Consider the following 144179-nt stretch of genomic DNA (forward strand, 5'->3'; position numbering starts at 1 on the left):
CAGGTTGCCGCCATTGCAGCCGACTTTCCGCGGCCCCCATTAAGAGTTTCCTGTCTGGTCAGCAGGCAGAAACGATGTTCCTCTGCCCCCCCTCTCCCCTTGCTGGAGCAGCAGGTACCACCCTACAGCATTGTCTCTGGCTCATAATAGAGCCGGCGACAGTACTGTAGTGCGCAGGGTGCACCAGCACCCGTCGCAACAGTGAACATCGGACGGGGCTGGCCAGGGGGCCCCGTGCACCCATCTCCACCAGCCTTTACATGGCGGGGCTACTGCCAATTAATCGCTGGTGGTGAAGGGACTCGTAATCCTGTGAGCGCTGCCCTGGCAGATTAGGACAGCCAGCCTCTCCTGTGGAGGAAAACTGGCGGTGCTGGTGGTCTGACAGTGGCGCAACCGCCATGGTCGTAATGTGGCTGTGGGACCGCCACCGTGGCCCCTGGTGGTCTTAAGACAGCCAAGGTCGTAAAAAGGCCCTTTGCTTTTTACAGCTTAAGTGATTGCCCAGAATTTCTGGATGTTGAGCTACGCAGACAGTCTGTAGCCCCCGCCATTACACTACATTTAGTTGCATCGATATTTCATGTTTTGACTCCCAACATTTACTGAAGACAAAAATGTTTTTTAGTATGATTATTTCAGAAAAATGTTTAATAGTTAAACTTTCTGTGCTTTTTCTTCCTGTGTGTTCTAGCTCTTCAAACCACTAATCCTGTATTATTTTGCATTTGGAAACACGCGTTCCTGTTATCCTGCTGTTATTGTTACCCATTTTCAAAAGTCAATCTTGTTGCTGTTCATGCTTCGGCAAATATTTTGACAACTGTAAGTATTAATGGTAAATAGACCTCCCTCTTCAGACGAGAGAAGTACATTGACAACAATAAGCGTCTGCAGCATTGGTTTGTAGCATTCGGTATTCAGCACTGCCCCCAGAAGAGCTGGAATTACCGAGCTCAAACTTTTCTTCTCGGCTTTGAGTCAGCAAGTATAACCATAATGAGCATCGAGTAAATGCCACAATAAGTCCTAAAACTCAAGTGGCTAGCATCAAACAATGGAACTTTCTGGAGTGGCTCTATTTGGTAGTTATGCAGGTTTGGATAAAAGGATCTGGTGTACTTTTCTCTACAGTGGATGGACCATTTAAAACACTTTCAGTGAGTCCTTGGTGTCTCGGATGTCCACATTTACATCGATTATGGAGGAGAAAGCTTTGCTTATGCTGTAGGCCTGTTGATTCAAACTGACCATCTGATATTCCAAATCTGATCAAAAACTCTGGCTAGGCTTTCTCCTATTTATGTTGGAGCACTTAATGGATGACTGGACCCTCATTTCCGAAGGGCTTACACTTTGTTGATTATACAGGAGACAGCCTCCATTCCCTTCCACTTTTTCCCAATAATGGATAATCTGAGTGACAAAACGAGAGCCACTGTGTAAGCTGTGGCTTTTACCGTCTAGTATTCTTCGTTTAAGCTGTATCTTACTCTGATTTCGAAATTGGATAGGACTGCACATCAAGGAACAACCCAAAAAATTAAGCAACTTCTAAATATCTTTCTGATCATACCCTTGCAATAAACTGCAAATATCTTTCTAGCGTAGTGGCACAAAAGCATGGTCCAGCCCCATTGTATCCAATGTACTGTATATTGTCGCTTCCCTGATGAGCAAGCCATTTCCACTGTCATTCCCTACATAGTAGTTCTCTGTTCTCTTAGTAGTATGGAGAACGTTTTGGCTTTATGAACATTTACTAACATTACTGAGCATGTTCAGGCAAAAATGGGTTCCAAGTCAGTGGTCTTGGAATACTTCACAGAACGTTTAGGCACCGTGATTCCTTAGCATGACATACAACTTTGCAGTGCTTTTTACTAAGGCATATTTTTTTTGATTGTATGAGAAGAGTGTAGGAGAGTATGTAACATAGAAAAGCACTTATGGCCGGAGCTTTTTGGACATCAGATGGCATTTCTTGGGTAGCATGGGTAGTGCTCAAGTTTTCCTCTTCAGGAACCATAGAGATGACATGCTTTACATTTGCTGGTGCTCCCTTTTGGGACCAGCAGAGATCCGAAACTGACCTAATACAGGTGAGAAACAGTTATTTCCAAAGTGCTGTGGCATTGTCCATGCCTGTCTCACATTTTATCATCCTACTAATATTACCAATTGTTTCAGAGTGTTGACTGTTCATAGCACCTCTTTGAAACACCAAAGCAGAGTGGTTCCAACATAGGCCATTGTTTAATCTGCTTCTGCGGATACTATTTTCAAGACTGTTTAGTATTACAGATTCAAAAGTGGGGATGGTCATGCAGATTACTCTCACTTCCAGACCATGGGTTTTAATAGACCTGACAGAGATCAAATTGTCAAACCCATCCTAAACAAGTCTTGGGATAGAGTTTTTATTACAATTTCAGTTCTTGAAAAAAGCAATCCTACGTAGTTACTAGTTCAAACTACAGTCAAGGTTATGGGACAGCAGCAGTTTGGAGACTTGAGGCTTGATTACAACCTTTGTGGGTGGGATACTCCGTCACAATCTTGATGGAAATCCTGCCTGCGGTCTTAAAAGTCCCATAGGATAAAATGCAATTTGTAATACGCCGGATGGGATATCTGTCACGTTTGTTTCGTAGTATCCCATCCACCAAGGTAGTAATCAGGCCCTTGGTGGCGAACTACTGAAGGAACAGGAGAGATTGCTTGAAGAAGCAGAACAAGTTGAGCACAACTACCAATAATCAAGTGGCTAGTGACATTCAAGCATTTTCTGCAGTAAGTGGCTTCATAAATATTTCAACCAGCTTTATACTATCAGAAGAGCTTGGAACAATCCATGGTTTGGATACCCTGCATACAACTCAAATATAGGATTTGTGGCTAGAGATAAGTAAGATTTTCTGCCTCATCTGAAGGAACGGGTGCAAATCACCAGGCGTGACATGATGATGTTAGTGTCAAGAAAGTGGAACAAACGGGGCCAGGAATACGTCCTTAGAAATGCACTAATGGATGGGCAAATAAGCTTTCAAGCATAGCTTTTCCCAAACAATCTACCATTGGCTGAGAATAAGTTGGAAGTTCTTTCAAGAAGAGGAACAGAGTTAACACTTTAACAAATTACAAAGCTCTTGTGTTGAGGTGGCTAGTAAAATGTACAAATTCCTGTCATTTAGCAGTTACTAATTCGCACAGTTGTCAATTTCGTTGAACTCAAGTAAATTCAATATTTGAATTTGTATTTTTTGGCAAGAGTTTTTACTTTTACATGTGCCTGCACTTTGACTTGGATGGTTTGAGTAGGATAGAAAAATGGTACTACCACAGACATAATTGAGATTATTGACAGCAGAGTTGCAAACTAAGACCAACAAAGATCAAAAATGATAACTTCCACAATGAACATTAATTCATAATGAGCAGAAATGCAGGAAAACGTATGGACTCTGAAATTTGAGAAATTAATGGCTATCAGAAAGGTGAAAAAGTGCTATGGAAAAACTAGGAATTTAGCTGCGGCCACACATGTAGAATTCACAATAAGCAGAAATGTGAGTGCTTCGAGCTCAACAGGAGTGTGGAAGACTGATTGCAGACAGAATTCTGGGAAATTTGTAATGAGAATCAAAAGAAGAGTGGATAATCACAATGAGCAGAATTGTGAAACATTAATTTTTAGATCAAAATGAGAAATTGGAGGTCGTCTGGACAGTGTGCAGAGCTACGTATTTATAGCATGTCCTGTTTTGACCAATGCCATATATAAATGTGCTTTTAAAGGATAGAGACCCTTATTTCTAATTACAGGCCCTTTTATAAATGTTTTCTCCATTCCTGATTGGCTAGATTTAATGAGAAAGTGCAGCATTTAGTCTATGTTACTATATATAACTTGTTAATGTGTATGTGTAACACTGTCTTCTGTGGTGAAACGGGAGCCCGACAATTCAGGGCCCCCTGCCTGTCAGCCGAACGCCTTTAGAAGTCTTAAAGGTATGGGACTCTGTGGCCCTTCACCACAATCTGCATTGGAACCCCATCATTTTGACTTATGCTACTGGGGTGTTACTTTGTCTCACACTCAGGCGAATAGCATTTTTCAACATAGCCAACTGCAGTCAACCAAACAAAATAAATCATTTCCACATTACCACTCCATGTCCACCAGTTCCCAAGGAAACATTGTCTTTTCTAAAAACAAAGTTCCATATGGGAGTGATATATGGCCTATCCTAAGATTGCCTAATGAATTATTGAAGTATCAAGCAAAACAAATGTACTGCATCCTGTTTTGGTATAATTAGAACCCTATGGAAAATCCTTGATCTTCTTCCCAGTCGCTCTAGGAGAATATTGGTCCAAGCATTGATCCTTTCCTGTTTAGATTAAGGACATTCCCTGCATCTGGGTTCACCCAAATACACCATTAAGAGGCTTCAGTTGATCAAAAACGCGGCAGCCGGGCAAAAGGGGCGCTAGCCTTCCTGCACTGTCTTCCAGTAAATGAGAGGATTAAGTTCGAAGCACTGTTTAGCTCACTGAGGAATAAATCTGAAATGGCCCTCGCCGATCATGGACCGCCTGATACCTTGCACTCGTTCAAGGATTCAAGGAGCCTGATGGGGAGGCAGGTCTTTCTCATATCTGGCCCTGAGTCTGTGAAACTCGATGTCCATTGATATCAGAATCAAGAGGAACAAGTTACGTTTTAGAAAAATGCTCAAAGCTTAGCTATAATCCCCCACTAGCCTTTTCTTCAGCACTAGATCGCTAATGTAGGTCTTGACTTGCCGAGTCCTGAGAGGCCTAGGGGCAAATACATGCTTTATAAATATGCATAGCATTGCATAGCACCTGACTGGTCCACTAAACTTGGGTCTTTGGCCTGCTAAGCAACAAGACCATTGTTCACCAACCGTAATGTGCGCCACTAGAGTTTCAGAGTTGGAGGCTTCTTTGCTGGTACTAAACAAGTTTCAGAAACCAAATTACTTTTGTCAGCTCCCTGACCACCAGCTCGTCGGCTGCTTCCTTATTGACCAGAAAGGTCTCCTTTTTGATAGACTGTCCTTCATGATTACTTTCCGGATTCTTATAAACGGCATATTCTCATTTTGGTGTAACAGATCACTATAATCGTTTTGGAATCCCTCGTTTCTGCAGGTTATTTGCATAAAGGGACAGTCTGTTTTCCAGATGTGGATCTGATCCATATGGTAACGTACAGTCTGAGTTTTAAGGGGTTGCTCAAAAGTATTTGTACATAAAGGATACCAAGGGAGATACACAGGACAGCACAACCAAAGACAGGCCAGATGATGTATCAACATTTAACCTGCAAGTGGAAGCATAACAGAGGCAATATTTAGTCTATGAATTTAGAGATAAGCAGAGGCATATGAGTGAGTGGATTATTAGTTGGGGTCGCTGGTACTCCATCACAAGTAATAATGTTGCTATTCTTGTTAGGCCCAGTAAAGGTTTCAGTAATTTAAACTTGGGCTCAAACATTGGTAGCTATGGCACAGAGCAGACAGACTTAACTTAAGAAAATGTGCAAAGCATATAGAAGCACCAAAACAATTAATGTTGAAAACAGAACACAATTAAAAAAAATCACACTCCTACTCATAAAAATAGAGAATATTTTAATAAACGATACAACATACAAAAACAATAAAAATCAAATGAGGGAACCGGAGATATGAATTAAAGTTTTAAATGAAAATGGCGCCAACTGTGGACAACTGGTCGGGACAGACCAGGGCCAAATCAGATGTTTAAGCCAACTGCGGTAGATCACCGCTCAGATTCAGTGACTGGGTTCGTACCAGTCAAAGAGATACCTTTTCTTAGAATTAATTCTGGATGTTGCTCTATGCATCGGCTGTGAAGCGTGCGGAAGCAGGGCTCGGCGGTGAAGGTTCACAGGAGGACCGGTTCCCGATGTGGTCGTTGACAAAGATGGGAAGGCTCAGATTGGAAGAAGTTCACTATTCACTCTGAAAACTGCCTCAATGTTGGTTCCAGTGAAGTTGTTGGTGTCCGGTCTTTGACGTTTCTCTTGAGCTCAGAATTCCCTCAGCAGAGCAAGGCTGCAGATGGAGCTGGCGAAAGGTTCGACGTTGCATGCAGCTTCGACTATGTTGGTCCTGGTGACAAATGTAGCGAGAGCTGCAGGAAGTCCAGTCCCAGTGGCGGAGCACCCTTGGCATATCAGCTGGCAGGTAGGCCTGGTCATATTTTGGTTCTTTAAAGAAAAGTTGCCACAAATGTTACAAGTCCCAATGTTTCGGGTTAGTTAGGATGAGTACCCTCTGATAGAAGGGGTTCCAGGGCCACAGGAACAGCCTTTGGGGGTCGAGGCTCACTACAGGAGAAGCCACCAGCAGGAGGGCAAATCCAGTTGAAACTGGTCCAGGAAGGTAGGCTTGTTGCAGCTTTTATGTCTCAACAGATGTCAGCCACCTGACCCTTCGAGTCCATATCTTTATCCTGGGTGCAAGTGGGAGCAGGTCCTACCCCTAGTGTACTCCTCACAAGTCTCAACAGCAGGTGAAGTCCTTCTGTCTTGCACAGGTCCAGTATGGTTCTGAAGAGGGTGCCCTGGGGTGTGCTACATTTATGCCTTGGACTAGCCTGTGGGTGTGAGTCTTGGCCCCTCCCTGACCAATTGGAAAAAGTTTTCAGGGCTTATCCTAACCCCTTTTGCAGCAGTTCCTGTGTGCCCTACTGCATCAATGACACACTGCCCCCTCTCTACCTAAATCCAACACAGTAGAACCTTTCTTTAACTGTGCATAGCTCATGTGCCCACTCTAAAGATGCATTTAGGGAAATGAGAATTCCCTCCTCTGTTGTCACTCAAAACCAGTTCCTTGTACAGTTACTCTCCCCTGGGATTGGTGCTTGACTGAGTAGGAGGACAAAGGAAAGGGGCAGACCCAAGTGCTGGCTACATCTGCCTTTGACTGGGTAGGCCTCTTCGAAGTGAATTAAGTTCCTGGGTACTGCCCAGATTGGTCATCCTGTCATAAGAACAGGGCACCTCTTTACAACCAAGGCGTTTGTCTCAGCTCTGGGAGCCAGTTCACACCTCATCAAGGATTTTAGTTCCTTGATGTCAGGTACTGCAAATAGGCTTCTAGAGCCTTTAGGCAGCTAAAAGGTGACTTTTTAAAGTACCTTTTGTAAAATAATTGTTAGATTTCTGACTTTAACCTTGGATTGGGCTTGTAATTAATACTTTAAAAAGTCCACCAATACACTTAGTAGATTGTTCCGAAGCAAATAAGACGTTATGAAATTTTAATGTTATACCCCAGTGCTTTCCTGCTGAACAGCTAACCCTGCTACAGTGAAAATAGCTTTTTGGGCCCTATAAGAGCATGTTTTATACTAAATGTATACATGTCCTATGTTTAAATACTGTAGGAAAATGTCTCTGTATATACTATCTCAAAATGAGAAATAGTGTGCACAGAGTCCAGGGGTTCCCCAAGAGGCTTGACAGAGGCAATAATAGATAATACTAATGCTCTATTTGTGGTAGTGTGGTCGAGCAGGTAGGCTTATCAGAGGGCATTTGTTGGAAATACACAAGCAATAAATGAGAACACACACTAAATGACAACTCCAGGCCAATAGGTTTTTTTATATAAAGAAATATTCTTTTCTTAATTTATTTTAGAACCACAAGATTCAAATTGCAGGTAAGTACATTAAATGTAAGATACTTTGCATAGGTATAGTTAGGACTTTGAACTAAAACAATAATGTACACAGTTTTCATAAAATGGCAATAAGCTATTTTAAAAGTGGACACAGTGCAAAATTAATCAGTTCCTGGGGGAGGTTAGTACAGTTAGGTTAATGTGGTAAGTAAAGCACTTACAAGTTCAGTCTCCAGGGCATAGGTAGCCACCGCTGGGGGTTCAAGTCAACCCCAAACACCCACTAACAAAGGGCCGGTCAGGTGCAGAGGTCAAAGAGGAGCCCAAATAGGGTGCCTATAGAGACGGGGTGCTCTGGTTCCAGTCTGCTGGCAGGTAAGTAACCACGTCCTTGGGGAGCAGACCGGGGGGTCTAGTAGAGCACTAGGGGGGCCCACGTAGGCACACAAAACGCCCTCAGCGGCACGGGGGCGGCTGGGTGCAGTGGGCAAACAGGGCGTCGGGTTTGTAATAGATTTCAATGGAGGGACCCGGAGGTCACTCGGACATTGCAGGCAGGGCACAGGGGGGCTTCTCAGGCCAGCCACCGACTGGGCAAGGGTGAGGGCCCCCTGCTGGTCACTGCTGCACCGGTGGTCTGTTAGTCATGGGCCTGGGGGCTGCGGGTGAAGTGCTTCTTCCAGCTGTCTAATTTCTTCGTCCTGGGCAGTCCTGGTCAGAGGGTCCTCGGGACTCCCTCTGCAGGCATCGTTGTGGGGTGCAGAGAGGTCAGCCCAGGGTGGACACTGGGTCATTGGTTTCTCTGGACATGGGCCAGGGGCGTCGGGTGCAGAGTGGTGGGGACTCACACTTCTAGAGTGAGGTGGTTTCTTCTTTCTTTGTTAGACAGGTCCGCTGTCCACAGGAGTTCTTGATCATTCTCAGGTTGCAGGGCAGTCCTCTGAGTCGGCAGAGGTCGCTGGGCCCGCAGGATGCATCGCTGGTTCTTTGAAGTTGGAGGCAGGCCAGTAGGGCTATGGACAAAGCAGTTGTCGTCTTTCTTCTTCTCTGCTCGGTTTTTCAGCTATGCAGTCCTTCTTCTTTGTAGGTCGTCAGGAATCTTGATTTCCTGGGTTCAGGGTCACCCCTAAATACTAAATGTAGGGGTGTGTTATGGCTGGAGGACAGTAGCCAATGGCTACTGTACCTGAGGGTGGCTACACCCTCCTTGTGCCTCCTCCCTTTGGGGAGGGAGGCACATTTCTATTCCTATTGGGCTAAATCCTCCAAACCAAGATGGAGGATTTTCTAAGGAGAGGGTCAATTCAGCTCTGGTCACCTCAGGGGTGGACCTGACTGAGGGGGTGACTCCTCTTTGTTTTTCTCATTATCTCCCCGGACTTACAGCAAAAAGTGGGGGCTGTGTCGGGAGGGGGCACCTCCACTAGCTGGAGTGCCCTGGAGCACTGTAACACCAGGCTTGAGCCTTTGAGGTTCACTGCCATGTGTTAAGTTCCTGCAGGGGGAGGTGTGAAGCACCTCCACCCAGGACAGGCTTTGTTCCTGGTCACAGAGTGCACAAAGGCACTTACCCCAGGTTGCCAGAAACTGGTCTGGAAGTGGCAGGCTGGCAGAGACCGGTCAGCCTAGCACTAGCAGTTGGACTGGCATGCAGGGGGCATCTCTAAGATGCCCTCTGTGTGCATTTCTCAATAAATCCCACACTGGCATCAGTGTGGATTTATTGTGCTGAGAAGTTTGATACCAAAGTTTACAGTATTCAGTGTAGCCATTATGGAACTGTGGAGTTTGTGTTTGACAAACTCCCAGACCACATACTCAATATGGCTACCCTGCACTTACCCTGCCTTAGGACTGTAAGGCCTGCTAGATGGGCGACTTAACTATGCCACAGGCAGTGGGTTAGGGGCATGGCAGTATGAGGGGAGTGCCATGTCGACTTAGTCTTTTTCTCCCCACCACCACACACAATCTGAGAGGCAGTGTGCATTTGCTGAGTGAAGGGTCCCCAGGGTGTCATAATACATGCTGCAGGCTTTAGAGACCTTCCCTGGCCACAGGGCCCTTGGTACCAGGGTACCTTGTACAAGGGACTTATCTGTGTGCCAGGGCTGTGCCAGTTGTGGAGACAAAGGTGCAGTTTTAGGGAAAGAACACTGGTGCTGGGGCCTGGTTAGCAGGGTCCCAGCAGTCTTCCAATCAAAGCTGGCATCAACAAAAGGCAAACCGGGGGTAACCATGCCAACAGTGGCATTTTCCTACAAATATCATGCACCTTGCCTTGTAGGGCATTAAGGCCTTCTTATAAATGACCTATTAATATTTAAAAGGAGGGCTTATGCCTGTCAAAAGGGGTTATTTTGACAGTTTTAATTTGTTGTTCAAACCTGCACAGCCAGTTTACTGGTGACCGGCCTACTGTCAGTCTTGTGGTGCACAATGTGTACCTCAGCCCATTAGTGGCAACTTGCAGGGTTTGGGTACACTTTGCACCACATACTAGGGAGGTATAGATAATTTAAATATGCCAATTGGGGACTAGCCTATTTCAACATGTTTTGGAAGTCAGAACACATGCACTGGGGGCTGATTAGCAGAGTTCCAGTGTACAGAGTGAACAAAAAAGCAGCATCAATCCAAAATGATTGGGGTGATCATGCAAAAACAGGAATATTCCTACAAATTCTATAAAGAATTAACTACATCTGTATGTTTTGTTGGAGAAACAGACACTTAGATTTGAAATTTCCTATTACAAAATTAAGAGGGAGCTTGCAGTTTCCCAAATGCATTCCAGAGTGAACCAAGCCTCACTCAGCGGTTAAAATCCCAATCTAACGTTCTAAGAACCCTTCATTCATACCTATAGAATCACTTATCTTGAGGTAAAGTTCCTAAACATCTTTTGGAAGGAACTGCTATGATGATTACCTTTATTCAGGCATATATTGTTGTGACTGATTTGGAAAGTCATGTTGATTTTATATAGTTTCTCCCTCAAAGCAGATAGGTCTATGGATGAGGTAAAATGCACCAGTATTAGTGACATTTCGGATGTGCATTTCCATCTGACAGTAGTTAATAGTGCAGTGGACATCCCAGACACTAGTTTCATATCAGCACTGCGCAGCCATCTACACCCACGTTTTCCATTCTGCTGAAGGTAAAAAAGCTAAGGTTTTTACCTTCATAGGACAGAGCTATTCCTCTCCATAACCTGATCAGAACATTTTATGTAGGGGAGTCAGTTTGCTTGTACAACACTACAAACCAGGATTGAGAACAAACACTATATTTATTCATTTGGTTGCTCGTGTTGATTTTGGAACGTTTAGATCAAGAAAGTCTCTTTTTCTTGTATAGTTGAATTGATGTTAGGCCATCAGGGTATTTACATACTGGCTAATTCTAACTGGAAAAGGTTTGCAGAGTCTGGGTAATCCCTAAAAGGTCTGACACAGAACTAGCGAACCACCACTAAACAACCATGAAACAGATGCCCTATGGTGCCAAATTTCAGGGCAGAGGATGCACTGATTTACGCTGATGGTAGCATTTAAGTAGGCCCTGTAAAGAAATCTAAGTTTTGTGACTCCATCTTAAAGGCCTAGATTAACTAGTTGCATGGATCACTGATCCACCACTCACTGGCCGGGGAACACATGAGGAACATCTGACAATGAGTTGCCTTTGGAAAATTGGACCATAAATGGTCAGTGTGAAGTCTAGACAAAGTGTTTTGGATAAAGGTATTGCAGTTCAGAGTGGTACAGAGATTTAAGGATGAAGGTTTGGGGCACACACCCATTAGAATTGGGTCTCTAATTTATATATATATATATATATGTTCAATGGCATGTGTAGCTGTAGATACACATGCTGTGCACATCCCGCCATCTGGTGTTGGGCTCGGAGTGTTACAAGTTGTTTTTCTTCGAAGAAGTCTTTTCGAGTCATGAGACTCCTCCCATTTCGACTCCATTGCGCATGGGCGTGGACTCCATCTTAGATTGTTTTTTTTTCGCCATCGGGTTCGGACGTGTTCCTTTTCGCTCCTGGTTTCGGGACGGAAAGTTAGTTAGAATCTCAGAAAAATCGTCGGTATTGTTTGCGTTCGGTATCGGGTTAGTTACAACAGATCGACACAGAATTAAGAAGAGCTCCGGTGGCCCTTCGGGGTTTTTTTTCGATCCCCATCGGGGCCTGGTCGGCCCGGCCACGTGTCTCTTCAAGGCTGATGGAACGGACCCCATTCCGCTTCTGTCCAAAATGCCATAACAAGTATCCATATACAGATCAACACCTGGTATGAACTTGTGTTTGTCACCAGAACACAAGGAGGATATTTGTGAGGCCTGTCGAGCGTTTCGGTCCAGGAAGACACTCAGGGACCGAAGGGCCAGAAGACTGCAAATGGCGTTGGCGCCGACAGGACAAGGGCGCTTCGAAGAGGACGAAGAAACATTCTCCATCCAGGAATCGGACTCGGAGGAGATCGATCCCGAAGAAACGCCGAAAACCGTGAGTAAGACGTCAAAGCAGAAAACTCACGAGAAGACCGCTAAAGCCCAGGGGACGCCACCGCCAACAGGCCATGGCTTAACCCGAAAAATAGGTGACCGTCCATCGGCAGCGAAAAAGTGCGAGCTGGTGTCGAAGTCATCCGACCACGGTCGAGATACCGGCACACAGCAATCTCGGGCCCGAGATAGCGGGTCCGAGAAGATTCAGCATCGAGACAGCGGCACCGAAATGGGTCGGCATCGAGAAAGCACGACGCCGAAAATAAAAAAGGTTTCATCCGAGCTGAAAAAGGCTGCAGAAAAGGTTTCGGTACCGAAACATCCGGCCTCGGAACCAAAAAGAAGTTCCTATTCAGAGGAACAAGGACTGTCCTCACAAATGAAGACACACAGATTTGAACAAGAATTAGAGACAATAGAGCCAGATCACACACAAAGAAGGCTCTTTATTCAGAAAGATACGGGGAAGATCAGCACTCTTCCTCCAATCAAGATGAAGTGTAAACTTGCCTTCCAAGACAAGGACAAACAGCCACACGCAAAGGTGGCTAAACATGTGACACCACCACCATCCCCACATCACTCTCCACCACCATCACCTGTAGCCACTCCACCAATGATGCAATCACCAACTCATACTGGAATGAGTCAAGATGACCCTGACGCATGGGACCTTTATGACGCACCAGTGTCCGATAATAGCCCTGAATGCTATCCAGCAAGACCATCGCCACCAGAGGATAGTACAGGCTACGCTCAAGTGGTATCAAGAGCTGCAGCATTTCACAATGTCAGCCTTCATTCGGAACCCATTGAAGACGACTTTCTTTTTAATACACTGTCGTCTACACACAGTCAATATCAAAGTCTTCCGATGTTACCCGTAATGCTCAAACACTCCAAACAAGTGTTTGAAGAACCTGTCAAGGGGAGAGCCATTACTCCAAGAGTAGATAAAAAATATAAAGCGCCACCAACAGACCCAGTGTACATCACACAACAGCTAACACCAGATTCTGTTGTAGTGGGAGCAGCGCGCAAAAGAGCCAACTCACATTCTTCTGGAGATGCACCACCTCCAGATAAAGAAAGTAAAAATTCGATGCTGCAGGCAAAAGGGTGGCGGCACAGGCAGCAAACCAGTGGCGCATTGCAAATTCCCAAGCTTTGTTAGCCAGATATGATAGGGCCCATTGGGATGAGATGCAACACTTTATTGAACATTTACCAAAAGAGTTTCAAAAAAGAGCGCAGCAAGTGGTAGAAGAGGGACAAAGTATCTCTAATAATCAGATACGGTCAGCAATGGATGCTGCAGACACAGCTGCTAGAACTGTCAACACAGCAGTAACAATAAGGAGACATGCATGGCTGCGTACATCAGGATTTAAACCAGAGATACAGCAAGCTGTGCTAAATATGCCCTTCAACGGACAGCAGTTGTTTGAGCCGGAAGTGGACACTGCGGTAGAAAAACTTAAGAAAGACACTGAGACGGCCAAAGCCATGGGCGCACTCTACTCCCCGCAGAGCAGAGGCACATTTCAAAAAACACAATTTTGAGGGGGGTTTCGAGGGCAGACCACAGAAGCCACAACCTCACAAACAAAGCCCACTTACCAGAGCCAGTATCAGCGGGGAGGTTTTCGGGGACAATATAGAGGAGGACAATTTTAAAAAAATAGAGGAAAATTCCAAAGTCCAAAAACTCCTCCAAATAAACAGTGACTTCAAGGTCACAAATCCCCAACACATAACACATGTGGGGGGGAGACTAACCAAGTTTTACACACATTGGGAGGAAATAACAACAGACACTTGGGTCTTAGCAATTATCCAGCATGGTTATTGCATAGAATTTCTCAAATTCCCTCCAAACGTCCCACCGAAAACATACAGTATGTCAAAACAACATATAGATCTTCTAGGATTAGAAGTTCAAGCATTGCTCCAAAAAGAAGCAATAGAATTAGTACCAAAACAACAATTAAACACAGGAGTTTACTCACTGTATTTTCTGATACCCAAAAAAGACAAAACTCTCAGACCTATACTAGATCTCAGAACATTAAATACCTACATCAAATCAGACCACTTTCACATGGTTACTTTACAAGACGTAATCCCACTGCTCAAACAACAAGACTACATGACAACACTAGACTTAAAGGATGCATATTTCCATATACCAATACATCCTTCACACAGAAAGTACCTAAGGTTTGTATTCCAAGGGATACATTACCAATTCAAAGTGTTGCCATTCGGTATTACAACTGCGCCAAGAGTTTTTACAAAATGCCTGGCAGTAGTAGCTGCACATATAAGAAGGCAGCAAATACATGTGTTCCCGTACCTGGACGATTGGTTAATCAAAACCAACACGCAAAAACGGTGTTCACAACACACAAAATATGTCATAGAAATCCTACACAAACTAGGTTTCTCAATCAACTACGCAAAATCACACCTTCTGCCGTGTCAAACACAGCAATACTTGGGAGCAACAATCAACACAGCAAAAGGGATTGCCACTCCAAGTCCACAAAGAGTTCAAACATTTCACAATGTAATACAAGCCATGTATCCAAAACAAAGGATACAAGTCAAAATAGTAATGAAACTACTAGGCATGATGTCTTCATGCATAGCCATTGTCCCAAATGCAAGATTGCACATGCAGCCCTTACAACAGTGCCTAGCATCACAATGGTCACAAGCACAGGATCAGCTTCTAGATCTGGTGTTGATAGACCGCCAAACATACATCTCGCTTCAATGGTGGAACAGTATAAATTTAAACCAAGGGCGGCCTTTCCAAGACCCAGTGCCACAATACGTGATAACGACAGATGCTTCCATGACAGGGTGGGGAGCACACCTCAATCAGCACAGCATCCAAGGACAATGGAACATACAGCAAAGACAGTTTCACATAAATCACTTAGAACTGTTAGCGGTGTTTCTAGCGCTGAAAGCATTTCAACCCATAATAACCCACAAATACATTCTTGTCAAAACAGACAACATGACAACAATGTATTACCTAAACAAACAGGGTGGGACACACTCGACACAGTTGTGTCTCCTGACACAGAAAATATGGCATTGGGCGATTCACAACCACATTCGCCTAATAGCACAATTTATTCCAGGAATTCAGAATCAGTTAGCAGACAATCTCTCTCGAGATCACCAACAGATCCACGAATGGGAGATTCACCCCCAAATACTGAACACTTACTTTCAAATTTGGGGAACACCACAAATAGATCTATTTGCAACAAAGGAAAACTCAAAATGCCAAAACTTCGCATCCAGGTACCCACAACATCAGTCTCAGGGCAATGTGCTATGGATGAACTGGTCAGGGATATTTGCGTACGCTTTTCCCCCTCCCCCTCTCCCACTCCTTCCATATCTAGTAAACAAGTTGAGTCAAAACAAACTCAAACTCATACTAATAGCACCAACATGGGCAAGACAACCTTGGTACACAACACTACTAGACCTCTCAGTAGTACCTCATGTCAAACTACCAAACAGACCAGATCTGTTAACACAACACAAACAACAAATCAGACATCCAAATCCAGCATCACTGAATCTAGCAATTTGGCTCCTGAAATCCTAGAATTCGGACACTTAGACCTCACACAAGAATGTATGGAGGTCATAAGACAAGCTAGAAAGCCTACCACTAGACACTGCTATGCAAATAAGTAGAAAAGATTTGTTTATTACTGCCATAATAATCAAATTCAACCCTTACACGCATCTGCAAAAGATATAGTAGGATACTTACTACATTTGCAGAAGTCAACACTAGCTTTCTCTTCCATAAAAATACATCTTACTGCAATTTCAGCTTACCTGCAAATTAAGCACTCAACTTCATTATTTAGGATACCAGTCATAAAAGCATTTATGGAAGGCCTAAAGAGAATTATACCACCAAGAACACCACCAGTGCCTTCATGGAACCTCAACATTGTCTTAACACGACTCATGGGTCCACCTTTTGAGCCCATGCACTCTTGTGAAATGCAATACTTAACGTGGAAAGTTGCATTTTTAATTGCCATCACATCTCTAAGAAGAGTGAGTGAAATTCAGGCATCTTCCATACAAGAACCATTTATTCAAATACACAAAAATAAAGTAGTTCTATGGACAAATCCTAAATTTTTACCAAAAGTAATATCACCTTTCCACTTGAATCAAACAGTAGAATTACCAGTGTTCTTCCCACAGCCAGATTCTGTAGCTGAAAGAGCACTACATACATTAGACATCAAAAGAGCACTAAAGTACTACATTGACAGAACAAAACTAATTAGAAAAACAAAACAACTATTTATTGCCTTTCAAAAACCTCATACAGGAAATCCAATTTCAAAACAAGGCATTGCTAGATGGATAGTTAAGTGCATTCAAACCTGCTATCTTAAAGCTAAAAGAGAACTGCCTATTACACCAAAGGCACACTCAACCAGAAAGAAAGGTGCTACCATGGCCTTTCTAGGAAATATTCCAATGAACGAAATATGTAAGGCAGCAACATGGTCTATGCCTCATACATTTACCAAGCACTACTGTGTAGATGTGTTAACTTCACAACAAGCCACAGTAGGTCAAGCGGTACTACGAACATTATTTCAAACAACTTCAACTCCTACAGGCTGAACCACCGCTTTTGGGGAGATAACTGCTTACTAGTCTATGCACAGCATGTGTATCTGCAGCTACACATGCCATCGAACGGAAAATGTCACTTACCCAGTGTACATCTGTTCGTGGCATTAGTCTCTGCAGATTCACATGCGCCCACCCGCCTCCCCGGGAGCCTGTAGCCGTTTAGAAGTTGATCTTGAACATTTGTAAATTTGTAAATATATTACTTTAAACTTCATTATGTACATACGTATTCACTCCATTGCATGGGCACTATTACTAGCATACACAACTCCTACCTCACCCTCTGCGGGGAAAACAATCTAAGATGGAGTCGACGCCCATGCGCAATGGAGTCGAAATGGGAGGAGTCCCTCGGTCTCGTGACTCGAAAAGACTTCTTCGAAGAAAAACAACTTGTAACACTCCGAGCCCAACACCAGATGGCGGGATGTGCACAGCATGTGAATCTGCAGCGACTAATGCCACGAACAGATGTACACTGGGTAAGTGACATTTTCCATATATATAATGCACATTTCTTAGTTAAAAAAACAAATTGACATATATAGGAATGCAATGTTTTTCAATTATAATGGCTGTTCATTTTGTCAGTGACTATCTAATATATATATATATATTCATGTTGTCATATGCAGTGTGATATCTAGATTGATTTACTTAATATAGAAACTGTCCTAGGTCAGCAGTAGTTCAGAAACTGTTAGGCAAAATGAACGTCTATTGCATTCTTACATGTCAACGTCTGTTATTAATCCCCATAAGAAATGTGAATCTAGTCAATATTTTAACTGCTTTAAGTAGTAATCTCTAACATGTGTAGGGTTTTTTGTATTTTATTTCTATTGCTGTGTCTCTTAAGCACTGGAAGGTGTTCTTTCAAATGAGATTATCACCAACATCAGCAATCCCTATTTGTGATGGCTCATATATGCACCACAATCCTTTCAGTGTCAAAATAAACCTGTTAATTACATTCAAATATGTGTAAACCATATGACCATATGACGCATGCATATTTATGAAGATTTGATATGAATTCTTTGTTTTAATTTAAAGTTAGCTTCTCTTTATTAACATGTACTCTTTAATGAACGTCAAGCAATAGTTCAATTTACTTTTGGTTTACCTAGATTGATATCTGATAGTGTTGTTGAGAAATCAACTCTTCTAAAAGTAACACTGGGTTGATTCGTTATTGAACTCAATTTCAGTGTTTCTTTAAAGCTCATTAAGTGTTATGAAAAGATAGCTCTGTCATATGGGGGATATGGGTTCAGTAGCATGGTTCCTTGTTGTTTGTAAATTTTCACGCCTTATTCTTGATACTTTCTCCTTAGCTGCACGGAGAAATGTACTTCTGTTGCCATTCTCTAAAAACTTTGTTCAAGTTGTTGCACCTTTCCCAACCTACAGTTCATTTATTACTTATTTAAGCCAACAGCAAGTGGCTGTGTTTACATCTCTTTGGATGTATGATGGCAGCATGCAGTAGTATTTCATCGCCCCCCAGGAACTGTTTACTCTCCTTCCTGTCCACAAAAAAGTCAGTGTCCCAGAAGGAAATGCTATGGCTGCTGAATGTATGTTGGCAATGAAGGCAAAGCACGTTTTATTCAAATACATATGGAATCATGAAACAAGTTCCCTGATCATTTCTCAATCATGTAATCTAGGAATTCGACCCATTTGACTATATCCAGCCCAACCTGCTCATTTTTACACACATACCTGAAAACACTGATATAAGGGAAAGCAAAACTATACATGGTGCGATTGGCGGGGGGTTCGCTCACCTTTTAATATAATATTTTTATAAGTATTACTTTTAAAATCTGCCATTTTCAGAAAGTGCTTACACAGTTACTTTCTTGATGGATTGCCTTCATCCCTATATTTATAACCAAATGTACAAATCGTTTTAGATCTTACCTTTAAAATTGATCAATTATACTTAAAAATGGAACACTTTCTGGGAAATTGGACACCCCCTTTTTAATCATAAAATGATATAGAAGGAAAAGAAAGATTAAAAATTAAAACCCCATGCTGAACCTCGAGAGGCCCTCCTGTGGAATAGGAACAAGACTAGATTACCCACACAATGGATGAAGCAATGCACAGAAAAATCCGGAAAAAAGCAAAATGCAGTACTCCACATAGCTTAGAGTGCTTTGTGAAATTCTGCTGGGCCCTCATTTTGTTACTCAGTTTTGTTTGTATTTGTTTTATGTTTATACTTCATAAGTTTGTTTCTTTACTGTTAGAAATTGAAAGCAGACTTTGAATATTACAAAAATGTATACACTGAAAATGGAACACTTTTCATGTCTTCCCAAGGTTTGTCAGAGGGCATTTAACCTCCCATATAGGATGCTATTAAAAATATTTATTTACTCACAATAACAATGTTCAGATGTCTACTAACTGAAATTCAAGTTTGGGATGAAAAACACCCTGTGTAATTGAGTCACTTAAACTATTTTAATGAAACGTTTGTGACTGATTACACCAAATGTGTATTATTTGCCAACATTTTATTTTTTAAACATTATTTGGGGAAGAACTCCTTAACTGCTTCCATATTTTCCTTTACCTTGAAGTAGTTTTCCTACTCTTATTTATCTCAAGTTATATTGTAGCATTTTAATTTTTGTATTGATAATATGCATCACTATGCATCAAATTCCAAATTAAGCTTCTTGGATTATGCCAGAGATCTTAAAATCTGTTTTCCGAGTATCTCTGAACACAGTCACAAAGCAAAACTGTGTCAATATTAGATTGGAAGATAGTGTCAGATTTGGCAGTGTAGTTATGAAAAAAACTTTTCAGCCCCACATTCTTTGCAACAAGGGCTGTGGTTAGAGTAGGAACCAGTACACATTAGATGGTAAATGGATAACATGGTTATTTTCCTTTTAATGTTGATATCCAAGGAGTTTGCCCTTCTTGTCTTCTAACTACTTTGACACCTGCCTTGCTCCAAACAATGATGCACATGTTTTTTTCCTGGGAGATTCACCTTCATAGGATTCACAGTAGTAACTAGCAAATCGCACTAAATTAGGGCACTCTTTGTACCTGGTGCAGCACAATCGCAGGCCTTCACATTGCAGCGCATTACATTTTTAATAAGTATATTATGTTAATTTCAACTTTAAACCAAATGGATCTATAGGATATTGAAGAATTATGGGCCTGATTTAGATCTAAGCGGCGGGGTTACTCTGTCGCAAAGTTAACGGATATCCCTTCCGCCAAAATCTAAATATCATTGTTTTCTATGTTTAGATTTCGGCAAACGGGATATCTGTCACTGTTGCGACAGAGTAACCCCTCCGCCGAGATCTAAATTGGGCCCAAGTCTTTATTTTGCCATGACAGATATTTTGAGAAGGTTCACGGAACCCTTACAGTTTATATTGCTGCTTAGAGGAAGACACTGACTATATCTCTCCTTAAAAAGAGCAGTTTATACTTAGCATGTGAGGGATCTAAAAGGTCAAATTGTTTTGTGTAAGGAAAAATTAACATAGTATAATGTAAGAGCTTTAATATCTAGTTGCCATACGTACGTACAGCTGCCTTTAAAGAGCTTATGTTGGATAGCAGAGAGTAGCCCTTTTCATTTACATAATGTTTAGTGTAGTTTTTCACGAGCTGTAGACAGGTTACCAAACATTGAACTTTCCACTACTGACTATAGCATACTGCCTCCTGGTCTGTGCAACCTAGCGTACCCCAAAGTAGAGGAATCATCCATTTACCTATTGCTCAATCTTATAGGAAATCTCCAACAAGGACATAGTTATTCTTATTCTCTGCTTGTGATAAAATGATTTGGTGTTTTGTTAAATACAGCTACTGCGAGGTAAGCAGCTTTCCGGATGTTTCAAGTTTAGACACCCTAGGAACTGCGACCCTGGCAGTGATTAAATCCATCCATGCAAACTCTTGCATGGTTGTGCTTGCCAGATTGTTTCCCCAGATGTGCAGTTGAAATTATTGCATATAGATTTCCAAGGCTCCCGCTATTTACAGTGATGAATTTAAGTATGCTTTGAAAATAGGACTCTAAGATAAACGCTCCTGAAGGTGCTTTCAGTCTTAAAGAACTTGTTTTCCTGTCTCAGTCATACATAATTAGATCCTCTCAAGGTTCACTAAGCCTTGTGTGTTCTGTACCACATCAGAAGCAGCATTAAATAATCTTCAAGAATTGGGGGTGCAGCAAAGAAAGTTGCTCAAAACACATTTGATGTATTTTGTCAGGCTGTAGCTGCGATTGTAGGCCACATAGATGCTTTTGTCCCTTAACTTAATCAGGTGATGAGAGGGTTATAGTTTTCTTCGAAGAAAGGGATCTGTGATCAGTTTGGAACATTAGCAGAACAGTGTTGGTCCTTCATTATTATCTGCACAGCAGCGAAAAGTATTACTGGAAGAGGCTTTGCAAACTAAAGTGCATTTGAAATAGTATATTGAAATGTATGACCATAAATGGTTTTGTACCATAACTGTTTTGGTTACCGAAATTGATCATAGGCAGCACTACCATTTTCGAGATTTACTATCAGCCCAAGTGACTAAAAAACTACAAATTCAGGATGGTGAGTTCGGTATGTCTTGGGACATTAAAATATATGTTTCTGTGAATAGAACTAGAGGATATGTATATCCATATTCTGATAATTTTATGCAGTTTGAGGTGGCAGTTCAACAATTCCAGTCTAGAGTCCTGCTATTGAGCCTTATTGTAGTCTCTCTGTTTATGTAGGTACAAGTGGTAGTCTTCAAAAGTGCGGGCTTGCGCCTGCCAGGATGACTGACTTATAGTCACTGAAGAAGAATCCTTGCTTTTCCCTCACGGAGCATTGTATCTTCTGCACAGGTTGGTATTTTCAATCAGTGTAAGAAAATCCTTTCTGATCTAACTAAAAGGATTTAGTTTGCACAAGCAGTATTGAACAAAATTTGGAGTTGCGCCTTCCCATCTACAAAGCTAGTCTCAACATAAATAATATAGCGTTCCTTTTATGTTTGTAATGTCTTCAGGCAATTATTTTCCTTCCAGTTTTAGGACTTTGTCTCCTACTTTCCCCACATGTGATGCTGTTGATGCTGTCCATTCTGTATTCTCTCAGGGCTACGTGGGATCCATATCCAGCCAGTGTGATGGATATGTTGATTGTTTTCTCAAAAGCAATATTAGATCTCCAGTAGCAGACCAGAAACTGCAGTACTTCTAATGTAAGTGGTTTTGAAGGTCATGCAACTTGACATGAAATTTTGCTCTTCGACCAATACAAATACAAGAAGTTTCTAGTACTGACAATACCATTGCCATGCATTTTCTGAACAAACCCAGATGGTGGTGTTTGCTCAGCGTATATAGGCAATACAATAATTCTCACTCCTGTTATCTATCAACCCTGTAAGTTAATTTGCAAACGCGGTAACTCATAGATTGTTATAAGAAACTACTCATACTTTGAATCTTGCACCGGGCACACAGAACCGCATTTCATAGTGTGAAGGATTTCTTGAGTTGGCTTCATTTGAGCACACTACAACAAAATAGTCTCCCTATATTGTCTTGTGTTTCCCAGGAGTGAAGTATTAGAATTCGTTTGGTAATTAGCTGCCTATTCTGGTCTTGTTGTTACTTCTAGTTGCTGTCATTCAGTTGTACCTCTGGCTACAAACATCCATGATCCTGAAGTCTTAAAGCCGCCAAAGGAGGATCTGGACCTCCTAATTCTCAATCATAGGAGGGTTTTGAGGCTTCTGGTCTTCCACTCCCTCTAATTCATGTATGAGAAGGTTGTTGCTCCAGATTCTGTGGAATCTTCTGCTTCGTGCTTACAGCGAAAGATTGTTTGGCTCCTGATCTATCTCTTAAGATCTACCAAGCAGAATTATAAGAGATAGTTCCATGACCTATGAAGGTGCAGTATGGTATGGTTTTTTTTCTGATTCACTAGTTTGACCTTTCTTGTGTTACACATAACTGTTTTCTTTGGTTCAAGAATAGATTTATGTTTCCACAGTGTTTGAATATGTTGATGTTTGTTCCATTTCTCACAAATAAGCCAAATGTTTTGTTTTTTAAGATGGCAATATTTTTTGAAGGACCTTAATAATACATTCCCTTTATCTATTTCTGATTCTTAAAGTGACCCAAGTGCTGACTTTGACCTTTAAAATCACTTTCAGCCCATGATGTTAATTTTTATGTAGTTAATCATCAAAAGTTCCTTTTATTGGGTTTTTTACATCTGCAGAAGGTTGAGTAAATTGGCATTATTAGCTAAATGATTGTGTACACTCTCTACAAAGGGCAGTTTTAATATAGCCATCCTCCCCAGAGGTGGCATATAAAGATTAATATATATATATACCATGTAGATGGACCCTCCAGTGAAGTGATGCTACTTTTTCTGTGTGGCCTCTGGAAAATGTAGAGCACTGCTTAATAGAAGGTAAGGTTTCCAGGGTGGAATGCTAGTCACTCTTAATATGACGTTTCTATGAAGTAAAGCATGCCTACTAGCACCTTTGTCTTAAATTTAAGTAATACGTTAGTACAGGTAACATCACAATGCCTGCTGCTACAGCCAGCAGCAAAGATGAAAGGCAGATTACAGAGCATAATTACAGCTTTGGTTTAATCAGCAGAAATTAGATTTCTGATGGATACAACTACATGTGGATTCCTCACCTAATGAATTCTCCCAATGCGCCAGCATTCGACGGAAATGTTCTTCCTAGCTCTGCACGTCGACGAGGATGTCACTATTGCCCGACTCCCACGCAACTCCATCTGACGTCATTGTGGCAATAAGAGGACCTCACCAGCGTGCTGGCGTCAGTTCCCTTTTTTCCGTGCCTTCGAAGCATAACGTTTTTTCTCCTGGCTCTTGGTTAGCTACTGTTTCTCGAAGGTGTTACTTTGTTAAAATGTCTCCACCTCGTAAATCAGGGTTCAAGCCTTGTAGAGAGTGCGGGGGTCGTATGTCGGTGACGGACCCGCATAACGACTACTTGTGGTGTTTAATCTCCGAGCACGACATGGAGGAGTGTGGTTCATGTAAAAAAAAAATGAACCCGAAGGAGCGAGAGGCCAAGCTGTTTTTAGCCAAGGCTAAAAAGAAATAGAAGCATGGACATCGGAGGTCATCTTCAAGGAAGTCCTCGAGGTCGCATAGGAGACGGCGTCAACATGATTCCCTGCACCATTCGGAGAGGGACCGATCCCGGTCAAGGTCACCATCTATTTGGAGGCGTCCGACGTGGGATGTCAGTCCGACGGTAACTCCTCAGCCTGAGAGCCCTCAGGCTTCTCTGGTGCCGTCGGTGTTTGAGGTGGTCGAGCCTCCCCAGAGTCCTGGCTTCTTGCCTGCAGCGCAATCGGAGGTGCCTGATCCTGCACCGACGCCGCAGGAGTATCCAGCATTCCCGGCTCCAGGAGTGGATCTGGCGGCATTCTTGAATGCTATGTTTAGTATCTATAACTCCACGGCCCCTGGCGGTGCACCGGCTGGTCCCTCAGGTCCCCAGGCTTTTGGATTGGGCGTTCCAGCTTCATACAAGTCAACGCCATTCATGCCCTTCTGTCCAGCAGAGGGTGCTGGTCCGGCGCTGTTGCCGTTGGCATCCCCGAGGAGACCTTTGACACCGGTGGCTTCTGTGAATCCGGCGGCGCCGATGACTTTGCCAAAAATCTAGTCGATGTCGGGGAAGAGAGCCCGTTTATCTATGACGTCGATGGATCCGGCGTCGGACGAATCCGGAGACCAGGGTGTGTCTACTAGGCCGCGTCAGCCGAGCTCGTCGGCGTCGGCCAATTCTATGTCGACGCCGAGGATAGAGTCCAGGCTGCGCTCAAGAAGAAGGGCTCTGAGGCTTTTGGTGGAGCAAGAGTATAGAAGGCAGCTCCTGGAGGAAGGAGAGATCGCTGAGCCCCTGGGAGACTTTCAGGGTTTGGACTCCGCGAGTGGTCTCGATACTTCCCCTGAGTGGGATCTAGTCTCTCCTGGGGAATTTATTGAGGAGGCTGCCTCGTTCCATACGGTGATACGGAAGGCGGCGAACTTTCTGGACCTTCTGCTACCGGCAGCTGAGGTAAAGACGAACATTCTGACAGAAGTCTTGCATCCTGCTTCGGCTGCTGCGGAACCACTCCTTCCGTTCAATGAGGCTCTTACAGAACCAATCCTAGAAGTATGGAGGAAGCCTGTATCTTCGACTGCTGTAAGCAGATCGGTGGCGAGAAGATATAGAGTGGCTCCTGGGGACCCAGGATTCCTCTCTTGGCATCTGACTCCGGAGAGTCTGGTGGTTCAGGCCTCGTGCTCCTCACGTTCGGCTCCTGGTTCCTTCCCTGGGGCTCCATCGGACAGGGAATCGAAAAGGATGGAGCAATCTGCAAAGAAGATTTTTTTCTTCGTGCAGTATGGTCCTTAAGTCTGCAAATGCCACTTGTGTTTTGGGCAGGTATATTCATGCCCTGATGGACGTGGCCAAGGCTGTGCTACCTGATTTACCTCGGGATATGCGGGGTCTCCTGTCTGATGCGCAAGCGGCAGGGACTCAGGTTATTTAGTCTGGGCTGGATACGTAGGACTCGGTGGCCAGGGCAATGGGCACCTCTGTGGTCACCAGGAGACATGCATGGTTGAGGTCTTCTGGATTTTCAACAGAGGTACAGACGACCTTGTTGGACTTGCCGTTTGATGGGGACAAGTTTGTCTGGTTCCAAAGCTGACTCTGCCTTAGAGCGCTTAAAGGAGATCAGGGCCACTGCCAATACCCTAGGCCTGCAGGCTTCTACGACCACCCCGTTCAGGTCTTTTAGAAAATTTAGGGGGTTTGGAAGAGGAACTTCCTTTTGGGGGAAACCCCTACCAGGAGGCCAACAACCGTCTAGCCTTCCCTATAGGTCCTATAGAGGGCGGGGTAGGGTTAAAACGAGAAGAGCCACCTAGCAGCACCCTTCCTCTTCCTCCGGGGGGTGGGGTGCCACAGGGAAAGCAGCCTTAGTCCTCCATCCATTGCATCCCATGCTTCTCCTGTAGGGGGAAGGTTTCATTTTCTCCGCATGTGGGAGTTGATCACATCAGACTCCTAGGTCCTCAATACTGTGGGGAAAGGTTATGCCCTTTCTTTTCAGGAGTTTCCCCATCCCATCCCTCCCCGTCCATCCTTTTGCACAGAAGACCATCTCCTGTTGTTACAGCAGGAAGTTCTAGTCCTTTTATCGAAAGATGCAGTGGAGTTGGTTCAAGAGCAGGAAAGGGGTAAGAGTTGTTATTCAAGATATTTCCTGATCCCCAAGAAGGATGGTCGTTTGAGGCTGGTGCTGGACCTGAGGGTTTTGAATTGGTTCTTCAAACAGGAGAAATTCAAAATGCTGACTCTAGTGCAGGTGGTTCTGGCGTTGAACAAAAAAGATTGGATGGTTTCTGTCACCTTACAGGATGCTTACTTTCATATCCCTATTCTGAAGTTGCACAGGAAGTATCTCCGGTTTGTGGTAGGGTCGCAACACTACCAGTTTGCGGTCCTTCCTTTTGGTCTTACTTCAGCTCCTCGAGTCTTCACGAAGGTGATTGCGGTTGTTGCAGCAGATCTCAGGAGGAAGGGAATATCGGTATTCCCTTACCTGGACGATTGGTTGATCAAAGACAAGTCTCCGGAGCTCGTGCTGCATCACCTGCAAATGACAACCCAGTTGTTTGATTTGGGGTTTTCGGTAAACAAGCCCAAATCTCACCTGGAGCCCTCTCAACGCCTCCTGTTCATAGGGGCGGTACTGGATACAACATTGAATCGGGCCTATCCTCCGCCTCAGCGGATTCAGGACATTCAGGCGTTGATTCCAGTGTTTCAAAGTGGCGCGGTTGTTCCAGTCCTCAAGGTCCTTCGTTTGCTCGGTCTGTTCGCTTCTTGCATTATGTTGGTCACTCATGCACGCTGACACATGAGGGCTATTCAGTGGTGCTTCCGCAGGCAGTGGTTTCAGCACATAGGGGATCTCGAGGAGTTGATAAAGATCTCCAGAGACACTGCAGCGGATCTACAATGGTGCGCTGCGGATGGCAGCCTTTCCCAAGGAAGGCCGTTTTTGCTACCACCACCACCACCACCACCACCACCACCACCACCACCACCACCAGTTGCCACAGTTATAACGGATGCCTCCACTCTAGGGTGGGGAGCTCATCTGGGGGACCCGGAGGTCAAAGGTCATTGGTCTCCAGTGGAACAGATGTTTCATATCAATCTGTTAGAATTGCGGGCGATATGTTTGGCTCTTAAGGCCTTCCTCCCTTCCCTTTGCGGTCAGTCGGTTCAGGTTCTGCCGGAAAACACTGCCACGATGTGGTACATCAACAAGCAGGGAGGAGTAGGGTTGTACCTTCTTTGTAGAGAGGCTCTGTGGCTCTGGTCCTTGGCTCAGGACCATCAGATTTGCGTAGTAGCAAACCATTTGGCCGGAGTCCTGAACGTACGTGCCGACAGTCTCAGTCGACACTTCTCGGTCGATCACGAGTGGCGTCTCCATCCAGACCTGGTCCTTCACATCTTCTGGATGTGGGGATTCCCTCAGGTAGACCTCTTTGCCACTCGGCAGAGCGCACACTGCGCCTCCAGTGTCTGGTGCAAGGGGGCGTTGGGGGACGCGTTGCAGATGTCCTGGTACGGCCAGTTGCTTTACGTGTTTCCCCCCATACCCTTGATTCCTCCGGTTCTGAGGAAGATTCGCAAAGACCGGGCCCAAGTCATTTTAATAGCTCCAGATTGGCCAAGAAGGGTGTGGTACACAGACCTTTTCCAACTCTCACTGTGCCCTCCGTTCTGTCTCCCTCACAGGGCAGATCTCCTCTCGCAGTCGCAGGGGCAGGTTCTACAGAGCCTGCACATTCATGCCTGGAGATTGAACGGGCAAATCTGAGTTCCTTTTCTCTCCCGCCAGAAGAGGTGGACGTTATTTTATTGGCAAGGCGACACTCCACCAAATCTATCTATGCTGACAGATGGGCAAAATTTGTTGCTTGGTTTGGAGAGGAGCAAATTGATCCTTTACGGGCCCATTTGTTGGACATTTTATTATTTGCGTTGTCCTTGGTGCAGAGGGGTTGTGAAGTTGTAACTGTTAAGGGTAATCTGTCGGCACTGTCTGCCTTTCTGTGCCTTCCCGATCAACCCTCTTTATTTAAGTCCCCTATAGTTATAAGGTTCTTAAAGGGTCTTATTAATAGGTTTCCTCCCACTCCCGTTTATTATGCCCCAGTGGGATTTTAATTTAGTTCTTAGATTCCTGATGGGTTCGCCGTTTGAACCTTTACATTCATGTCCGTTAAGGTTGTTGGTATTAAAGACTGTTTTTCTCATAGCTATCACGTCGGCTAGGCGAGTGAGTGAACTTCAAGCACTTCGCGTTAAACCCCCTTTTACTTTTTTTCATGCGGACAAGAAGGTGCTGAGGACTAGGGCGGCTTAACTACCAAAGTTTGTTACAGCCTTCCATTTGAGACAATCTATAACGCTCTTGTCTTTCTACCCTCCTCCCCATCCATCAAAAGAGGAGGAGAGACTGCATCGGCTTGACCCGAGGAGAGCTTTAAGTTTCTACATCGAGAGAACAAGAGAGTACCGGGTGGACGATCAGCTCTTCATTGGCTACGTGGGGAAGAGGAAAGGCAAGGCTGTCCACAAAAGAACACTGTCCAGGTGGGTCATTCTTTGCATAAAAGTATGTTATTCCTTAGCAAAGAAGGTTCCTCCTGTTGGAATTAGAGCCTATTCCACCAGGGCTAAGTTGGCCTCTTCGGCCTTGGCTAGAGGTGTTCCTGTGGATGAAATTTGTAAGGCCGCAACTTGGGCTTCCCTCCATATTTTTGCAAAGCATTATTGCTTGGACTCAGAGGTTAGGAGAGATGGCCATTTTGCACTGTCCGTGCTGCAGGATTTCTTGGTGTGACCATTCAGGCACCCGCCACCGAGTGCAGTACTGCTTTGGGACTCCATTCATTAGATGAGGAATCCACAGGTAGTTGTATCCATCAGAAGAACAAGTTACTTACCTTCGGTAACGCCTTTTCTGGTGGATACACCTGTGGATTCCTCACGGTCCACTCCGCCTCCCCGTTGCCTGGTTGGTCATACCAAGATTCCCTAGGGTGAATGTATATTTGATTGTATTTGTATATATATATATATATATATATATATATATATATATATATATATATATATATATATATAGATATATATATATATATATACATATATGTGGTATATATAGATGTTTATATTTGTATATTTTGCTGTTTTTATTTGATTAAATATTACGTATTATATTTGATTGATGTAGTCATGTCAAGTATGTGATGTCAGGTGTTCACCTGTTCACCTCAAAGGCACGTAACAAATGGTGAAAACTGACGTCAGCACACCGGCGAGGTCCTCTTATTGCCACAATGACGTCAGACGGAGTCGCATCGGAATCGGGCAATAGCGAGGTCCTCGTCGACGTGCAGAGCTGGAAAGAAAATGTCCGTTGAATGCTGGTGCATTGGGAGAATTCATTAGGTGAGGAATTCACAGGTAGCTAGTGTATCCACCAGAAAAGGCGTTACTGAAGGTAAGTAACTTGTTCATTTATGTTAGCATATCTATTTTTATCCACACTGTACGACATGACACGAAAAAATAGAATCACTGCATGTTTCAACACAATCCGAGCCATAGCATTTTGTAATCTGATGGACATGAAACTGATCTAATACATTTTGACAAATAATGCTTTTTGGTGGGTTTAATTGTGCAATACAGATACTGCTCTTTTTCTTTGTGCCTGCAGTGAACAAGAAAGACAATAATGGTTTAAGCAGTATGTGAGAAGGGCTCTAGTGTGACCATGTATTATGATGAATTGTATACCCTCTGCTGTACATTCCAAGGATATAACAAGTCACCTTGGAGTTTCGTGCCCTCGTAAAGGAACTCTGCCATTGGCCTCATTCCTCTATATGGTTTTAGAATTTCTTGGTGGCTTGCAATATTCATTTAATGTACAATAAGATATACTTTATCCCATGTATAATAGTTGCATTCATCAGATCCTCTGTTTATTTAAAAAAAAAAAAAAAAACGATGTCACTGGTCTTTAATTACCTTTTGGAGGTGACTGGTAATATCAGCATGCTCCCAGGCCTAACTATTCAGAGGGAAGAAGCTCTTGATTCCCCTTAGACAATGTAAGGAAAGAAGCAGTTTCCTTGCCTAAATGCTCTCTGTGCATGCTAGAAGAGAAACAATGATATCCTACTACTTCCAGATGACAGTGCACCGGATCCCATACAGTGTCTGAAGTAAAGGTAGCTTCCTTGTCTTCCTAAGATGCATGACTGCTCTCCAACCCTCACAGTATGTTGATAATGGTAAAAGCAATGCATGCTAGACAGATACTTTTGAATGTGAGCAAGCGTTGGTGGAAGGGTGGGAGACAGTGCAGCATGTAACTTTATAAAGAATTAATACCTTAACTGTATGTAAAAAAAGATACTGCCGCTCATCTCGAGATTCTGTGACCCTAGAATGGTGCTTGTCTGCAGCCTTCCATCTGTTTGGTAATGGATCTCTTTGGGGACTTGAAACATTCTTAGAACTACTGAGAGTTACTTTATTTCATGTGTTTATATATTTTGGATCATCTATGGTTCAAGTAGTGCAATAAGAATACATTAAAATGTCATGGATGTTGAGGTAATGTCTTATCACTTTGCAACATGTTTGTCAATGTATGTGTAATCAAACAGGACAAGGCCGGAAAATAAGTGCTGTAATACAAAAATGAATGAGTAAAGCATAATCCAGGCCGTTATATCTTCATTTTGGAAGTTAACGGTAGTCCATACTGGTTAACGATTGCCATATGGACAAGGAATTCTGGCACCAGTCCACTATAGCAAATCTTTTCCAGACGTTTCTGACTTAAGCCCTTTGTTAAAGTAAGTATTGCTCACAAAATCACTTTCTGCGGCATGATGACATTAGTCTGTAGAACAGCCAGACTATTCTTGCTGGAGTGGATTTGCTCTTTACTTGGAGTTTAATGTGAAATCTTTGGTACATTGTTCAATTTGGTACTCAAAAAAATCATTACAAGCTCTGCAGTCCTACAATTTTAGAGGGCAATGATTGTGGGAACTAAGAGTTTGAAAGGAGGCCTTTTTAGGTCCAGTGCGCAAGCGCCTTGACCTGTTGTAAGCATTGTGGCCTTTTAACCACACCCATCGCACACACATCACTTTCACTCGTTCCTGCACTTGCCTTTCAAAAATCCTTTGTTATTATTGGTAAATGCTTTACGTTGATTACTCCCTGTGGCGGTTTTGTTACCGCTTTGCGGACTGCCCCTTTTACATGGATAATTGCACGATTGCGGATACGTTTGACTGAGAGCAAACTTATTTTTCCTTTTGTGTCTCTCCTTCATGCTCATGGTGGCCATGGTGCTTTGAATTGGATCACTTATGTCAATTGTTTTACTTTTCATTTTCAATTTAAGTGCCAAGAAAAATCCAGTTAGGAATTCACAACACCAATAGCTCTAACCTGAGCAAATGCGAGACCCATTACATTGCAAATGCTTCTTTACTTTTTTTGGTTTATCAAGAGTGTTTACTGGAGCCGCTCTTATAGATTTTGTTATCCTAAATGAGAGGGGCGAAGGTGAAATTCTGCATCATATTAAGTGCATTTATTGCACATCTCATAGTCTATATCCAGACACATAGAATGTAATGTTATTTACCATTGTTTGGGTCATGATCACCCTCCCTCAACAATGATAATAACATACTGCACTCAGGGGATCTGCATGTTTGGTTTATACCCGCTGTTTTTCATGTGCAGTAATTACTCAGGATTCAAGAGATTTAGGGGGTCATTCTAACTCTGCCGCCCGCCAGAGTTCCCCCGCCAGAACACCGCTCCGCGGTCTGAAGACCGCCGCAGTGATTCTGGGTTTCCCACTGGGCTGGCGGGCGACTGCCAAAAGGCCGCCCGCCAGCCTAGTGGGAAACACCCTCCCACGATGAAGCCGGCTCCGAATGGAGCCGGCGGAGTTGGAGGTGTGCGACGGGTGCAGTAGCACCCGTCGCGAATTTCAGTGTCTGCTAGGCAGACACTGAAATTCTTTGTGGGGCCCCCAGGGGCCCCACGACACCCCATACCGCCATCCTGTTCCTGGCGGCAGAACCGCCAGGAACAGGATGGCGGTATGGGGTGTCAGAATCCCCATGGCGGCGCAGCAAGCTGCGCCGCCATGGAGGATTCATGAGGGCAGCGGAAAACCGGCGGGAGACCGCCGGTTTTCCTGTTCTGACCGCGGCCAAACCGCCGCGGTCAGAATGCCCTGCGGGGCACCGCCAGCCTGTTGGCGGTGCTCCCGCCGACCTCAGAATCACCCCCTTAATCTCTGCAGTGAGACAGAATCACAGTAACTAATCCTTGGGAGGATGCCTCCGGCTGTTTTGTTCAGATTGGATTCTGAAACATTAAGAATACTTTTCTCAACTCTGTTACACTACACTTTGGTTTTAACATGCAGTTTCATGTATGCAGTCTAGTAGTAAACGTCTGGCTGTATTTTCTTTTGTTCTTTCTCTCTCTTTTGCTAGATATATATATATTTTTACTGGAAAAAAACAAAGGTTACAGGGACATTATAGTTAGGCTCACATTTTAAACATTTAAAACCAGAGAAATTTAGCTGGTATAGTCAGAGTTATCTCAAGTAACTATAACTTGTGCCCTAAGATAACTATAACTTGGGCTCTTGCCATGCATAGTTTTTTGTCAAATGTTTACTGAATATATTACATTGGTATTGTCAATGATATCAAAGATGCCATGAGTACCATAATTAGCAGTGCATGTCGAGGGCGCAAGTTATAGTTTTTTATAGTTGTTTGAGATAACTTTCACAAAGAGGGAGCTGCACCTTTAGCAGCTCCCTCTTTGTGAAAGTTATCTCAAACAACTATAAAAAACTATAACTTGCGCCCTCGACATGCACTGCTAATTATGGTACTCTCTGTGAGAGCAATAGTTTCCTCTTCTTCCCTGCCTGAATGTCTGCAGACAGCAAGGAAACAGAGGAAACCGCCACTTCCAGCAAGTGAGAGCTGTTTGACAGTTCTCACTTGCTGGAACCGGAGTATTTGCTCCTTACTTGGTAGAAGCTGCCAGCAGCTGTGCCTCGGGGTGGGCACCCCAGAACATAGGAGCCGGCCCTGGGGTATGGTGGTCCCCAAGACCATTGTTGGCTCCAAGAGGGAGGCCACGTGGCCCCCATCCAGCATTTATAATTTGCCCTGGGGAAGTGGAGGCTGGGTGGCCCGCCTGTATTCCATGTTTGCAGGGGTTCCGGGCGCACCGCTCCCTGCATTTCATCCTGTTTGTCCCCAGGGATGTGGCAGGACCCTCCCCTGCCTTTCATTGTATGTTTGGCCCCTGGGAGTTGGCAGTCCCCGGGGTGGCAGTCTCCAGGGCTTGAGTAAGCCCAGGAGAGGGACCCCGTGCAGCCCCTTCCTTATTTTTGACATGCCCCCGGGACCTTGTCCACCTGGGGTCTTTATAAAAACAAGCACTTGTTTTTTATAATTTGTGCCACGGATTTGCACCCAATCTCAAATTAGCGTCACTTTAAAAAAAAAAAAATGCTTTTTGCCCTCGGGAGGTACCTTTGGGACCCCAGCACCAGATCTAAGGGGTCAGGGTGTCCCTACCCTGGCCCCTTTTCTTTTTTTTTTTAAATCTTTTTTTCTTGGACTCTGCTGAAGCCGAATACCAAGATGGCTGCCAACACTTCTTGTTCAAGTGTTGGAAGTCAATCATATCTCAGTAAGAGATCGGAAGGATTTGCAGAACCTTCTTGTCCCTTTATATACAAATTTGTTTTTTCTTTTATTTCTTGAAAACTACTGAGTGAATTTACACCAAATAACAAAAAGAAAAGGTCGCTTTCTGGACCAAGAGCTACCTTTTTGCCAAATTTGTTGTAATTCCATCCAGTGGTTCAGGCGCTATTCCTGCTCAAAATCCCTATGGAAACATACATATAGAAAAAGCATTTTGGGAGACCCCCCCCCCCCCCCCCACACACACACACACACTTTTTAGGCTCATGCTAGACAGATCACCCCAAAACTTTCCAGACAGCAGCTGAATTAAATGTCGTATTTATTTTGAAAATTGTGTTAAAATTCACAACGTAATAGCAAAACAAAAAACACTTTTTCAATAGAAACTAGGTCATAACTACCTAGTGGTGCCCACCACTAGGATATATATATATATATATATATATATATATATATATATATATATATATATATATATTACAATTCTGTGTATCCACGTGTTTAAGTGATACGTAACTGAAAAGGGTGTAATCCTTGATGTGTTGTCGGAGTGAAAGTTTATTGACAGCACACACAAAAGTTTAGAGTTAAAGGTATGGGTTATTATTGGCAAACCTTCCCACATCTCTTAGATTTTCACAACAATCCTGTGTCTTTTTTGACTTGCCGGTGCTACTAACTGCATCTGCAGGTTACTGGACCTAACTATATGCTGAGGAAGATTTTACTTGCAGTTTCTTGAACCCTCCCGACCCAATTAGAAATACTAGTATTTATTAAATTGCTAATTTTTATCTAACAGTCAGCTACATACCTTTTCCGTAGCCTCAATCTTTTTCTTCCATTACTGGCTGTTGGATGTGGAAAATTAACGTGTACTGTGAAAAGTTATGTGACTTTATGCGTTGTTCTTATTTTGTTGATCAGATGGAATGTGTTAGTACCTGCAATATGTTTGTGTGTATGTAGGTATATATATTTTTTTCCTTGTTCGGGCACTCTGTTAAAATATTTCGTAAGTAGTAGTGGTGGCACATAAATACCAAATCTCCAGTTGTCCATCTAACCTATGTTTAAACCTTGACCCGTTAGTTGTGCGTTTAATATTACACTTAAGACACTCATCTAATGAAAATCCAGCGTGTCTAAGCCAGAACAGGTCCTCTAGGTTTTGTGCTGTCTCTACAGGTAAGCAACAATATAATCGAAAGTACAATTTAGGAGCACATGTACATACCATTTTTCCTGCCGCAAACGGCCCGATTCGCAGAATCGAACCATTTGCGACAGGAAAAAAAACATTTTGATATGTACAGACCCTATTTTGCAATTCGGTTAACTAATTACCGAATCGCAAAATAGGTTTGCGAGTCACAATTAGGAAGGGGCGTTCCCTTCATAATTGCAAGTCGCAGAGCGATGTAGCATTGTTTTGTGACTGTGAATCCGGTCACAAAACAATCGCTGTTAGCACCAGTTTCAAACTGGTGCTAACCCATTTGCAAACAGGAAGGGATCCCTATGGGACCCCTTCCCCTTTTTGAATGGCAGCGAAAATATTTTTTCAGAGCAGGCAGTGGTCCTACATACCACTGCCTGGTCTGGAAAAATAAAAAGCAAACTTTTCATTTTTGTTTTTGAAATGCATCTTGTTTTCCTTTAAGAAAAACGGACTGCATTTCAGGAAAAAAAAACTGCTTTATTTAAACAGACATTGTGGTCTGCTGTCTCCAGCGAGCCACCATCCCTGTGAGGGCGGCCATTCTCAATGGGCTTGCAAATTTGGACCTACCTCATGAATATTCATGAGGTAGGTCATTTGCGGCCCCGTTACGAATCGCAGACAGTGTAATTAACACTGTTGTACATCCAGTTTTGCAAGTCGCAAATTCCGAGTCGCTAAGACTCGCATTTTGTGAGTTGCAAAACCAGATCTTTCTACATGTGGCCATTAATGTATTGAAGTCTCTAGGCGAGACTGCTTTTTTCAATTTGAAAAAGATAGAGGTTGTACAAAGTTGGATTTGTGTGATTTGAACTTGCTGATTAATTTGCCCCCAGTTGGATACTTGCCTTTTGAAAGGGGGATGTTTACACCATTACAGTTTTCCAGCTGAGAACCACTAGTGCCACATTGTGTTAGAAACTGAGCATGGTGCAAGTTGGCATAGTGTACCAGACTGGAGGTGTTAGAACAGTGAGCCGAAGATTGCTTCTATGCTCCCTTCAGCAGTTGATGTCCAGTGAAATTCTCCAGTAGGAAGGATATAGGTTTCGGTTCGACTTGCCGAGTGCTAGCACCTCTCTTTTAGATCTATTGAGGCAAATAATTCTCTCTCATCTATTCTTGCAAAGTGGTAAATTAATTTGAAATATCACAATAGTTGCCTGAATTAACACCCATACACCTGTATAGGTGATTTGTGAATAGAAAGATATCTATTAATTTTCTCATAGATACAAATTTCAGGATGAGCAAAAACCTTCTCCGTATAAATTGTGTCAATTCGTGGGTTTAGCAGCAGAAAACAAATGGGAAAATTATAGCCTTTTTGTTCCATTTGAAAGACCTTTCCATTCTCTAACCTAATATGCAAAGAAGCACATATTTTTGAAACACTGATGGAGAAGTAGGTCCAGAAATGTAGAAGTGACCTCAAAGCATGCAGACAAATTATTGTTCAAGTAAGTGGAAGTTTGCATGGGGCTCGAGGGGCTTAAGAAGCAACCAGAGTATGTGGAGGAGGATCACGTTCAAGGCTTCGCAGTCCGGCATAGAGCCATATGACCATATCCTGACCTCGCCTACAAACACAGCTACGCCATTATAGGTAAATGGCATCGGAGCACAGCTTGGATACAGACCACTCTGTTGGAGTGTATGTTTACTTATGCTCTAAACATTTGGATATCCACAGATCTTAGCCCAGCTCCCTGTCCATTTGAGCAGGCAACTGTAATGTAAGACTATCGACACCATCAAATACATCTGTGAATCCAATTTGTAAGTTTTGGTGTTTGTCTCAAGACCAGTTTAACTCCCTTGTTCGTGTTTTTTTCTTTATTTTATTTGACCCCCGGCAGTGAGTTTGTGTGCAACTTTAAGTGGCTAGGTCTGACCCTACGAACAGTCAGGCTTTTTTTGGGGGAGTGGGGGGATATTTTTGGCAGGTGTTCTGAGTGTGTAACATTAACCTTTATATGATTATAGGTAATTAACCTTGGAAAATACGTCTGGAGCATGTGTTTATTTCTGCATACCGACTTTTAAGTGCGCCACGCACTCACCTGCTTAATGCTTTGTGTCCTTGAAGTTTTTTTGAACAATTATATTGTGCCTTTCCCAGTGCTCTGGCATGGGTGGCTGACGATTCCTTTTTATTCAATAATAGGACCCCTTGTGCCTGCATATTATACTTCGAACATAAAACCTAAACTGGAGTTTTCTTCTTTTATTTGTATAGGAGATCGCTGCTGCACCTTTAATGCGCCTTTTGAAGAAAAACAAAAGCACCGCAGAGCTGTTTGGAAATCGCTTTCTGGCAATGAGTTCTTGCCAAGCATAAAACTGCTGTTATTCTGTGGCTGAAATTCTAACATCCGGTTCAGAGACTATGCTAATTATTGAAGAAGAAGCGTGTCCCATGGCGACATTTAACGTCTGATTGACAGAGCCATGAATCTATTTCATGTGAAGGTAAGAAAAAAAGCTTCTTATCTTTGAACGATGGAAATTGACTGTCTCCTGCCTACCACAGTCTGTTGTAGTATTCACAGTTACAGTAACTTCAAAGGCACAAAAATTATTTTTTTAAAACATACTGTTGGGTTCATGATGAAATGTATAATTTAGCTGTTAATTTAACATATAAATACATCATGAGTTTATGGTACATTGAAATTAAAAGGGGTTCATAAGAATTTAAAATATGTATACTTCAAATTAAGTGCTGAACTAGAGCACATAGTAAAATACAATGTTCTGCCTTTTGGTTAAAGATACATAGCAGTGTATGCATTATAATGGATTACAACTGTTTCTATAGACAAAAGGCGAACCATAGTATGACTGTTGCCGCAAATCCCCTTAAGTTAAATTTTATTCCTAGTGATACCACTGATAGTTTTGAGTCTGTGATAAATGTCAAGATCAGATACTTACCTGGGGGTGTAGAATAGTGCCACTCGCCTCCTGCACCTTAGTGCAACAGCTGTTAAGACTGAATACAGTGAATCACGCCAAAGTGTGGAGGCAGAGGTTAGGTAAGGGGGCGCCAGGGAGTAAATTCTGTGGAGGTAGGCAATTCCATCACTGACTGCTTTAATGGATTCAGATTATTATACAAATTCAAATGTTTGTTAAGGATCTTTTTCTCTACCTCAAGGATGTGATGAGATGGCCTGCGGCTGAACAATTACTTCTTAGCTAGATCCTGTCTTTTTCGGTATGGGGAACAGGAGTGAGAATAGTCACTAAAGATAAATGGCAGTTCTCTAGTATTGGGTCATTCATATATATTTACATGCTTGAATCATCCTCCGTCATCGAAGTGGGACTCTCACGGTACAATTAAATAGTAGTATTGAAAGCCTCCATAGAAGTCAATATTAAAGTTTATTCACATCATTTCAACAGACCCAAAGTACAGCCAATCAGGCAACAGCACCATTTAGAACCTTCATCACAGAGTCTCCAGTCTCTCAGATTGTCTACCGCGCGTCATGTGAAGGAAGTCTCTCTGAGCTCTCCTCAGTTATCTTCATTCTGGTATTGTAAGAATTCTATATTTCTGATAATATGTCGGAGACATCTAAAAAAAAGGGCTCTTTAGACCCTGTAGTACTTGTGGGAGGAAAAGACTTCACTCTAAAGACCCCCACCAAGACTGTATTTACTGCCTCTACCCTCAACATAAGGTGAAAAACTGTAAAATCTGTCTCACCTTCTCTAATAAAACCTTAAAAGACAGGGGGCTTCTTCTTTGGCTTCAGAAATCCATATCTAAGAACTCTGTGAGTTCTGATGAGGACAATGGCACTTCCTCAATCTCTCATAAAAGGACACATAAGAGGGAAAGATTGTGTGACCAGTAGTCTTGACAGGAATCCAGAAAGGCTTCCAAAAAGGCTCATCATGAGTCTGTCAAGGACACTTTGTAAAAAGGAGAAAAAAGGAAAAATCTCCCCAGGCACCAGTAAATCTGAGCCTTCTACTCCTACGATAATCCCTCAAAGTCTGCCTCAGAACTGTCGACGGCAAAGCATGCAGCTGTGTTAAAAATCTCATCAACAAGTTCTTTGTCTGCAACACCATCATTGATGACGAGAACCATCACTACATTGACGCCTTCCAGTTTGGCATTCCGTCGACTAAGATCTCGCTGGCAAAACCACTGTTCATGCCGCTGGTACAACCATCAACAACAGTCTACTCGACGACGATCCCGTCAGCGACAGCCTAGTCCAGAAAAATACCTTTACCACTACTGAAGGCAATGAAGGACTTAACATCCTCGCCAACAATAAAAATTGCAAAAACTTTCCTCCTTCCAGACAATACGTCTCCCAGCAAGGTATCTCCACTCCCTCCAAGCCACCTTTAGACCTAAATGAGTCAGAGGATGTGTTATCATTCAGGGCAGATCGCAGTCCTTCAGAGGTCAATTTGAAGTGCCAAGACTGTGATGCAGAGGAAGAGCAATACTATGAGGATTATTACCAGCCACCCAGATATTCTGAGAGAAGCAGACATCATGAACACCTTCAGCGCCATGACCAGTCTCCTTCCCAAGAAGATATTATACAAATGCCTCTCTCATTGTTACAGGAACTGCAAGACATGTTGCGAGATTATCAAAGAAGACCCAGCTCGACCTTTCTCACCTGGACAGTTTACTGTTCCATTTCCGCCTCCATCATTGTAGGAAGTTGGCTCTGTATATACTATTTCAAAGTGAGAAATAGTGTGCACAGAGTCCAAGAGTTCCCCTTAGAGGTAAGATAGTGGCAAAAGTAGATAATTCTAATGCTCTATTTTGTGGTAGTGTGAACCAGCAGTAGGCTTATCGGAGGGTAGTGTTAAGCATTTGTTGTACACACACAGGCAATAAATGAGGAACACACTCTCAAAGACTTACTCCAGGCCAATGGGTTTTTATATTGAAAAAATATATTTTCTTAGTTTATTTTAAGAACCACAGGTTCAAGATTTACAGTTAATACTTTAAATGTAAGGTACTTCACTTAGATACTTTAGGAACTTTGAATGAAAACAATATCATGTACAGTCTTTGTAAAAATGGCAATAAGCCATGTTCAAAGTGGGCAAAAATCAACAGTTCATTGGGGAGGTAAGTAAAGGTAGATTAGGAGGTAAGTAAAACACTTACAAGTCTCAGTCCTGGGGCATAGGCAGCCCACTGTTGGGGGTTCAAGGCAACCCCAAAGTTACCACACCAGCAGTTTAGGGCCGGTCAGGTGCAGAGGTCAAAGAGGTGCCCAAAAGACATAGGCGCCTATGGAGAACAGGGGTGCTCCGGTTCCAGTCTACCAGCAGGTAAGTACCTGTGTCCTCGGGGGGCAGACCAGGGGGTTTTATAGAGCACTGAGGGGACACAAGTAGGCACACAAAACACACCCTCAGCGGCACAGGAGCGGCCGGGTGCAGTGTGCAAAGCAGGCGCCTGGTTTTCTATAGGTTTCAATGGAGGGACCCGGGGGTCATTCTAGCGGTACAGGCGGGCACAGGGGGGGGCTTCTCGGGACAGCCACCACCTGGGCAGGGCAGAGGGTTGCCTAGGGGTCACTCCTGCGTCAAAGTTCAGTTCCTTCAGGTCCTGGGGGCTGCGGGTGCAGTGTTGCTTCTAGGCGTCGGGTCCCTTGTTACAGGCAGTCGCGGTCAGGGGGAGCCTCTGGATTCTCTCTGCAGGCGTCGCTGTGGGGTAGTCTCTGGTTATTCAAGGGCTCGCAGTCGCCGGGGAGTCCTTCCTGAGGTGCTGGTTTTCTGCAGGTCGAACTGGGGGCGTCGGGTGTAGAGTCTCAGGCTTCCGGCAGGAAACGTGAAGTCTTTGGAAGTTGCTTCTTTGTTGCAAAGAAGTAGCTGGTTTTGAACAGGGCCACTGTTCATGGGAGTTTCTTGGTCCTGTAGTCCAGGGCAGTCCTCTAAGGCTTCAGAGGTCGCTGGTCGCTGTCGGATACGTCGCTGGAGCAGGTTTTCGAAGTTGGAGACAGGCCGGTAGGGCTGGGGCCAAAGCAGTTGTTGTCTTCCTCCTTCTCTGCAGGCCTGTAGGTCAGCAGTCCTTCTTGTTTCTTCAGGTTGCAGGAATCTGATTTCCTGGGATCTGGGGAGCCCCTAAATACTGAATTAAGGGGGATGTTTAGGTCTGGGAGGGCAGTAGCCAATGGCTACTGTCCTTGAGGGTGGCTACACCCTCTCTGTGCCTCCTCCCTGTGGGGAGGGGGGCACATCCCTAATCCTATTGGGTGAATCCTCCAAACTCAAGATGGAGGATTTCTCAAGGCAGGGGTCACCTCAGCTCAGGACACCTTAGGGTCTGTCCTGACTGGTGGGTGGTGACTCCTTGTTTTTCTCATTATCTCCTCCAGCCTTGCCGCCAAAAGTGGGGGCAGTGGACGGAGGGGCGGGCATCTCCACTAGCTGGGATGCCCTGGGGTGCTGTAACAAAAGGGGTGAGCCTTTGAGGCTCACCGCCAGGTGTTACAGTTCCTGCAGGGGGAGGTGAGAAGCACCTCCACCCAGTACAGGCTTCGTTCCTGGCCACAGAGTGACAAAGACACTCTCCCCATGTGGCCAGCAACATGTCTGGTGTGTGGCAGGCTGGAAGAAACTGGTCAGCCTACACTAGAAGTCGGGTAGGTATTCACGGGGCATCTCTAAGATGCCCTCTGGGTGTATGTTACAATAAATTGCACACTGGCATCGGTGTGCATTTATTGTGCAGAGAAGTTTGATACCAAACTTCCCAGTTTTCAGTGTAGCCATTATGGAACTGTGGAGTTCGTGTTTGACAAACTCCCAGACCATATACTCTTATGGCTACCCTGCACTTACAAAGTCTAAGGTTTGGCTTAGACACTGTAGGGGCAGAGTGCTCATGCACATATGCCCTCACCTGTGGTATAGTGCACCCTGCCTTAGGGCTATAAGGCCTGCTAGACAGGTGAATTACCTATGCCACAGGCAGTGTGAGGTTGGCATGGCATTCTGAGGGGAGTGCCATGTCGACTTAGTCATTTTCTCCCCACTAGTACACACAAGCTGTGAAGCAGTGTCCATGTGCTGAGTGAGGGGTCCCTAGGATGGCATAAGTCATGCTGCAGCCTTTAGAGACCTTCCCTGGCATCAGGGCCCTTGGTACCAGGGGTACCAGGTACAAGGGACTTATCTGAGTGCCAGGGTTGTGCCAATTGTGGAGACAAAGGTACAGTTTAGGGAAAGAACACTGGTGCTGGGGCCTGGTTAGCAGGGTCCCAGCATACTTTTAAATCATAACTACTTAGCATCAGAAAAGGCAAAAAGTTAGGGGGTAACCATGCCAAGGAGGCATTTCCTTACAATCATCAAGGACTCCAGGACCTCTTCCTCCACCAGTAATACCCAGGATGACGCAGGCATCCAACACTGCTGCTCCCCCGAGAGAGGTTCCTTCCTCATCAGATGATGATCAGGAGGAGGGAGAGAGTCCTGATGATCGCTTACACCAGGAATCGGATGACTATCTAATCCCTACCCCATCTCCACCGGCTCCCCAACCAGTGGATTCTCCTCCTGATGATATAGGCGGATTATATAATCTTTATGGAGAGCTACAAGGAGGTTAAAGCTTCTGATGACCGTCAAGCAGTGGGACTGTTTTTTAAAGGACTTCAAGGAGCCAGCAAGAAAATCTGTGCATGCCATTCCCATAATGGACTACATCTGGGAAGAGGGCACAAAGATAAAGCAAAATCTAGTTACTGGGGCAGCTGTTTTGTCGCGAATTGACAAGAAATACAAGGCCCCTGAGGATTTATCGGCCTGCTTAGTGGGCCATTTGAAGCCGGGCTCAGTTATTGCATAGGCGGCTCAGCACCATTCAAAAAAAACCTTCTACGCCTGTTTCATCCCCACCAAATCATGTGTGCAGATATCTAGATAACATAGGTAAGAGGTTTTCATTGATGTCTGCCATCACAGTCTGTGCTGCTAGTGACCTTTCCTTATTGGCCCGGTACGACCCACAGATATGGTCTGACATCTGGGCACTGATGGTTTTCTTGCAGGGGATCCTTATCAGTCATAAGCACTGACTATTCCTGCCCACGTGCGGGGATCCCGGAGCAGGTATATACACATACACGTATGTACATTAAATGTATATGTAAGAATAAAAATCATGTAGAAAATCTTAGTACATATATATTATATGCATGTGTAAGCAATCATGCAGACTATGTTGACAAACGGGCTAAAAATGTCTTATTTTTGTAAATCATTATATCAAACTCCTCAATTAGAGCCAACACCTTTCTGCAATCAAAGAATAGAGCATAGAAAGTATAAGTAATCCCATGTAAAGAGAAAAACTGCAGTGAAAATAAAGAGGCATTATTAGCCAATAGGCTGCATCCTAATTAACAGCAGAGCTAAAATAAAAACTGGCACTATGTCTTTAAGGCCCTGAGAACCTCCAGTATCCCATCATGCCTCAAATGTGAGAGTGAGGTTGACAGTTGGATAACAGTTAGGTCAGTTCTTTTTTCCAGCTCATTCTGTTAGGATCCTAGAGCATTGAGCTCAAATTTTTCTGATTTCCCTTTTTTTACCAGAAAAAAATCTATAAACAGTTTTCTGCATTATACTCTACATTTGTTCTCATTTTATGAGTAAAATAACTTTTTCTTTGAAGAAAATGCCTTCCCTTTTTGTAAAATGCCCTGCTTGTGGCAAGAAGAAGGCTATGACTGATCCTCACTCAGTCTGCATAGTGTGCTTACCTCAAAGCCACTGTCCTGAAACCTGCAAACACTAGCAGAATCTGTCAAATAGAACTTTGAAAGACAGAGAAAGGACTCGTCTCCATGGCCTACATGAGAGGGAGAAAACATCATCCACCTCTCTCATATGACGGTCTCCAGGGAAAAAGTTACTTCAGACATACGGCGAGCAAGATCTACCTCTGCAGGTAGGAAGATACCTGTTTGTTCCCCTTCAGCGTCATCCCTCCCATTGTCGTCGCATCAACATCGTCAACCAAAGTTGAGGAGCACTCCTTCGTCAGCAGCGACACATGCAACGTCGAAAGACATGACGTTGAAGACACAACCACCTCCTATGGATAAGTCTCAGTTGGCGGTCACCCAGTGCTCGACGTCGAACTAGCATCAACGTGCTGATACTCCGTCAAGGGCACGCCCAGACCCAGACAACAGCAAGGCAAAGATCGAGGTCTCTGGCAACAAAACGCTGTTCGACGTCGAGGCACACTCCTCCTGTGATGCAACACTTGACGTCAAGGCTTTCGGCGTCTAAACATTCAGCCCCAAGGCATTCACTGACAGCACATTTGATCTTTAGGTATGAGCATTCTCCGTCAATGGCATTGCATCGTCGTTCGACGTCGAGACACTCCTTCCCTGTTCAGTTAACGTCAAAACAGACTTCTATGTCAACACAACACCGTTCACTCTCGCCACAATGTCGACCAAAGACGGCTCAGAGAACAACTTCACCTACTGCGACCTTAACAACATTGATGCCTCAGACGCATGACACATCACTACCAAAACAAGTAGGTCATTTATTGCGTCCTTGAGAGCCTTGTCACAGTCTAGGCAAGTCTCTCATATAAATCGTTTGCCAAGATGGTTGGAAAGCCTTACCAAGGGCCCGGCCCATGAATCCCCAGACTCTCTGTACTCACAGATGTCCAGATGAAAATAAGGAGTCTTGTGTGGTCATATTTCAATGTTCACAATTCCTTTATTCTTCCATAGATCCAAAATAACAGTCAGGAGCAGGTAATCCCATGCAACAACAGCGGACACATTTTTCGTCAAATTGACATTTTCAAGGCAGACATGTTTATATTGACACATTATCCAATATGTTGAGCAGATCCATATATGTGAGATAAGCATAATATGCACAACAGTAATTTGACACTCAAAATAGATGTGTATTGCCAATCAAGAGATACACCCAACCATGATAAGTCAGATAAAAGAACTCCTACTTCGGTCGCATGATGCATTTGATTAGCTGCTCCTGACTGTTATTTTGGATCTATTCCTTCGCAGTTACATCCCACCACTACTAATACAGGGTACTACCCTTTGGGCTAAAATCAGCCTCTTGAACATTTCCCAAATGTGTAGCAACAATAGCAGCACACTTGAGGACGAAAAAGATTTTCATTTACCCATACCTCAACGATTGGTTACTGAAAGGAAGCACTTTAGTTCAAACCATGCAACACCTCAAAATCACTTTGGATACCTTCAAATCCCTTGGTCTTCAAGTAAATCGACTCCAGCCCGGATGCTCTACTACTTGGGAGCAGCACTGGACACAAACCTCGTAAAAGTGTATCCTTCGGAGGAGAGACTATTATCAATAGCACAGATGTCACAGCATCCTTCACACTCTGACCAACGGGCAGACAAATAGCATCAGTCTTGGGTTCTATGGCCTCCTGCATTTTCATTGTTCCGAATGCCAGGTTACACAAGACCTCTTCAAGAGAACCTGGAGGATCAGTGGAGCCAAGTTTGCAGACAAACGGGACAACAGAATAATTCTCTCACCAGTGGCAAAAAACTCGCAACAGTGGTGGACTCACCGACAACATCTGTTGGTAGGGGTCCCTTTTCATCAGAGCCTTCCTACCCAAACACTGGTAATGGATGCATCGCTTCAGGGCTGGGGGGCTCTCATGTGCTCTCTCCAAACCCAAGGACTGTGGTCAGACAAAGAACAGTAATACCACATGAATGTGCTGGAATTGAAGGCGGTTCAACTAGTCCTCAAGTTCTTTTACACATCCATCAAGGACAACTCTATCTTAGTCTAAACAGACAACACAACCACGATGTATTATGTGAACATGCATGGGGCACTCGATCTCGCCCTCTATCTCGAGAGTCACACATCATCTGGCATTGGCTATTAGCGAGAGGCTGTCAATCACATTGGTTCACCTCCCTGGAGTCCAGAACATACCAGCGGATTCCCTCAGTATAAGTTTTTCAGACTCATACGACTGGGTGCTTTGCGACGACGTTTTTAAGTGACATTTTTCAACAATGGGGGTATTCTCAGTTAGATCTGTTTGCCAATAAAAACAACAAAAAATGATGAGACTTTGCATCCAGGTTTTACAGACCAGGGACAAAGGGAAATGCCCTTTTGATAGATTGGTCAGAGAAATTTATCTATGCTTTTCCACCCATCCCTTTAATCTCCAGAGTGATCAACAAATTCTACAGGGCCAAAACCAGGATGATACTATTAGCCCCAAAATGGCCCCATCAATTGTGGTACACGAATCTCCACCAGCTATCAGAAAAGCCTCACAGGAGGCTTCCGTGCAGACCGAATCTTCTCCACAAATTAGAGGGGGAGGTTTTTCATCCCAACCTTCCCTCGCTGAGCTTGACGGTATGGCTCCTGAATTCCTGCAGGATGGCCATCTAGGCCTCTCACAGGAATGCATGGATATTCTAAAGGAGCTCAAAAGACCCTCAACACAGCACTCTTATTCATTCAAGTGGAAAAGATTCTAAATGTGGTGTATCCAGGACAGCTTCAGTCCAAATCTGGCTAAAGAGTAGGTTATTCTACCCTACCTCCTTCATCTTGCAAAATCAGGGTTGCAGTTTTCATCAATTAAGGTACATTTGTCAGCCATTACTGCTTATCGTAAATAGCCCTCGCAAACGTCATTCTTTACTATGCAACTGGTTAAAGATTTTCTAGAGGGCTTGAGAAAAGTATTTCCTCCAGTTCGTACACCTTCTCCGTGGGAATTGAACTTGGTCTTGTCTAAACACATGGGTCCACCCTTTGAGCCTATACACAACGCCTCTTTACTGCATCTTACATGGAAGACAGCTTTTCTTGTTCCTATTACTTCATCCAGAAGAGTCAGCGAAATTTAGGCTCTCTGTTCAAAAGAACCCTACACAGTGTTCCACAATAACAGGGTGGTTATGAGAACCCATCCTTGGTTCCTACCTAAAGTAGTTTCTAACTTTCATATTAATCAAACCATGGTGGTCATTATGACATTGGCAGTGACTGTTAAAGTGGCGGTAATACCTCCAACAGGCTGATGGTAATTATTGCCAAATTAAGACCATGGCGGTGATAATTCCCATAGACAGCCAGTATACCACACCATCCGCCAGGGCGTTAACACCACGCACCACAGTGGTAGCCATCAACAGCCAGGCGGAAGACAAGGTACCACCCACCATATCGTGACACTGCAAACCGCCATGATTTCCGGGTCGGTACCAACGCCATCAAAGGCCTGTCAGAAACATATCACAGAAGACCAAAGACTCACCAACAGAGACACAGAAGATCAACGCTGCCATGGTACTGGAACTGCAACTCTTCCCGATGCTCTTCTATGCCATGCTCCACCTGGAACACCAACGCTGATGAAGAAGATGACGGTGAGTACAGCCACCTAGCACACAAGGGAGGGAGGGGGTAAAAGAAGAGTGACACGCCAACACATACCAGACACACACACACCATACACGCAACCAGCTGCAGACGTAAACCAATGGCACAGGACACACAGCATAATAATACAAGGACTACAGGTTGGCAGTACTGAAATTGCAATTCCAAGGCAACAGCCACCATATGAACCAATTGTAGAACAATGATACATGAACAATTGTCCAGAAAGGGCCAATGTCCAGTCCAAAGTACATAAGGCCCACATGGCCATAGGGCACAGTCGAAGCCCCAACTTGATCCTGGCTAATTCCGCACATAACTGTGCAGGGGCAACATCTCTAAAGTGGACAGGCACTTCAGGGGAAAGGGGGGGCACCTCTGCTGAAGTCTGGAACTTGCCAACTGCTTTTGGAGGGGGCTACATGCCCATTTCCCAATGCTGGGGAGTGCAAGGTCACAGTCTCTGAGGTGGGGAACTTGCCCACTGCTTCTGGAGGGGGCTCCACGCCCATTTCCCAATGCTGAGGAGTGCAAGGTCACAGTCTGAGGTGGGGAACTTGCCCACTGCTTTTGGAGTGGGCACCATGCCCATTTTCCAATGCTGGGGAGTGCAAGGTCACAGTCTCTGACTTTGGGAACTTGCCCCTTGCTTCTGGAGGGGCTCCACGCCCATTTCCCAGTGCTGGGGAGTGCAAGGTCACAGTCTCTGAGGTGGGGAACATGCCCACTGCTTCTGGAGGGGGCTCCTAGTACAGCAGTCCCTGGAGGGTGGCCTACATGCTCTCTGAGGGCTGCATTGTCTCTGTTAGGGGAGGTGTCTCCTGGGCAGCCTCTGCTGGAGGTGATGGCTGCATTGTCTCTGCTCGGGGAGGTGTCTCCTGGACAGCCTTTGCTGGAGGTGAGGGCTGCATTGTCTCTGCTGGGGAAGGTGTCTCCTGGGCATTCTCTGCTGGAGGTGAGGGCTGCATTGTCTCTGCTGGGGGAGGTGTCTCCTGGGCAGCCTCTGCTGGAGGTGAGGGCTGCATTGTCTCTGCTGGGGGAGGTGTCTCCTGGGCAGCCTCTGCTGGAGGTGAGGGCTGCATCCTCTCTGCTGGAGGAGGTGTCTTCTGGGCAGCCTCTGCTGGAGGTGAGGGCTGCTGTGTCTCAGCTGGAGGTGAGTGCTTCTTGCCTTTCATTGGTGGTTGAGTGGGAACCTCTTCTGTCATTGGTGGTTGAGTGGGACCCACTGCTGTCATTGGTGGTTGAGTGGGACCCACTGCTGTCATTGGTGGTTGAGTGGGAACCTCTTCTATTATTGGTGGTTGAGTGGGACCTGCATGGTTTCATTGGTGGTTGAGTGGGAACCTTAGCCCCCCTGGCTGGTGGAGTGGGAACCTTAGCCCCCCTGGCTGGTGGAGTGGGAACCTTAGCCCCCCTGGCTGGTGGAGTGGGAACCTTAGCCCCCCTGGCTGGTGGAGTGGGAACCTTAGCCCCCCTGGCTGGTGGAGTGGGAACCTTAGCCCCCCTGGCTGGTGGAGTGGGAACCTTAGCCCCCCTGGCTGGTGGAGTGGGAACCTTAGCCCCCCTGGCTGGTGGAGTGGGAACCTTAGCCCCCCTGGCTGGTGGAGTGGGAACCTTAGCCCCCCTGGCTGGTGGAGTGGGAACCTTAGCCCCCCTGGCTGGTGGAGTGGGAACCTTAGCCCCCCTGGCTGGTGGAGTGGAATCCTTCCCTTTCCTGGCTGGTGAAGTGGAATCCTTCTCTTTCCTGGCTGGTGAAGTGGAATCCTTCACTGTCTTGCCTCCACGACTAGGAGGTGTCTCGACTGTCCCTATGGACTGTTTGGCTGAGGTGCTGGGCTGGGTCATTGGGGACCCTACTCTTACGGGCAGTACGGGTGGGGGTGGTAGAGAAGAGGTTAAGTTGGGCAAGGAAAAGCTTCTTAGAAATGGTGGGGCGGGATGAGGGAGGAGGGATGGGAGTGGAGTGGTTGTTGGAGGAGTACGTCTGCTGGACTTGGGTGCGGGTGCATGGGCAGTGTGCTGATGTTAGGTGGATGGCTGTTGGGTGTCTGCATTTGTGTCCTTTAGGAGGGGGGGGGCAGACTGGGTGGGAGAGGACACAGGGGACGCGTGGATGGATGTTGTGGAGGTGTCTGTTAGTGAGGTGTGTGTGCTGCTTGGTGTAGTGATGCTGGTGGTGGCTGTTGAAGCAGAGCTTGCAGGTGTGAGTGTGGACGTGACTGGCAGGTGGAGGAGGCGGAGACTGTGGATGTTTGTGCAACTGTCTGTTGTTTGTGTGAGTGCTTGTGGACTGAAGTGTGGGGCCTGTGTTGTGCATGCTCGTCTGTATGTATGCATGGGATGTGTTGGGGTTAAGGAGACTGGGACTGGGAAGTGGTATTTGGCGAGGGGTCGGTAGGAACAGGGACAATGGCTGCCATCAGAAAGGAGACCAGAGCTGAATCGATTTCTGTTGGGCCGTCAATCCACCATGGATGCTCTCCTCCAGGAATGCATTGCATTGCTGCATCTGGGATGCCATCCCCTGGATGGCCTTCACAGTGGTTGACTGTGCTACAGAGATGGACGTCAGTAGGTCAATAGCCTCCTCACTGGGGCAGGGCCTGAGGTGCCTGGGGCGAAGGAGATGCCCACCCTCCTGGGTGAGCTGGCACAGGCAACTCGCTGAGGGGCTACTGGGAGGGTGATGCTGGTACGGGGGGTGGTGGCTGTAACTGCAGCTGGGAGCTTCCACCAGAGGAGGAATCAGATTCTGTGTTGTCACCTCCTGTCTCCGCTGTGGTGCTCCCCTCACACCCGTCCCACTGGTTCCCTGGGCATTGGTGGACTCTGCCTCCTGGGTCATGTGGGATGCAGCTCCCTCTGTCGCCGGGGGCCCTGCCCCCCAGCCAGATGATGCTAATGCACACATGGACAGGATGACAGAAGGAGAAACGGGGGAGGGGCAAGAAAGGGAGCACTGGATCAGTTACAGCACCAAGACCACAGTTGGCATACACAACACCGTCACACACAGGGATCGGGCTTGAGCACTATACAGTGCACTGGCATTGAATTGGCTAGATGCCACAGCTAGATGAGGGCCAAACCCCGCCAGCTGCACCCCTCCTGGGACCCACAAACGACTGACTTGGAATGCAAACGGGCTAGGTTACCTGCATTTGCCATACACCCATTACCATTGAGCTGGATCACGCTGCAGTGTCTGCCCTGGCATTAAGGGGCACCCATCTACTCACACCCAACACCCGGATCCCATGCCACCTACCAATTATTGTAGTAATGCCCACTGTGCTCTCCCCCTTGTGGCTGCTATGATGCCCTCAAGCGCCCATCCAGCTCTGGGTAGGCCACCGCCAGTATGCAGGCCATCAGGGGGGTCAGGTTCCGACGGGCACCTCTTTCTCGTTGGGAGGCCATCCCCAGTTGAGACGCAGGGCACGGAAGACTGCAGAGGCCCAAGTCCTACCACCGTTTCCTGCAGTGGGTGCTCCACCAGATCGGCAGAGGTAATACAGACAGGACCGTATAACACTTACAATCCAGCCTGTCACACATATGGCCCACAAATCCTGTTTCCAAATACATTGGCACACACATCGCCCGGCGCACACCATGTACACTACCACCAGACATCCCCCCGCCCCAAATAACACAATGCCTGCACACACATCTCCATGCAACCCCCTCCCCCCCCAACCTCCCACATGCATCATGCCTAAGGTGTACTCACCTGTTGGTCTGGAGGCCCATACAGCTGTCCATACTGGGGCAGGACTGCATCCACCAAGCGCTCCAACTCCATCGAAGTGAAGGCAGGTGCCCTTTCCACGGTCACATGGGCCATGGTAGGTTCCAGACACAGGTCACAGCAGCACACACAGTGTAGGTGTTGTACTGTGGAAAGTCAGGAAACAAGTGAGGTTATAGACAGAAAATGGCGGTCACATCCGTGGCGGTGTACGTTGTCACCGCTGCCGCTGATCCCCATTGGCCACTGTTCTTAATAGAGCCCCATATTAGCCAATGAGGAATTGCACAGCGGTGCAAGACTGCCTTCCGCCACAACACTTAACGTCGGCGAAGTTACCTCATTTCCACCTGTCCCTAGATACAGGACAGATGGTCGCCATTTCATGGTGTTGGACTATATTCAGATCTTCCATAACTGCATCATTGCCTAAAATTGCACATACATTGCCATTCCCACTGTCATCACATTAATGCTGTATGCACACTGAGGTGGTGGTTCAATTGTTCAAATTGTGACAGCCTACTCACTCTTGTGTCCCTTAGATACCTACCACTGCAGATGAATTGGAGGAGGAGACAAACGCCCGTGTACAGACCCCTTGTTGACTTGGCTACACTGGAGGACAAGCACATAATACTCACCTATTGACTGGACAGGGCCACAATCACAGAGCTGTGTGCCCAATTGGAGCTGGACCTGATATCTGGTATCCGTCATCCCACTTGGATCCCCCCTCTTGTGCAATTCTATCAGTGCTCCATTTACTGGCAACTCGATATTTCCAAGTGACGGTGGGATTGGCAGCAGGAATGTCACAGCCAATGTTCTCAATCGTGCTGGCAAGGGTACTGTCTGCCTTGGTGAAACACGTGCAGCTACATTTCTTTCCCCCTAGGTGGAAGATTTGGCCACTGTGAAAGCGGAATTCTATGCAATGGGACATATTCCCAATATTATTGGGGCCATTGACCGTACACAAATTGCGTTTGTCCCCCACCCACCCCACTGCCAGAATGAACAGGTGTTCAGGAATTGGAAGAGTTTCCACTCACTCAATGTGCAAATGGTGTGCCTAGCGGACCAGTACATCTCCCACGTCACTGCCAAGAATCCTGGATCGGTGCATGGCACCTTCATTCTGAGGAATAGCAGCATCCCAAATGTGATGGCCCAACTACAGAGGCACCGAGTGTGGTTAATTGGTGAGTCAGACTCCCCACCAACTGTATGTCAGTGTATGCCTTCAAGTGTTATCCCCATAGCATTGTGTAATGTTAATTTGTGTCTCTCAATATTTGCAGGTGACTCTGGCTACCCAAACCTATCATGGCTTCAGACCCCTGTGAGGAATGTCAGGACAGGGGCTGAGAAATGTTATAATGATGGACATTGGCAAATCAGGAGAATAATCAAAAGGACCTTTGGCCTCCTGAAGGCCAGGTTCAGATGCCTGCAACTGACAGGTGGATCCTTGTGCTACTCACCCGAGAAGGTCTGCCAGATAGTAGTGGCATGCTGCATGTTGCACAACTAGGCCCTCAGACGACATGTGCCTTTTCTGCAGGAAGAGGCAACTGGAGATGACCCTGTGGCAGCAGTGAACCCTGAGGACAGTGAGGATGAGGAGGCAGAGGATGAGGATGTGGACAACAGAACATCAGTTATACATCAATACTTCCAATATGACACAGGTGAGACAGTGGAACTGACCATTACTCTGACTATTGATTTATCTGTGTGGCTGTAGCATGAAGGCATTCACTTCCTTTGCATCTCAACTTACTGTCACCGATGGCTTGTCATTTTACAGATGTTGGTGATATGACAACAGTGTCCTGATGTGTTTACTACAGACAGCTACAGGTAATTATTTGTATGTGTAGGAAGTTGGCTCTGAATGTACTATTTCAAAGTAAGAAATAGCATGTACAGAGTCCAAGGGTTCCCCTTAGAGGTAAGATAGTGGCAAAAAGAGATAATTCTAATGCTCTATTTTGTGGTAGTGTGGTCAAGCAGTAGGCTTATCAGAGGGTAGTGTTAAGCATTTGGTGTACACACACAGGCAATAAATGAGGAACACACACTCCAAGACAATTCCAGACCAATAGGTTTTTATATAGAAAAATATATTTTCTTTGTTTATTTTAAGAACTACAGGTTCATGATTTACAAGTAACACTTCAAATGAAAGGTATTTTAGTCAGGTATCTTAGGAACCTTGAATTAACACAATATCATGTACAGTTTTGGCAAAAATGGCAATAAGCTATTTTAAAATTGGACACAGTGCAAAATTCAACACTTCCTGGGGGAGGTAAGTATTTGTTAGTTTTTCCGGTAAGTAAGGCACTTACAGGGTTCAAAGTTGGGTCCAAGGTAGCCCACTGTTGGGGGTTCAGGGCAATCCCAAAGTTACCACACCAGCAGCTCAGGGCCGGTCAGGTGCAGAGGTCAAAGTGGTGCCCCAAACGCCAAGGCTTCAATGGAGAAGGGGGTGCCCCGGTTCCAGTCTGCCAGCAGATAAGTACCCGCGACTTCGGAGGGCAGACCAGGGGGGTTTTGTAGGGCACCGGGGGGGACACAAGTCAGCACAAAAAGTACACCCTCAGCAGCACAGGGGCGGTCGGGTGCCGAGTGCAAACAGCCGTCGGATTTGCAATAGGTTTCAATGGGAGACCCAGGGGTCTCTTTAGCGATGCAGGCAATGGGGGAGGGGCTCCTCGGGGTAGCCACCACCTGGGCAAGGGAGAGTTCCACCTGGGGATCACTTCTGCACTGGAGGTCAGATCCTTCAAGTCCTGGGGGCTGCTGGTGCAGTGTCTTTACCAGGCATCGGGTTCTTTGAAGCAGGCAGTCGCGGTCAGGGGGGGCCTCTGGATTCCCTCTGCAGGCGTCGCTGGGGGGGGTTGAGGGGGGTCAACCCTGGCTACTCACAGGGTCGCAGTCGCCGGGGAGTCCTCCCTGTAGTGTTGTTTCTCCACAGGTCGAGCCGGGGGCGTCGGGTGCAGAGTGGAAAGTCTCACGCTTCCGGCGGGAAACGTGTGGTCTTTAAAAGTTGCTTCTTTGTTGCAAAGTTGCAGTCTTTGTGGAACAGGGCCACTGTCCTCAGGAGTTCTTGGTCCTTTTAGATGCAGGGTAGTCCTCTGAGGCTTTAGAGGTCGATGGACCCTGGGGAACGCGTCGCTGTTGCAGTTTTTCTTGAAGTGGGGAGACAGGCCGGTAGGGCTGGGGCCAAAGCAGTTGGTGTCTCAGTCTTCTCTGCAGGGCTTCAGGTCAGCAGTCCTTCTTTGTCTTCAGGTTGCAGGAATCTATCTTGCTTGGTTCTGGGGGCCCCTAAATACTCAATTTAGGGGTGTGTTTAGGTCTGGGGGGTTAGTAGCCAATGGCTACTAGCCCTGAGGGTGGCTACACCCTCTTTGTGCCTCCTCCCTGAGGGGAGGGGGGCACATCCCTAATTCTATTGGGGGAATCCTCCATCTGCAAGATGGAGGATTTCTAGAAGCTAGAGTCACCTCAGCTCAGGACACCTTAGGGGTTGTCCTGACAGGTCAGTGACTCCTTGTTTTTCTCATTATCTCCTCCGGCCTTGCCGCCAAAAGTGGGGCCATGGCCAGAGGGGGTGGGCATCTCCACTAGGTGGGATGCCCTGTGGCGCTGTAACAAAGGGGGTGAGCCTTTGAGGCTCACCGCCAGGTGTTACAGTTCCTGCAGGGGGAGGTGAGAAGCACCTCACCCAGTACAGGCTTTGTTACTAGCCACAGAGTGACAAAGGCACTCTCCCCATATGGCCAGAAACATGTCTGGTGTGTGGCAGGCTGGCAAAACTAGTCAGCCCACACTGGAAGTCTGATATGTTTTCAGGGGGCATCTCTAAGATGCCCTCTGGGTGTATTTCACAATAAAATGTACACTGGCATCAGTGTGCTGAGAAGTTTGATACCAAACTTCCCAGTTTTCAGTGTAGCCATTATGGTGCTGTGGAGTTCGTGTTTGACAGACTCCCAGACCATATACTCTTATGGCTACCCTGCACTTACAATGTCTAAGGTTTGGCTTAGACACTGTAGGGGCTTAGTGCTCATGCACCTATGCTCTCACCTATGGTATAGTGCACCCTGTCTTAGGGCTGTAAGGCCTGCTAGAGGGGTGACTTATCTATGCCATGGGCAGTGTGAGGTTGGCGTGGCACCCTGAGGGGAGTGCCATGTCGACTTAGTAATTTTCTCCCCATCAGCACACACAAGCTGGCAAGCAGTGTGTCTGTGCTGAGTGAGGGGTCCCCAGGGTTGCATAAGACTTGCTGCAGCCCTTAGAGACCTTCCCTGGCATCAGGGCCCTTGGTACCAGGGGTACCAGTTACAAGGGACTTACCTGGATGCCAGGGTGTGCCAATTGTGGAGACAAAGATACAGGTTAGGGAAAGAACACTGGTGCTGGGGCCTGGTTAGCAGGCCTCAGCACACTTTCAAATCATAACTTGGCATCAGCAAAGGCAAGAAGTCAGGGGGTAACCATGCCAAGGAGGCATTTCCTTACAGTATGCTATCACAGTGTTCAGATCATTTGCACTAGATGAGACTGTTCCCATAAATGCACATTTTCAACACATAAACAGTGTCACTAAAGTTGTGTTTAAGGGTGGTTATTGTAGTGCAAATAATTTACTGAAAAATGGAATGCAATGGGGTGATGGTAGAGGAAAGTCCAGGGTATTGTTCTAGTCTGTTTGTAGCACAGGTCCAGTGTCCGAAGGGCCATTGGAAGGGGAGCAAAGACAGTTAAAAGTGGACAAGGTGACAGGGTGGGACACAAGGGGAACAATCAGGAGAGTCTCATTTCCTGGCGGTGGTCTTGGCAAGTGTCTCTGGCTTCTGTCTGGGTCGCAGGGAATGCTTGCCGGGTGGTTTACCTTCTGCAGGGGGAGGGGTGCTGGTGGCCTGTGGGTCCTGTGGTGGGGCCTCCTGCCCACTAGCTGCAGCAGAAGAGGAGGGCTGGTCAATAGACTGGCTAGTGGTAGGGCTCAGCTGCGGTGTGCTGTCGATTCCCTCATGATGCTGGCCATGTCTGCCAGCACCCATGCTATGGAGATCATGGTGGTGTTGAGACCCTGCAAGGCCTCCCTGATCTCCTGATAGTGGTCCTCCTGCAGCCGCTTGTTCTCCTGCATGTTGGTAAGGATCTGGCCTATTGTGTCCTGGGATTGTTGATAAGCCCCCAGGATCTTGCAGAGTGCCTCCTGGAGGGTCGGTTCCCTTGGGCCTGTCCTCCCCCTGGTGCACAGCGGTCCTCCTAGTGTCCCTGTTGGCCTGTGTCCCCTGAATGGTGTGCCCACTGCCACTGGGCCCAGGTCCCTGATTATCTTGGGGGCCTGTGGTGGACTGGGGTACTGGGGTCCCTGAACAGATGGGCACATTGCTGATTGACGTGTCCAGGTGTGGGGACGCTGGGTGGGTGTTGTGGTGTGGTGTGGGATTCTGATGTTGGAGTCCCTATAGTTGACTGGGAGTGGGCTAGGGTGGCCGACTGACCAGTGGTCCCTGATGGGCCAGGTAGTTCATCCAGATACAGAAGTCCAGAGTTACTGTCATCACTGGGGGCATCTTTTGTTGGGGACTGGTTGGTCGTGGCACCTCCTCTTCACTGACATTGGCTGGAGCACCTGTGGGGATGTAAGTCATGTATTATGCTTCATGTCTGTGACATATTGTTATCCCTAGCTTCCCCTCTATCATTCCTGTTGCCCTGCCACCTTTGTTTGTGTATGGTGATGTATTGCGGGATTGTTAGTACCCATATGCTGTGTATGTTTTTGTGATGGGTGTCCATGCAGGGCTGGGAGGGGGCTGTCCATGCGTTAGTATAGCATGCAGGGCTTGGCATTGGGGTGAGTCATGTGTAGGTGCAGTGTGTGGGATAGAGTGGAGTGACTGGAGTGAGGGGGTGAGATGCCATGTAGGTATGGGGGGTGACAAGTGGTAAATGTTGACTCACCAGTGTCCAGTCCTCCGGAAACTCCAGTGAGTCCCTCAGGATGCAGGATTGCCAAGACTTGCTCCTCCCGCGCTGTGGGGGAGGAGGTGGGGGTCCACCACCAGTCCTGAGCTGGTGCCTTGCTGCCACGGAACGTACCTTCCCCGTAGGTCGTTCCACCTCTTCCTGATGATGTCCCTTGTTCTTGGAAGCTGTCCAACGGCGGTCACCCTGTCCACGATTCTTCGCCATAGATCCATCTTCCTGGCAATGGATATTTGGTGTACCTGTGCTCCAAACAGCTGTGGCTCTACCCTGACTAGTTCCTCCACTATGACCCGCAACTCCTCATCTGTGAAACAGGGGTGCCTTTGTGGGGACATGTGTGGTGTGTGTGTGTAAGTATGTGGGTACTGTGGTTTGGTGTGTCAAGTGGGGTGCGTGAGTGATGTATAGGTGTGTGTGTATCTAGTTGTCGCAGTGGTCTTGGTGTCAGTCTGTTGGCAATTATTTGTATTCGTAAAGGGTTGTGGGTAATGTCGGTGTGTTTTATAGTGCTGTGGGTGTGGTGTGTGTATCAGTGTCAGGTGTGTGTTTCTGGTATTGGCCAATGTTGTGTAGTTTAGTATTTGGGTGTCCATTTTGAGCGCCCCAGCGTGTACCGCCAATGGTTTACCGCCATTGAATGTCCACCATTGTGATTCGTGGGTTATGATGTGGTGGGCGTTATTTTGTTGGCGTAACGGTATGGTTGTTTGTACCCCCACTTTAGCACTGACCTTTAGGCTGGCGGATTTGTATATGTGGCAGTATTCTGTCAGATTGTGTGTCATAATTTGGCGAACGGATGTTCACCTCCACGGCGGTAAGCGGTATTAACCGCCAGTGTTGTGATGAGGGCCTATAACTTTTTCAACATTATTTCCCAAACCATCTACGCCAGCAGAGAAAACTTTTCACTCCCTAGATTTAAAAAGAGTGTTAAAGTTTTATCTCAATAAGACTAAAGATATCCGGACATCTCATCAATTATTCATAAACTATGGCCCCTTGAGAACGGGCAGAGCTGCTTCAAAGCAGACTATTTCCAGGTGGAATGTACCCATCCCCGAAATCTGCAAGGCTGCAACATGGAGCTCGGTACATACTTTTACAAGGCTTTACTGTCTAGATTCAGATAAGGCAGACACTCAAGTGGGTCAGGCTTCATTAAGAAATGTATTTAATTAAGACAAGTAAACTGCCTGTACTTCCACCTCTCCGTCCGCAGGGGTATGGGATGTGCTTGCTAATCTATTCAGTGCTTATGACCATTGATTAGGATCCCCTGGAAATCCTTGTTCTTTTCCAGGGGTATCCTCATCAAAGTCATAAGCAACCCACCCTCCTCCCCGGATGTAATTCTGGCGGTACAGTAGTTTTTAATTGCCTAGCCTACTACTGTTATCACTGTAAAAAAGTACTGACCTAACTGTAACCCATCTGTCACCTCACTCTCACCTCTGAGGTATGGTGGGATACTGTAGGTTCTCAAGGCCTCAAAGGCACTGTGCCAGTTTTTTAGTTCTGCTATGTTAATCTGATAGAGACTTCTAGTTGCAGATTCCTTACCTTAGAATTTTCCCCCAGACGTGAGAGTGGATCCGGAGATTTTTTCTTAAAGCAATACCCGTGTGCATCAATACATAGCGTCAGTTGACTCCGCGGGGTCATTGGCATTGTAGTCACTGTGATAACATCGGTAGTAGTACATAGACGCCCCTTAGCACAGTGATGTCAGTTCTTTTCTTTCTGCACCGCACGCTGATCCGGAGAGAGCTACCCTAGGCTCTTTTTGACCAATTTCAACTGTTTTGTTAATTTTTTTTGATTAGTTTTTGGTGTGTCGAGATGTCCCGGAAGACTGGTTTCAAGCCATGCGAGGATTGTCACTGCATGATGTCAGGTCTGTTTGTGGTGCTTGGAGCATTACCACGTCCCAAAGTTGTGCTCCGAGTTCTGGGCCATGCACCCGAAGGCCTTGAGGGAGCGGTCCCTCAAGCTCATGGCGGCTCAGCGCTTGACTCCGTGTAGGTCTATTTCTTGCTCAAGGGGAAGGTCTTCAGACCGCTCACGGAGCCACCACTATTCTTTTTCCTCCACGTCCGGTTACCCTTCGACTTCACCCCGTTGCTCGGCTGTTGCGACATGGGGGGAGCGTCGACACTCAAGGCCTCTGTCTTCGTGGTCTACTTCTGGGTCCTCTCCGCACCTCCCTGAATTTCCGGGAGCCGGAGTGATGCCTGCCCAATTAATGGAGTTTTATGAGGCCATGTGCCTCATTTTTGGGCAGGCCGACCCTGACACAGCACCTTCGGACCCAAGGGGTTAGGTTGAGGGGCCTCCGGGTACCGCGCCGGTGGCTCCAGCTCCGGGCACCAAGGTACCCGCACCGATGCCAGTCATACCACTGAGTCCCTTCCCCGGCACCAGTTAGATTCTCAACGTTCCTGTCAACCCGATCCTCATCCCCGACGACTCAGTCGGAACGCCATCGGCTGCCGCTGCCTCGGTCTTCGATGGTGCCTGCTCACCCCAGGTCGGATTTTGGCACCTTTTTCTTATGGGTACGAATTTGGGGAAGGATTGGACCTGGAGCCTTATGAATACCAGGATGACCGTCATTTGGACTGGGCACAGGAGTTGGGCAAGGCCAGCGGCCTGGACACTTCTCCAGATGCTGGCATGCTGTCTCCTACTGTGGCTACGGCGGAGGGAGCAACTTATTCTACAGTGGTCAGCAGGGTGGCTGAGGTCCTTGGCCTTGAGCTGCCTACTGTACAAGTCAGGTCAAATCGCCTGATGGAGGTGCTTCAGCCAGGGGCTTCCACATCTGAGCCCCTTCTGCCATTCATTAAAGCCCTCCCCGATGTCCTCTTGGGTACTTGGTCCAAACCCAAAACAGGGGCTCCTGTGAACAGGACTATCTCACGCCGCCATCAGCCTGCCTAGAATGACCCTAAATCCCTGTCCCAACACCCCACGCCTGAGAATCTTGTCATCCAGGCTCCTCTTCCTCGGACGCATTCCCTTCTGCACCCCCTGATAGGGAATCAAAAAGGCTGGAACAATTTGGGAAGAAGATGTTTTCTTCCTCCAGTCCTGCAAAGCGGTCCATGAACACCGCATGCGTTTTGGGCTGTTATACCCTCTCTCTGTGGGATATGGTCGCGCCACTTCTGGCGCAGATACCAGAGGAGGCCCATGCTGTTGTCTCCCAAGCTGTTACCGATGGGAGAGATGCAGCGAAGTTCATGATCCAATATGGGCTGGACATGACCGACTCTCTGGGCGGATCGGTTGCGACGACGGTGCCCTTGAGACGCCACACCTGGTTGCGTACTTCTGGTTTTTCGGGGAATGTCCAACAGTATCTTATGAACATGCCAAGGACTCCCGGGCTACGGCTCGGTCCCTTGGCCTTTCACCTGCCCCTCGCCCCCAATAGTTCACCTTTTGCCCCTTTTGTGGCCACGGAAGGGGCTCCCTGTGACGTTCCAAACCAGGCCACTGTGCTACCCATGCTGTTCAGCTGCTGCGTGGCCGGGGCCATGGAATCCAACATGGGCCTAGGACAGGGAACCAGAGGTCTTCCCAGTCCACCCCTGCCCCGGCTGCAGCCTCTAAACCCTCCTAGTCCGTCCCCTCTCTCCGATCCATTGGCAGCAGGATTTGCCATCACCTGCCCTACTGGGGAATCCATCACTACGAAAGGGCTGTTCGAAAGGGCTTTGCCCTCCTATAGGAAAATGCCACTGTTGGCATGGTTGCCCCCTACTTTTTGCCTAGTGTGAATGCAAACTTTGATTGAAAGTGTGCTGGGATCCTGCTAACCAGGCCCCAGCACCAGTGTTCTTTCCCTAAAACTGTACCTTTGTTCCCACACTTGGCACAGCCATGGCACACAGTTAAGTCCCTTGTAAAAAGGTATCCATGGTACCAAGGGCTCTGTGGCCAGGAAAGGTCCCTAAGGGCTGCAGCATGCATTATGCCACCCTGGGGGACACCTCACTCAGCCCATGCACACTGCCTTGCAGCTTGTGTGTGCTGGTGGGGCGAAAAAGGCAAAGTCGACATGGCACCCCTCTCAGGGTACCATGCCCACAAACCACTGCCTGTGGCATAGGTAAGTCACCCCTTTAGCAGGCCTTACAGCCCTAAGGCAGGGTGCACTATACCACATATGAGGGCATAGTAGCAGGAGCAATATGCCCCTACAGTGTCTTAGTCCATTCTTAGACATTGTAAGTGCAGTGTAGCCATATTAAGTATATGGTCTGTGAGTATCTCATTACGAACTCCACAGCACCATAATGGCTTCACTAAATACTGGGAAGTTTGGTATCAAACTTCTCAGCACAATAAACCCCCACTGATGCCAGTGTGGGATTTATTGAAAAATGCACACAGAGGGCATCTTAGGGATGTCCCCTATATGTTAGCCAGCCTGGTAGTGTAGGACTGACTGGTCTGTGCCAGCTGGTCACTTCCAGACAAGTCTCTGACCCCATGGGGTGAGTGCCTTTGTGCACTCTGTGGTCAGAAACCAAGCCTGCCCTGGTGTGCTTCACACCTCCCCCTTCAGGAACTGTAACATCTAGTGGTGAGCCTCAAAGGACCAAGCCTCCAGCTTTTGGAGATGCGCCCCCCTCCCCCCCAAAAAAATCCCCACTTTTGACTTTGACGGCACGTCTGGTGGGAAAATTAGAAAATTAAGGAAAACAGGGAGGAGTGACCACCTCAGCCATCACCACCCCTAAGGTGTCCAGAGCTGAGGTGACCCCCTCCCTGCAGAATCCTCCATCTTGGTTTGGAGGATCCGGGTCAATAGGATTAGGAATGTACCCCCTCCTCAAAGGGAGTGGACACACAGAGGGTGTAGCCACCCTCGGGGACAGTAGCTATTACCTACTGCCCTCTGACCCCTAAAACGCCTCAAGATTTAGTATTTAAGGGCTGTCCTGAACCCAAGTCGTCATATTCCTGGCGACCTACAAAGAGAAGGACTGCTAAGTTGAAAACCCCAGCAGAGAAGAAGGAAGACAACTGCTTTGGTCCCAGCTCTACCGGCTTGTCTCCTGCTTCAGAGAACGTGCACCAGCCCAGCGACGCATCCAGGGGGACCAGTGACCTCTGGCCGACTCCAGAGGACTGTCCTGCGACCCAAGAAGGACCAAGAGCTCCAGAGGATAGTGGCATTGTCCAGAAAAGAAGCAGCAACTAAGGACTCCAGAAGCGTGAGTCCTAACCACTCTGCACCCAACGCCCACAGCCCGTGGCCTGGTGGCACAACTATCCAGAGAGGAGACCTAGGCGATTCCGACCAAGTGTCTTACTAGTGCCCCTCGGGTGTCCACAAAAGTGGTGGCGGTGGTTGCAGCTCATCTGCACAGGTTAGGGGTTTCGGTCTTCCCCTACCTTGACGACTGGCTGTTGAAGGTGGACTCAGCCCAGAAATTAGTCTCCCACCTTCAGACTACGCAAGCCTCCTGCACACGCTGGGGTTCACACCAGACTCCCTCTCAGACGCTCCCTTTCATCAGAGCTGTTCTGGACACAGTGCAGTTTTGGGCTTATCCTCCCGAAACGCGAATCCAAGATATTCAGGCTATGATTGTGATCGTTCAGCCTCTGTCTTGGGTTTCGGTGAGACTGACTCTGAGGCTGCTGGGCCTCATGGCCTCCTGCCTTCTACTAGTAACACATGCCAGATGGCATATGCGGGCTCTGCAGTGGTGTAGGAAGCTGGCTCTGTATATACTATATCAAAATGAGATATATTGTGCACAGAGTCCAGGGGTTCCCCAAGAGGCTTGACAGAGGCAATAAGCTATTTTAAAAATGTACACAGTGCAATTTTCAACAGTTCCTGGGGGAGATAAGTACAGTTTAGTTAATACAGTAAGTAAAGCGCATACAATTTCAGTCTCCAGGGCATAGGTAGCCCACTGTTGGGGGTTCAAGTCAACCCCAAACACCCAGCACCAGCAACACAGGGCCGGTCAGGTGCAGAGGTCAAAGAGGAGCCAAAATAACCTAGGTGCCTATGGAGACAGGGGGTGCTCCGGTTCCGGTCTGCTGGCAGGTAAATGCCAGCATCCTCGGGGGGATGGGGGGCAGGCTAGGGGAGGTTTAGTAGAGCACTGGGGAGGCCCCAGGTAGGCACACAAAACACAGCCTCCGCAGCACGGGGTGGCCTTGTGCAGTGGGCAAACAGGGCGTCGGGTTTGCAATAAGATTCAGTGGAGGGACCCAGGGGTCACTCAGACGTTGGAGGCAGGGCACAGGGAAGCTTCTCGGACCAGCCACTGACTGGACAAGGGTGTGGGCCGCCTGTTGGTCACTGCTGCACCGGTGGTCAGTTTCTCACGGGCCTGGGGGCTGCGGGTGCAGTGCTTCTCCAGGCGTCGGTTATCATCGTCCCGGGCAGTTGCGGTCAGGGGGGTCCTCTGGATTCCATCTGCAGGTATCGTCATGGGGGTGCAGAGAGGTCAGCCCAAGGTGGACATGTCATCGGAGTCCTCTCCGGATCATTGGTTTCTCTGGACATGGGCCAGGGGCATCAAGTGCTGAGTGGTTGGGACTCACGCTTCCGGAGTGAGGTGAGTCCCTTTAAAGATGGTTTCTTATTTCTTTGATTGGACAGGTCCGCTGTCCACAGGAGTTCTTGATCCTTTGTAGTTGCAGAGCAGTCCTCTGAGTCAGCAGAGGTCGCTAGGCCCGCAGGATGCGTCGCTGGTGCAGGTTCTCTGAAGTGGAAGACAGGCCGGTAGGGCTGGGGCCAAAGCAGTTGTCGTCTTCCTTCTTCTCTGTGGGGATTTTCAGCTAGGCAGTCCTCCTTTGTAGGTCGTCAGGAATCTAAAGTCCTGGGTTCAGGGTCGCCCCTAAATAATGAATTTAGGGGTGTGTTAGGGTCACAGGGCAGTAGCCAATGGCTACTGTCTTTGAGGTTGGCTGCACCCTCCTTGTGCTCCCTCCCTTTGGGGAGGGGAGCACATCCCTATCGGGCTAAATCAACCCAAACAAGATGGAGGATTTTCCAAGGAGGGGTCACTTCAGCTCTGGTCACCTTAGGGGTGGACCTGGCTGCTGGGGGGACTCTTCCTTGTTTTTCTCATTATCCCTCTGGACTTGCTGCCAAAAGTGGGGGCTCGTCCAGGGGGCGGGCATCTCCACTGGCTGGAATGCCCTGGGGGCGTTGTAACACTAGGCCTGAGCCTTTAAGGCACACCGCCAGGTGTTACAGTTCCTGCAGGGGGTAGGTGTGAAGCACCTCAACCCAGTGCAGGCTTTGTTTCTGGCCTCAGAGAGCACAGGGGCTCAAACTCGTCTCTCAGTGGCAGTCCTGCATTGCAGACTTGGGTAAAATACAGGTGGCATCTCTAAGATGCCCTCAGTGTGCATTTTCTAATAAATCCAACACTGGCATCAGTGTGGGTTTATGATTCTGGGAAGTTTGATACCAAACTTCACAGTATTCAGTGTAGCCATTATGGAGCTGTGGAGTTCGTTTTGACAAACTCCCAGACCATATACTTAATATGGCCACACTGTACTTACTATGTCTAAGAATGGACTTAGACTATGTAGGGGCATATTGCTCATGCAGCTGTGCCCTCACCTGGGGTATAGTGCACCCTGCCTTAGGGCTTTAAGGCCTGCTAGAGTGGTGACTTACCTATGCCACGGGCAGTGTTTTGTGTGCATGGCATCCTGAGGGGGATGCCATGTCGACTTTGCCTTTTTCTCCCCACCAACACACACAATCTGCAATGGCAGTGTGCATGTTAGGTGAGGGGACCCTTAGGGTGGCACAACACATGCTGCAGCCCTTAGGGTCCCTCCCTGGTCACAGGGCCCTTAGTACCACTGTTACCTTTTACAAGGGACTTAACTGTGGGCCAGGGGTGTGCCAATTGTGGAAACAATAGTACATTTTTAGTGAAAGAAAACTGGTTTTGGAGCCTGGTTAGGAGGGTCCCTGCACACACTGTCAAGTCAGCATCAATATCAGGCAAAAAGTGTGGGTGGGGGTAACTGCAACAAGGAGCCATTTTCCTACAAGTGGGACTTGAAGTTCCAGTGGAAGCAGAATAGGGAAATCTCTCCGATATGGTCCAGATCTCAGAGGGGACTGCGAAAGACCTGCAGAGGCCTCTGGGCTCCATATCAATCTTCTGGAGCTCTGGGCGATCAGGCTTGCTTTGAAAACAGTTCTTCCCTCTCTCAAAGGGAAAGTAGTGCAAGTGTTCACGGACAACACTATCGCCATGTGGTACTGCAACAAACAGGGAGGAGTAGGGTCCTGGACCATTTGTCAGGAGGCACTGTGCCCCTGGACATGGCTGGAACATCAGGACAATACCCTGGTGGTTCAACAGCTGGCGGGCTCTCTGAACGTCAGAGCAGATGAACTCAGCCATTGATGCATAGTCGTTCATGAATGGCGTCTCCATGTGGAGGTGGCACAAGGTCTTTTTCAGCAGTGGGGAGAGCCTTGGTAAGATCTGTTCCCCTCCTCAGAGAACACACAATGTCAGCTGTTTTGCGCGTTGGAGTTTCCAAGGCGGAACTCGCTCAGGGATGCTTTTCATCTAGAGTGGAACTCTGGCCTCCTTTCCACCTATATCACTTCTGCCTAGGGTTCTCATGAAGATCAGGAACGACAGGGCCTAAGTTATCTTGGTGGCTCCGGACTGGGAATGGAGAATATGGTATCCAGAGCTATTGAGCACGGCCACCGATCCTTCACTCAGACTACCTCTTCGGGAGAATCTTCTGTCTCAGCAGCAGGGGATGGTTCTCACCCCAAACCTGTCAAATCTCTGCCTTCATGCTTGGAGATTGAGTGGCGGCAGTTGACGGATTTTGATCTTCCGCCCAAAGTCAGTGATGTTATCTTGGCAGCCTGTTGTTGGCATAAATTTGTGGCCTGATATACCAACAAGTCTGTTGATCCCCTCTCTGCTCCTCTTTCTGAGGTTCTTTAGTTCATTCTTTCTTTAGCCTGGCAGGGCTATGCTTTGGGCACCTTTAAAGGGTATTTATAGGCTATTTCGGCTTTTCTTAGGTTGCCTGATCAGCCCTCACTTTTTAAGTCTCCTATTATCAATTCCTTAAAGGTCTCACCCATTTATTTCCTCCCACTCCATTTATCTTGCCTCAGTGGGACCTCATACTTGTCCTTACTTAGTGAATGTGTACTCCCTTTGAGCCGATATACAATTGCCCTCTACGAATCCTCACTTTCAAGACTGTCTTCCTTGTTGCCATCACTTCTGCTCGCAGGGTAAGTGACCTTCAAGCTCTTTCTTCAAAGCCCCCATACTTGTCTGTGCACCCTGACAAAGTGGTGTTGCGCACTAGGGCTTCCTTCCTTCCCAAGGTGGTTACGCCTTTTCATGTAGGCCAATCCATCACCTTGCCTACATTTACGCACCCCCCTCCCCCCATCCTTCTCATGAGGTGGAGAGACTTCACCGCCTGGACCCAAAAAGATCATTGGCGTTCTATCTCGATCGTACTAAAGATTTCCAGGTGGACAATCAACTCTCTGTTGGATATGTGGGTGTGAAAAAAAGGGGAGATGGTGCAAAAACGTACCATCTCTCGATGGGTACTTCTTTGCACCAATATGTGCTACGCTTTGGCCAAGAAGCAACCCCCTGAGGGCTTGCGTGCTCATTCCATCAGAGCAACTGTTGCTTCAACTGCATTAGCACGCGAGTTCCTTTCCTGGAAATCTGCCAGCCAGCTACGTAGGCATCCCTGCACACGTTTGCTAAACATTATTGCCTGGACAGTCAGGTCCGTCCGGGCAGCTACTTTGATTGTTCAATTCTGCAGGACTTTCTAGTATGATCTTGGTTCACAGCCCACCTCCAAGGATGGCATTACTTGGGTATCTATTCTAAGGTGAGGAATCTGCAACTAGAACTCTCTATCAGATGTATAAGTTACTTAACTTTGGTAACAAAATATCTGTTACCGATATGTTATAGTTTCAGATTCCTTACCGACCCACCCATCCTCCCTGCTTGCGAACTGATTTCTAGGTACAGGGATTCCCCCTTCAGGTCCTTAGCCCAGGCGCACCATTCTCAGCGTTATTAGTGGCTCTGCGCTTTGGCGTGGAAAGTCGTTAAAAAAAACTGATGTCAGTCGCGCTGAGGCGGTGTCTATGTACTACTCCAGACATCATTACGGCGACTACGATGCCAACGACCCCTGCGGGGTCAACCGATGTCACCTACCATGTGTGTGTGTGTGTGTGTGTGTGTATATATATATATATATATATATATATATGCGCTCCGGGGTCCCCGCACGTGACTGGAATATTCAGTGCTTATGACTTTGATGAGGATACCCCTAGAAGAGAACTAGGATTTACAGGTAAGTAACTTATCCATCAGGTGCCAGAGGATAGGTGGTTTGAGGCACAAAATATTCTTCAGGAGGGGGAGAGAACATCCTCCGAAATTGACTGTGTAGTGGAGATTGCCTCTACTGGATTCCAGCAGCTAGCAGGAGCAGCAGTCTTGAGGCAAGGATCTTTAAAGGCGACCTCATTCTGACCTGAGGTCCAATCAAAAATCCTCGACAGTGACTTACGACGGAGAAGCCTTTTTCAACAAGCACGTCTACAAAGCATTGCAGGTCATCAAGGCAGATACGGGCATTGTGAAGCCGCTGGGGACATTGCAGTTTTGTAAGGTGCCCTTTCAAGGAGCACGAGGTAGAGGACTCTACATATCAATGGGTTTATCAGTGCTTCCAGCAACCATGTCAGCACCAATACCGACCGTAAGGGCCTCGCCGAAAGCAGACCCCTCAAGAGGAAGAGGAAAAGGCTAGTAGGAAGCAGTGACCATTCTTGTGTGTCAACTACATTCAACCCCTCACCACCTGTGGCCGCAAACTTTACCAACTTCTTCCATCACTGGTGGGAAATAACAGACAAATAGGTATTAGACCTAGTTACCTATGGCCGTACCCTAGAATTCCTCAAACATCTGTCAGTAACTCCATGTTTTGCTTTCACTAATGACCGAGCTGACAAAAATCTCAGGAATGCACTTCTTAGTTCAAAGAAGACATTTATTATTATTTCACCACGAGGTTGCTAAAAGGAGATTAGCATATTGAAAGCACATGTTTAAAAATAGTCACAGCAATGAAAGGAAAATATACCAAAATGATTCTCCACTGCAATGTACACAGCAAATATATGTATATATATTATATTATAATGCAAAGCAAATGATGAAGTAAAAATGCATCACCATAGAGCCTGCCACGCTCTTCATCTTTCTCATGCCAGTAAGACGATGGCCCCGTTCGACTGCGAGAAAGAGATCTCTACCTTCACGGGACAGATATCAGGCATCTGACGTCAAGAATCCTGATTGAGGCCTCTCACTCTTTCACTGGGCCTTTTTATATCTTAAGAATTGGAGAAGGGGCTTTCTGGAAAAATCCCTCCCAGCAGGAAGAAATATAAAAAAATGCTGGCTAGTTTAGGTAAGCTTTGAAAGAAACATGTTGGGAATTGGCCAAAACCCCAAGGCATCCCTCCCAAAGTCAAACTGTTCCCTGCTGTACCCTTATCTTGCTGACTGACGAACTCCTCCATATTACCTACTAGCTCCTCGGTGAGAAACGGCACTAAAACCAGCGCAGTTTACAATGTGGAAAAGTGCTAGTACATTTAACATGGCAGTGTCTAATGCTACAATAAAGTTAATATGCAGAATGAATCTAAGGCTAAACTGAATACAAATGTGGTCTGTAACTGGTGAACACTGGACGGCTAATCTAGGTGCAAAGTGGTGCAACACAAAGTCAGTGGTCAAAAACACATATTTCACGACACTCCACCAAGGAAAGTGCACCCACCTTGTCTTCACCAACTTCAAAAAGAAGCCCTCACTATGCTGAGCAAAGGAGCACTAGAAAAAGTTCCCCAATCCCAAAGGGTAATGGGTTCCTACTCATTTGTTGCTTACCAAAAAGAAGACGGGAATGGCGACCCATTCTAGGTCTCCGGAAGTTAAACAAATTTCTACGCAAGCAATCCTTCCATATGGACATCCTGCAACTCCTCCGGAAGTTAAACAAATTTCTACGCAAGGGGCGTGGCCAAGATGGCGACCGGAGCGGCAGCATAAACTGCAGCTCCGATCCCTGGCCCGGAAAAACATCCTGTTCGAGGCGCCCGGGCCCCCCTTGGAGTGGGTCCGACCGCCGTTAAGAGAGCTGCCCGGGGGCTGCATCGTTGACCGCAGCCGGAGCCGCACTGCCGTCACATAGCTGGCAATCGGCCAAATCGAGGCTGAGTTTGAGTTACGGATAATTCGCTTGCGGCGGGCGCGGCACGGTGCCATTCGGGACCCGTACCTGGAACACGGGCTCGTGCATCGTCGATGTGGCGCAACAACATTGTTACTACCTGGAGGTGAGGAGCGGTGGGGCGCGCCGCCCAGCTGAGAGCACGCTGGAGGGGTGGTGCCGTCCAGGCCACCTCCGGCACATCATCATTTCTGTCGGAACAAGCCTTGCCGTGGCGGGCTTACCCGGCTTCTCGCCCAGTGGGGGAGGCTCTCCGCGCAGTTAATCTGTGTCAATACGCCGCTCCGCGGTCGACCTGGAGGTCGTGCCGCAAGCGACGTGCCTTTTATCGGCGAGGCCCGTGAACCACGTCGCACGGATGGAGAACACCAGCGTGAGCCCAACCCAGTACTGTGCGGTGATATGACACGCCGGCCCGTAAGAGACATCCTGCAAGGACGGCGCCGGCTGAGTTCCCTTCACTGAAATGCTGCCGTGGTGAGCCCTCTCCGCACTATAATCATCATGGAATGCGGCCGATGTGGGTGGCTATGACCTGACCCCTCCCGATTGCCTAAAGCTGCACTGCGCCCCGCGCTCCGGTTAGTGGTTAGACCACGTAAACCGCGTATTAATAAGCCCAACAAGTGACGGCCAGTAATCTTCACTACTGCGTCCTTAGTAGACAACAGTGCCCAACTCTGCCATAAAAATCCCATCAGTGCACTGGAGGCGCACACAGCAGTGTAATACATCAGAGCGCACACCCTGAAAACTTATTCTGGAGCGTTGTTGAGTCGCGGCACAGTCCTGTGGTATTCCTGCTCCCTGCATGGAGTGGCTTGCGGGAACGGTCTTACAAATTAACCAGCTCCAACATCGTAGGCTGCACTGGATTATTAATCGTGGCCAATTAAACGTACTGGATTAATGTGGAATGCTGTACTAGCATAAGGGGCCACAGCCACAGCCCCTGCTGCATGGTTCCTTGCCCTGTATTGGCCGGTGCTCCATCTTTAAGAGTTTGTGGTGACAAGAAGTCAGCTATCTGAGTGTGGGGAAAATGTAAAATGGTCCTGGTCGTTTATAAATGGAGTGCTTATTGGTGACAGTTACCGAGCTGTAGGGGGTATACGCGTGAGGCATCTCCCTTGAGACACAAGATACCATGTGCGGCTGCAACTTCCATTATACTAAACAGCGGGCTGCTCCCTATCCAACTAGGCTTACAAGCTCACACCAGTACTGTAATTATTAAGATCCGTAAATGATAGCAAAAGCGCCAGGCTATCATCTATTAGCAGTTTCGCTTGATCCCCGCCTTGCTCCTCCTCGGTGTCCAGGTTGAACTGACAGGACACTTGACCTGGTCGTATACACTGCCTCGCGTTTTCTCAGCACGCTAACGTCTAAGAGTTTCCGCACTTGCCAAATGGTCAAACCAAAAACCTCACGTGCACCGTTGGGCAAGATGGAACATGCCACCTCATCCTCCTCAGAACCCTACGCCACCACGCAAGTGGCACTTCAGAAGCCAGAACTGACCCTACAATCACACACATCACAATTTGAAAAGATACTACAAGCCATCCTAGACACTAAAACTACTCTAGAAGCTAAAATAGGTTCGGTAACAGAAGATCTTAACATACTTCGCACTGACCAACACGCACTAGCTGATAGGGTATCGGAACTTGAAAAAGACACTGAGGTCCTCCCCCGCTCTGTGAAAGATCTTCAATCGCAGCTAGCTCACTTATCAACAGAGGTGGATTCTTTAAAACGCAGAGCTGAGGATCCAGAAGGCAGATCCCGCCGCAACAATATCCGTATGGTAGGATTTCCCGAGCGAGCCGAGGGCCTCAGTGCTGAACTATTTATAGAGAAATGGCTTACCGATACCATTCTGAAGGACAATATCCCGACGTTTTTTTCTGTCGAAAGGGCACACAGGATTCCCGCTAGGCCTCCCCCTCCTGGCTCACAACCACGTCCGCTTATAGTAAGACTCCTCAATTACCGTGACAGAGACCTTATCCTACAGTTATTCCGTAAATCTGGTCCGGTAAGCTTCGAAGATGGCGTGATTACAGCCTATCCAGATTTTACAGCAGAAGTACAGAAGAAACGTAACTCTTTCTACCATGCTAAGGCGTGTTTCCGTAAACACAACATTAAGTACGCGCTGTTGTTCCCTGCCAGACTTCGGGTACAAGATGACACCCGCACACTCTTCTTTACTTCTCCGGAGGACGCCTGGACCTGGCTACATGCCAAGGGTCTAGCTGACCCGTTAGACACAAATGCTCTGGGAGTCAATAGACCCTCCTCCACGCCGGGTCGTAGACAGCGCAAAAAACAAGGCGCAAAGCCCTCGCCTGAACAAGCGCAAACTGAACGCTCCCGACTCCTGTGGGCCACATCCAGATTTGTTAACGCTTCACCAACTGCCTCCTCTACACAAGCAGACGCTGAGCAGGAGCAAGATGCAAACTCTGACTCAGCGGAATCCACACGTGGCCCTACCCTCACACCACGCACAGCGGTCGATATTTGCTAAGCAATTGGGTTCTACTGGTTCTTACAGAGTGAAGATAGCATCATAATTCTACCATACCTCCTTTTGGGCGCCGTCTTCATCTCCCTGCTGTGCCGCGTGAATCGGATGTGCCCCTGGGCGGCACACTCTGCATCACAAGCGAATAGGGCAGGGTAAACCCTAGTCTTCGCAACAATGCTCCCCGACACCCCCCTACTCCATATGGACCATTCTCTCGTGCCAGCAATTGCTGGAATTCATCTTTATCTTTTAATTCAGTTGTTATTGTGTGTTGTTTTAGAGTGCATATTTTTATTTAATCGTTGGTTCTGTCACATGCTAGTTAATCGCAAATGCAGCAGCAAACGTACATGTCATAATTATTATAGTAACAGGATTGCGGCTCGTAATATCGTAGGTACAAGTTACCCAATCTTAGCGTGCGCATATCACAATGTTTTTGTGCCGTGGTCAGCGGACACACATTCTCTGGAATACACGAAAATCACAAAAATATTATGGCCACTCTAACTCATCAGAGCATAGTAAAATACAAGGTGCTCACATGGAATATTAGAGGCATGGCAACTCCACGGAAGCGACAAAGGGTTTATGCCTTTCTCAAGAGACATCAGATACATATAGCTCTATTGCAAGAGACACATCTCTCTAAAATTACGCTAGAAAACACACGTTCGAAATGGAAGGGGCAATTGCATGGCACAACTTTGTCATCATTTGCCCGTGGGGTAGCGATTTGGATCGCCCCCGGGGTCCCATTCACCGTATCTCGCACACAATGTGACTCAAATGGTCGACACGTGATAGTTGAGGGCATACTGGATGGGTCCCCTTTAGCCCTAGTTGCACTGTACTCCCCAAATGCAGACCAACGCGATTTCCTATCCACACTTTCTACCGGCAACCTTAACGACCCTACGTCGGAATGCGTTTGGGGGGGAGACTTTAACAGTGTCTTAGACACTCAAATAGATCGCTCGTTCCCCCCGCTTACCTCAGCTCCTTCCAACCGCGCCTCTCAAGCATTAGTAAGTTGGGCTTTAAATAACGGCCTGAGTGAGGTATGGAGGACGGCCCATCCCACCCAACGGGAATACTCTTATTATTCCCCTGTACACAAGTTATATACCAGAATAGATATGGTCTTTGTATCCACAGCAGTAATTCAGAAAGTGTGCGGATCTGAATACTTAGCTCGCACTATATCAGATCATAATCCTTTATGTGTAACAATAGCCTGGGGTCATATGCACACTCGTATACCAACGTGGCGTTTACAGCCGGAAGCTCTTTTAGACCCCCCCTTTCAAACAGACATAGCTAAAAAACTAACTGATTATTTCCTGCTAAATAAAAACTCGTCATCATCCCGCTCTATAGAGTGGGATGCCCATAAAGTGGTGATAAGAGGACACTGCCTTGCAGCTACGGTGGGGGTGAGAAAAGCACTTACTAAAGAGTTACAAACACTAGAGGTAAAAATCCGTAACGCAGAGAATGTGGTTGTCAGAGACGAGTCCATACTAACAACACTGAACTCACTCAGGGCTGCCCATAACGAAGCAGATACTAGGCTAGGCAAACATGACTACAGACATTATATGACAAAACAGCATGCTGAAGGAGATAGATCCGGTAGACTATTAGCCTGGCTGACTCGACAGCCCTCACAACCAACGCCTATCGGCGCGATACGCCTAAACCCCGTCGATATCGTTAACACTCAGTCAGGCATTAATGAAGCTTTTTTCATATATTACCGCACACTTTACACGTCTCCTCCTCCTCCGCCGGAATCACACCTAACTGATATACTACAACTTGTCTCTCAAAACCAACTTATCCTCGATAATTCCCCTATTCTGGATGGCCCCATTACCATTGAAGAACTGCGCTCAGCACTAGCACAAATGGCGCGCAGTAAAACCCCCGGGTCGGATGGACTACCGGTAGAATATTTCAACTCTTATGCGAGTCATCTCCTGCCCCCGCTCGTAGAAGTGTTTAATGAGGCGTACCATAATTTACAACTGCCAGACTCTATGCGCAAAGCTTTAATAGTGGTCCTTCCAAAAGCTGGCCGAGACCCCTTGGATGTTAAATCATACAGACCGCTATCCCTCCTAAATACAGATTGCAAATTATTAGGGAAAATATTAGCGAATAGGCTCCTCCCCCACCTACCGAGTCTGATACATCAAGACCAGTCCGGCTTTATTCCTGGTAGGAGCACCTTCCTAAATATTAGGAGGCTGCTCCATATAATGCACAACAACACAAACACTGAAGCGGTCGCCCTCTCCTTAGATATTGAAAAAGCGTTTGACACTCTAAGCTGGAATTACCTTCTTTGCACACTCAGGGCGTTCGGTTTTGGACCTGGTTTCATAAACTGGATCAAAACACTGTATTCTAAGCCCACAGCACGTGTAAAAAATGGTCGTATTATCTCTGAAGCATTTTCCATAAGCAGAGGCACAAGGCAAGGCTGCCCATTGTCCCCCTTGCTGTTTGCCATTGCCATGGAGCCATTGGCAATCAAATTACGTAGCTGCGCGCATATGTGGGGCATCCCGGAATCTAACACTTATCATGTCATATCTTTATATGCAGATGATGCCCTGATTTATCTGCGTAATCATTCTACCTCCATGTCAGAGGTGTTGGCATTGCTAGACTCCTTTGCCCTTGCCTCTGGATTACACGTCAACTGGTCTAAGTCCAGTATTTTCCCTCTCGCCCCCATCCCGGCTGACACACATACAACATTACCGCAGTACAAACTACCGTGGTCACATACAACCATTAAATACCTCGGGGTGCAGATTTACCACTCTGTTATAGATCTAAAAGAGGGCAACATCGACAGAGTAGTGAGATCCACCCGCAGCTCGATACCATTCTGGAGCTCACTCCCCTTATCCCCGATGGGCCGTGTAGCAATTGCCAAGATGCTTATCCTCCCGAGGTTCCTATATTATTTCACTGCCCTTCCAGTGTGTCTGCCACGCTCTTTCTTTAGTAAATTACATTCAATATTAACCGACCTACTCTGGGGCAAAGATAGACGTAGAGTAGCGTTGACCATAACACAACATCCACAGGAAATGGGCGGGCTAGGCATGCCTAACCTCGAAAGATACTACGCGGGCGCTCAATTGTCGTGGCTGACTGCATGGCTGCGTGATGCCCCTTCCACTGAGGGCGCAGTGCTGCAGTCATGCATGGCCCCACAGGGGCTGCTGCTCACATTGTTATCTACCCCTCATTCCCTATCCTCGAAACACATACTGATGGAGGCAGCTCGCTTTTGTTGGCATAGATATGTCCATGGCAAGACCACCTTTCCCCCTTACTCACCCTTGCTACCGCTGTTTCAATTACCGGGCACCCAAATTATTTCAACACATCATAACACACGTGACATAAATATGCTGAAGGTGGGTGATCTATACTCCAATTCCGTGATGTACTCCTTTACGGATCTGGTGTCGGCCGGGGTGATGCATAAGGGAGCCTTTTTGACATACAGCGCCATTAAACGGCTACTAAACAAAATTTGGGGCCTCGGCAATGACGAGCCTCCTGAGTCTCCATTGCTCACTACTATCCTTACAATAGGTAGCGTAAAAGGACCCATAACTAAAATATATAATATACTATTAGCAGCAGTCTGTACCACCCTGCCGCACGCTAAGGCACGCTGGGACATGGTTCTTCCTACACCATTACCACAAAAAACCTGGTCTGCGGCTCTTGCAACGATTAAATCAATATCCCGAAATCCTCGCCTACGCTACACCCAATTCAATTATATTCACCAATCTTATTTATCCCCAGCCCGCATTCTAAGAATATACCCGAACACAACTCCGTCATGCCCAAGATGTGCTACCCCGGCAGCCGACTTTTATCACATGGTTTGGAGTTGCCACTCAATAAACTCAGCCTGGCACCGAGTCACAGACGCCACAGCAGACATCTCAACCCTCGCATTATCCCCCACACCAGAGTCCTGCTTATTAGGCATACGTCACCGTACTAAGGAAGATAAACAGACACACAGATTCATAGACTTAGCGTTGGCTGTCTTTAAACGCTTGATCGCAACACATTGGAAGGCTCCACATGTTCCAGTCCACTTGGTTTGGCTACGTGACTTACATAATCGGTCACAGGCTGAGGTGCAGACACTCAATCTACTGCAACGCAGAGGTCTCATTGAGGTGGGCCCCGAAGTCTGGAACACTTTTGTGGTGGCAATAGAAGCACGCGATGACTTGCACCCCCCGTGAATAGCGCACCATACACAACTCTTACAACCAGGTGGATATGGTCAGCAGGATACTTGAACTGCCTCAATTTCAATTACTGACATTGCTGACATTCTCATTATTATCCTCAAAGTATTAACTTAACACACCAGGCTGTCTTCACTGCGCACAAAACTGTGCACAGGTCAAACCAAGCTCGCTTAATGCTAATCCTGTTCAGTATCCCGTTGAACACCGCAAAACATAAATCCCTGCCCCACTCCTGTCCCCCGCTCTACACACACTTACATATATAAGCTGCATTCCTTCTTCTAACTCCTTCTTACCTCTGTCTGAGGTAGTAAATATTATTAATGACATTAGCCGTGCTTAGCTGCATTGTTATTCGGCAAGTATTTGTCGCACAGTATTTAAGCTGCATGTTTCTTCTTCTCTGCTTTGTTAGCAATATTTTATGTTTGTTTATAATTTGATTTCTTCTTTTTTTTTTCCTTTTACCATTTAATATGCAACGTGGCTGTGCAAGTTTATATATGTAAGCAAATAATTCGTTAAATTATAAACAGCCAATGTACTGGTATGTGAATGTTATGATTAATAAACAGATTTAAAAAAACAAAACAAATTTCTACGCAAGCAATCCTTACATATGGACATCCTGCAACTCCTCCACCACAGACACTATATGGCAACTCTGGATTTACAAGATACATACTTCCACATCCCAATACATCCCAAGATTGAAAATTTCTGAGATTTACAGTAACTGGCACTTATTACCAATTTAAGGTCCTCCCATTCGGCCTCAAGTCAGCTCCATGTACTTTCACATTATGCTGGGCTTCTGTGGCAGCTTTCAGGAGGAACAACAGTTATCAGGCACCAATAGCCAGTCAAGCGTCTGAAGCCACCACAACTTACCTAGAATTATTCAGTAAATTGGGATTCCCTGTCAGTCATCACAAATCATCAACTATTCCATCAACAAGAATAGTTTTCCTCGGAGTGACTTTGGATACCATCCAGAACAAAGCTTTTCTTTTGCAAGACATACATCAAAGACTCCAGCATTTGACACTAAAACTTCTGACAAAGTCAGTTTTAGTGTATCTGTTCAAGTTTTTCCTAGGGTTGATGTCCTCCACCTCAAATCTGGTCCCTTTCACCCACCTTAAAAATGAGGCCTTTGCAAGAGGAACTAGACAAGCAGTGAATACAAATAGTAGGATTGTTCGACCTAGTGAAGATTACACTAAACACAACAGCTCTGAATTGGTTGTCAGAACCAGATCATTTTTCCAAAGGCCTTACTTTCCTGCCTCAAGTTCTCAACTATGTCATAGCCACGGGCACTTCCCTAGCCATCTGGGGTGGACATCCTTAAGATTTACAAATTTGGGGAAAGTGGTCTCCAATCCAAAGAACAATGAAAATCAGTCAACTGGAGCTCAAGGCAATTTCTCAGCCTCCAAGCTATCCTGCCAAGAATAACAGGTGCCTCTGTGTTGATCACACAGACAATACCACCTGCATGCAGTGTCAACAAGCAAGGGGGCGCAAGTTAGTTTCCCCTTTCCAGAGAAGCTCAGGAAATCTGGAAATTGACAATGGTGCACAGGATAACACTCCGAGCAGAACATGCTTCCAGGACAGGCAACATCTTAGCAGGCACGCAAGCAGGAACACCTGCCATGAATGGGAGCTGGATCAGTTGACACTCAGCGAGATCTTCTCTCCCAGCAGTGGATCTCTTCACGACATGGGAGAACCGCCAATGCCAGCTCTATGCAAGTTGGCATCCTCATCCAGGGTTGTGGGGAAATGCCTTTTTGATCAGATGGTCTGGGATCTATGCATGTGGGTTTCCCTGATATCTCTGATACCAAGGGGTCTCAACAAGATGAAAGCAGAGAAGTGTTGCATCATCCTGATAGCCTCCAGGTGGCCCAGGCAATATTGGTTCACGGACCTTCTCCTACCTTTGGAATCCACCCACATTCACCGCGACCATCATAAACTCTCTTAACAATAAACCAAGACCAGTACCTTCATCCAGACCTGACTTCTCTCCAAATATGCTCATGGCTCCTGAATTTCCATGAATTCCAACATCTAAATATTTCTCAGGGATGCAGGAACATTCTCTCAAAGCCTAGAGCAGATGCTACAACAAAAAAATACAGACTAAAATGGAAACACTTCTGCATCATTCAAACTCAACATCCTCGTTAAGCATCACCTGAGCAGATACTACCATATCTCCTCTCGCTAACTCAGTCAGGTTTGGTGCATGTGCCTGTTAAGATGCATCTTGATGCAATATCAAGATACACATGTTCATCACATTCTCTCTTTATGCTCGAAAAGAATCATCAAACAGTTCATGAAAAGATTGTTAAGGGTTTTTCCCCTCGGTAAGGGCTCCTTCCCTTGACTGGCACCTAAACATATTTCTATCACAGCTCATTAGGGCTCCTTTCGAACCCATCCACATAGCAGATCTCAAGTTCCTCACCTGGACGGTCACACTACTCTTAGTCCACCAGAAGGGTACGTGAGATACAGGCTTTTACAACTCAAGAGCCTTTCATGCGCTCTACAAACAATGCTATAATTCTCATAACGAATCCAAGCTTTATCCCCAAGATGCCTTAGGATTGTCATCTCAACGAGCCTATAATATTGTGAACTTTCTTCCTGAATCCATCATTGCCAGCAGAGGGGTCTCTGCATGCACTACATATCAAACAATGTCTAAAATTCTACTTACATCGCACAAAACAAATCCAGAGGGCTGATCAACTGTTGATCTCATAAGGACACATTGGTTAAGGGTGCACCAGTCATGAAAGCAAACATTGCTAGATGTATCTCATCCACAATCCACTTCTGCCACTCAAAGACTGGAAGGTCTTTGTCAACTAAAGCTAAGGTGCACTTAGCTAGGTCAGTGTCCACATCAGCTGCTTTGTTTGGAGTGTCTTTGGAGAAAATATGTCAGGCTGCGACTTGGAAGAAGGTTAATTCATTCATGCAGCAATATTGTCTGGAGTTGCTGCAGCGCAGTGATGCAGCTGCTGGACAGGCCGTGCTAAGCCATCTATTTCATAAAGGTCAGCCTTTGTTGGTTTCATGTTTGCTCATATAGCTCTGCACATTTAAGTGTATGGCAGGTCTGTTTCATTACAGGTGGATATTTCTATATCAAGTATGTTGCCCACCATTGGCAAGTTGTGTTCATGCTGTAACATTTATAAGTACAGTAACAGCTTGCTGTTCTCATCCAAGCATGTGATTCTATGAAAGATCCAATACTGGAGAAGAAAAGGAGTTACTTACCTGTAAGTGCAGTTCTCCAGTATTGATCTCTTTCATAGATTCACATGCGACCCACCCTCCTCCCAATAGATGCTCCCCTTATGTCTCCTCTGTCTAATATCACACTTGTGCTGGAAAATCTGTGGAACTGGAGCCTCTCTGTTGAGGATTCTTAAAGGTGCTGTTGCCTGATTAGTTTTTATTTTTGTCTTTTCATATGATGTGAATTAGCTGTTAAAGCGAATGTGATTTTACATTGACTTCTATGTAGGTTTTCAATTCTGCTATTTAATTGTACCTTGGGACTCCCACTTCGACAGCAGGGAATAATGCAAGCAAGTGAATTGGTGTGAAAGATACCAATACTGGAGAACTGCAGTTACAGGTAAGTAACTAATTTTCATATTAGCAACACGCTCAATTCGCAGCATACAAGAAACGTAACTCCCATAATTGACTAAAATTTACTTCTCTGAACTTCCTGAAGGAAACTGTTAACATCACATTTCTCTTCCTGCCGGCAATATTTAAGCGGTCATTTTAACATTTGCGGTAATTACCGCCGTGGTGATGGCCTTCATCATACCACCACGGTGGTGCCCATCCGTCCACCAGATTACTTCCACCACAATAAGGGCGGAAATCCGTCAGTGTCCATACTGGCGGACAGTGGTGACCTGGCGCAGCTACCACCTGCACCGCCCCGCCAGTAGAACGCCACCAGCTGTATTTTGAGCTGCAGTACGGCTTGGCGGTGTTCTGCTGGCAGTAGCAGCGCCCTTCCCGTTTGCTGCCGGAAGACCTCTTAGCCCAAGTTAAGTCGGGCGTCTGACAGGGAAGGGGGGGGTATTGTGTGTGTGTGTGTGTGTGTCTGAGTCTGAGTGTGAGTGCGTGTGTGAAAGCGTCTGTGTGTGTTTTGTTGTAAGCCTGGTTGTACTGGTGAATGCGTGTAAGAATGAAGTGAGTGCGTGTCTGCATGTCACTGTGCCTGTGTGTAAAAATGTGTGCGAGTATGTCTGGACGAATGCGTGTATGCCAGAAAATGCATGTGTGGTTGTGGGGGTGGGGGCAGCTGTGTGGTCGGTGCATGTCTGCGTGTGTGTGCGTTTGGGAGGGGGTGGGGGGGTGTTTGAATTGGGGGAGTGGGGATGGGTGTTTGGATAGAGGGGAGAGTGTCAGGTGTGTGTTGGGGAGGTGGGGGAGCCGGCTACCGGTGACAGGGAAGGAATTCCCTATCACCGGTAGGGCCTACCATCATGGTTTTCGTGGCGTTGCTAACGCCATGGAAACCATGGCTGTAGGCAGGCTCATAATGCCGCCGCCAGTACTCTGTGGGCCGCAGGGTCAGAGATTGATATCGCCGGCCCAGCGGCTCATACCGCCATGGCAATATGAGTGCAGAAAGGGTGGGTTGGCTGCGGACAACCCACCACATTCATAATGTGGTTGTATGTACCGCCACATTAACCCTGGTGGTCAAAAGACCGCCAGGGTTTAAATGAGGGCCTTAGTCTTGCAATTTAGTATTCCATCTCTTTCTCTAGTTGGAGGTATAGTCTCACTTTGAGGCAACAGTCAGTCACAGATGAGGCTCGGTCGAGTCCAGAACTAGTCGTTCAAGTAGCCTTTGTTCCTTTGTATTAAGGCTTGAGACACAGACATAGGAGGCATAAGGCACATCTGTGATTTTGCACAGATATTAGGCCCTTGCTTCTGTGCACAATCAAACACTCAACCAAAATGGTACACTAGGTTAACACTTTCATTCCAGAACTGTTTGCCCATTAATGCGTTCATCAACCCTCTCCTAATCTCTCCAGTTTCATGAAATATCAGATTGCCAAAAAATACCCTTCCGGGCTCATGCACTAACCTAAAACACGTCCCCAAAGTCTTTGTCAGAAATGTTAAGTTTCCCTAAAATATGGTGGAACACTTATTTTCACCCAAACTCCACCTCTACTTCACATTAAACCACTGACTTGGAGTACAAGATAGTGCTGGTGTAACAGACCCGTTTCTAGAGGGTGGGCCAGGCCCTCCTAAAATAGCCCTGTGGTCCACCCCAGGCCCAATCACAAGTAGACAGGCCTGCAGCGCCGCAATCAGATCCTAACTGTACAATTTTCATCTAAAATGCAAATGACTGGGGCTACCATAAGTATTTGGGGACCGGGGTAAGGCAACAGGGGATGGCTGCTGTTACTTTACATGTGTAAACACAAGAGGCTCATGAGATACCCCCACTATCTCGAGACCGCAAACTCTCATCACACAGTAATTAAGAGGTGAAAATGGGTTTACGGAAGAAACAGTGGGAAGGATTTTTCCACTACAAGAAAAGTAATTGAAAAGGAGAGTACAATCAGGATATATATCTTAGTAGAGGTTTGCTGTATTATTGTTCTTAGCACATAGTCTGGGCTACTAGAATTATGCAGCTGGAAAAAACATTATGTGGCAGGGTTGACTAGGTTTTGTGGCAAATGAAGCAATTAGTCTGTGTAATGTGGCACATTTTGTGAAACTATTTATTATTTTTTACGTTTTTACATGTTAAAACTGTCTTGGAAAAGGTTACACCTTGTTACTACCACTTCAACACCTAAATACAGCAGTAGGCAACTGTAAGGTGACTAATCAGTCTTTGCCTAGGGCCTTCCACAATGAGGAACAATTGTGTTTTTATCTACTTTCGATCCATTGTCCTGCCTACTCTCAACCTCTGAGGTGTTTGCAGAAGCAGAGCTGGCTAAGATAATAAGAAGGAACTTAAAGAAAAGACACTCTCCTTTGAGGCACCTTTTTTATACTCTCCCAACAAATTCTCTCATTTTGCCACATGAATAGACAGAAATGTATTAAAGTGTGGGCCACTGGGATTATACTATTATGGAAACAGTTGGGCTAACAATATGGGGGATCTCTAAGATGCGCTCAGTGTGCATTTTGCAACAAATCCCACACTGGCATCAGTTTGGGTTTATTGTGCTGAGAAGTTTGATACCAAACTTCCCAGTATTCAGTGTAGCCATTATGGAGCTGTGAAGTTTGTTATGACAAACTCCCAGACCATATACTCAGTATGGCTACCCTGCACTTACAGTGTCTACGAATTGACGTAGACACTGTAGGGGAATAGTGCTCATGCAGCTATGCCCTCACCTGTGGTATAGTGCACTCTGCATTAGGGCTGTAAAGCCAGCCAGAGGGGTGACTTACCTATGCCACAGGCAGTGGTTTGTGGGCATGTCACTCTGAGGGGAGTGCCATGTGGACTTTGTCTTTTCTCCTCACTAGCACACACAAGCTGCAAAGCAGTGTGCATGTACTGAGTGAGGGGTCCCTGAGGGTGGCATAATACATGCTGCAGCCCTTAGGGACCTTCCCTGGTCGCAGGGCCCTTGGTACTAGGGGTACCTTTTACAAGGGACTTTAACTGTGTGCCATGACTGTGCCAATTGTGGAAACAAAGGTACAGTTTTAGGGAAAGAACACTGGTACTGGGGTCTGGTTAGCAGAATCCCAGCACACTTCCAATCAAAGCTGGCATCAACACTAGGCAAAAAGTGGGGGGTAGCAATGCCAACAGTGGCATTTTCCTACACCCGGCTACTGTGACTGCAGTCTTACCAAGGTTAGATAAAAGGTATTAGGCTCCAGAAGACTTTCCAACGTGTCTCATTGGGCATCCGAAGCTAGATTCAGTAAAAACCCAGGCAGCACAGAGGCGTTCAAAGAATCAGTCAACGCCAATTTCAACATCTCCAGACAAAGAAGGTTGAAGGCTAGACAACATTGGGAAGCGATTTTCCTCTATGTCAGGGCTTATAGTGAGAGCAGCAAACTCTTTGGCTATTTTGGGCAGATACAACAGGCAATTAGGGGTGGTATCGCTCCGTATCTGGACCAGCTTCAGGAGGATTCGAAGTTGGAAGCAGAGAAGATCCTATTGGAGGGGGAGCGCATCTCAGCTGAGGTTATTGATTGCGCAATGGATATTGCTACTAATGCTTTTAGACAACTAGCAGGTGGGGTGGTGCTCTGTAGACAAAACTGGCTTAGGGCAACTACCTTTTGACCGGAAGTGCAGAATAAGGTATTGGACCTTCCGTTTGATGGGGAGGCTCTTTTTGGCAAGCATTTTAGATAAAGCCTTACAAGCGATTAAAACTGACACGGACACCGCCAGATCATTGGGTACCCTACAGTTCAAAAAGTTGCCTTTTCATGCCTCCAGAGGGCGAGGAATCCCATCATATAGGAGGAGTTTTCAAAACCTTTGTTATCCCTCCTATGCGACTCAACAGTTTTGAACACCATATCCACAAAGACAACCGTCCCAGGTGTGCTAATCTAGACCTCCTCCTAGGGGTAGAGGACGTCAGGGCAAACACCCAGTTCGTCGCCAATGACCGCTTTCGGGCTCCGGCTACCTCCCCGCCACCAATTCACAGAATAGGGGGGAAGAATATTACACTATTTAAAAAAAAAATGGCAAGAAATAATGTCGGGCCAGTGGGTATTGAAGAAAAATTGTTCAATCCAAATCCCACCATCACACCCTCCACATACCTTCCTTCAAAAGCATCTAAAACAACTCAAGTCGGAGGTCGAAACCATGCTAAAGAGAGCAATAGAGAGAGTTCCTTCTTCGTAATAGTGCAGAGGTTTTTACTTGCATTTTTTTTTTCTGGAAGGAATGGCGTCCCGTTCTTGACCTCTGGGACTTAAACAAATACCTCAAATGTCCAACCTTTCACATGGTCATGTTGCAGGACATTCTCCTCCGCATGAATCACGGAGAGTTTATGGCAACCGTGGATCCTACAGGATGCATGCTTTCATATCCCAATCTCGCCTGCCCACAGAAAATTCCTTAGATTCACAGTAGCTGGCAGCCATTTCCAGTTCAAAGTTCTTCCTTTTGGCCTGAAATCTGCCCCCAGAATATTCACAAAGTGTCTGGCTCCGGTAGCAGCTTGGATTAAAAGGAAAAAACACCAGATTTTTGCATATTTAGACGATTGGCTAATAAAAGCACGGTCGTATCAAGAGGCTCACGACTCAACAACGGCTTGCATGGAATTATTCAGCGAACTGGGTCTCACCCTGAATTGGAACAAATCAAAGATTGCCAGTGAGAGTAACGACTTTCTTAAGCTAAATTCATGTCCCTAGCAACCAGAGTTCAAAGAAGAAAGTCTTTCAGAACGCAGATACAAATCTTTACTGGGGATGATGTCATCTTGCATTTAGCTAATTCTATTTTGCCGCCTAAGAATGCGCCCCCCTACAAGAAGAATTGGATCTTCAATGGGTTCAAAAGGAGGGCTAATTCAACGACCCTGTCACAGTGAAACCATGTATTATAGAAGCACTCCACTGGTGGTCAAAACAATTGAACATCGCAATAGGTCTTTCATTTCTGCCCCACCGACCCCCGTTGGTCATTACCACGGACGCCTCTCTGGAGGGATGGGGGGGCTTACCTACAAGACCTACAGGGCAGCAGAAGGTGGAACAGCTCTTTTCAAAAATATCTCATACATTTTTCTAGAGCTAAGAGCAGTTTTTCTGGCTCTGCAGGCTTTTTTTCCCCAGAATAAAACAATCTGTATTCTCATAAGGACAGACAATACAACAACGATGCAGTACCTGAACAAGCAGGAAGAACGAAGTCTCTTCTATCTAAAGAATCTCAAAGTATTTGGAATTGGGCTATTCAAAATGGGTGAGTTTAAGATCAGAACACCTACCAGGAAAACAGAACGGGACAGCAACGCCCTCAGCAGACTAACATCTTCCTGTCACGAATGGGAGTTGAACCAAGAAGCTCTCGACCAGGTCTTCAAGGAATGGGGAAAGCCCAACCTAGATCTCTTCTCGACTCCACGGAACACCAAATGCCGCTTCTATGCAAGCTGGGATCAACATCCAGGCTCATGGGGGAATGCCTTTTCGATGGCATAGTACGGAATATTTGATCACGCTTTTCCACCCATTCCCCTGATTTCAAGAGTGCTCACAAAAATCAAGAGAGAACGTTGCAGACTAATCCTGATAGCTCCATATTGGCCTCGGCAACATTGGTTCTCAGAACTGCTCCTGTTCTCAGAGAAGACCGCATTCCACTGATAAGCTCACCAGATCTCCTTACGAGGGTCAAGTCTTGCACCCGGACTGCAAATCACTAAAGTTATCAGCTTGGCTCCTAAACACAATGAGTTTGCCCGTTTAAACATTCACCCAGAATGTAGGAAAATACTTTCAAAGGCCAGATCGGATAGCGCAAACAAAACATACTCTCTGAAGTGGAAAAGTTTTTGTTTATGGTGTCAGAAAGAACAGATGAATCCACTATTGTCACCGCCAGAGGAGATATTTCCCTATCTCCTCCATCTGGCATCTTCGGGATTAGCTCATGCATCCATTTTAGTACACCTGGCGGCCATATCTCGTTTCAGACGTTCCCCAACATCTGTCTTTATGGTCCTCCAGGTTAATAAAACAGTTTCTGAAAGGACTCTTTAGAGTTTTTCCGCCAGTAAGACCTTCTCCACCCTCCTGACAGCCTACCATGGTTCTATCTCAGCTTATGAGACATCCATTGGAACCCATTCACAAAGTGGAATTTAAATACTTATCGTGGAAAGTTGCGCTTCTGGTGGCTCTTACTTATAATAGATGCATCAGCGAAATCCAGGCTCTAACCTTTCAAAGACCTTTCCTTCAATTTAAACACGACAGAGTGATCCTTTGCACAAACCCAAAATTTGTTCCCAAAGTACCATCGGACTTCCACATTAATGAACCTTTGATCATAAAGACTTTCTTCCCAAATCCGTCATCTCCAGCAGAAAGAGCCCTCCACTCGCTAGACATCAAAAGGTGTATTACGTTTTATTGGGAGAAAACCAAAATTTTTGCAAGTCAAAACAGTTATTTGTTGTTTATAGCACCCTGCAAAAGGGCCAATCCCTTTCAAAACAAGGAATAGCAAGATGGATAGTAGCTGCTATAAAGTTTTGTCACCAGGCAGCTGGAAAGCCTTTACAATCCTCAGCTCGGGAACATTCCACAAGATCTGTCTCAACATCGATGGCACTGTTCGCAGGTGTACCACAACAAGACAGTTGCAGAGCAACCACCTGGGAAAGTACACACACGCTTACAAGACACTACCATTTGGATGCCATACCTCAAGGATATGTGGCTGTAGGACAGGGGGTCCTGCGGCATCTGTTCCAGTAGCGGTGAGCTAACTCTATCCTTCTTTTCTCGTACTGCACATTGCATTTTTTAATAGTTGTGCTTTAAAACAGCATCTTTACATGCTACAATACTTATATGGTTTATCAGATAAGATAGGTATCTATCAGTTATTCTAAAGATTTATTGTCAATGCAATGTGCTGTAGATACTGCTTTATAGTCCAATTCAAGCATGTGAATCTATTAAAGTTCCAATACTGGAGTAAGAAAATAAGTTACTTATCTGTAACTCCAGCATTGGAATCTTTCATAGATTCACATGCGACCCACCCACCACCGGGGGGAAGCTTACCTTTTTACTTCTCTCAATGAACTTTTAGAATACACACTAGTGCTTAGAAAATGTGAGGTACTGGAGCTTCTCTCAGGAGGGTTCTAGAGGGTGGGATCATCTGATTGGTTGATTCTGGAGTTTGGTCATTTTTTATATGAGGACATGGATAGATTACTTAAAAGTAGGGCTGTAAGCCATTGTTATGTCTATGGAGACATTGTCTTTTCTACAGTACCAGGGACTCCCATTTCGACGACGGGGAATGGTTCAAGCATGTGAATATATGAAAAATTCCAATACTGGAGAACTATAGTTACAGGTATATTTTCTTATAGCTAATAGAACCTAGCAGTAGGCACAGTATGCAGCTTAGATCCGTGCAAGACCATCTAGCATGAAGAGCCCTAGCTCTCAGACACATGGAAGACTCCGTAAAGCCCCTGCTTCTTCGCATATCATAAAAGAGAATGTACCACCATCCGGAGCTACAGACAAGTCACCACTTCTCAAGGACAATATAGCTTTTTTTAGAAACTTCCATTTCCCCCTTTTCTTCACAAATTAGGAATGTCTAATCCTGTTACATAAATATATTAAAAATGATGCAAATTCCACAGAGGAGCCCCACGCACGGCAAAATGATCTCTTATGAAGAAAATATGCACAGCAATCGAAACAACAATTGGGAAAATGAATCGGCAGTCTTCCAGACTGGTTACGCAAATTGCGGTCCTGCAAGAAATGGCATCCCATTTGGAAACTATTGACAGAAAAATGGAGGGCATGGTGGAAGTAGTAGGACAGAACTTGGTGTAAGCATTCAGTGATGCTTTGTCAGAATTACAGAATTTTTGTTTAATTATTGCAGGAAATGTGTACTGAACAACAGAGCTCCACAATGAACTAACTTGTAAAGTTGCAAAATTTATATTGGGAATCCCCTACTTACCCAGATGTCTATGTAGTAGATGGTAGTACAAGTGATTCCCTGTAAGCCATCAGGCCAAATGCATTGGCGATTCTATGACCATTCCCAACATAGCTCTTGATGAAGGAAAGGCTTGGGAAAGCAGTGAAAGTTCATAAGAGGTCCACCTGGAGTTTCACTGTGTAAAAAGTTGCAGCAGTTGACTTCATTTTGAATAAAACAAAAAAAGCATGTTAGCTTGAGGCGCAATATTTAATATTCACAAACACATTAGTAGGGTGCTGAAGGGCAATAGAGATCACATTTTACCCCAATTAGTAAATGTGCAGATGCTGAGCAAGACCAGTATTTCATTACAGACATGCTTTATTAATCCACCAGCCCCAATCTGCCACTGGCTTTCACAACACCATCATATCATTCAGGAAGGACTTTATCGAAAATGAGGCAAAAAGCACAAGTAATTAATTGCCAAATCATCCTTCCAGCACTCTTGACGATAAGTTTTGTAGATTTAATTTTGTTGGGGCTATTGCCTCGGCCTCAATTGAAAATCATTTGTTTGTAAAGAATATCTGAGCAAAGTGCTGCAGGAAACCTGAGCCAGATTCCACGGCCTGAGTCTTTGCATACTTTTGTATACAATTATGGAAGAAGATATTATGATACCTGGTGTTAATTTTTAGGGTGGCAATATTGTATCGAAGTTGGCATGCACAGAACAGAATTAAGATTTTTACTCTATCAATGATCTCGCGTGTAATACACAGAATTCTAAGTCAGACCACTCAATACCGATGCTGCATTGACGCATTCAAAGCTTGACCAGCTGTCATCCTGTAATATAACATCAGTGCAGTGGCAGCTGCCAGGAGGAAAAAGTGGTGGGGCAGCGCGGGGGACAATAAGAAATAAAATTAAAATAAAACTTAACTGCCGCCTCAGAGCTCTTTTGATCACAGGCTCCCAGATACTGCTCTCATATTAATACTACTATGTAGGAAAATGCCTCTCATGGCATGGTTACCCCCTAACGTTTTGCCTTTTGTTGATGGTAGTTATGATTGAAAGTGTGCTGGGACCCTGCTAATCAGGCCCCAGCACCAGTGTCCTTTCCCTAAACTGTACCTTTGTCTCCACAATTGGCATAGCCCTGGCACACAGATAAGTCCCTTGTAAATGGTACCCCTGGTACAAAGGGCCCTGTACCCAGGGAAGGTCTCTAAGGGCTGCAGCATATATTATGCCACCCTGGGGACCCCTCACTCAGCACATGCACAATACCTCACAGCTTGTGTGTGCTGGTGGGGAAAAAATGACTAAGTCGACATGGCACTCCCCTCAGAATGCCATGCCCACAACCCACTGCCTGTGGCATAGGTAAGTCACCCCTCTAGCAGGCCTTACAGCCCTAAGGCAGGGTGCACTATACCACAGGTGAGGGCATAGTTGCATGAGCACTATGCTCCTACAGTGTCTAAGCCAAATCTTAGACATTGTAAGTGCAGAGGATGTAGGAAAGTACCATCTTGCCTGGCATGTTACCCCATTTTTTACATGTAAGTTTGTTTTTGCCTGTGTAGGAGGCCGGCCTGGCTTATAGTGGGTACCTTGTGGTACTTACACCGTGTGCCAGGTCCAGTTATCCCTTATAAGTAGAATAGAGGTGTTTCTAGCAGCTTAGGCTGATAGAGGTAGTTATGGCAAAGCAGCTTAGGCTGAACTAGGAGACATGCAAAGCTCCTACTATACCACTTATATCATATAGCACAATATCATAAGAAAACACAATACTCGGAGTTACTAAAAATAAAGGTACTTTATTTTAGTGACAATATACCAAAAGTATCGCAGAGGATACTCTCACTTTGGAGGTAAGTAATATACACAAATTATATGTACACAAACCCAAAACAGGTAAGTAACAGTAAGAAAAGTAGTGCAAACAATGTAGAATCACAATAGGATGCAATAGGTAGAAATAGGCCTAGGGGCAACACAAACCATGGTAGGTTGTAGAGGGTCGCTGGGACTGTGAGAAAACAGTAAGGGTGTCCAAAATACCCCACCCCAAGACCCTGAAAAGGAGGAGTAAATTTACCCTGCTACCCCAGAAAGACAGAATAGTCATGATAGGAGATTCTGCAAGAACCACAAGCACCAGCCGAACACTGAAGACGGATTCCTGGACCTGAGGACCTGTAAAGGAAGGGGACCAAGTCCAAGAGTCACGCAAGTGTCCGGGGGGGCAGGAGCCCACTAAACCCCAGATGAAGGTGCAAAAGGGCTGCCTCCAGGTGGAAGAAGCCGAAGATTCTGCAACAACGGAAGGTGCCAGGAACTTCCCCTTTGGTGAGAAGATGTCCCACGGCGTGCTGGAGTATGCAGAAGTGTTTCCAGGCAGAAATACCACAAACAAGCCTTGCTAGCTGCAAGAATCATGGTTCAGGATTTTGGGTGCTGCTGGGGACCAGGAAGGACCAGGATGTCGCCCCTTGGAGGAGGAGACAGAGGGGGCGCACACCAACTCGGAGAGCCCCCGCAGGAGCAGGCAGCACCCGCAGAAGTACCGGAACAGGCACATAGAAGATCTGAGGACAGCCGTCAACTCGGAGTCACAAAGGAGGGTCCCACGACGTCGGAGTCCAACTCAGCGAGTTGGGCAATGCAGGAAGGAGTGCTGGGGACCCAGGCTAGGCTGTGCACAAAGGAAGTCCTGGAAAAATGTACAGAAGCCGGAGCAGCTGCAAATCACGCAGTACACAGGTTTGCTGTCTGGCGTAGGGAGGCAAGGACTTACCTCCACCAAATTTGGACAGAAGGGCCATTGGACTGTGGGAGACAATTGGACCCAGCTCCTGTGTTCCAGGGACCATGCTCGTCAGGATGAGAGGGGACCCAGAGGACCAGTGATGCAGAAGTTTGGTGCCTGCGTTGGCAGGGGGAAGATTCCGTCGACCCACTGGAGATTTCTTATTGGCTTCCAGTGCAGGGTGAAGGCAGACAGCCCTCAGAGCATGCACCACCAGGAAACAGTCGAGAAAGCCGGCAGGATGAGGCGCTACAATATTGCTGGTAGTCGTCTTGCTACTTTGTTACGGTTTTGCAGGCGTCCTGGAGCAGTCAGCGGTCGATCCTTGGCAGAAGTCGAAGAGGGAAGTGCAGAGGAACTTTGGTGAGCTCTTGCATTAGTTATCTATGGAATAGCCCAGAGGAGAGACCCTAAGTAGCCAAAAAAGGAGGTTTGGCTACTAAGAAAGGAGGCTTGGCTACTGAAAGAGGTAAGCACCTATCAGAGGGGTCTCTGACGTCACCTGCTGGCACTGGCCACTCAGAACTGTCCATTGTGCCCCAGCACCTCTGAATCCAAGATGGCAGAGGTCTGGGACACACTGGAGGAGCTCTGGGCACCTCCCCTGGGTGGTGCTGGTCAGGGGAGTGGTCACTCCTCTTTCCATTGTCCAGTTTCGCGCCAGAGCAGGGCTGGGGGATCCCTGAACCGGTGTAGACTGGCTTATGCAGAGATGGGCACCATCTGTGCCCATCAAAGCATTTCCAGAGGCTGGGGGAGGCTACTCCTCCCCAGCCCTTCACACCTATTTCCAAAGGGAGAGGGTGTAACACCCTCTCTCAGAGGAAATCCTTTGTTCTGCCTTCCTGGGACTGGACTGCCCAGGCCCCAGGGGGGCAGAAACCTGTCTGAGGGGTTCACAGCAGCTGCAGTGGAGACCCCGGAAAGGCAGTTTGACAGTACCCGGGTTATTTGCTAGAGACCCGGGAATGCATGGAATTGTCACCCCAATACCAGAATGGTATTGGGGAGACAATTCCATGATCCTAGACATGTTACATGGCCATGTTCGGAGTTACCATTGTGACGCTACATATAGGTAGTGACCTATATGTAGTGCACACGTGTAATGGTGTCCCTGCACTCACAAAGTCCGGGGAATTTGCCCTGAACAATGTGGGGGCACCTTGGCTAGTGCCAGGGTGCCCACACACTAAGTAACTTGGCACCTAACCTTCACCAAGTGAGGGTTAGACATATAGGTGGCTTATAAGTAACTTATGTGCAGTGAAAATGGCTGTGAAATAAATTGGACGGTATTTCACTCGGGCTGCAGTGGCAGTCCTGTGGAAGAATTGTCTGAGCTCCCTATGGGTCACAAAAGAAATGCAGCAGCCCATAGGGGTCTCCTGGAACCCCAATACCCTGGGTACCTAAGTACCATATACAGGGGAATTACAAGGGTGTTCCAGTGTGCCAATGAGAATTGGTAAAATTAGTCACTAGCCTGCAGTGACAATTTTAAAGCAGAGAGAGCATAAACACTGAGGTTCTGGTTAGCAGAGCGTCAATGATACAGTTAGGCACCACACAGGGAACACATACAGTGCATACATTATGAGCATTGGGGTCCTGCCTGGCAGGATCCCAGTGACACATAGGAAAAAACAAACATACATACAGTGAACATGGGGGTAACATGCCAGGCAAGATGGTACTTTCCTACAGCCTGTCTCATTGGGATCCTGCTATCCAGGACCCCAGTGCTCATAGTTTGGGGCCTGAATGTGTGTACGTGTGTAGTGACTAACTGTGTCACTTAGGCTCTGTTAACCACAACTTCAGTGCTTATGCTCTCTCTACCTTTAAAATTGTCACTATAAGCTAGTGACCATTTTTACCAATTCTAATTGGCACACTGAAACACCCTTATAATTCCCTAGTATATGGCACCTAGGTACCCAGAGTATTGGGGTTCCAGGAGATCCCTATGGGCTGCAGCATTTATTTTGCCCCCCATAGGGAACTCAGACAAATCTTACACAGGACTGCCACTGCAACCTGAGTGAAATAACGCACACGTTATTTCATAGCCATTTTACACTGCACTTAAGTAACTTATAAGTCACCAATAAGTCTAGCCTTCACTTGCTGAAGGTTAGGTGCAAAGTTACTAAGTGTGAGGGCACCCTCGCACTAGCAAAGATGCCCCCACATAGTTCAGGGCCAATTCCCCAGTCAATACCTATTTGTAGCTTCACAGTGGTAACTCCGAATATGGCCATGTAACATGTCTAAGATCATGGAATTATCCCCCCCATGCCAAATCTGGTATTGGGATGGCAATCCAATGCATCCCCGGGGCTCCACTATGGACCCCGGGTACCGCCAAACCAGCTCTCTGGGGTTTTCTCTGCAGCTACCGCTGCTGACACCCCACAGACCGGGTTCTGCCCTCCTGGGGTCTGGGCAGCCCAGTCCCAGGTAGGCAGAACAAAGAATTTCCTCTGAGAGAGGGTGTAATAGGCTGGGGAGGAGTAGCCTCCCCCAACCTCTGGAAATGCTTTGAAGGGCACAGATGGTGCTCTCCTTGCATAAGCCAGTCTACACCAGTTCAGGGAACCCCCAGTCCCTGCTCTGGCGCAAAACTGGACAAAGGAAAGGGGAGTGACCACTCCCCTGTCCATCACCACCCCAGGGCTGGTGCCCAGAGCTCCTCCAGTGTGTCCCAGACCTCTGCCATCTTGGATCTAGAGGTGTGAGGGCACTCTGGAGGCCTCTGAGTGGCCAGTGCCAGCAGGTGACGTCAGAGACTCCTCCTGATAGGTGCTTACCTGACTAGGTGGCCAATCGTCCTCTGAGGGCTATTTAGGGTCTCTCCTGTGGGCTTTTCCTCAGGTAATGACTTGCAAGAATTCACCAGAGTTCCTCTGCTCCTCTCTCTTCGACTTCTGCCAAGGCTTGACCGCTGACTGCTCCAGGACGCCTGCAAAACTGCAACAAAGTAGCAAGAAGAATACCAGCAACATTGTAGCGCCTAATTCTGCCGGCTTTCTCGACTGTTTCCTGGCGGTGCATGCTTTGGGGGGTTGCCTGCCTTCATCCTGCACTGGAAGCCACAAACAAATCTCCTGTGGGTTGACAGAATCTTCCCCCTGCTTCAGCAGGCACCAAACTTCAGCGCTACCAGTACTCTGGGACACCTCTCATCCTGACGAGCGTGGCCCCTGGAACACAGGTGGTGTACCCAAGTTACCAAGACTGTCTAGTGGTCCAACTGTCCAAATTTGAAGGAGGTAAGCCTAGCCTCCCCCCTCCAAACATTAATCCTGTGCACGGCGTGAACTGCAGCTGCTAGGGCTCCTGTGCACATTTCCACAGAATCCTTTGTGCACAGCCAAGCCCAGGCCCCTAGCACTCAGTCCTGCATTGCTCAACTCCCTGAGTTGACCTCCGGCGTCGTGGGACCCTCTTTTGCAGTGTTGACGACCGCTGTGTTCAGACTTCTTGAACCCTTGTTCATGTGCTTCTGTGGGTGCTACATTCTTGTGCGCGGGCTCTCTATGTTGCTGAGGGCCCCCTCTGTCTCTTCTCCCAAGTGGCGACATCCAGGTCCTTCCTGGGCCCAGGCAGCACCCTTTTGCTTCAACTATGACTCTTGCAGCTAGCAAGGCTTGTTTGTGGTCTTTTGCCAAAGAAACAACTCTGCATCCTCCAGCATTCCGTGGGACACCTTCTGCACGAAGTAGAAGTTCCTAGCACCTTTCGTTGTTGCAGAATCTTCAGCTTCTTCCATCCAGAGGCAGCCATTTTGCACCTTCATCCGGGGTTTAGTGGGCTCCAGCCCCCCTGGGCACTTTCACAACTCTTGGCTTGGTCCCCTTCCTTTGCAGGTCCTCAGGTCCAGGAATCCTTCTTCAGTGCATTGCAGTCTCTTGTGGTCTTTGCAAAATCCTCTAGCACAAGTTTAGTGTGTTTCTGGGGAAATAATAGTACTTTACTCCTACTTTCCAGGGTCTTGAGATGGGGTATCTTGGACACTCTTAGTGTTTTCTTACACTCCCAGCGACCCTCTACACACTACACTAGCCTAGGGGTCCATTTGTGGTTCGCATTCCACTTTCATAGTATATGGTTTGTGTTGCCCCTAGGCCTATTGCATCCTATTGTATTCTACACTGTTTGCACTATTTTCTGTTTACTTACCTGATGTTTGTTTGTGTGTATATTTTGTGTATTTTACTTACCTCCTAAGGGAGTATATACTCTGAGATATTTTTGGCACATTGTCACTAAAATAAAGTACCTTTATTTTTAGTAACCCTGAGTATTGTGTTTCAACATGATATAAGTGTTATAGTAGGAGCTTTGCATGTCTCCTAGTTCAGCCTATGCTGCTAGAACACTACTAATAAGGGATAACTGGACCTGGTATAAGGTGTAAGTACCATCAGGTACCCACTATAAGCCAGGCCAGCCTCCTACAGGGGAGCCTTAAAGAGTATATGGTCTGGGAGTCTGTCAAACACGAACTCCACAGTTCCATAATGGCTACACTGAATTCTGGGAAGTTTGGTATCAAACTTCTCAGCATAATAAATCCACACTGATGCCAGATTTTTTTGAAAAATGCACACACAGGGCATCTTAGAGATGCCCACTGTATACCAGTCCAACTACTGTTGTTAGGCTGACCAGTTTCTGTCAGCCTGCTACACCCAGATGGGTTTCTGGCCACATGGGGTGAGTGCCTTTGTCACTCTTTTGCCAGGAACAAAGCCTGTACTGGGAGGAGATGCTTCTCACCTCCCCCTGCAGGAACTGTCACACCTGGCGGTAAGCCTGAAAGGCTCAAGCCTGGTGTTACAGCACCCCAGGGCACTCCAGCTAGTAGAGATGTCTGCCCCTCCGGACACAGCCCCAACTTGTGGCGGCAAGTCCGGAGGAGATGATGAGAAAAACAAGGAGGAGTCACCCACCGGTCAGGACAGCCCCTAAGGTGTCCTGAGCTGAAGTGACCCCTTCCTTAAGAAATCCTCCATCTTGCTTTGGAGGATTCCCCCAGTAAGACTAGGGATGTGCCCCCCTCCCCACAGGGAGGAGGCACAAATAGGGTGTAGCCACCCTCCAGGACAGTAGCCATTAGCTACTGCCCCCCAGACCTAAACACACCCCTAAATTGAGTATTTAGGGGTGACCCTGAACCCAGGAAATCAGATTCCTGCAACCTACAAGAAGGACTGCTGACTTGAAAGCACCACAGAGACGACGGAGACGACAGCTGACTTGTCGCCAGCCTCACCAGCCTGTCTCCAGACTCAGAGAACCTGCACAGCGACGCATCCAGCGGGACCAGTGACCTCTGAGGACTGACCTGCACCTAAAGGGCCAAGAACCTCCTGAGGACAGCAGCTCTGTCCAAAAACTGCAACAAAGAAACCAACTTTAAAGAGACTCCAGCCTCACACCTGAAGCGTGAGTCTTCACACTCTGCACCGACTCCCCTGGCTCATGTTCAAAGGAACAAACACCGCAGAGAGTACCCCCCAGGCGACTCCAACAACGTAGACACCCAGAGTCGACCTCCCTGCACCCCCACAGCGATGCCTGCAGAGAGGATCCAGAGGCTCCCCCTGACCGCGACTACCCGGAACCAGATGCCTGGAAGAAGCACTGCACCCGCAGCCCCCAGGACTGAGAGGAACCAACCACCGGTGCAGGAGTAACCAGCAGGCGGCCCTCATCCTAGCCCAGTCGGTGGCTAGCCCAAGAAGCCCCCTGTGCCCTGCCTGCATCGCCAGAGTGACCCCCGGGTCCCTCCATTGCTTTCAACGCAAAACCTGACACCTACTTTGCACACTGCACCCGGCCACCCCTGTGCCGTTGAGGGTGTATTTTGTGTGCCTGTTTAAGACACCCTCACCCCAGTGCTCTACAAAAAAACCCTGGTCTGCTCCCCGAGGACGCAGGTACTTACCCCACTAGATGAATTGCCATGGATCCTTTACTGAGGATGTTATTTTACCTCCAGTGATAGCTTTGAGCTGTTGCCCGTTATGGGTTCATATTCTCATGCCACTGTCGGGAGACAAGGATGCTGTTGCAGTTTCTTCCTCTGACTCAGTGAAAGTATTTTGTAGAGTATCATTCATACCAGTGCTTTAGTCTCTGAATCGGGGTTCAGCCTCATTTGGTCTTTAAACCTTCCTTTAGAGGACTTCCTTATCACTTTGTGTAATCCATCTTCAGTCTTGGCATAGCCCGGCTTATGCTGGAGGTGACGTCTGAATTGTTGACGGAGATCTTGCAGCCTTGTTTCCCCTCATCAGAAACCTAAGTGACCTTGCTTAAGGGACTTGTGTACCTTGCCTCAGGTCTAGCTTAATGCTGGATCATGCTTCGATATCACAGACTGAGAATCTGCTAGCCTTTTTGCTCTTGATACCCCTGCTTGATTATTTTGAGTGGCATTTCTTTTTAGTTTGCAGACCCAGTGACATTTTCTTTGCTTCTTCCTCTTTTCTGAGTGGCATCATGTTGATGCATTGGGAAGGAACATATTATTGTATGGGGGCTTAACTCGATGTTCTTGCAGCGCATTGTGCTTATTGGTCCATTGATCATATGCCCTATGGGAGATGCCAGAGATGGGGGCTAAGTTCTTTCTGGATTTTATCAGTGGCCACTTGGAAGAAGTGATGCGTGAAGTGTTCTTTTGCACCACCAAACACATTTTCCAGTCTGGTCATGAGTAGGTGGACTGTGCCGCCAGATCTGTGGGTTTATCTGTCTCCCTATGTTTTGCCCATTTATGCTACTCTGTCCTCCCCTCAGAGGTTCAGGATGTCCTCTTAGGTTCTCCCTCTGATTTCTCACCTTTCTGATATACTTCTAGTCGCAGATTCCTCAACTTACCAATATGCCTCAGCCTGGATCTGAAAACTTTTCAGTAGTACCTTATGTGATGCCGTTCGGCTCCGGAAATGAGGGACAGGGCCCATGTAGGCACCACTCCTCCATGCTGACGTCAGTTCCTTTCTTTATCACCAGAACTTCCCCTCATCTCTGTGAAACACTTATCTCAATAGTTTTACAAACTTTCCTGCAGCGTGCAAGCGATATCACCCCCTAAAACATCAGGTTTCAAAACCTGTCTGGACTGTTGCAACCAGAGTTATGTTATGTATCCTCATCAGGAGTGCCTCTGGTGCCAGGGGTCGAGCCACAACTGCGCGCTATCAGGAAACTGTGTGCTATCAGGGAACACAAGATTAAACTTTACATTGCCTAACATAAGAAGCCTCCTCAACAGTACTGTTCCAAGTCCTGCTCTGTGTCTAAGGCTGCGTCTGGTCCTGTTCCCAGAGTCGGCATGGCCATCCAGAGGTAGGTCTTCATCACACTCTGATTCTTCAGATAAGCACAAGAAGTTGAAGCAGGATTCCACTCTCTCACCCCACTCTTATTCGCCTGTACCGCACCCCCTCAATCTCGCTCCTGAAGTCAGCCAACTTCAAAGCGAATCCATCAGCGAGTTCAAGCACAATCCAAGTTTTCAGAAATTTCAGCCATGCCACATCAGATTGAAGAGTACTTTGCAGCCATGCTCAGGCTCTTTGAAGCCCAGCTGATTTCCTCTGGTTTGCCTTGGGGCCCAAGGAGCCAAGAGTCCTTTTAACAGGAATACTACTGTCAGACTCGCCCTCGATGCCAGCTGGACCCTCTGCACACATCACCGGTGTTAATGCCATGAACCATACCGACCCTGGGCACGTCCACGTTGACTTAGTCACCTGAAGACACAGCCCTGATAGTCCTCTGCAGTGCCTCAGCACTGGTTCAACCTTGATCAACGTCATGCCCGATTCCGCCGGAGGTGCCTTTTCCTCCGTTTGAATTACCACAGGCTCGACAGCGCTTTTTGTATTCCATTTTTAGACTGATTCAGATAAAGCCTGTGACCGGAGTAATGAATTCGCTCAGCCCTACCTAAATGACAGCTTGCATAAGGACTTTCAAGAAGCTAGTGACCTTGATACCTCCACCAAGACACGTCTTTTTTCTCCCCCTGGACCAGCCACAGAGGAATTTGCTTCATACGCCATGGTGATGCGTAGGGCAGCCACTGTTCTTGACCTCCAGCTCCCCATGTTGGAGGTTAAAGACAGAAGTCGACCAACCGGGGCAAACCTCTTCTGAGCCCCTTCCTCCCTTTAAGGAGGAACTGAAGGATACCTTGCTGGGGGTTTGAGCCACACGTTGCCTTGTGCCCCCAGTCAATAGACAAATTGCCAGGAGCAATCACCTTGCTCCTAGTGGCCAGGCTTTTCTTTCACAGCACCCCTCACCAGAAAGCATAGTGGTGCCACTCTTCACTCTTATACTAACACATTTCCCACCACTTCCCCTGATGGGGAATGTCATTGTCTCTGATCTGTTAGTACCAGCTGCTTGTTGGAACGGTACACACGCCCTTTGGGATTCAGTGGCACAGGTTTTCCTTAGTATGCCCAAAGACCTTCATCCTGAACTTTCTCAAGTGATTCATGATGCTGCCAAGTTCATGCTTCACTGTGGCTTGGACACCACTGATTCCATTAGGCACGCCATAGGCACCAGCGTTGCCATGCGTGGCTGTGATTAACTGGATTCTCGGGCAATGTTCAGTCTGCTGTTTGATGGTATTCACCTGTTAGGGGAAAAAGCTGATTCAGCGCTCTACTGTTCCAAGGAGAACAGGGCTACAGCTTGCACTTGGACTTTTCGTCTTGCCTCACCAAATAAAACAGTTCCACTGTTCCTTTTGCGGCTTACAGCCAGTTCTGCCAACCCCTACAGAGAACGCAATAGTTTCTTGATAGAGACCGTGGTGCCCACCACCCCCATGGCCAAGGTCCATGTGCGGCCTTGCCTAATGCCCCACCTGCCAAACCTCTTTAGCGTGCTCTTGCAGGGACACAGCCACCCGGCGGGAGGCAGAATCCACTGATTCTTACAGAGCTGGCAAGCAATCACTTCAGACATGTGTGTCTGAAAGATTGTTTGCAAGGGTGCACCTTTCACCTTCCCCTTAGCGACTGATGGAGAGCCATCTCTCCATTTTATGCCAGGAATTGCAAGCTCTTTTGGCCAAAGGGGGTTTGGAGAGGGTGCAGTTATCAGAAGTAGGATGTGGTTGTTATTCCCACTACTTTGTGGTGCCCAAAAGGATGGAGGCCTTTGGCCTATTTTAGATCTGCGTCCTCAACGCCTTCCTCCAGAAGGAGAAATTCAAAATGCTCACACTGACACAGGTTTTGCCTTCCCTCGAAACTGGTTGGTAGCGTTGGACATGCAGGACACTTATTCCATATTCCTGTCTGCCGGCCTATCGGCACTACCTGCCGTTTGTGGTAGAAGAGGAGTATTTTTCAGTTCACAGTGCTATCCTTTGCTCCCAACAGCGCCCTGCAAGAGTTCATGAAAGTGATAGCAGTGGTGGCAACATACCTCTGGAGGTCAGGGGTGCCTACCTCGACTACTGACTGTTGAAGACAGGCTCGCCCATCAGTGTTAACCATGTCCAGATTACAGTAAACCTCTTGCCATCTTTGGGGGTTCATTATCAATGTCCCGAAATCACTCCTGACTCCTCAGACGCTCCCCTTCATCAAATTCATTGCTAGATACAGTTTGGTTTCATACCTATTCCCTGGGACAGCGATTCCTGGACATTCGAGCTGTGATCCCAGGCTTACAGCTTTGGTACTGATGGAGTTGGTGGCCTCCTGCTAGTTGAGCACGCCAAGTGGCATATGCAGGCTTTGCAGTGGAATCTGAAGTCTCAGGAGACCCAACCTTAAGGGGACCTCTCAGCCTCTGTTCTCCGGCGATTCCAGCTTCACATCAGTCAAATTGAGCTGAGAATTATGCACATGGCATTGAAAGGCATTTTGCCATAAATCAAGGGTAGACTGGTACAGGTGCTAACGGACAACACCACAGCGATGTGGTATTGCAACAAACAGGGAGGGGTGGGATCACGCACCCTGTGCAAAGAGAACCTTGGTTCTATCTTTTTGCCACCAGCAAGAACATGCAATGTCAGCTTTTCTGCACTTTGGAGTGTACAGGGCATGCCTTGCTCAGATACCTGTCTGCCTCGAGTGGAACCCTGATCTCTAGTATCCCTTTCCAATGATACCGCTCCTGCCCAGAATTCTAAGGACTGTAGGACAGACTCGGCCCAAGTCACCCTAATGACTTCAGAATAGGCATGTATAATATAGTATACAGAACACCTGTACTTGAGCATATGTCCTCTGCCCCTCAGGGAGGAGGGTTCTACACATGGACCTTATAGTCTCCACCTTCATGCTTGAAGATTGAGCTGTAGCAGCTGAACACGTATGTCCTTTTTCTGGAGGTGGTTAATGTCATTTTGGCAGTCACATGTCCCTCAACACCTGTTCCTGGAACAAATATGTGGTTTGATGTGGCATGCATCAGATTGGCTCCCTCCAGGATAGGTTATCTAACATTCTGTTGTTTGTTTTGTCCCTTTTCTGGCAGGGCTTTTCCAGACAAGGGGCATGGATAAGGAGGGTTATCTTTCGGCCTTCTTACAGTTGCCAGATCAGCACTCTAAGTCACCTGTTGCAATGTGCTTTTTGGATGGGGCTACAACATGTTTCCTCTGATTGTACCAGGTGGACGATCAGCTCTTTGTAGGGTTGTCTGGAGTGAAAAAGTCAAGGCACTGCAGAAGAGAACCATATCCTGCTGGATGTACTCTACATTAAGATCTGCTATGCATTGGCAAAAAGCAGCCTGCAGAAAGACTGCATGCTCATTCTACCAGGACCAAAGCTGCTCCCACTGCATTAACACACAGTCCCTGTCCTGGACATTTGCCAGGTGGCTACATGGGTGTCCTTCAAATACATTCATACAGCACTATTGCCAGGACAGTCAGGTTTACTAGGAGGGGCATTTTACACACACTGTTCTGCAAGACTTTCTTGTTTAAGCCCATTCACAAACCTGCCTCCAAATATCTACTACTTTCGTATCTTTTCAGATAGTCGGAATCTGTGGTTAAAAGATGGACAAGTCAGTCACCATTGGTAATGCTTTTTCTGATAGAGACTATATCTAGCTACTATTTCCCCACCAACCCTCTCTTCTTCCCAGTTTTATGAATGGACTGTATCCATTAATAAGATCCCAAGTCTAGGAATCTGCACACTGGTCACAACCAGTGGCTTTGCGTCTGGGTGCTCGGACAGCCTTGAAAGCAACTGACAGCACTCCAGTGTGGCATCTAAATAGGCTCCGAACATCACTTCTGGAGTAGAATGGCATCAGTTTGGGCTGCATGGATCCACATGACAATGCGCTGCGGTACTAGTGAGAACATACCTATTGTATTACCATTGTAGGGTGGACCCCAGGACACCATTGGCAAACTACCACTTGGGTGGTCCTGTAGCAGGTGTCTCCCTTGTCCATAAATGTATGAACACAGATTTTAGCAAGCTGCGTGCCTCTTGGCAATTTGCTAATCTTACTTAATCCACCCTAGTACCACTAAATGTGCTAATCGTACTTAATCCACCCTAGTACAACTAAAATCCGTCCAAACTGCTGGGGATCCCTTTCAATGAGTTAGAATGGAAATAATCGAGGCTTCTATCCAGATAGATTATTCTACAGTTATACTCTAAAATGTACCCAGTCACACCATTTGTCACCATTATTATTTACTTCTAACGCGTATGCTCTCCTAAATACATCCTCACTGACCAGGGAATGACTTTCATGTTTTTTAAAGCACACTAAACAGTTATTTGACACTCTATAGATTAAGACAGTCTTTACAATTCCCAGTTGGGGGCCTAGTATGCACATGTAGCCAAATGATTTAAAACATCTCATACACATTAGTAATTCCTCATAGCCTTCACTCTGTATGCTGTTCATGCTGCTCCATAGATGTCCCGCTCCCTCAAGCATCTTCTGGCTTTTCACTTTGAGTTTTTTTTTTTTTCGTAAACTATCCCATATTGTGTATTTCCAAAGCCTCCTATTCACTGACAAGCTCTGCTGGTGTATCTTCTTTTGTACAGTAGCACCATCTTAGAAGAGAAGCTCCATAAAGCCTGGCGCCAACTAGCCTGCCATTACAAGCAAAATGACCAATATTTCAGAAAAGTAGATACAGCTATTTTGCTATTCCACAGCCAGATGCTGATGCCATCTTTCACATATCCTTTCCTGAAAAAATAATTAAAACACAAATCACTTAATTTTACCATCTGAAACTCTGGGTGGAAATACCTGTGATAAGCCAACCAATTCCTTTGTGACCGGATATTAAAACCATTTACAACTAGCGTCCACGCCTTTGCACATCCCTGGGTCTTGCCACTATCGAAAAACCCTACACAGGAATATGATTTCTTCCACATGCTCCATGAATTTGGGTTGTTGTTTTCACTGATGCAGGGAAGGGTTTTCCGAACTACAGCACCTTGTTCCTGGGTCCTCCCAAACAGCAGTACAGCTGTTAACACATAACTGATGACACTGTACAAGTTGTTTAAAAAAAAAGTTAGGGGCATTGGAGGGTGGGGTGTCTGAATTCCACATGGAACACAGAGTTTTGGGACTCCCTTTGATCACTCTTTCTTCCATTCTGCTATTGTACTAGTTTGGTTCCAGGTGATCTGAGAGCAATGGCAGCGAACTCTTGACATTGGGAGCATCTGAAGAAAAGATCTCTGTTGTAAATGCGCACTGTAAAATGTGTGTTCTGAATGTGTCAAAACGCATAGTGTATGAAGTTGTCTGCTAATTGCATCTTGAATGCAGTGGTCCGGAATCAACTAACCCCACAACCGGTTGCCGTTATTTGCACAACACAATAGTTATGATGCTCCAATTGTTATTAATGTTCTCTATAAAGCGCAGTACTCATACACGGAGCTCGGTCCACCTAGAATGCAAATCCCAGACTACACGGGATTCAGCCTTACATTCATTTTGTTTTTCAAAAGTTAGATTGTGGAAATAAGGGCTTTTGGGAAAGAATCTTGACATTTTCGTTAGGTATGTGGTTGATGCTTCAAAGCAGCAGTTTTGAATTGTTGAATTAATCGATTTGATTATTAAATGCAATTAAAGGTGTCAGCTTATCAGAAGGAAATATTGTAATTAGGTCAGGATACTGCAAGCTCAAATGGTTCCCTGTGGAGGGAAGAAGAGGTGTGGCTTCCATTCCATTACCTATGTCGGCCACATATCTCCTTGGCCGAGTAGCCCTCTGAATCTTTAGCACCATGGAGGAAGTCCTTGGCCCTGCTTAGAAAGCTCTCCTCGAGTGGCTGGGGAGGTACTTCATTTTTGCTATCAGTTCTGTTGGTTTTTAAGATTTATTTCACATCACTACATTTTGCTGGTAGCATCGGAGTTGATGTTTAATAGGCTCCACTGGACCTTTGAGGCTTCTGATATTGGTTTGGTGCCTTATTTCTGGAAAGTACAATATCACTGGTGTCTTTACCGCACTAGAATATCTTTTTGTCATGGTCCTACTCTACAGATGGTTTATGGAAAATAATTTTCTTACTTGTTTTGCAACAGAAGGTAAAGTGTAATCACACCAGACATGAAAGCAGATGCTGGAATATGTGCTGTATGAAAGTGGCTGCTGTAGATTTGCTGAACCTTTGAAGATTTGAGTGCCTTTTGAAGATTTCTCTGCTTCTTTTGTCAGATGTGATTTATTTCGCATCTTGAAATGGTGGTGGTCTTTGTTCGAGGTGTAGAGTCGCATAAGGCTGCTTAAGTTTATGGTTTTGGGGCTTTCTCAGCTATTGCAATTATAGTGTAGTGTGAATGAATTAAATATATTTATCGAGCACACACTGCTACCCTAGGAATACAGTGTCCTAGGATGTAAGGTACGAGATCTGCAGATAATGGCGCATAGATAAGAGTCAGTCATATTGTTAAGTGATTTACAGAAGAGCACCTGAATCGAAGTGGAGAATAGAAGATGGGGAAAATACTTTCAGTATTTAGCTCCTAGAAAGGCAAAGATCGGCCTTCAACTCAAGCTCTCTGGATTCAGGTATTTGTAGTAGGTTTGATAACAAAGAGCACAAAGATCTCCCTAGGCAGTAGTAGCTAAGAGGTGCTGAATATAGCAAGTTATTTTCTAAGGAACTCTCTGTGGCATGGGTAAAGGGCCTTAAAATAAACATTTTGGCAACCAGTGGCCAGTGCAAAGATTTGAGACCACTGCATTATAATAATCTAATCAGGATATAATGAGTGATCTGTGGCAGATAGGAGAACGCATCTCTGGTAATTTGTCATAGTTGGACACTGTCTTCAGTTTTCATCTGCGTGATCCCAATAAAGGTAAATGGCATATGTAGAAATATAGTTTGCCTAGACAACATTGTTTAAGGGCTTATAACGTTCTTCACTATTTTAATGAATTGGTTTGGTTTTCTTTTTCTGACCTGGATGAGCCCAGCCAGTCGCAAGGTACACACCTTGTTTTTTAATTACAGGCCATTGTATGATATGAAGGTAAAAACATTTGATGATAGTTCATTGCCCATGCACATCATGTATATTGTAACGTAAATATCCCCCTGTAGCTGATTGATTGTTATTTGCTTGTCGTTTGTTTGTTTCGATCAGTTAATTGTCGTTTGTTTGCGGCCGATTGCCAAGGTATGTTTTTGCCTTCAACAAACAGCAGGGAGATAAGTGCCCTAAATAGCTTGCTACTTGGAATTGTGATACAGCCCTGCTGTCATTTCAAGGTCCATACTTTTTCTGTGAGGTTTTCTACCTTTCATATTGTGTTTAATTGTCCACCGTATTGCATAGTCCTGTCCGGGAGTGGGCAGAATAATTTTTTTTAAATGTCTATTTGCGTGGAAAAGACCCTATGAAATCTGAAGCTTGTCCGTATGCTAACCTTATTATGCCACTGTTCCAGTGCACAGAATATTCGATTAGATAGAAAGTTCCATGATAATCTACCCAGAAATACTTGGGCTATGTGTGACCACCCTTTAAAAATGAAAAACACTTGTCTAAAATAACGTTCTTATTTCACTGATTTTGAGATCCATTTTCATTCAAAGAATTTAGCCGGAAGTCAATGAAATCATTACATGCTCACTGAGCAGAGAAGAACGGTTTAAGGCAAGGTACTCTGTATTAAAAAGTAGGACATGTATTTTTATACGTCCTAACAGTAAAAAACAATTTTTTTTTTTTTTTTTTAACTGTGGGAAAGCTAGTAACTCGATTGGTGAATACAGAGTTACAGGGTGACACTTCAGCCCTTCTAACTTCTGAATGGGACCACTGAGTTTGGTACTTCAAAGAATCAAAAGGATCAGTGCATTACATCTGAGGTTGTGGTTAAATTGAGTTTAATGTCACTAGTGGGCAAAGTGCAACTTTAGTAAGTTTCCACTTTTGTTGCTCAGTGTCTTCCAGTGCCTGCATACGGTTGTGCACACAGATTATCTTCCAAGACAGCCTCCTGACACCCTGGGGAGCAATGTGAACGAGACTCAGCAAAGGGAACAATAGAGGCCTGCCATTTGAAAAGGGATCACCTCTTCCTGGCAGGAAGCCACAAGAAAAGGTGAGCTTCAACTGGTAAGCCGTCTTTTAAAGACAGTTGGTGGGCGCACACACAAGAGGGGCTGCTGTTTTGTTCTGATAGACATGATGCCAGTGAGCATTGGTAGACCACAGGTGGCCACACCACTGGGATGGGATTTCAAGCTCCGCAAGCAGAGAGAGAGGTTGTGCCATCTTGCGAGTGGTCAGAATACAGCATTCTGAGATAGCTAGATGCCACACTTCACAGAAAGTTATCAGATGGGAGGGACCCAAGTAGCCCATTAGTTCCCTGAGGGCACATTCTGGGCATAAAGGAGGCACCCCTTGCCACCCAGACCTCAGATCTTACCTGTAGTGGAGAAGGACTGCCCTGCTGACCTTGGACCTGGCAATGAGAGGCTGTACCGAAGTTTAGACCTGCTGTTTCTTGGGCTAGCAAAAGGAGGACTGCCTACGGTGTCCTGTTCGAGGAGAAATAGTCCCTGAGCGCTAGACAGGACTAGAGACTCCAGAGTCTGTTGGCTAACGTCTGATCCAGCACCAGGGCTACAAAAGCTGAAGAAGCCTGCATTGGCGAGTTGGTAGCCAGGATCACCGGATCCTCGCTCACTGTCGAAGTGCAGGCAGGGAGACCGAGTACTAACAATCATAGGTTGCATCCGAGTATGCATGCTGGACCTGAGAGCTGTCGGAATGCAGTTTGGCTGCCCAGAAGGAAAATTATTGCCAGGAGAAGGGAAGAGCTGGCTTCGTTGTGACCAGAGACCAGTAGTCCAGTGGCAACTGGACTTTTGCTGGGCCCATCAGAGCTTTGAGGGATGTTGTCCCCTGTGGAAAAAGTTGCCCCTCCACGACCATGGACTGAGAAGTAGCTCCCCGTCAACTGCACAGCATCCTACAGCATCTTAAGCATCCTGCATCCCTTGCATCAGGACCTTTCCATAGAAGCCATTGACAGGTTGCCATTATCACTAGAACTGGACTAGAAACAGCCTTTTCTTCAAAGTAACTGTTCCTTGGGATTTTTATAGTTCTCCTGACCTTCTCCTTGCAGGAGTTGGTCACCCAAAGTAACTGGAAATGACCACACTCAACTTTGTTAAAAGTTTTCCCCCAAAAAGTTTGAAGTACCAGATTTGTAGTACTTACCAGAGCTTTTTTGTGGTTGGGGAAAAAGCTGTTATTTGTTGTTTCTTCAAGTAATTATACCCCCGGGACCCTCTGGTGGATCTTGTTCATTTTAGTGGCTATAAATTCATCAAAATATAGTTTATTTTTATGAATTGGTGTTCAATTTCCTGAGAGTCTTGCTTCTTTCTTATTCAGTTGTTTTGGTACTGTGTAATGCTCTACACTAGTTCCTTTGTCTAATTCTGATTGCTCGAGCCCACAGCTATCCAGGATTGAGCTAAGGTTTTACAAACGAGCCTGACTAGACTCAAAACGGTATTGTGATTGTATTACACGGTGAGGTCCCACAATCCCACCATTTAGTATACTACTTTCCTCACAACGTTACTCCACACTGATATGAAACACACAAACTGAAGCTCAGTTTAATGAATTGTCAATGCTTTGAATGGAGAAAGAGCTAACAAAAAAAGAAACAGAATACCAGAAATCTCAAAAGAACAATTGAAAAGTTCATTCATATTAAATATTTTGTATCTGTCTAAAAATGAAAAGTTTGTTTCTGTGGGAATATTTATTAACATTTACAGCATAATTATTAAATATCATAATTTACTTTTATTTCAATGTTGTCTACAGTACTGGAAGCCCCAAGGGTTTCAGAGTGCTGTACAAAGTACTTAAAACTGAAGTGTAACCGTTTATTTTTTTAGCAATTAATACTGACCTGTGTATAAATGAAAAACCTTTGTCTCTTTCTAAATACATTTTTAAATGCATATTTCTTATATTTGTAGTCACATAGGTGTTCATTTAATTTCATCATGTATATTTATTTAAAAGTATTTTGAAGTACTGATAACCTTAAGGGCCGTTAGTACGATGTACAAAGCATTTAGAGAATAAAGTTTAATGTTTGATTTCTAATAATTAAACCTGTTCTTCTCAAAAATGTAAAATTGTGGTTGTTTTCTTAAAAAGGAAATTATTTGAGTGGACATTTCTTATATTTATAGCCAATTGATGTGCCATGAAGAATTCCTTGGCCTCCTGTGCAATCAACTTTGACGGGCTGGGGGAGAAAAGAAAGAGACCAACATGCATTATGGGTAGGAATAAAATTGCAATTGTGTGGCTGTCTCTCACTGGATGTTTTTTCTGTTGTGTTTCTACTGAAAAGGGAGGGGGGAGCACCAAGCTATCTTGCCTAGTACTCAGTCCTGGGAAGGCCCAGCGTACTTAGCAAATCAGAAATGCTATGAAATCGTTTCCTTTAAAAATGCCTATAAGAACTGTGTTTTTGGTTAATTTATTAGAGAAATTGTGCTGAAAAATCACCATATTACATCTTCACCACTTTTAAATTCCATCAACTGCCGCTGCTCTTAGGTTGTATCAAGAAAAGCACAATTGAGCTCTAACTCCTAAGTGCTACTTTATATATAATGCAGCTTCCCACAAATAGAGCTGCTTGTGTGGCAAAAATGGCAAATTCTAACAATGTTAACCTCCAGATTCCTCCAACCAAGACCGAAGGAGAGTGTTCTTTCCATCAGTTAGGGAATTTTCTCTACACTTTTCTACTGATCCTGCTCATAACAGCTGTTTGCATAAAGCCATCATATTTCAGTGCAAATATGATCCTTGTAGCTTGAGCATGGTTCAAAGGCCCTCCTACACATGTTGGAAGCTCCACAGTAGACCACTGAGTAGGCCACATCTTCTTTCCAAGTTCCAGGGGCTTGACCGATCCTGCACCTCAACCTTTCTTTAACCTTTGCAACCCAGTTCCTAAATACACCCATATTATAGACCTTGAAACCACCCAGACTAGTGCATGGACTTCTTGGAGAAGCATGGACGCTTCCTACCATTGCCTCCAGTGCCTTTAAATTGAAAAGGATTCACATTTTATGTATACAAAATAATTTCAGTACAACTGCGTGCCACAGGAAATGTAGTTCTCCCACATCTTCTCAGCCTGTCTTGATCAGGCGTGCAGTGATTCTAATTTAAGGTGCAGCTTGCAACCAATATGTCTTACCAAAATGTCCTTTACAAAGCCTTTCCCTCAAAATCTCCATAACTGAAAACTCCTTAGTGGGCTTCAGAAAGGTGTTCCCGCCTACTGGAAGTCTTTCTCCTCTTTGTAACGTAAATATATAAAATTCATGAGTCCACCAATAGAGGCAATACATAAAGCCTACCTACAACATCTCTTCTCTAACAAGAGCAAGATCCTCATCCTGGGACCCTTGACATCAGCCCGGGCGACTCCTGGTGACCTGCTACCCTCCGCCTGCCATTCCCCTCTCTTCCCTCCCCCCTAACCGCCCCCCCCCCCCCCCCATCCAAACCACGCATGCAACCTTGGCTTCATCCTGGATTCGTCGCTCACCATAACCCACCAAGTCAACTGGGTCGCCTCATCCAGTTTTCACACACTCCAACTTCTCCAGAAGATCTTCAAATGGATCCCAAACAACTGCTGCAAATTGTAACCCACACCCTGGTCACCAGCCGACTCGACTATGGCAACAGCCTCTGTGCAGGCACCACCCAGATGAACCTGTAGAAACTATAGCACATCCAAAACACCTCCGCCAGACTCATCTTGGACTTCCCCGCCGCAAACACATCTCCAGACACCTAAGAGATCTCCACTGGCTTTCCATCAAGAAAAGAATCCAATTCAAACTCCTTGTCCACCGCATACAAGGCTCTCTACGACCTAGGACCCACCTACCTCAACCACGGCATCACCTTCTACTATCCCTCCAGACCTCTCTGCTCTGCTCAACAGGCACTAGCCACCATACCCCGCATACAGAAGACCTCAACCGGAGGAAGATCCTTTGCCTACCTTGCGGCAAAGAGCTGGAACACCCCACCTCTTCACCTCAGCAGTCACCATTGTTGCCTCAATTCAAGAAGGCCCTTAAGACCTGGCTTTTCAACTGAAGCACAGGGGACGACCCCCTCAGCTCCTTGAGACCCTTATGGGTGAGTAGTTGTGCTCTATAAATTATGTTTGATTTTTTTATTTTATTTTTTTAGATGCAAGACAGTGGTTCACGAAGGACTAATTTCACAAGATATTACTAAGCTTAAAGCAAAACAAATTCATAAAAAATGACACTATTGTTTCACGATTGTGAAGAGGATGTGGGTACGACATGGCAAAAACTAAGACGATAATCCTCCAGTCATCCACACAAAAGATTAGGAACAGAGTGTAGAGTGCCAACCACCGTTTTAATGTAATTTCTAGATGGACAACTGGTGAAGGTGGATAGGGAAAGTGAAGAAACTCTGGAGTCTTGGATCATCTATCACAGACCTCATCCTCTGGCAACCATGTCCCCCAGTTCTGTAGACTTGTGTGGTGATTTCCTTATGTGAAATACACAAGGGAAATCTCTGTGATTATAGGTAATGATCATATATATGCCTCAATCCCCTCTCCCATGAGTAAGTCTTACCTGATGCTCCGATGACAATGGCACATAATGATCCCTGGAGGTAACAGGAAAACCATCTGGGCTTGGGCGCATGAGGACATCAAAGTCAGAAACTGCCAGGAGTCTGAAGTAGAGGATTTCTGGTAAAAAGTCCTGTTGGCAGATGCAAATAAGACAGCTGAGGGCACAGGGTCAGAAAGTTTAAAGGAAGAAAAACGAAAAAGAGAGCAAGAAGAGGGAAACAAAAGTTCAGAAACCAAACAACGAACAAGTTAAGACCAGTGGACAATACAACCACAGTGTATTGTCTGATCAAGCAGGGGGACACTCTTGAGACCATTGTCCCTGGAAGCCCAAACTATTTCAAAACGGCTGCAGTAGTCCTACCAGGGAGTGAAAATGAGCAAGCTGATACCCTCAGTCCACTAATGCAAGAAAATCATAACTCAATCCTCAATGAAGTGTGAGGAGTCTTCAAAGAATGGGACTATCCACAAGAAGACCTATTTGCAGCTGCAAAAAACAACAAAAAAAAGCCATAACTTCAGTTCAAGATATGTATGTATGTATATGGTATTACTGTAGCGCAAACCCAGCCAAAAGGCAATACAGTGCTATACATGGTCAGAGACTAGCATAAAGTGAATGAGTAAGAGTAGAGAAAACTGGGTGGGGATGTAAAATGCAGTGCGATGTGCTGTCCTTTATAGAGTTGAGTCTTTATTTGTTTTCTAAATTAGAGCAACGTTTGGGTGGCCCTGATGAATACAAAGATGTTGTTCCAGATTCTGGATGCATTCATTGAAAAGTCCTGCTGTCTTGTTTTTTTCTGTTTTGTGTTTTTAGACTTCTTAGACTGCAGTCTGGTGGTGCCTTGGTTCCGGGTACATTGAGATTCACAAGAGATGCTGAGCTTGTCAGCAAAATAAACGGGGGTACTGGTTATGATATCTTTGTAAATAATGCACCTGGGTTTGAAATTAGCGTGGGTCGGCAAGGGGAGCCAATGAACTTCCATCTGGCTGGGAGTGATGGGATTATAGTTCGCCAGGCTCTGAGTGAGACGTGGTGCAGCATGGCAGCATGTAGAATGCCCCTAAAGGGTGCCATTGTGGAAGCTGGAGAAGGGCATTACCACTATCCAGATGCAAGAGTAAAAGGGCTCAAACAGCAGCTCTGAAGTCGCTTTCTGGAAGAAGAGGTTTGCCTTTGTTTACAAGAGAGAGCTGGTACCTTGCAGTCTGTTTTTTGTTTTTGGCAGTGTGTTCCTTCATGATGAGTTTGATGTCCAAGGTGAATCCAAGTGAACTGGCATTTAGGAAAAGGGTGGGTTTGAAGGTGTCGAGGTGCATGTCTTTTTGAGCTATGTTTGTAATGCATCTTGTTTATTGTTCTTGGCAAATATCTAAAATTGTTGTTTGTGTTGAGCTTCAGGGAGGCACTGGACGGTCAGGTATGGATGATGTGCAAGTAGAGTTTGAGGCTTTGGGTATCTGAAACAGACAAGACTTTCAAGTAGAATTGTCTGAGCTGATGGTCAGATGGGCCAGGCCTCTTTGAAGAATCTTTCTCGTTGATATTGAGAACTATTTTATTTTATTCTTGTCTTCTGAATTTATTGGGATGAGCTTGCTATTCTATTCAGTGCTTATGACTATTGATGAGGATTCCATGGAAGAGAAGGGATAGTTTCTTACCTGTAATCCTAGTTGTTTTCCAGGGTAGTCCTTATCAAAGTAAAAAGCAACCCTCCCTATTCCTCAGACAAGCAGTTACAACTGGTTCTCATCTTCACTCAGGATCCTATCTCTGTACACATGGACTGATCTATCTGTCACCTCTTGGCTTTTAAAGGCGCAGTGCCAGTTTTTTCTGCTTTACTTGTGCAGCCGACCTGCTAGCATTGGCCTGCATTCCCTTTTCAAATAACTGGAGATATTTCTAAAATTAAAAAGAAATGAAAGTTGCCCATTTCTAGCCTTTTTTAGGCTGCAAAGGCAAAGTTTGTTTATGCACTATTTGTCTACAACCAACGTTTGTGTGAGAAAAGTGTTACGGGATCTCACATGTGGGTGGGACAATTCATTGCTTATGTCTTTGAGGATTGCCCTCGAAAAGGACTTCTCCTTCTCCTTGGAGAAACGTCATTCAACTTGCTTAGGGTACTCCCTCAGCCGCTGTGAACATGTTCAGACAGTGTTACCTTTTAAGTCAAACTCCTGATGTTCAAAAAAGGGAACTGAATTAGCTGCAAGGCAAGATGCTAAACTGGTGGCAATCACTAAACAATTAAGTGTTCAATTCCTTGCGGTTGCTGCTCATCTGGCTATGTAAGATGTATTTCTTTAACATTTAATGTATAAAGACTTCTGAAAGATGTTTAATTTCCTTTCACATTTGTGACTTGTCTCCATTTACCCTGCAGGCATAAGCCATTTATAGACACAAGACACACAAATAGATGGCAGTTTCTTCTCCACGGGCTCTATATCTAACCTTCTCCTAGAGTTCTATATCTAACTTGTTATTAATCTCCCACTGTGTCATTTTAGACAGACAAGCTGTATGGAAATCAGACTTGGACCGTGCGAATAGGAACAGGCAAGCTCAAACTGACAGGCTGTGTCCCCTTCATATCAAAATACAAGCAACTTCAGAGCACTTTCAGCCTACTGAGCCCTTGTCAGTGAGACATTACTTGAGTCCTAGGGCACAATGAGCATTAGACCCTCATCACAACATACCTTTTGTATTTGGAGTGTCTACTGCAACAAAGAAAAAGTGATGGAAGCAGTGTTTGAATTAAGTTTAGCCACTGGCAAATGCTCACAGCAGCATTCATTGAGCAGGACCAAGAATGATTTGTTTTTGGCTGTGTGTGTATCTAGAGAGACAGGCAAAAACGATAGACTGGGATGCAGCCCCAGTCCTTTGCCAGTGGCTGAGCTTATTTCATGCATTCCTTATATCACCTGTTTTTGTTGCTGTTGACAACACATGGTGTATTAATGATCAGCCATTGTAGTTCCTAGTGTTGCTGCACAGATTCTATGGACTTCTTTCATGATGCGTTGTTGATTGCCTGCATGTAAGCCATGGAAGCTTTAGTGTGGCCTAGATATAAAGCACTGCCACAGCCTAGACAGGCACTAGCCATCGACTGACTTCTGGGGTGCTGCAGCTATGTGTAATTTAGGGTAATGTTTTGTTTAATCTTATAGAAATGGGCTGAGGACCCTTTAGAGAGTTGTCATCCTAAGAATAGTTGGGAGTTGTGTTTTAAGCCCACAATAATGTGCAGTTGAGGACAAGCTCCAGAAGCATAGGCCAGAAAGCATTTATCCATAGGCCTTTCTTTTTTACCATCACCTCTGTTTTAGTGCAATTGAGATTACCCAGTTGGCACCTCTGTAGATGCCAGTCATTCGGCATTCAGGTACTAAAACAGTTGAGAATGTATTCCCAATCACCTTTCATTCAGCAGGAAAGCTCTGTGTCCTAGACCTAACTATAAAACACCCGGACATACAATTGACTCACTCTTGCCAGATGTTCTAAGTAGCGGTGTCTCCAAGTTTGCAGGGTCAAACCCCACCAACAGGTTTAGCAGGACTAATGCATTTAGATCATTGTCATCTGTGGCAAAATAAAGGTAATCTAGCACTAACACCATACTTAATTTGGTCCCCTGATTAAGTTAACCTGGTCTGAAATTCATGCAAAAAATTGTCCTCTAGTTAAGTTGTCACTTGGCAGATAATGTGTAATTCTAAGAAAAAGCTAGAATCCGAGAGAAGGACCTACATTTTGGAAATGTTTCAGGATCAGTTGTAGGTTTCGCAAAGAGCAAATACTCCTGTTTGCAGCCACCTGGGACATTATTGTGTTGAATGACAGGCTGCGAATTTATGTAATGGGATGAACAGTTAACTGACTGATCTTAGAACTATCCGACTGGAAAACAGTCAGTGTCTTAGAAAGCAGACAGTTGATCTGTTAGGCATTGATTTACTAGTGACAGTTGAGGAATTCTAAGAGGAAGCATTGCATCATAGAATGAATTAACCAGAGTGTTTTTAGATAGCAGTCTATTAGGGAGCACAGCAGTCTAGTTTGCTGGAGACATCTTGGGGGCTTTCAGAAAGTTGACTTAGTGCTGCATTCTGCCCATTGATTACCATTGTAACTCACATTGTTTTGGCTTTCTATTTACTGGCTTTATTTGCTTTAGGCCCTCCAGGTTCAGTTCATCCCTCCTGTTGCCTAAACAGTGTTTTCCCTTTTCTGTAAACAGGTCTTTAAATCTTGTTCTTAACTTGTCACATTTGATGTGCATTTAAAGACCGAGGTCAAATGTCAGGTGCTTTCTTTTGTTTACTTTTCTTTCTCTGACCTCAAAGCGAGAGGATTTAAGTGACAATTTTGCTGGGGTTTTTTCTAGCACACAACAACATATAAATTAACTGTAAGTATTTCAGAATAAATCAGAATTAGGAACACAAGCGAAGCACCCTTTTTGTTATTTACAAAGTATGTTGGAAACTAATACTTTTATATGGTCAAAAGAAATCATTCTACTAAGTGATGCAATTTCCACACATTTACGTTTGTGCACCCTGTAGTTTTATTAGTTAAACTGCATATCTGTGCAAATGTAATGGTCATTTCAATCAAAAATGTGTTCTCTGTAATGGCAGTTCCCTACAGTACCATGCATACTCCACTGTACGCCACTCGAGTCTTCTCTGCACCACTCCACACCACTGAACTCTAGTCTGCACCACTCCACTGTACTCTGCACCAATCCACTCTATGCCACTCTGCCACTTCATTCTAGGCCTCTTTACTCTACCCTGCACCACTCTACTCTGTACCAATGCACTCTTCGCCACTCTACTGTACTCTTCACTATTGCACTCTACACCACTCCAGTCTGGGCCACTCCAATTTACTCTGCACAGCTCCACTCTACGCCACTGTACTCTATGCCACTCTACGCCACTGCACTTTACTCTGTAACACCCAACTCTATTCTCCTGCACTCTACGGAATCCATTATACGCCACTCTAATCTACTCTGCACCACTGCTCTGTAATCCACTGCACTCTACACCACTTTATTCTACACAATTACACTCTGTGCTACTCTAAACAACTGCTCTCTACCCTGCACCACTCCATGCCACTTCAGTCTATTCTGAAAAGGTCTACTCTATGCCACTGTACTCCTTGCTACTCTGTTCCACTCTATACTACTGCACTCTACGCCACTACTCTTAACTACTACATTCTATGGCAATGTACTCTACACAACTACAGTCCATGCCATTGCACTATACTCTGCCTCATTGTACTCCACTCTGACACTCTACTCTGCAACACTGCACTCCTTCACTAAACTCTACGCCACTCTGCACTGCTGCACTCTGCTTCACGCCACTCCACTGCACTGTACAACACTATACTCTACTTTGCACCACTCTGTGCTCCCTTACTCTGCACCACTCTATCTCACTGCACTCTATGCCACTTGATTATACTCCGCACTCTGATACTGCACTCTATACCACTGGACTCCACTCAACTCTACGCCACTCCACACCACTGCACTCTGTGTCACTGCACTTTCCTATGCACCACTCCACGCCACTGTATTCTTCTGTGCACCACTCTAATCTATGCTACTGCATTCAAGGACGATGCATTGTATGGTGCTGAATTCAATGCCATTGCATTCTACTATGCACCACTCTAATCTATGCCACTGCACTCTAAGACAATGCATTGTATGCTGCTGAATTCAGCGCAACTGTACTCTGGAACACTCTATGCTAATGCAATCTACACCAGTCCACTCTACTCTGCCACACCAGTATATCCACACTATACCACTCCGCTCCACAACACTTTACTCCACTCTTCACCATTCCACTCTACGAAACTGCATGCAGCTCTCCTCTATGCCACTAACTTTTAGTCATGCTGAACAGCAGCCAGGCTGGTGTACAGCATGGCTAAAACACATTGTCAAAGCCAATAGCTCTGGTATGCTATTCCTACTTTGGTGAAAGGACTGCATGTTTAGGACGGCAGAATGGAAATGTGTGGGAGACTGAGTCTGTCCACGCAGTTAGTATCTGCCAGCCTAAGTCCTGGTTAGCTCACAGTGCCTCACCCAAACCTCCAAACTCACTGCGGTAAAAGATGATTATGGCAACCTAGAGATGACACTCTGACTCCCCAGGGAAGCCTTTGGAAAGAGCTCATACCCTTTTCACTTAGTTACTTATGCATGACAAGTAGAGACAAAAAGGTGCAAAATACGTTTTCAATATTTATTGAAACAATCACAACCTAGCATACAAAGAGTGACCTGCAATAACTTGGCAGATGAAACAAAGCAAGGTAAACAACATTACGAACATGATAAAGATAAACAATCCAACCATGATGTAGGTGGTACTAGATGTTCTGGAGGTTCATGCCTAACCCTATGTCTATTTCTGAGAGCATAGTGGCTGTAACCCCCTGCCTGGCCCGATCTAGAGGATTAACCCCAGCTCTGACCCTGGATAGAGTGTCAAGAACAAGCCTGTGGTGTAGAGATGACAATCCTTTCTGGAAGCAGGCAGATCAGCGCCAGTCGAGCTGTCTGTCTCACATCGTGAATCCCAGGATAACGGTGGACGGAATGCCCCCTGCCCTCCTTGGGTCAGTGAACGGTTTATATAACAAACCATACAACATTAGAAATACAGTTCTGATGTAATGCTGTGTCTGGGTGATAGAAGCTGTCTCCTGAACGGGCAACACAAACTGGCATATTGGGTAAAATGTTCCATAGCATTAGACAAAAGGTACTAATTATGTATGGTGCAAAGTCTAATTAAACAAGCAGTGTGCTAGAATAAAAGCAAATTAATAAAACGTGTAAAAGCCTTTCCTAAAAGCAGTCTCGCTAACATAAATAAGAGCATAAGCTGTAAAACTAAACTAAAACAGGGGTGACCAACCCAGGTCCTAAAAGGGTCCTCATGACAGCTCCTGTAAAGGCGAGACCTATTGGCGTTGCCAGCGCTTGTGTATTTAGGCCCTTGTCTGGTTATCAACTAGCTGTGGCCAAGGCATGCCAGCTGGTAGTTGACAAAGATGGCTATAGAACCTATCCCAGAAAAATACTGATAAAGATCCAGAAATCAGCAGCAAACTATCAGTTTTTAAAGTGCATAAGTCTCTTGTATGGCATGTTGCAAGTCAAACTAAAATGATAGATCGTGAGTTTGGTACCTAAAAGATCAGGAATGTAACATCGGCTGCAGCTTTGGTACGATTGTCCTTACATACAGTATAAAGAGAAGCCACATTGCACATAGAGAATAGAGTCTGACAGGTCACTAGTATTCCAGTGGAACTACCAGTGTAGTACAGTAAAACACAGGTCAGAATAAAATGCAAGTTGGGGATGTAAAATCCCAGCACAGGTGCAGGAATTATGCATGAAATACATGACTTAAAATGCATTAAAATCAGAAGTGAAAAAATGGACTTAACATCATTAACATTCTTTTTTCTATCCTAGGTAACTGGATGGTGATCTGATAGGACCCTTGGTTGAGGAATTGAATTCTACCACAATCCACAATTTAAAACAGCCTTAAATAAAAAGGTTCAAAGAGAATCTTTTTCCGTAGGACTACCGGACGTTCATTAAAACAAAACATGCTGTTTAATTTTTTCGTAGCTATGCCCAAAGAGGGATTCAAAAATATGTTACAGAATCATTCTCGTCGCATTATAAAGCCAAGTTTAGCCAACTTCGATTTGGCTGTTTATCATCGTTAGACCTATTGCCCCCATGGGTATGTCAGCAAACTACCAAAATGTGCAGTTTATCCAGCCTATTTCAGGAATCTTTAACACATCTGCTCTGCATATGTCCCGCCTTAATTGATGAACGCAGAAGATTCCTCTGACATCCTTTGAACAAAGAAGGGACAGGAACAATTCTAGCGGCCGTCAAACTTCTGCTGATCGATGTTCAACCCCAAGTCATTACATTTCTGGATATGGTGAATAAATAACTAAGGCAAAAACACACTCACTTGAATACCTTAAAGACATAGGCCCACTGTCAAAGCTTCGGAACTTGTACTGAAGTATACTTTCACTAGATCTGAAGTGGATTTTTAACATCTTAAGCTTTTGGATTTCTTCATTTCTCCCTTTCGATTCTTAGACAATCATTGCTTTGAGCAAACTATATGGTTTTACCATAAAACTGCACCTACTATCAGTTCTTGCTGTTAAATCTCTTATTTTTAGAGGTGTAGAAATTATTTTCTGTCTTATATCATATCAACAAGACACATTTTAATCTTTGTATGTTTTATGTTATCTGTGTTTACCCTACAGAAATGTGTAGAAATGCCATGTGTGAGATGTTATCTGTCCTTAATTTTCATTTTCATTTGGCTAAATGTATGAAAAAAATTGTTTTTATTTGCACATGGCACTTAAATGGACTTAATTGTCTAAATAAAGTATATCTGAATTTGACCTTTTTTGAGTAATTGCAAAATAATTTTCCATTTTAAAATTCTTCTCTTATGTCTAAAAGGTAGATTTGGTAATTTTCTCCAGGTGTGATGTTTTGGAACTCTTAAAGATTTGCAGATTCTTTAAGATCTGAAACTTGAGGTGAGGAAATATTGATGTTTTATTGATTAGGAGTCTGTGGTAGAACTGACATTTGTTATTACATGGTATAGGAAGCTGGCTCTGTATATACTATATCAAAATGAGATATAGTGTGCACAGAGTCCAGGGGTTCCCCAAGAGGCTGAACAGAGGCAACAATAGATCATACTAATGCTCTATTTGTGGTAGTGTGGTCGAGCACTTAGGCATATCAGAGGGTATTGTTAAGCATTTGTTGTACACACACAAGCAATAGGTAAAAACACACACTCAGACTTAACTCCAGACCAATAGGTATTATACTGTATAGAAAAATATTATTTTGTTAATATATTTCTAGAACCACAATATTCATTTAGCAGGTAAGTACATTAAATGAAAGGTACTTTGCAGAGTAATACTTAGAACTTTGAATGGAATCAACAATGTACACAGTTTTCTTTAAAAATGGCAAAAAGCTATTTTAAAAGTGGACACTGCAATTTTCAACAGTTCCTGGGGGAAGGAAGTAAAGTACAGTTTTTGAGGTAAGTAACAAACTTGAGGGTCCAATGTCTGGGGCATAGGTAGCCCACCGTTGGGGGTTCATGATAACCCCAAACACCCAGCAACACAGGGCCGGTCAAATAGGAGCCAAAATAACGTGGGCCCCTATGGAGACGGAGTACTCTGGTTTCGGTCTGCTTGCAGGTAAGTACCCGTGTCGTCGAAGGACAGACCGGGTGGGGGGGTAGGGGGGAGGTTTGGAGGAGTACTGAAGTGGCCCCAAATAGGCACGAAAAACCACACCCTCAGTGGCACGAGGATGGCCGGGTGCAGTGTGCAAACAGGGCGTCGGGTTCTCAATTCAACTCAATGGAGGGATCTGGGGGTCGCTTAGGTGCTGCAGGCAAGACACAGGGGGGCCTCCCGAGCAAGCCACCGACCTGGCAAGGGTGAGGGCCGCCTGCTGGTCGTTGCTGCAATGCTGGTCAGTTTCGCTCGGGCCTGGGGACTGCAGGTGCAATGATTCTCCAGGCAATTGATATCTTCATCCCAGGCAGTTGCGGTCAGGAGGGTCCTTGGGATTCCCTCTGCAGGCATCGTTGTGGGGGTGTAGAGAGGTCAGCCCAGGGTGGACACGTAGTCGGAGTCACCTAGGGATCCTCTCTGGCTAGTTGGTTTCTCTGGACACGGGCTGGGGCCATCGGGTGCAGAGTATTTGGACCCACGCTTCTGGAGTGAGATGAGAGTCCCTTTAAAGATGGTCCCTTTAAAGATGGTTTCTCTGTCCCCTTGAGGCTTTTCAGGGGTTGCTGGGTCATGCAGAACGCGTTTCATCTTTTTTTTTGTGCAGTTTTTCGAAGCAGGAGCCGGGCCGGGAGGGCTGGGGCCGAGTCAGTTGTTGTGCCTCTTCTCTGCTGGGTTTTCCTCTCAGCAGTCCTTCTTTCTTGAGGTCAGCAGGAATCTGAAGAGCTGGGTTCAGAGTCTCCCCTAAATACTAAATTTAGCGGTGTGTTAGGTTCAGGGGGCAGTAGCTAATGTCGGCTGTCCCAGAGGGTGGCTACACCCTCCTTGTGCCCACTACCTTTGGGGAGGGGGCACATCCGTATCCCTAATCCTCCAAAGCAAGACCTGTCACTTCGGCTCTGGACACCTTAGGGGTAGTCCTGGATGAGGAGGTGACTCCTCCTTGTTTTTCTCATTATCCCTCTAGACTTGCTGCCAAAAGTGGGGGCTTGTCCAGGGGGGCGGGCATCACCACTAGCTGGAGTGCCCTGGGGCACAGTAACACCAGGCTTGAGCCTTTGAGGCTCACTGTCAGGTGTTACAGTTCTTGCAGGGGAAGGTGTGAAGCACCTCCACCCAGGACAGGCTTTGTTTCTGACCACATAGTGCACAAAGGTACTCACCCCATGTGGTCAGAAACTCGTCTGGAAGTGGCAGGCTGGCACAGACTGGTCAGCCTTACACTAGCAGTTGGGCTAACATACAAGGGGCATCTCTAAGATGCCCTCTATGTGCATTTTTCAATAAATCCCACACTGGCATCAGTGTGAATTTATTGTGCTGAGAATTTTGATATCAAACTTCCCAGTATTCAGTGTAGCCATTGTGGCATAGGTAATTCACCCCTCTAGCAGGCCTTACAGCCCTAAGGCAGGGTGCACTATACCACAGGTGAGCGCATAGCTCCATGAGCAATATGCCCCTTCAGTGTCTAAGTCCATTCTTAGACATTGTAAGTGCAGGGTAGTTATACTGAGTATATGGGCTGGGAGTTTGTCATTACAAACTCCACAGCTCCATAATGTCTTCACTTGAAGTTTGGTATCAAACTTCTCGGCAAAATAAACACACATGGATGCCTGTGTTGGATTTATTGAAAAATGCACTCAGAGGGCATCATAGAGATGCCCCATATATTTGACCCAATCCTTTAGTACAGGACTGACTGATCTGTGCCAGCCTGCCACTGAAAGGCAGGCTTCTTACCCCATGGGGTGGGAGCCTTTGTGCTCTCAGAGGCCAGAAAAAAAGCCTGTCCTGGGTGGAGGTGCATTACACAGCCCCCCAGCAGCAACCGTAACACCTGGCGGTGAGCCTCAAAGGCTCAGGCCTCTTGTTACAGTGCCCCAGGGCGCCCCAGCTAGTGAAGATGCCCGCTCCCCAGGCAAAGCCCCACTTTTAGCGGGAAGTTCAGCGGGAAAGTTAGGGAAAACAAGGAGGAGTGATCACTGTAGCTAGGGCTACCCCTCAGAGCTGAAGTGACCCCCTCCTGGGAAAATCTTCCATCTTGGTTTGGAGGACAGGGACCAATAGGGTGAGGTATGTGTCCCTCTCCCCAGAGGGAATGGACACCGGAAGGGTGTAGTCACCCTCAGGGACAGTAGCCATTGGCTACTGCCCTCTGACCCCCTGTAACACTCCTAAATCCAGGATTTAAGGGCTTTCCTGAACTTGTCAGATTCCTGGCGATTTCACAAGAAAGAAGAACAACTGCTAAGCTGAAACCCAGGAGAGAAGAAGGAAGATGACAACTGACTTGGCCCCACCCCTACCTGCCTTTCTCTTGCTTCAAAAAGCCCTGGAAAAGAAAGTGACACATCCTTCGGGTCCAGCAACCTCTGCCAAGCCTCCAGAGGACTGTCTGCATCACAGAGGACCAAGAACTGGCGTGGACAGCATACTGTCCAAGTAGAAACTACACCTAAGGACTCCAGAAGACTCCCCGGATCCGCAAGTCCTGACCCCTCTGCACCCAATGCTGGTGTCCAGGTGGCCCAACTGTCTAAAGAGGATCTCCAGGTGATTCCGTACACGTGCCTACCCTGGGATGACCTCTCCTGTCCCCTATGACGCCCCCTGCAGTGTGAGCCTAGAAAAATGCATATAAAATCACACAGGTGAGTTACCAGTCTCTTCTTTTGCAGGATGGCCGATGACATCGGTGGGCACACCTTGCCAGCTGTAGATTCTCGGGCGGCTCCTGGTTCCGGCTGGAGAGCAGTGCTGTAAAGTCTCTTGGCACAGGGCCACTTGGAGGGGCCACCTGGAAAAGGCGCTGGTTTCCAGATTGAAAGGTGATGCCTTTGGGTCCCCTTGGGCTGTCGCGGTAGCAAGGGGTTAGGGACTTGTGGCACACGGCAGGTTCCACGATGCAGGGCTCAGGGTGGCCGGATGCAGGGTGAGATGAAGGTCTTGTATGCTGTGTGCAATGTAACGCTTTGGAGCTAGAGTTAAGTCTTCTTCCGGGGGCCTTGAAGGACGACGAGGGTGCTCTGCTAGGAGGTCCAGGGTGCTCCTAAAGTCCCTCGACTGGGGCTTCCTCCTGGCCCAGTTGCAGCTCTGTGTGAGGTTTTTTTGGGGTTGTCCGACGTGCACTGACCAGAACCTCGGGTATTGGCACAACTCGGTCACAGAAGGGCGCAGCGCCACCAACGTTGGCACACTTGCATGTTTCGGCCGGGCTGTCGTTGGTGTGTCGTAGGGTCTGGCTGCGACTTCCGGTTGCGGAGATATCGTCTGGTCAGTGAGTCGACCTTCACCGCTTTAATGGTTGCTTGCAGGTTCCTTTGGTTTCCTGAGTGGTACCTCCACTCAGGAGGGAGATCTCAGGCTATTTGTGAAGCCTGGAGGTCCTCGGGGTCTTTTGAGGTCTGTCCAGTGGTCAGCTCCTCCGCAGCAGTGATTGTCAGGACTGTAGTACAGCAAGCAGGGGTCTTGGAGCCTCTACTGGTGCAGCAGGTCCTCTTTTCTCATCCTGTCGGGTTCTTTGGGGCTGTTTTCTCTTCTTCCTGATTGTAGGAGGCTGGCCTGGTTTGTAGTGGGTACCTTGGGTACGTACACCTTATACCAGGTCCAGTTATCCCTTATTAGTGAAGTAGCAGTGTTCTAGCAGCTTAGGCTGATAGAGGTCGCTATAGCAGAGCAGCTTAGGCTGACCTAGGAGACATGCAAAGCTCATGCAATACCACTATAGTGACACAGTACTTATACACAAGTAAACACAATACTCAGTGTTACCAAAAATAAAGGTATTTATTTGGGTGACACAGTACCAAAAATATCTTAGAGACAATACTCCTACTGGAGGTAAGTATTATACACAATATATACACTAGACACTAAAATTAGACAAGTAAATAGTCATAGAACAATGCAGACAGTAGGAAATCCTATAGAATGCAATGGGAGGAAATAGGGGCAACACATACTAAAAACTGGAATGTGAATAACGAATTCCCCCCTAGACAAGTGTAGTGTGTGCAGAATCGCTGGGAGAGTAAGAATACAGTAAAGGTAAGTAAATTACCCCACCCCAGAGCCCAGAAAAGCAGGAGTAAAGCACTGCAAGTTTCCTTAGGACACACCACACCTAATTTTTGGGATTTTGCAGCAGCCAACCAAGTCTGCAAAGAACAACTGCTGGATTATTGGACCTGAAGACCTGCAAAGGAAAGGAGCCAAGTCCAGAAGTCGAAAGAAGTTCCAGGTAGGACAGGAGCCCCTGCCAACCCAGAAAAGGTTGCAAAAGAAGATTCCCCGGGTAGTTGAAGACTGCAGAAATGCACCCTAGGAAGATGCCAGCGGGTTCCTGCGTGATGCAAAAGATGTCCCACAGCGCGAAGATCGTTGCAGACGAGATTTCTTGTTGGAAGGCGCCAACAAGCCTTGGCTACGGCAAAAGTGTGTTTTTCATAAACATGGCGCTGGATGGACCCATGAGGGACCTGGGGGCCTCAGCTCTGTGTGAGGAGGAAGAGGGGGCTCTCAGCAGAGAGGGTTTGGGTTCAAAGGAGGTGCAAAATGCGTTTGATGCAGCTCAACAAAAGAAGGTCCCACGCCGCCGGAGAACAACTCAGCAAGTTGAGCGTTGCAGGGTGGAGTGCTGGGGACCTGGGCCAGGCTGTGCACGAAGGAATTTTGCAGAGAGTGCACAGAGGCCTCAGGAGGTGAAGAAGACACAATACACAGGGGTACCGTCGTTCTCGGGGGAAGGCAAGTTCTTACCTCCTCCAAATTGCATCAGCAGTACCTCAGGACAGTCTATGTCGATGATGTCCATCCTCTGTGTCCCTAGGAGCATGCTCATAGCTGTGAGAGGAGTCCCAGGGTACCGGTCGTCACCTTGGAAGGTGCCTGCTTGGAGCAGGGAAGTGACTCCGTCACAGGAGATTTTTTCGGTCCTTCTGGTACAGGATGAAGACAGGGAGTCCACAGAGCATGCACACCATGGAAACTGTTGCAGTTGCTGACTTGGAGCTGAGGTTGCTGAAGAAAAGTGTCTCTTGTAGACACTTTGTTGCAGTTACAGCATTTCTTGGAGCAGGCTGGGGTTGATCCAAGGTCAGAAGAGTCTGAAGTTGTTGCTGAGTGTAGGAAAGTACCATCTTCCATGGCATGTTACCCCCATTTTTACTATATGTATGTTTGTTTTTGCCTGTGTGTCACTGGCATCCTGCTAGTCAGGACCCCAGGGACTTAACTGTGTGCCAGTGCTGTGCCAATTGTGGAAACAAGATACAGTTTTGCCTGGTTAGCAGGGTCCCAGCACACTTTGAATCAAAGTTGGCATCAACACTAGGCAAAAAATGGGGGGTAACCATGCCAACAGTGGCACTTTCCTACACCTCTGATAAGCCTAACTGCTCGATCACACTACCACAAAGGAGAGCATTAGTATTATCTACTTTAGCATCTGGTAAGCCTCTGGGGAACCCCTGGAGTATGTGCACGCTATATCTCATTTTGTCGTAATATATGCAGAGCCACCTTCCTACATTGGAGGATCAGCGGTGGGGTCTACGGCTTTGCACTTGCTGGACTACTCAGCCGATACCTGATCACCGACTAAATTCCAAAATTGCCTTTAGAAACTGATTTTTGAATTTCGCAGTTATTTTTAAATAAAGTCCTGCTAGGGTGTTGAATAAGTCCCCTTAGCATTTCTTTTTAGATTTAAAAAGTTATTTTAAGTTAGGGGTTAGCAACTAGAGGTAGTTTTAGTTCCTGAAATGAGTCCCCAAACTTAGTAAACAAAATGAGTAGCTCAGAGGAAATGGTTGTGGAGCTCAACCTCACCCCTTACCTCCATCTAGGGATGGGAGAGATAAAGACCCTTGGTAGACTGAAAAAGAAAAAAAACAGGTTCCAACCCTCCCAAGGTCAAACTCCAGGAGCTCTTAGAGTACACCAGGGTCCACCCACCTCCCTCCTCACCTAACCAGGGAGATATCTCCAAGGATAGTGCTCACTGGATCTGGGTCTTCCACAGGGGAGTCCAGTTCTTCTGGAAGCATTGAGGGCAGCCTCAATGAAGAGTACCTTCTTTTTGCAAGGGTGACCGAAAGGTTAGCTTTGGAGCAACAGCTTCTGGCTATAGAAAGAGAGAGAGCAGAAATTGGCTTAACACCCAATAATGGTGGCAGCAACATAAATGGGGTCAGAGAGCATACTGATATTCTAAAAATTCCCAAAGGGATAGTCTCTAAATATGAAGAAGGTGATATCATCAAGTGGTTCATAGCCTTTGAGATGGCTTGTGCAGCCAGAAATCTAAACAGATCTCACTGAGGAGCTCTTCTTTGGGAACTTTTTACTGGTAAGTGTAGGGATAGACTCCTCACACTCACTGGTGCAGATGCTGAATCCTACGACCACATGAAGGCTACCATGATTGAGAGCTTTGGATTCACCACTGAGGAGTATTAAATTAGGTTCAGGGGGCCTCACAAAACCTCGAGCCAGTCCTGGGTTGATTTTGTAGACTACTCAGTGAAAACACTAGATGGTTGGGTAACTGGCAGGGAGTGCATGACTATGATGGGCTTTATCATTTATTTCTAAAAGAGCATCTGCTAAGTAACTGCTTCAGTGACCAGTTGCACCAATATCTGGTGAAGAAGGCAGACCACTGTTTAAGGGTGACCAAGACTTCCACTGGAGGTGACCAAAAGAAAGGCTTCCCAGGGGCAGGGTGGTGAGACACCTAAGTATAAAAGTAAAGAGTCTTCACAATGGCCCCAAAAACCTACACAGCCTCTATACAATCCTCACATGGGTACAAAGCTAAGAACTTTGATCCCAAAAATGCCTAGTGTCACAGCTGTAAACAGAATGGCAACAAACTGGAGACTTGGCCTGCCCCCAAAAGAATCCCCCTAGCACTGCTCCAGTTAGTACTGGTAGGCAGTCACCAGGTGGGATCAGCAGTGTGCCCAGAGAAAATCAAGGTTCACACTGAAGCTACTCTAGTCTTTGAGGGTGGGGTAGATTTTGCCACACTTGCTGTCTGGCCCCCTAACATGGAAAAATACAGACAGTACCTCCTAATTAATGGAACAAATATAGAAGCCCTGAGGGACACAGGTGCCAGTGTCACCATGGTGAACAGATACATTGGTTTCCCCAGGATAATATTTGGCTGGATAAACTTATCCAGTCACCATTGCTGACAATGTAACTAAAGTCCATCCCATGATTATGGTGATTTTAAAATGGGGAGGTGTTACTGGCCTGAAGCAGTGTAGGAGGCTGGCCTGGTTTATAGTGGGTACCTTGTGGTACTTACACCTTGTGCCAGGTCCAGTTATCCCTTATTTGTAGATTAGAGGTGTTCTAGCAGCTTAGGCTGATAGAGGTAGCTATAGCAGAGCAACTTAGGCTGAACTAGGAGCCATGCAAAGCTCCTTCTATACCACATATATCACTTGGTACTATATCATAAGAAAACACAATACTTAGAGTTACTAAAAATAAAGGTACTTTATTTTAGTGACAATATGCCAAAAGTATCTCAGAGGATATACTCCCTTAGGAGGTAAGTAATATACACACACAAACCAAATCAGGTAAGTAAACAGTTAGAAAAGTAGTGCAAATGCTGTAGAACACAATAGAATTCAATAGGAGAAAATAGGCCTAGGGGCAACACAAACCATATACTTAAAAAATGGAATGCGAACCACAAATGGACCCCAGGCCTAGTGTAGTGTGTAGAGGGTCGCTGGGAGTGTAAGAAAACACTAAGGGTGTCCCAAGATACCCCACCCCAAGACCCTGAAAAGTAGGAGTAAAGTTACCCTACTACCCCAGAAAGACAGTAAAGTCGAGATAGGGGATTCTGCGAGGACAACAACTGACTTCAAAGCACTGAAGACGAATTCCTGGACCTGAGGGCCTGTAAAGGAAGAGGACCCAGTCCAAGAGTCACACAAATGTACAGGAGGGGCAGGAGCCCACTAAACCCCAGATGAAGGTGCAAAAGGGCTGCCTCCGGGTGGAAGAAGCCGAAGATTCTGCAGCAACGGAAGGTGCCAGGAACTTCTCCTTTGGTCAGAGGATGTCCCACGGCGTGCTGGAGGATGCAGAGTTGTTTCCACGCAGAAAGACCGCAAACAAGCCTTGCTAGCTGCAAGAGTCGCGGTTGAGGTTTTTGGGTGCTGCCAAGGCCCAGGAGGTCGCCCCTTGGAGTAGGAGACAGAAGGGGCGCTCAGCAACACAGAGAGCCCACGCAGAAGCAGGCAGCACCCGCAGAAGCACCTGAACAGGCGTTCAGAATATCTGAGGACGACAGTCGACTCAGAACAACAAAAGAGGGTCCCACGACGTTGGAGTCGACGGATGTAGGAAAGTACATCTTGTCTGGCATGTTACCCCCATTTTTACTGTATGTATGTATGTTTGTTTTTGCCTATGTGTCACTGGGATCCTGCTAGTCAGGACCCCAGTGCTCATAAAGTATGCCCTGTATGTGTTCCCTGTGTGGTGCCTAACTGTATCACTGATGCTCTGCTAACCAGAACCTCAGTGTTTATGTTCTCTCTGCTTTTAAAATTGTCACTACAGGCTAGTGACTAATTTTACCAATTCTGATTGGCACACTGGAACATGCTTATAATTCCCTAGTATATGGTACCTAGGTACCCAGGGTATTGGGGTTCTTGGAGATCCCTATGGGATGCAGCATTTCTTTGTCCACCCATAGGGAGCTCAGAAAATTCTTACACAGGACTGCAACTGTAGCCTGAGTGAAATAACGTCCACGTTATTTCACAGCCATTTTACACTGCACTTACGTAACTTATAAGTCACCTATATGTCTAACACTCACTTAGGGAAGGTTAGGTGCAAAGTTACTTAGTGTGTGGGCACCCTGGCACTAGCGAGTGCGAGGACACCATTACACGCATGCACTACATATAGATCAATACCTATATGTAGCGTCACAATGGTAACTCCGAACATGGCCATGTAACATGTCTAGGATCATGGAATTGTCACCCCAATACCATTCTGGTATTTTGGGGGACAATTCCATGCATCCCCGGGACTTCAGCATAGAGCCCGGGTACTGCCAAACTAACTTTCCGGGGTCTCCTCTGCAGCTACCGCTGCTGCCAACCCCTCAGACAGGTTTCTGCCCCCCTTGGTGCTGGGCAGCCTGGTCCCAGGAAGGCAGAACAAAGGATTTCCTCTGAGAGAGGGTGTTACACCGTCTCCTTTTGGAAATAGGTGTGAAGGACCTGGGAGGAGTAGCCTCTCCTGGCCTCTGTAAATGCTTTGAAGGGCACAGATGGTTCCCTCCTTGCATAAGCCAGTCTACACCGGTTCAGGGATCCCCCCCCAGCCCTGCTCTGGCGTGAAACTGGACAAAGGAAAGGGGAGTAACCACTCCCCTGACCAGCACCTCCCAGGGGAGGTGCCCAGCACTCATCCAGTGTGTCCCAGACCTCTGCCATCTTGGATGCAGAGGTGTGAGGGCACAGTGGACAGCTCTGAGTGGCCGGTGCCAGCAGGCGACGTCAGAGACCCCTCCTGATAGGTGCTTGCCTTTCTCTGTAGCCAATCCTCCTCTGTGGGCTATTTAGGGTCTCTCCTGTGGGCATCTCAGCATATAACGAATGCAAGAGCTCACCAGAGTTCCTCTGCACTTCCCTCTTCAACTTCTGCCAAGGATCGACCGCTGACTGCTCCAGGACGCCTGCATAACCGCAACAAAGTAGCAAGAAGACTACCAGCAACAATGTAGCGCCTCATCCTGCCGGCTTTCTCAACTGTTTCCTGGTGGTGCATGCTCTGAGGGCTGCCTGCCTTCACCCTGCACTGAAAGCCAAGAAGAAATCTCCTGTGGGTCGACGGAATGCCGTACAAATACGACCAAAAACAGAGAAGAACACGGGAAACGGCATTCTGATTCCATGCACTTGAAATAAGAAAATGACTATTTCAGTTTTCATTCCACATATGTCTGCCTCACCTCCCGTGCCTTGAGAAAGCCCCGGCTTATATATAGCCAGAGGGGGCGAAACAAGTGTTGGCTGATCCTCTCCTCTTCTTTTGTCATCATTTTTGGACCTTGGACTGTGCATTTTGCTCTATAAATAAGTGACTCTTTGAATAATTGGGACTACAATGCCTGTACAACAATGAAATAAATCTTTACTTTTACAATTTCAAGAACCTCCTGAGTGGGACTTCACCTCTTATTTATATAGTTGGCATGAGCTGCATCTTGGCTTGCCTTAATCCATTCCATAAAGTGTAGGCCAATAGCTGACCTTATCTGATTAAAGAAATTGCCTAACAGAGCTGTAAGGAAGTTCAATATTCAGATTTTGTCTCCTGACATGACCATGTCTGTTAACTATTCAGACAAACCTTCAAGCTTGGCACTGGTTCCTATGATACCAGGTTTATATCACCTTTGATGGACACTCCAACTAACCCTTTCTGATGGATATATTTAACCACAGAATCCTCACCTTAAAACACTCCCCAGGTGCCAGACTGGATCCAGAAAACTTTATATCAAGCAATGCTCCTGCATGCCACAAGGTGGTGGATTACAGCCCTGGAAGTGACGGAGTGGAGCCGCATGTAAGTACAGCCCCTGCATACTGACTTCTCTTTCTTTACATGCCTTCCGATGCAGATCCAAAGCTTTCTGCTCCAGATTTTGCCTGCCTTTCAATGACTCCTAAAAATAGACCACAATTCAGTGTGCTAGGGAACTATGTCGACTTCTAAGACTCCAGGCTTTGCAGGATTCACATGCTGTGCCTTATTGCATTTTTCTACTATCTAATGGTTGGGTCCAGAATTGTCCCTGTTATCTTTCTTTCTTATTTTTTAATTCTATTTTGGAATCATCAATGATCATTTGGTGTTATGGCCCTCCTCAATGGCGTAAGATATAAGCCCAGGAAGCTCCATTGCATAATACCCCTCCTCAGATTATTTTTTCCATTGTTGGGACTGAATGTAGAGGGGGTTGGTCTCGGTCGGCCAAAAAAGGATTTTTTTTCTTTTTGTAGAAAAGTCAAAGAATAACCGGAGGGAAGCGAAGAAATCCCATTGGTCACCAAAGGACACAGAAGAAGATAACCAATTTTACACTGAAGATCTCAGAGATTTCAAACCTAGCAGATCACAAGGTTCTCAACCGTGTATCATGAGTGCTGCTGGGGCATGGAACCGATACCATTCAGGTTTTTCTGTAAATGCATCCACATGTTTGCGCAGAAAGATAGTCATTAAGTTTGTAACTTGTCTGACCAAGGATCACATGGAAGAGGGAAGAATTGCAAACAAAGACCTTCAAAGTAAAGGGGAAACGGAGGGGATGCACTACACCATGGCACAGAAACAGACCCCCAAAGGCAGAAGGGACCTACAGCGACGACTCAGAAGTGCCTCAAGGGTAGGATGACAAAATGAATGCCGAGAAGGGGAAGATGCTGAAGAAACAGCATAAGGATGAAAGCATTTGGTCCCGCAGGGGAAAACACTGACAGATTCAAGAGGGTCTGCCTGAACTCAAGAAGACTACTTCAACTTCAAAGACGGCAGAGGTCAAACAGAAGCCCAAAGAGTGCCACTGATCTACTACAGAGATACAACGGGAGGCAAACCCTCAGAACTGGTCTCAACTCTGAAATGAGATCAGGATCGCTCGAGGGAGAAGTCTGCCCGCAATGGGGGCACTTATGCCAAAAAAAGAAGCTACTGGCGGTCGATGTACAGTGCTTGTGGTTAAATGGAAGAAGAGCAGCCTGGAGGTCGAAATTGAGGCTTTAATCAAAAGGAAGAAGTTTGACAACTCCTTTAAAGGATACAAGATTACACTCCAGCCCTCAAAGGAAACACTGGTCAAGGCCGAAGAACTGGAGTTGGAACTGCCTGCAAAACCCAAGCTGGCAGAGGAACAGGAGGAAACCTTCAAAGTCAAAGATGATTTCTACAAAAGCTCCTACCAGGAGCAAATGCTCAAAGCTGATACTTTTGAAGACTGGCAGGATATGGACCCTGACTTTACCGAGGAGGGTATGGACACATCTCTTGAAGCCCTTCTCACCAGTTGACATCTCTGTGTACAACGCAATGATGAAGTGATAGCAGACACCTACAGTATCAAGCTCGAGGAGGAATAAAGGCTTCCAGAAACTCTACTGCCAACAGAGTGAAGGAGCCAATTTGTCCCAGTGCTTCCAAGTGTGCCAGACCAGGGAAAGGAAGCCTTTAAAAAACTTGCCACATAGAAGTCTGCCTCCACATGTAGAGAAGGAACACAGGTATTCAGGGTCAGTGGCTGCCGACTCATCTTCTCCACTGCATTAAAACAAGCCAATTCACCGGCACCAGTAGGCCCCACTACCTGTTAGAGCAAGCAAGTGGACATGGTAGACCATGGAGCATTCGACCAAGATTCACTGGAGAATTACTAATCCCAACACTCTTCTGAATTGGTGTGCGTACCGGCAGTGGGACTAGCAGGAGAGTCTGCTGCAACAAGATCCAGAGAAGTATCAAAACAGAGGAAAAGCATTCATCCCCATGGGAAAGATGATCCCCAGTACTTGCTTAAAATCAGCATTAGATGTTGGAGACGGCAGATTGCACTGGAGCGACACTCAGGAAGCAGAATTAGAGAATTTCTCAGGGAATGGCATATTCCCTCTGACAAGTTGATACTCAGCATAATCTGACACAAATATTGTATAACATTCATAAAACCACTGCCCATCATCAAACCACAGGTGAGACCCCAAAGCAACATCACCATACACAAGGAAGTCACCATTCTCCTACCAAAAAATGGCAACAGAAAATTTTCCACAATAAGAAATTACAATGGGTGTACTCTGTGTACTTCCTAGTGCCAAAAACCACCAAGTCCTAAAAGCCCATCCTGGAACTCCACACCCTGAACATCAAGGTATCAAGATGCAAAACCTTTTTATGACAACACTGCCAAAGGTCATTCCACTCATCAGGAAAGGATGATGACGTGACAAAAGTGGACCTCCAGGATGCGTACCCGCAGGTGCCAATAAGCAGAAGACACAAGACGTTGTTAAGAGTTGTAATAGGCAAGGTTCACTACTGGTTTACAATAATGCATTTCGAGATAAGGTTGGCACCCTGAGTATTTCCAAAATGCCTGGCACACCTGAGGAGAAGCTCGATTCATGTCTACCTCAACTTGGACGTCTGGCTCATAAAAGCAAGGTCGAACAGCATCATCACAGTAGGCAGACCTTTCAGTCAAACGAACCCTTACAAAAGATACATCTCAAAGGAGGTGGGGAGCACACATGAACAGACTGAACATCAGTGTCCTGTGGAACTTAGAGAATGCAGTAAAACACCTAAATATCTAGGAACTCAAGTCGGTGTTCCTAGCTCTCAAGGTCTTCTAAGTGCAACTCAAGGGGAAGGTCTACAGATGCAAACAAACAACACTGCAACAAACATCTACATCAACTAACAGTGGGAGGACAAGATGTCACACACTATCCAACCTAGCACAGGAGAAATGGACATGAACATCACAAAGGATCACAACACTAATTGCAATCCAAATACCATGAGTGGAAGACTCATGAGCAGACTGATTAAGCAGGCAAAACAGTGCATCCCACTAATGGAAATTAGACCTGTAGATCCTGCATCAAATTTTCAGACAGAGGGGAACCCCACATGTGGATTTGTTCATACCATAAACAAACACAAAATGCCAAGACTTCGAGGGTAATTTTGACCTCGGCGGTCTTTTTGAAAGCCAGTGGTGGCGGTTTTCCGCACAGCGTATTATGACTGTTGGCAGCTCTCCTTCCTTTTTTGGATGGAGAGCCGCCAACAGCCATACTGGTGGGCGGCGGGGATGTGGAGGTTGCTCCACCGCCACGTCAACAGAACACCGCCCACAGAATCACGTCCTGTGATTCGGCGTGGCGGTGTTCTGTTGAAGGTGTGGTGTCGGCAGAGCAGCCCCCATGGATCCCGTCCCCTCCCGGAGGATCGAAGGACCAGGTAAGTCGATCGTCCATTAGGGGATGGGGGTGGGGGGGTGTTGTGTGTTGTGTGCGTGCATTGGGCTGTGCCTGTGTGTATGTAGAGGGGGTGTGTGAGTGCGTGTATGCTTGCGGGGGTGTTGTGTGTTTGGGAATGAGTGCGTGTATGTCTGTGGGTATGTCTGTATGGATATGTGCATGTATGTTTGAATGTGGGTGTGAGTGGCTGACTGTGTGTGTGGATGTTGGCATGTATGTCGGTGTGTGTGCGTGTATGTGTGTTGGTGGTGCCTGCGTGTGTGTCGTGTGTGAATGGGTGGTGTCTGATGTTGGGGATCGGGGAGGGGGGTCCTGCCACCTTTGGGGGGTGGCAGGGGTGGTGGGGGGCTAGGGGAGGGAGTTGGGGTGGGGGAGACCCCTATCAGTGCCAGGGAAGGAATTCCCTGGCACTGATAGTGCTTACCGCCATGGATTTCATTGCGGTCAGCCGGGTCCAAATACCGCTGGCGGTATAGTGACGACCGCCGGGCTGGAGACCCAGGTCTCCAGCCCAGCGGTCGTCTCAGCCCTGGCGGGCGGAACGGAGATGCGGCGGATGACCATGGCGGTAACCGCCATGGTCATAATTCCAAAAAAAAGACCACCAGCCTGTTGGCGGTCTTACCACCGCTTCTCCGCCTTCCACCAGGGTCGTAATGACCCCCTTCATGTCCAGGTACCCTAGCCACCAGTTGCTGGGAAATATCCTGTAGATAGAATAGTCAGGGAGATTTGCCTACAACTTTCTGTCAGTCCCTCTAATTCCTCTTGTAATAGAGAGGTGCAAATGTGACCATGGCCCTCATCCACATCGTGCAACAAAGGCCAGATAAGCATGGTTCTCTGACCTGCTTGAACTGACGCAGGGACACATGATTCCACTACCAACACAGCAGGACATCCTAACTGTGTAATAGGACATAGTGTTCCACCCATAGAATTTGAACATCTCCAGCTGCCGAAAAGAACTTTAAATGTACTCAAAGAAGCAAGAATACCAATCACACGGTGTTACTCCAAAAAATGGAGCAAATTTAGAAAATGGTATGCCAAACAAAATGACCAACGGATTGCAACAGAGTACGCCACAGTCCTAAAATTCCTCATGCACAACCTGGATATAGGGCGCTCCTACACCACATTGAAGGTACATCTGGCAGTCATTGTAACATACACAAGAGATGTGATAGGGAGGAGTTTTTTGCTAAACACAGGAACTCAAAAGGTTTGTGGAGGGAGCATTGAGGAAGCAAAAGGACTAGCGCCATCCTGAGCAGCGCCCACACTCACATTAATTCTCAATCTGTTATTTTTGCAACTGATGAAACCACCATTTGAACCCATGCATAGCACAGGATTACAATTTCTCACTTGAAAAATGGCTTTCTTGATAGATATAACATCATTGCACAGGGTTAGCAAGCTACAGGCACTACTAATACAAGAATAATGCATTAAAATTAACAATGACAGGGTAGTAATGAGAACTAATGCTAACTAACTGCCTAAGTTGGTATCACATTTTCATGTCAACTAAGTAAAACTAGCACACACTGAATGTTGGGGAAATGTGATGTATTACTTGCAGGAAACAAAGCCAGTAAAGAGACTAACCGGTTCTTCATCTCATTACCAACTATGGGGTCACCTGTAACAGAGACAACTATAGCAAGGTGGACATTTCAGACAATATAGAGATGTAATGCTAGAGGAAAGACCAAGAGTGCACATCACAAGAAAGAAGGGGGTAACACAGGCCTTCACAATTAATCTCTCTTTCAATGACACCTCCGTACACGTTTACTAAGCATTTCTGTGTCGAAAGGCAAGAAAGCACAGTGGGACAAATGGTACTTAAAAACCTGTTTGCAAACACAAAGTCCTAACCCAACCTCCCACAAGATAAGAGATCTATGCACAGCATGTGAATCCAGAAAGATTCATATTGCAAAACAAAAAGGTTGCGTACCTATAGGAATCGTTTTGCAGCTTGAAGACTTCCTGTATTTACAAGCTACCCTCCCACCTGCACCGGAAAACAAGTGCAAGTGCAGAGGACAAGACAATGAAAAGCAAGATTGCAGCGACAAACATAAGGACACCGTATAAAATTATCTAAAGATCGCAACCACACAATGGGGCTTCCTTGGCATACATCTGGCGTCAGAAAGGCATAACCCCAAATGGTCAGAAAGAGAAGAATAAAATGATGACCATTCCGAACCTAACGACTAGATAGTGAAATAATGCACAACATGTGAATCCAGAAAGTTTTCAAGGTGCAAAACTACTCCTACAGGTAAGCATTTCAAGCCTTGTAGCAACTGGAGAAAACCGATATTGTTCACTGACTCTCACAAAGTGTGTCTCTGCTACTTGGACTCAGGACACAACACAAAGTTTGTGCAGCAAGTGTGCTTTTATGCACTTAAAGGTGATCCGGGATGTAGTGAAGCTGTACATTGCCAAACATAACAGAGGTCCACATTGTGGTTGAAGTCCAACCCAAGCACAATAAAAGAGAAGCAGGACTCAATCCCATCATCTACTCTTTTTCCAGGAGAAGGCATGAGTGTCATGATGTTAGGCAGTACAGACTATGCCAGAAAATGTGTTGCTTATTATTATGATGGAAAACAAACCAACTTCAGCTCTATCTCGACCGATGTAATGCTATAAAACGACTAAAGTGAAACAGGTTACAGGAGATCCTGACTCTGATCCAGTGCCGCTAGTAGGGCGGATGTGCCATAAGAAACTCCACAGTTTTTTTGGCTCCGATTCTGACCAAAGTTTACCACTGTCCCAGACATGATGTTGGGGATGATCCCCCACCCACCCAATTATGATGATGCTGACAATTTTTATATGTACTTAGAAGCAGGCAGTGGGCATGATACAAGGATGTAGAGCACCAGCTGAAAAGAGTGCATCATTTGCAGGGGTGATCTGACAAGCGGTTGAAATCCCGGACCTACAGCTGTCCTCCACTGAGACTAAGACTCATGTCGTTAAGGAAATATTACAACTTCGGTCAGCCACATCTGAGATCTTGCTTTCTCTCAGTGAGGCTCTCACTGACACCTTAATTAGCACCTGGTCAAAGCACTGTTCTTCCTCATCCATAAATAGGCAGGTAGCCAGATGTCACAGACACACCTGACAATCTCGATCTTCTCACTAAACATCCTAATCTAGAGAGCCTGGTTTTGCAGGCATCAGCCAGTAAAGAGAACCACAATTTATTTGCAATAGTTTTTTCTGGTAGGGAGTCATGGAGGATTTAGGCATTTGGAAACAAAAGTTCCCTTGATTAGCCCAGCATTGATATTAGTCAATGTAGTCTGCTTGTTGGGCAGATGCATGCCTTGTTGGTGATGCCTGTGGGCTTGAATGGCATATGTGCTTCACTATTGCAAAAAATATAGGATGATCAAGATTCAGACACCTATGTTATTCATGCTTTTTACTACTGATTATCTGTGATTGGTAGTTGCCCCTAATGTGATACTCTGCCGACATCCATGTTTTTTTCCATAGAATTCTCAATAGAAATATGGTCCTCTCTCATAGTTATCCTTTTTGATAGTTACGTCTGTTAGAAGAAAAATCTTATTCTACCTTGGAGAAAGTAGATCCACAGCACGCTCCACATGTCTTTTGACACCTACCAAACATCCTCCTTATTAGTTTAGGAAAATGTGATGCTAATCTAGGGGCCTGACCTATAAGCTGCATCTGTCTTCCGAGCTGTTGCTACTTTCACCCCAGTGCTTCTGAGTGTGGGCATCTGGATCTGGCAGGAAATTTGCAGGACAATAAAAGCATCAGTCCTCTTCTTCTCTGGCAATAGTCGCCTTGCAACTTTAGCTTGCAATTAGTAGCACACAGCCACCCTGTGGGAGGCAAAAGCCAGCACTATTGACGATCCATCGAATCATTCAGCATAGTTATGCCCTACCCTTTCTTTCCACAGGACCTATTGAGAGAGTTCTGGACTCTCAAATACAGAGGGTTATTACTTGCGCTATTTCCTTGTACTGAAGAATGATGGGGGCGTTTGACCTGTTTTGGTCCTTTGACCTTTGAATGCCTTACAGTGGAAGGAAGAATTAGAAGTACTAACATCTGCCTAGTTCCTGTCTGCCCGAACCGTGGTGACAGGATGGTGCCATTCGAAGTAGGGTACACGTGTTTTCATGAACCCCCTCATGCAGTGCCATAGACTTTACCTGTGATTAAAAGTAGGCGAAGATCATTTTCAGTTTGTTGTGCCCCTGTTTGGCCTCACCAGTGCCCCTCGGGTGTTCACTAAAGTGATGGTGCTGGTTGCTAACCATCTTCAGAGATTGAGGATACCAGTTTCCCCTACCTCGACAGCTGACTGTTTAAGGTAGGCTCACCACAGTCAGGCCACCTCCAGGCGAAGGAGAACCTCTTGACACTGTTGGGGTTCATAATCAAGTCAGTCAAATCTCATTCCTTCATTGAGACTTTCATTTGGAGCCATGGATACAGTGCATTGCAGCAAGTCCAGGATATTCAGGCTATAACTGCTATGATTTTGCCTCTGTCCTGGAACTTGGTGAGAGCTGCTCTGAGGTTTCATGGCCTTTAAACCTCCTAAATCCTCCTTGTCAACTTGACTGGGTGGCATAAGCATGCTCTCTAATGGAATCTGAAGTTACCTCTGGCCCAGCACCAAGAAAACCTATTGGTTACCATTCAAATTTCAAAGGAGACTGCACACAATTTCCGGTGGGGGTTTCTCGACTGCAGTTAGACTAGTGGCAGGCCACTCTCCCTTCCCCAGCTATTGGTGACAGAAATGTCACTCCTTGGTTTGGGAGGTCATGTGGGTACGGTGGCGTTTGGAGGACTCTGGTCTCCGTGGTAAGCTTTATTCCTTATTAACCTGCTAGAGTTACAAACTATTCAGTTGGCATTGTAGGCCTTCATACCATCCAAAAAAGGGAAACAAGTGCAGGTTCCCAAGAACAACACCTCCACTATGTGGTATTGCAAAAAAAGTGAGCAGATTGAGGTACTTGGCCTTGTGCAGGTGACTGTGCCTCTGACACTGGTTGGAGCATCAGGGAATCTGCCTGATAGCGAATCACCTGACAGAGCCTTTAAGTGCCAGGGCAGATGAGCTCTGCAAACTGCTTTTGCCAGACCATGAATGTCACCTACAGCCAATGTGGTTCCGGGCATCTTCTAGCAGTGGGGAGAACATGCATTGTCAAAACATTTCAGTTTCTGCAAGAACACCCGCTGGAGAATACGTTCTGGGTAGAATGGAAATTTAGAATCTGTATGCCTTCAGAGCTTCTTATGCCTCTAGTTCTGAAAAATGGCTTTAAGCTTTTATATTGATCGTAACCAGGACCACAGTGTGAACGATCAGCTTTCTGTGGGGTTTTCCAGGATGAAGAAAGGGAAGGCTTTGCAGAAGTGGACCTTACCAAAGTGGATAATCATTTGCATTAAGATCTTCTCACACTGGCTAAGAGGTAGCCACGGGAAAGTCTGAGAGCCCATTCAGCAGGGCTAAGGCTGCAATGACTGCTTCCGTAGTATTTCTTTTATGTTTGTCACTAGTGGTGTGATCACATCGGTTATTTAATGTACTGACTAAAATGGAGTAAACTGTTGTGATAGACTAAGAGTAGCTGAAACACGCTGGCAGTTTGGAACGCAGTAGTGCTTTATTAAAGACAGCAGAACACTGATATTAAGTGCTGGCTTTTGTTTCAACGAATGAGAAGGAATGTTTGACACATTGATGTATGGACTGCGGTTCTATGTCACTACCATGCACCACTGGAGTTTTAGTGTCAGAGGGCATACTGCTGCACCGAAGGGCCTGTTTTAAAAAAGGTAAATGTTAAACATTTGAGAAAAATAATTAAAACATTTAAATAACTAAATGTTACTTTTACCCATGCTTAAAAAAGCTAAATAAAAATGTTAGTGCGGGTAGATATATTTTTTAACTTATTTAGGAATTATTATAAATCAAATTAATCTATTTAAATTATTTCATTATATAATACACATTTAACTTAAGGAGTTGATGTGCTGTAATATTATATTTCATTGTAGGTTAATGATAAATATTTTACATTTCTATTATACCTTAAAATACTTTTAAATCTGTTTTAAGCAATAACATTTTTAAAATGTCCTTATACTTTCCCATATTGGGATCTCTACCAACAAGGGAAAAATTATTCTTAGCAACTTTTTACTCATAAATTCTGTTTTGTCTCATTAGAGTGGGTAGAGAGATTTAAGTCTACATGTCGATTAAATCACCTACCTCTTGTCTGACATTTTAGATTACAAATAATGTTTGGACATGAAGACTGGGGTCATCCTCGAGTGCCATTGAAAGCAGTTTTATTTTTGCTCTAATAATATACTCTTCATCTTCTCAGACAAGACCTTCTTGGACTGGGACCATGACAGGAGGAGGATGAAAGGGGTTTGGTCCCTCTCTTCAAATGATGCGAAAGGAGGTACAATTCTCCAACATCTACTGCCTTAAGGGTGGCCTTTATGCCTGTGTCACGCTGCTTCTTTAACACCCAGGTCTCCAGAGCTGACCGATGCAATGATACTGAGGCATCTGTTTTGGCCAGTACAGTAACTTGACACAATCAGGCTCCATACTGTGGGATCTTTTTTCAGGCATGGGGAAAAAATACAATAGCCAGTCCCAGCGGCTGTGCACAGTGATCCCTGGTCATTCCACATCCTATCTTTTACTTAGAGAAACATGATGAAGAACTCCTGTGAGCTACTCAGATGGATATGGTGAATGCAAAGACTGAAAGTAGGCTAGAAGGCAATTTATATCCTTCCAATGAAAATACAACCTCTTCTACTAATGCTGTTGAGGTCCGGATCTTCTTAAAGAAAGTGTGCACCTCAGAGGTTAAAACCTAGAGAGCAGCCAACAGCACTGCTATTTTAAGAAGACTGGATACAAATATTTGGGACAAAATTAAGTAATTTAAATAATTATAAGATTGACAGAGTATAGACATTATCACACATTTTGAAGGTCTGATAATTTCAGCCCAATTGATTAATAACTGTGATTTGGCTACCTAACTTTAAGGGAGGTTGCATTTGAAGCTGTCTTCAGAAGACAGATCTGTTCTAGCCTATGTCTTCTAAAACCTGTAGGGGAAGAAAGGATTAATAATTCGCCCTTCTCAGACACAAAATATGTTTGTGCGCCTGGGATGCTACGGTCCAAAGAAAGTACGTTTAAAAGAGTCTACAGTGAGTCTGCACATTTAGGTTTCCAAGAAGTCTTGTCAGTGATTTCAATAACTGAAGGGCAGAGAACAGCCCCAGACCAATGAAGTTCGGTTCAAGTTCGAAGCCAAGGAGCACTGTTCCCAAGGTCCCAGACCCGAAACAATAATTGCCTGTTGTGCCCCCAAACAAACCTCACTTTTCTTCCTCAAATTATAACCCACGTTAGGCGTATATTTTGAAATTTCTTCCCAGACCTTTAGTAACAGTGTTTTGAAAGTGGCCTATTTCAAGGCCTACCATCGCCAGCAAATAATAAAATATAGGTTTAAGCTTCAGGCCTGAAAGATTTTCATCTGCAAAGTCTAAAGGTGTTTGTTACATTAGATATCTCTTTGGACATTGTTTCTAAATAAACAATTAATCTCTCTAAATATATCACCTTATTCAGTTGTACATATAGTAACTAAAGATAACCCTTCACCCAGTACATCCAGTTCAACTTTAGATAGCTTTCCAGAGGTTAGATTCACAATAACGATCGTTTGATTTATTTTTACTGAAAATAACTCTGTATACTTGTTCTCTGATATTACCTGTGGTTGAGATTGTCCCCATCTCCCGCTACCATAGTCGTGTCTCTTATCCCCCCATCTCCCTCTTGCACCTCCTTTGTGGAACCCTAAAAAGAAGACTCCTTGAAGGAAGCCCCCTTAAAATAAACTATCCTCTGACCTTTCTGCTGTTGATTTTAAGGGCTCCTTCCCTCAAATATAGATGATGTAGTGTCAGAAAGTTACCTACTTTTTTGCAACCATAATCAGTGATCTAATATTCTTGTTCTATAGTATAAAACCCCGAGCTTAAATTCTGATGTGTAATTTCTCACATCCTTTTTAAACTTATCCTTTTTCTGAGCAGATACTCTTTGAACTTCATCTCATCCATTTCTTCTTGTTGTTTCCTTAGCTTCTTCCAACATTGCTGTATTCTTGAACTTCTCCACAGTTCATATCTCATTCATCCAAAGCCTCACCATTCATAAAAGACAGTTCTTGTTGTATTTGAGACATACAAAGCACTCTGCAACAGTATGTAAGCTACACCAGGCTCTGGTTCTCAACAGTCAACTTTTATCAGAGTTCTTAGGAACAGTACTTTCCACAGCCCACCTTTGGTGGCACCAACTTGATTCACACCACAGATTTGATGTGGCCAAATGAGGGGAAGGACTGTATGGAGGGCACGGTGGGGGCGGAGATCTACAACGAGCTGAGTGGAAATAATGACAATTGGTTGTTTTTTGCACTGCTACTAGATTTGTAACACATAATCAAATTATCATTTACCCATGACCTTTATCCAGACCCATTTTACCTCCCACACTGTTCTCTTCATAGTTGCAGTGCCTAAGGGGAAAATGTACAACACAGTGTTAATGCTGTGCTTACTAATCATTTATACAAAAATATCAAAAGGTATTGCTTAATGTTATATCTTAACTGTGCACAAGTTCCAGCCTTTCCTAGATTTATTTCTTAAGATTCCAAGTTCTAGCCTTTCCCAAATTGAGTCTTCAGAGATTCACGACAATAGGAAATTGTTTGACTTGGGATGTTTTTACCTTTATTGAAGACCATGTGACCCTGGGCCTTACCCAATGAGTAAAGAGACCTACCCATGTCGCCATAAACCTGCTGGATCCTATTTTCACTACCTTCGACAACATCAGAGTTGAAGAACCCACATTAGCCTCCTAGACAGGCCACCCCCTCATCAAGTTCAGCATCTCCAGGCCAGTCCAACGCACATGCACCACCTCCAGACCAGCATGAGCAACGTCTGACAAGGACTGGTACACCGCTCTCAACACCCATCGACCCGAACAAAGAAACAATCTCCCCAACACCATCAAGAATTTCAACAGCCCCCCTCAAGCAAAGCAGTACAAGAAGATATAGATGACCTCAGGCCAGTTGGTACACAGAGGAACTCAGATTGATGAAATGCCACTGTAAACAACTGAACCGCAAATGGAGAATGAGCCAGGACATTCCAGGGAGCAACATTTTCAAATCCTCCCTGAGACGCTACCCCCAAATGTTCCGGACA

The 144179-nt window shown here is 46.0% G+C and overlaps 1 long non-coding RNA gene across 5 annotated transcripts; it reads left to right on the forward strand.

Annotated features, from left to right (window-relative positions):
- Positions 1-5709: 5709 nt before the first annotated feature.
- LOC138248590 (uncharacterized) lies at positions 5710-119841 on the forward strand. 5 transcript variants are annotated; one of them, XR_011194606.1, is made up of 6 exons: positions 5710-6245; positions 21690-21803; positions 22057-22162; positions 37314-37546; positions 108841-108933; positions 118865-119841. It is a non-coding gene; the product is annotated as an uncharacterized lncRNA (long non-coding RNA). The 5 variants fall into 5 exon arrangements; XR_011194607.1 differs by lacking the exon at positions 22057-22162 and having other exon boundaries at positions 5719-6245; XR_011194604.1 differs by lacking the exon at positions 5710-6245 and having other exon boundaries at positions 18708-21803.
- Positions 119842-144179: the final 24338 nt, after the last annotated feature.

Source organism: Pleurodeles waltl, chromosome 8, assembly GCF_031143425.1.
Source record: "Pleurodeles waltl isolate 20211129_DDA chromosome 8, aPleWal1.hap1.20221129, whole genome shotgun sequence".
Taxonomy (NCBI): domain Eukaryota; kingdom Metazoa; phylum Chordata; class Amphibia; order Caudata; family Salamandridae; genus Pleurodeles; species Pleurodeles waltl.